The sequence below is a fragment of the Oncorhynchus masou genome, chromosome 24 (genome assembly GCF_036934945.1).
Source record: "Oncorhynchus masou masou isolate Uvic2021 chromosome 24, UVic_Omas_1.1, whole genome shotgun sequence".
Taxonomy (NCBI): domain Eukaryota; kingdom Metazoa; phylum Chordata; class Actinopteri; order Salmoniformes; family Salmonidae; genus Oncorhynchus; species Oncorhynchus masou.
The window spans coordinates 76,120,621-76,244,968 of NC_088235.1; the positions used below are offsets into that span (position 1 = coordinate 76,120,621).

Here is a 124,348-nt window from a genome sequence, read left to right on the forward strand (position 1 = left end):
TTCCCTACTGTATTTATTTTATTTTATTGATTTATTGAGCTCCTTTGCACCCCATCATTTTTATTTCTACTTTGCACATTCTTCCACTGCAAACCTACCATTCCAGTGTTTTGCTTGCTATATTGTATTTACTTTGCCACCATGGCCTTTTTTTCCTTTACCTCCCTTATCTCACCTCATTTGCTCACATCGTATATAGACTTGTTTCTACTGTATTATTGACTGTATGTTTGTTTTACTCCATGTGTAACTCTGTGTTGTTGTATGTGTCAAACTGCTCTGCTTTATCTTGGCCAGGTCGCAATTGGTTAAATAAAGGTGAAATAAAAAATAAAAATATCTTTGTAGTTTCTTATTCAACACCCCGTCCAGCTGGTGGCGGTAATGCCCCATTAACATTGGATCCCAACCGCCGTTAACCCCCATGGAAGAAGTAGTACGTCATCGTCACGAAAGGGGGGCTGGCAGATGCCTTTTCGAAACAACAATAACCTGTTGTCGCTCAGGTACGACCCTTTTTCTTTTCACAAACATATATATTTTTTTACATTGGTTAATAGTCAATTGCCACGAATTCAGACTCTGTGAAATCTTTAATTTGTTCATCTTTGCTAGCTAACTTTAGCTTAGTAGCTAGCTAACTTATATAGCTAACGTTAGCTAAACAGCGCGTTATGCAAGTTGGCCAGCCTTATTTATATGTTGGGTAAATACAGAGCTCGTGTGACTCAGGTATCTAACGTTTGGCTTAGCTTGTTAACGTGCTATATTCATGCTATAGTTGACATGAAGAGCTTCTCGCTATATCAACTAGCCATTGGTAGCCGATGACATGTTTACATTTTAGCAGATGCTCTAATCGAGACCGACTTTCAGCAATGAGTGGATATATTTTGGTACCGTTTCGTACTGGTCCCCCGTGGGACTCGAACCCACAACCCTGGCATTGCAAGTTCCATGCTCTACCAACTGAGCCACAAAGACCATGACGTTGCAGGTGCCTAACTATAGGCGCATTCGTAAATTCACTCTGGCTATCTTCTTCGATTTCAGAGCACTCTCGTCTGTGTGCGAGAGCGCAGAATAACTGATGAATTTACGAACGCTCAATACTCGTTGAATATGGCCGGTGTCAGTAAACGTCGGCAAAAAGGTGTAATTAAATGGTTGCCAATTGCAGAGTTAATCACCAACGCTCTGAATAACATGAAAACAGCCTAATCCGCTCTACTAGGACGAGTAAAATAGTCAGTGAGGTGTTCTCTCATTTGTGTCTGAAAGTAGCAAGCAAACCTCGCCAATGGTAGCCAGTTAGCTTGGGTGCTTGACTGCCGTTGAGGTCCGAACGATCGGATCAACCCTACTTCTAGCTTGCTAGCTACTTCCAGACAAATGAGAGAACACTTCACTCTGACCATTTTACTCGCCCTAGCAGGGCTGGTTTCGTGTTATCCAGAGCGTTGGCGACTAACTGCGCAGATGGCAACATTTCTATTATGCCTTTTTGCCGTTTACTGATACCAGCCATAATCAACTGGTGTTGAGCGTCCGTAAATGCATCACTTATTCTGCGCTCTGGCACACCCAAATGAGTGTTCTGAAATCGGAGAAGATAGCCATACTAGCCCTATTGTTCGTAAATTCACTATGGAGTGCCAGAGAGCGCTTGTAAACTCTGAGCGTTTCGCACTCTGAACGCTCTGGCGGAGGAGTAGGGTTGATCAAAGTGTTCTGACCTCACAACGGCAGTCAAGCACCCAAGCTAACAGGCCAAAGTGGTTCGAGCGTTGGGCCAAAATCAAATCAAACTTTATTTGCCACATGCGCCGAATACAACAAGTGTATAATTTACCTTGAAATGCTTACTTACAAGCCCTTAACCAACCAAGAAGAAGAAAATATTTACTAAGTCGTCTAAAATAAAAACAAGAATAATAAAAAGTAACATAATAAGAATAACGATACTATATACAGGGGGCACTGGTACCGAGTCCGTGTGTGAGGGTACAGGCTAGTTGGGTTGGGTTTTCCTTTGACAATTTTATGGTGAGACAGCGTAGCCTAGTGGTTAGAGTGTTGGACTAGTAACCGAAAGGTTGCAAGATTGAATCCCCGAGCTGCCAAGGTACAAATCTGTCATCAGGGGCAGTCATTGGTTATAAGAATTTGTTCTTAACCAACTTGTCAGGTAAAATAAAAAGATATATAGGTCCTGGGTGGTTCAGAGGAAAGCCCATAAAACTATTCGCCGAGCAGTTGCAATACCAGGTGGTGACATAACCGGTCAGGATGTTCTTGATGTAGAAATCTTTGAGGATCTGGGGACCCATGCCAAATCTTTTCAGTCACCTGAGGGGGGAAAAGGTTTTGTCGTGCCCTCTTTATGACTGTCTTGGTATGTTTGGACTAGAGGTCGACCGATTAATCGGAATGGTCGATTTTAATTATGGGCCGATTTCAAGTTTTCATAACAATCTGTATTTTTGAGAGCCGATTTGCCAATTTTTTTTATTTATACCTTTATTTAACAAGGCAAGTCAGTTAAGAATACATTCTTATTTTCAATGACGGCCTAGGAACGGTGGGCTAACTGCCTCGTTCAGGGGCAGAACGACAGATTTTCACCTTGTCAGCTCGGGGGATCCAATCTTGCAACCTTATATTTAACTAGTCCAACGCAAAAACGACCTGCCTCTCTCGTTGCACTCCACAAGGAGACTGCCGGTTAGGCGAATGCAGTAAGCCAAGGTAAGTTGCTAGCTAGCATTAAACTTATCTTATAAAAAATTATCAATCATAATCACTAGTTAACTACACATGGTTGATGATCTTATCTAGCGTGTCCTGCATTGCATATAATCTGACTGAGCATACAAGTATCTAAGTATCTGATTGAGCGGTGGTATGCAGAAGCAAGTGCGTAAACATTAACTCAAACAGCACTTTCGTGCGTTTTGCCAGCAGCTCTTCGTTGTGCGTCAAGCATTGCGCTGTTTATGACTTCAAGCCTATCAACTCCTGAGATGAGGCTGGTGTAATCGAAGTGAAATGGCTAGCTAGTTAGCGCGCGCTAATAGCGTTTCAAATGTCACTCGCTCTGAGCCTTCTAGTAGTTGTTCCCCTTGCTCTACATGGGTAATGCTGCTTCGATGGTGGCTGTTGTCGTTGTGTTGCTGGTTCGAGCCCAGGGTGGAGCGAGGAGAGGGACGGAAGCTATACTGTTACACTGGCAATACTAAAGTGCCTATAAGAACATCCAATAGTCAAAGCTTAATGAAATAAAAATGGTACAGAGGGAAATAGTCCTATAATTCCTATAATAACTACAACCTAAAACTTCTTACCTGGGAATATTGAAGACTCATGTTAAAAGGAACCACCAGTTTTCATATGTTCTCATGTTCTGAGCAAGGAATTGAAACGTCAGCTTTCTTACATAGCACATATTGCACTTTTACTTTCTTTTCCAAAACTTTGTTTTTGCATTATTTAAACCAAATTGAACATGTTTTATTATTTACTTAAGGCTAAATTGATTTTATTATAACTAAATGTTCATTCAGTATTGTTGTTATTGCCATTTACAAATACATTTTAAAAAATTGTCAGATTAATCGGTATTGGCTTAGTTGGTCCTCCAATAATCGGTATCGGCGTTGAAAAATCATAATCGGTCGACCTCCAGTTTGGACCATGATAATTCGTCATCTGTGGATCTTTTGGGGCAGTATGCGAATTGGAGTGGGTCTAGGGTGTCCGGGAGGATGCTGTTGATGTGAGCCATGACCAGACTTTCAAAGCACTTCATGGCTACCAATGTGAGTGCCACGGGTCTGTAATCATTTAGGCAGGTTACCTTCGCTTCCTTGGGCACAGGGACTATGGTGGTCTGCTTGAAACATGTAGGTATTACAGACTAGGTCAGGGAGAGGTTGAAAATGTCAGTGAAGACAATTGACAGTTGGCCCGTGCATGCTTTGAGTACACGTCCTGGTATTCCATCTGGCCCAGCGGCTTTGTGAATGTTGACCTGTTTAAAGGTTTTGTTCAAATCAGCTACCGAGAGCGTTATCACACAGTCCTCCAGAACAGCTGTTGCTCTTGTGCATGCTTCAGTGTTGCTTGCCTCGAAGCGAGCATAAAAGGCATTTAGCTCATCTGGTCGGCTCGCATCACTGGGCAGCTCACGTCTGGGTTTCCCTTTGTCGTCTGTAATAGTTTTCAATCCTGCCACATCTGACGAGTGTCAGAGCCGGTGTAGTAGGATTCAATTTTAATCCTGTATTGACGCTTTTCTTGATTGATGGTATGTCTGAGGGCATAGTGGGATTTCTTATAAGCGTCCGGATTAGTCTCCCACTCCTTGAAAGCGTCTGCTCTAGCATTTAGCTCGATGCGGATGCTGCATGTAATCCATGGCTTCTGGTTAGAATATGTATGTACAGTCACTGTGGGGATGACGTCATCGATTCACTTATTGATGAAGCCGATGACTGAGGTGGTGTGTTCCGCAATGCCATTGGATGAATCCCGCAACACTTTCCAGTCTGTGCTAGCAAAACAGTCCTGTAGTGTAGCACCCACGTCATCTGACCACTTCCGTATTGAGCGGGTTACTGGTACTTCCTGCTTTAGTTTATGCTTGTAAGCAGGAATCATGAGGATAGAATTATGGTCAGATTTGCCAAATGGAGGTCGGGGAAGAGCTTTCTATGCATCTCTGTGTGTGGAGTAAAGGTGGTCTAGGATCCCCCCGGTTACACAAAATTTGGTAAAACTGATTTAAGTTTGCCTGCATTTAAGTCCCCGGCCACTAGGAGCGCCGCTTCTTGGTGAGCATTTTCTTCTTTGCTTATGTCCTTATAGAGTTGGTTGAGAGCGGTCTTAGTGCCAGCTTCGTTTTGTGGTGGTAAATAGACTGCTACGAATAATACAGATGAGAACTCTCTTGGTAGATAATGTGGTCTGCAGCTTATCATAAGGTACTCTACCTCAGGCGAGCAATACCTCGAGACTTCTTTAATATTAGACATCAAGGACCAGATGTTATTGACAAAAAGACACACACCCCCACCCCGCGTCTTACCAGCGGTAGCGTCTCTGTTTTGCCGGTGCACGGAAAATCCCGCTAGCTCTATGTTGTCCGTATCTTCGTTCAGCCACGTCTCGGTGAAACATAAGATGTTACAGTTTTTAATGTCCCGTTGGTAGGATAATCTTAATAGTTGGTCATCAATTTCATTTTCCAATGATTGCACGTTAACAAGAAGCATGGAAGGCATTGGGAGTTTACGCGCTCGCCTCAGGATTCTGAGAAGGATCCCGATCTGGGTCCCCTTTTCCGGCGGCTTCATGCAAAAAGTGTGGATCTGGGCCTGTTCCAATGAAAGCAGGATATCCTTCTCATCGTACCCGTTAACCTCTAGTGACACCCCATCCCGTCTATGTACCACCACAAAACGAATTTGTCATCATCTGACACTAATTAGCATAACGCAACTGACATAAATATTATTAGAAAATATTCTTATTCATGAAAATCCCAAGTGAAATATATTGAGACACAGCTTAGCCCTTTGTTAATCACCCTGTCATCTCAGATTTTCAAAATATGCTTTACAGCCAAAGCTAGACAAGCATTTGTGTAAGTTTATCGATAGTCTAGCATATCATTTTGTCCAGCTAGCAGCAGGTAACTTGGTCACGGAAATCAGAAAAGCAATCAAATTAAATCGTTTACCTTTGATGAGCTTCGGATGTTTTCACTCACGAGACTCCCAGTTAGATAGCAAATTCTTGCAAAATTATTTTTGTAGGCGAAATAGCTCCGTTTGTTCTTCACGTTTGCCTGAGAAATCGCCCGGAAATTGCAGTCACGAAAACGGTGAAAAATAGTCCAAATTAGCTCCATAATATCGACAGAAACATGGCAAACGTTGTTTATAATCAATCCTCAAGGTGTTTTTCAAATATCTATTCGATAATATATCCATCGGGACAATTAGTTTTTCAGTAGGACCGATTGGAGTAATGGCTACCTCTGTATTTTACGCGAGCATCAGGTGACCACTTGCGCAATGTAGCAGCCTACGGGTATTCTTCAACATAAATGCGTAAAACTACGTCACAATGCTGTAGAGAAAGAGTAATCTGGTTGATAGCCCATTCACTGCTCAATAGGGACACATTGGAACGCAGCGCATTCAAAACATGAGGCACTTCTGGATTGGATTTTTCTCAGGCTTTCGCCTGCAACATCAGTTCTGTTATACTCAGACAATATTTTTACAGTTTTGGAAACTTTAGTGTTTTCTATCCTAAGCTGTCAATTATATGCATATTCTAGCATCTTGTCCTGACAAAATATCCCGTTTACTACGGGAACGTTTTTTTTCCAAAAATGAAAATACTGCCCCCTAGTCACAAAAGGTTAAAGGAAAAAGTTTCTTCCAGTCCGCGGTGAGTACTCGCTTTTCTGATGTCCAGAAGTTATTTTCGGTCATAAGAGACAGTAGCAGCAGCATTATGTAGACAATACTTTAAAAATAAGTTACACACAACTAAAAAAAGAAATAACAAAATAGCACAATTTGTTGGGAGAATGTGAAACGTCAGCCATGTTCTTCGGCGTCATTTTTCCATTTTTGGGAAAGGTTGCTGGATCGAATCCCCGAGCTGACAAGGTAAAAAATATGTTGTTCTGCCCCTGAGTAAGGCAGTTAACCCACTGTTCCTCGTGCACCGAAGACGTTGATGTCCATTTAAGGCATCCCACCAGCACCTCTCTGATTGAGGTTAAATGCAGAAGACACATTTCAGGTGAATACATTGTTGGACAACTGACTAGGTATCCCCCTTTCCTTTTCCCAAAGTTGGCTAGCTTGCTAGCTAGCTACTGGGGGTGCATTCGTAAATTCACTCTGGCTATCTATTACGATTTCAGAGCATTTTTGTCTGTGTCAATTCGATGGTGAGTCAACTTGCCACCTAGTTTGGTGTATGATAGAATGGCTCTATGTATAGTTAGGTTGTTCGTCGAAAACATAATGTCAAAATAATACATTGATTCTGTCAGCTGAAGAATAGGCCTAGTCTTAGGGATGCCGAAGAAGTTCCAGGGTGAGAACTCCAAGGCAGTCACTGCCAAGGCCCGCAAGGCAGAGGCCAAAGCAGTGGAAGACGCCCGCAAGAAGAAGGAGCTGGAGGATGCACTATGGCAGGAGAACGACAAACATGTCCTGAAGAAAGAACAGAGGAAGGTGAGGCCTTTCACACTCCGTTTCCTATTCTCACACGGGGTCAAATAGTCTGCAGTAGTATTATATTGCGCTATATCACGATACAGTATCTGGCTATGTATGTACAGACACCACACCACATCCAAGATGGCGTAGCAGTAAGACGTGTCGTGTCCCTTGTCCCGTGTATATTTAGTCTTTTTTCGTTTTTACATATTTTTTCTTCGCATATCTTTTAAATTTTTTTGCTAAACCTCAGCTTCCAAATACTCTCCTTCAACCCGCCTCACCCAATGTAGCTATTTTTCTTCCTAAAGTATTTAGTTATTTATATTTACTTCGGAACCGGAACCCCTCAACTGAAGCTAGCCAGCTAACTACCAGCTATGCTAGCGGTCTTCAGCTAACCGGTCATCAGCTAACCTTTAGCTCGGAAAGCTCTCGCCAGTTCGAACAAAGCGACTCTAACCAGAGCATAACGGACCTATTTATTTTTTATCCCCGGATTCCCGCCGCAAACGGAACATCTTTCAGCTGGATCTTCACAACTAGTTATTTAGCTAAACCGCAACCCCGGACGATTACTGCTGGCTAGCGCTTCCACCCACTTAGCCTGAAGCTAGCCCCGCCAGAGCACCTGTGCTACCACCGTAGCATACTCCTGGGCTACAATACCTACCACCGTAGCATACTCCTGGGCTACAATTACCCGGACCCACGACTGGTCTATCAATGTCACCGCATGAAGAGGAATAAACAGACTCACCCCATCGCGACATCCCCCAAAGGCTAACTCTCTAGCCCTTGCTATCTCCTTGCTTGCTATTTCGGCCTGCTAACTGCCAGCTTGTTTAGCCCCGGTCCGCTAACTGCTACCTTGTTTAGCCCCGGCCTACTAACTGTTAGCTTGTTAGCACAGGCCTGCTAACCGTCTGAATCGCCTCGTCCCAAACACTCACTGGACCCATATTTACTCTCTTATCTCTTTTCGATTTTTAATTTGTTTATACCTTCCGGTAACCTGCCTCACCCAATGTGATACGGAATCGCTATTATTTTTAATTTTTAGAACACACTCAAGAACCTCCAGAAGCTAACTAGCTACAAGCTATTTAGTCATTGTTAGTTTTTTTTAACCTGGATAACACTCACTAATCCAGCTTCCCTGCCCCCTGATCACTTGGCTACATAGCTGATGCACGCTGTACTGTCCATTAATCACGGTACCTCATTCTGCTTGTTTATGTTTTATCTGTCGGCCCCGTTGCCTAGGCCCTGCATGTCCCCAGGCACCCTCATTTGTTGACTTCTGTGATCGAAAAAGCCTTGGTTTCATGCATGTCAACATCAGAAGCCTCCTCCCTAAGTTTGTTTTACTCACTGCTTTAGCACACTCTGCTAACCCTGATGTCCTTGCCGTGTCTGAGTCCTGGCTCAGGAAGGCCACCAAAAATTCTGAGATTTCCATACCCAACTATAACATCTTCCGTCAAGATAGAACTGCCAAAGGGGGAGGAGTTGCAGTCTACTGCAGAGATAGCCTGCAAAGTAATGTCATACTTTCCAGGTCCATACCCAAACAGTTCGAACTACTAATTTTGAAAATTACTCTCTCCAGAAATAAGTCTCTCACTGTTGCCGCCTGCTACCGACCCCCCTCAGCTCCCAGCTGTGCCCTGGACACCATTTGTGAATTGATCGCCCCCATCTAGCTTCAGAGTTTGTTCTTTTAGGTGACCTAAACTGGGATATGCTTAACACCCCGGCAGTCCTACAATCTAAGCTAGATGCCCTCAATCTCACACAAATCATCAAGGAACCCACCAGGTACAACCCTAACTCTGTAAACAAGGGCACCCTCATAGACGTCATCCTGACTAACTGGCCCTCCAGATACACCTCCGCTGTCTTCAACCAGGATCTCAGCGATCACTGCCTCATTGCCTGTATCCGCTACGGAGCCGCAGTCAAACGACCACCCCTCATCACTGTCAAACGCTCCCTAAAACACTTCTGTGAGCAGGCCTTCCTAATCGACCTGGCCCGGGTATCCTGGAAGGACATTGACCTCATCCCGTCAGTTGAGGATGCCTGGTCATTCTTTAAAAGTAACTTCCTCACCATTTTAGATAAGCATGCTCCGTTCAAAAATGCAGAACCAAGAACAGATACAGCCCTTGGTTCACTCCAGACCTGACTGCCCTCGACCAGCACAAAAACATCCTGTGGCGGACTGCAATAGCATCGAATAGTTCCCGCGATATGCAACTGTTCAGGGAAGTCAGGAACCAATACACGCAGTCAGTCAGGAAAGCTAAGGCCAGCTTCTTCAGGCAGAAGTTTGCATCCTGTAGCTCCAACTCCAAAAAGTTCTGGGACACTGTGAAGTCCATGGAGAACAAGAGCACCTCCTCCCAGCTGCTCACTGCACTGAGGCTAGGTAACACGGTCACCACCGATAAATCCATGATTATCGAAAACTTCAACAAGCATTTCTCAATGGCTGGCCATGCCTTCCGCCTGGCTACTCCAACCTCAGCCAACAGCTCCGCCCCCACTGCAGCTTCTCGCCCAAGCCCTTCCAGGTTCTCCTTTACCCAAATCCAGATAGCAGATGTTCTGAAAGAGCTGCAAAACCTGGACCCGTACAAATCAGCTGGACTTGACAATCTGGACCCTCTATTTCTGAAACTATCGGCCGCCATTGTCGCAACCCCTATTACCAGCCTGTTCAACCTCTCTTTCATATCGTCTGAGATCCCCAAGGATTGGAAAGCTGCCGCAGTCATCTCCCTCTTCAAAGGGGGAGACACCCTGGACCCAAACTGTTACAGACCTATATCCATCCTGCCCTGCCTATCTAACGTCTTCGAAAGCCAAGTCAACAAACAGGTCACTGACCATCTCGAATCCCACCGTACCTTCTCCGCTGTGCAATCTGGTTTCCGAGCCGGTCACGGGTGCACCTCAGCCACACTCAAGGTACTAAACGATATCATAACCGCCATCGATAAAAGACAGTACTGTGCAGCCGTCTTCATCGACCTTGCCAAGGCTTTCGACTCTGTCAATCACCATATTCTTATCGGCAGACTCAGTAGACTCGGTTTTTCGGATGACTGCCTTGCCTGGTTCACCAATTACTTTGCAGACAGAGTTCAGTGTGTCAAATCGGAGGGCATGCTGTCCGGTCCTCTGGCAGTCTCTATGGGGGTGCCACAGGGTTCAATTCTCGGGCCGACTCTTTTCTCTGTATATATCAATGATGTTGCTCTTGCTGCGGGCGATTCCCTGATCCACCTCTACGCAGACGACGCCATTCTATATACTTCCGGCCCGTCCTTGGACACTGTGCTATCTAACCTCCAAACGAGCTTCAATGCCATACAACAGTCCTTCCGTGGCCTCCAACTGCTCTTAAACGCTAGTAAAACCAAATGCATGCTTTTCAACCGATCGCTGCCTGCACCCGCATGCCCGATGAGCATCACCACCCTGGATGGTTCCGACCTTGAATATGTGGACACCTATAAGTACCTAGGTGTCTGGCTAGACTGTAAACTCCCCTTCCAGACTCATATCAAACATCTCCAATCGAAAATCAAATCTAGAGTCGGCTTTCTATTCCGCAACAAAGCCTCCTTCACTCACGCCGCCAAACTTACCCTAGTAAAACTGACTATCCTACCGATCCTCGACTTCGGCGATGTCATCTACAAAATTGCCTCCAACACTCTACTCAGCAAACTGGATGCAGTTTATCACAGTGCCATCTGTTTTGTCACTGAAGCACCTTATACCACCCACCACTGCGACCTGTATGCTCTAGTCGGCTGGCCCTCGCTACATATTTGTCGCCAGACCCACTGGCTCCAGGTCATCTACAAGTCCATGCTAGGTAAAGCTCCGCCTTATCTCAGTTCACTGGTCACGATGGCAACACCCATCCGTAGCACGCGCTCCAGCAGGTGTATCTCACTGATCATCCCTAAAGCCAACACCTCATTTGGCTGCCTTTCGTTCCATTACTCTGCTGCCTGTGACTGGAACGAATTGCAAAAATCCCTGAAGTTGGAGACTTATCTCCCTCACCAACTTCAAACATGTGCTATCTGAGCAGCTAACCAATCGCTGCAGCTGTACATAGTCTATTGGTAAATAGCCCACCCATTTTCACCTACCTCATCCCCACACTGTTTTTTAATTATTTACTTTTCTGCTCTTTTGCACACCAGTATCTCTACCTGTACATGACCATCTGATCATTTATCTCTCCAGTGCTAATCTGCAAAATTGTAATTATTCACCTACCTCCTCATGCCTTTTGCACACAATGTATATAGACTCCCCTTTTTTGTACTGTGTTATTGACTTGTTAATTGTTTACTCCATGTCTAACTCTGTGTTGTCTGTTCACACTGCTAAGCTTTATCTTGGCCAGGTCGCAGTTGCAAATGAGAACTTGTTCTCAACTAGCCTACCTGGTTAAATAAAGGTGAAAAAAAAACTCTAGAATCTACTGAATGTTGAAGTGGGCCTGATCATTTAGGCTTGACTTTAAATGTCCCCTCTCTGAACCTGCAGGATGACAAGGAGAAAAAGCGCCTTGAGGCCCTGGAGCGAAAGAAGGAGAACCAGCGGCTCTTAGATGAGGAGGCTGCAAAGATTAAGGGCAAGGCCAAGGAGGCTGCTGCTGCTGCTGTGGTGGCAGGCAAAGTGACTCGGGCCCAGATTGAGGAGATGCTGCATGTCGAGCAGCAGCTACAACAGCAGGAGCAACCCAAAGAGAAAGGCAATGACCTCACCAATATACCTTCAATCATTAACCAGGCTCTCTTTCCTCTCCGGGTTCTGTTGTATTCTTATGGTCTCCCTCTCCTATGTTCCTGTCCACAGAGAAGAGCCACCTGGAGACGCCCCTGGAGGAGAACGTGAATCGCATCATTCCTGAGGAAGGTGTTGTGGAGGCTAGAACCATAGAGGATGCCATTGCCATGCTCAGGTACAGAGTACTGTATACAGGCATAACCTCTCCATGTTACTTTTGTAGGGGGTAACAATGTTAAGATTACAGGCGAGAACCAGGGGAGCATTTCCATTGGTTACCATACCGTTATCAACCAAGTGGGTTTGGTGTGCCTTCAGAAAGTATTAACAATCCTTGGCTTTTTTTCACATATTGTTGTTCGTCTAAATTTAAAATGTATTGGATTTAGATTTTATGTCACTGATCTACACACAATACCCCATCATGTCGAAGTGGAATTGTGTTTTTAGAAATGTTTACAAATGAATTAGAAATGAAAATCTGAAATGTCTTGAGTCAATACGTATTCAACCCTTTTGTTATGGCAAGTCTAAGTAAGTTCAGGAGTAAAAATGTGTTTAATAAGTCACAATTTGCATGGACTCACTGTATGCAATAATAGTGTTTATAATTATTTTTAAATGACAACCCGATCTCTATACCCCACACACGCAATTATCTGTAAGGTCCCTCAGTCGAGCAATGAATTTCAAGCACAGATTCAACCACAAAGAACATGGAGGTTTTCCAATGTTTCGCAAAGAAGGGCACCTATTGGTAGTTGACATTTAATATCTCTTTGAGAAAGGTGATGTTATTAATTACACTTTGGATGGTGTATCAATACACCCAGTCACTACAAAGATACAGGCACCATTCCTAACTTGGTTGCCGGAGAGGAAGGATACCGCTCAGGGATTTCACCATGAGGCCAATGGTGATTTTAAAACCATTAGTTTAATGGCTGTGATGGGAGGTAATTGACGATGAATTAACATTGTAGTTACTCCACAATACTAACCCACATGAAAGCGTGAAAAGACGTAAACCTGTACAGATTACCAAATATTCCGAAACATGCATCCTGTTTGCAATAAGGCACTAAAGAAATTCACTTTTTGTCCTGAATACAAAGTGTTCTGTTTGGGGAAAATCCATATCTTTGTGGTGGCTGCATCATGGGTATACTTGTTATCGGCAAGGGAGCTTTTCAGGATAAAAAGAAATGGAATAGAGCTAAGCACATGCAAATCCTATAGGAAAACCTGGTTCAGTCTGCTTTCTAACAGACATTTGGAGACAAATTCACCTTTTCAGCAGGACAATTACTTAACACCCAAGGCCAAATATACACTGCAGTTGCTTACCAAGATGACATTGAATGTTCTTGAGTGGCCTAGTTACAGTTTTGACTTAAATTGTCTTGGAAGTCTGGAAAGACTTAAATGTCTGTCTAGCAATGATCAACAACCAACTTGACAGAGCTTGAACAATTAAAAAAATAAAATAATGGGCAAATGTTTTGAAATCCAGCTGTGCAAAGCTCTTAGACTTTCTTCCACTTTGACAGAGTATTTGTAGATTGTTAACAAAAAATGTAAATGGAATCCATTTTAATCCTACTTTGTAACACAACAAAATGTGGAAAAAGTCAACGGGTGTGAATACTTTCTGAAGGCACTGTATAACATCAGTTACTTCTCATACTCTAGGCTATATAAAAGAAGATGAAGCAGGTATAAGTATGAGGGTCCATAGAGTAGCTAACGTGAGAGAGCCTAATTTCAACCCGTCCTCTTGTGTGTTTCTTTCCCAGCACGGCTGAAGAGCTCGACCGCCACCCAGAGCGCAGGGTGAAGGCAGCGTTCGCCGCGTTCGAGGATCTGAACATGCCCCTTCTTAAAAAAGAGAACCCCAACATGCGGCTGTCGCAGCTCAAGCAACAGCTGAAAAAGGAGTGGATGAAGTCGCCAGAGAACCCCTTGAACCAGCGCTTTGCCAACTACAACACAAAGTGAACCAACTCCAGCAGCAGCTAAAAGAAAACTGTTTACCTATGCACATTGGACCTTACAATGGAAGATGCCCCCAACCTATAATTATTCCCCCATTTATGAATGTGTTGCTGGAAAAGCTTCATTCATTCCCTAGGAAGGACCTCCGATGCAAGGAATCACCTTGGGACTTCCGCTTGTTTCGTTCCGATTTGACAAGGAAAAGCAAACTCTCAACCAATGTTCCTGATGATTTTATTTTACTGTGCATGTCCACTTGTGAAGCATCTCGGCAGTTTATGGATTTTATTCCCACTGTCAGTTTTTGGCACTTATGTTGAAAAGGGATTAAAGTAATTTATTTCAGTTCACAATACACTAACATATCTAATTCTTTCTGAGAATGAGACTACAGGTATGAGATCTGCACTCTTGCCTATTGTAATCGCCTCTATTAAACCCCCGATGATGATGATAATAACCCACGTAAGAAAATATCATGACCAGAGCCAGTTGTTGACTTACATTTACATTTACATTTAAGTCATTTAGCAGACGCTCTTATCCAGAGCGACTTACAAATTGGTGAATTCACCTTCTGACATCCAGTGGAACAGCCACTTTACAATAGTGCATCTAAATCATTGTTATGAACTGCCATTTGGGCACCATTGGAAATGACCACCCCTTTCCCTATGATAAAGTGTATTGTGGCACTTGTTCCCCATCCTAACAAGGCCTTATTAGGTGCACCCACTCAATACATCAATACTGTTGTTGCTAATCCTGGTATCATGCAATATTAGGTCTGAATCCTGCATCTGCTTTCAGGTTACATTGAATTGTATGGAGATTGTTATTGCTTTTTTGTAAGTGAAATTTGAAAAGACTACAAAAAAATATTTAAAATCTCAAATTCATGTAAATCTAAATACACCCCCCCCCCATACAGCTCATCACATCTCTTGTCAGTCGTGTTTTAGGAGCTGCAGCTAAGAAGTGTCTCCTAACGCCCACCACTGTTTCAACAGCACAATCCTTTAGCACAAGAGGGTTTTTAAAATTCACTGCATTTTGATCTACATTCATTTCGCCACTTAAATAGACTTTCAGCCGTGTGCATGTGCCTTCCATTAGTGCTCGTTTTCAGCCAGGTTTCCATCTGAAGAGGATACTGAAAGTGTTTCTCTGTGTTCTGGTTCTCTGTCTTTCTCCCAAAGTGCAGACAAGCATTTACTGCACTGCTGGAGCTAGAAACAAGTCATGTGTACGCGACTAAACTCTGATTTGAAGTGCACACATGTTCACTCCCTTTCATAGATTTAAAATGAATAGACGAGTGTAAGGAATACTTGCACAAATCCAGTGCTTTTAAACACAATGGAGTCAACAAGTGCACACTTACAGTAAAAAGGAAGGGAATTGGAATTCATCCATGTGACTCATCTTTTGTTCCCAGTGGCCCCTGAATTTGACTCTCATGCTATGCCACTGGATGACACTCAGCAGACTACACTCACATCCTCATCCATTTAGTTAATTGCTGATCTATAAGATATCTTATCAATTTTATATTTATAAGGTGGAATCGGCTGTTGGCATTTATACAAGAATACAGTATTGTTGTAGCCATGCCTTTTACTCTGCTACAATACTGTTATAGATGCCAATACCAGACAGGTGTAATAAGTAACTGTGGAAACCCTCTTATCCAAGTAAATCTGCATAGGTAGTGTTTCTTTTTAGTTCAAATGAAAGTTGTAACTGAGAGGATGACCAATAAATCTCATTACCATATTTGCTGTTAAATTAACTGCCTTTTTGTTTTTTAATTTATGCCACATTCATATTACAATTCACTTGAACACGATATACACTGACCTTTGAAGCACAGCAAATATTTATTTGGCTTATGACAGTGTCCTGTGCTGCCTTTACAATGTTTTTTTAAAGCACAGCAACATTCAAACAGTAGCCTGCTGACCAAGCACGCAGTGGCCTTTGTAACTTTGCCTGCCACCAGTTTGAAAGAGCATAACAGGAAAGGGAGTATGCAGGCCATGCAGACATTTTCAGCTTCCAGTAATTGTGTACAGATCGTTGCGACATGGAGCTGTGCATTATCATGCTGAAACATGAGGCGATGGCGGCAGATGAATGGCACAAAGTCTGGCCCTGATGATCTTGTCACTTTATCTCTGTGCATTCAAATTGCCATCGATAAAATGCAACTGTGTTCGTTGTCCGTAGCTTATGCCGGCCCATACCATAACCCCACCTCGGTTCACGACGTTGACATCAAACCGCTCGCCCACACGATACCATACATGTGGTCTGCGGTTGTGAGGCCGGTTAGACGTACTGCCAAATTCTCTAAAAACGACATTGGAGGCAGCTTATGGTATAGAAATGAACATTAAATTCTCTTGCAACAGCTCTGGTGGACATTCCTGCAGTCAGCATGCCAATTGCACTCTCCCCCAAAATTTGAGACATCTGTGGCATTGTGTTGTGTGACAAAAGTGCACATTTTAGAGTGGCCTTTTGTTGTCCCCAGCACAATGTCATATGCCACACCTTTTAGAGAAATACGCTTTTTGTGTATATGGAACATTACATTTTTTATTTCAGCTCATGAAACATGGGATCAACACTTTACATGTTGCATTTATATTTTTGTTCAGTTTATATGATTGTTCATTCAAATGTCACAACTCCACATGTTTTTGAACCTTCTGAGTCGCTCTTGGTTGGTGAGAGACAAGTGCTATAATTTACGACAACTGTATATACGATACACTTAATAGCTGTATATAATAGCTGTATATAGGCTATTGTTCTCTAGAACAATGCCAGGCAGCGAGTGCTGGGTATGGGAACCTTTTACCACAAAAATGTAGAAGTGTCCCAAGCACCCCTTAAATGTGGAAAGTTGGTTTGGAGCAGAAAGCTTGGATTGCTATTACAAACCTAAAATCTTCCCCTGTTTATGATTCAAGAATGAATGACAAACCTGTGTGTCAGGAGGATATATAACATACATTGACAACAAGTCAGTTGTCTAGTGTGTGACAGATTTGATGTGATGTATTATGCTCAGGTGATCTCGCTCACGTGCAGATTAAAGAAACTTTGGCCCCTGCTCAGTTTGTCTTTATGATTCCACGCATATTTCCGTCAACTCTTTCTCAAGCGTATTGGAGAAGAAGACCCAAGGTCCTACACGAGACCTTTTTCTCCAATGCGTTTTTAAAAGGAGAGAGGATGCAAGGAAAGATGAACGAGAAAGAGGCTTTTGTATGATCCTTGTGGCGGAGGAGATAAGAGGCTCTGTGTAGGCTTTTGAACGACGAAACATCAATGACAAGTTTCTCTGACCCCTAATTGACTATTCTGCTTTGAAAGCACCGACCGACTCCCCATACAACCAACTGTTCTTTTAGCTATCTATGGGCCTGCTTTGAGTCCATTTATGTATGTGTGAAGTGTGAATTGGTCCTTATTGCTTAGATCTGATGTCACATCATTTTCTGTATCCCGCACAGACCCAATGCTTTGTCCCCCATTGCATTTGCATGCCAGGCCTTTAATAAGCCCAGCAGCTGCACTTTCTTCAGTTTGAATCCTAATGATCACTTTCAAAGGAAAGCGGCCCTATCTCAAGTGTTGAGCACTAGGAAGTCTGCTGTCTGGCTCCCACTTCAAAAGCCTTTCGAGCGGTGCCCTGCCCCGGCACTAGCCAAGATCACCTCCAAGTTGTGCGTGGCTTTCTACAAGGAGAGTGAGAGAAACGTATCTGAAGGAATAAGGTAAGAGTCTCTGGGCTACGGGGTTCTAGTCAGTTATTTCTCATGCTTTGGGTCGATAGAGCAGAGAAAAGTAATAAATGGGAGATTTTTTCTCCCTAAAGAGTCATACATTTGTTAAGCAAGCAAAGAGAGGGTCTGGTAGTTGTTCAGTTTACATGCACAATATTGTGAACTGCATTTAACCAGTTCCTTGTGGAGTTTCTTGAATATTATGTAGTCGTTTGATAAATTAGGCTAGGTTTCTTGTCCCGGGGGGCAAGTATCTGCGGTGCATTAGGACACTGTTAGACGGAAATGTAAAATCAATTGAATAATATGGGATTCGAATAAGTTTCTATAATAAATAGTACTGTGGATATTTTACCGTCACCACATTCTACAAGCTCAGTTGGAAAATACACAAGGCTAAATAATGACAAAGGTTAGCGTACACACAAAGGTGTTTTTATATAGTGTATTCAACATTGATAACCCAGTTATGGTTGACAATATAGGTTTATATATGTCCGTAGCAATGGTGATATCCCTGTTTGAGGAAGATTCCTATCAGAGTGGCTCATCTGGTTTTGACAGGAGCTCTCCAGTCTCACTTTGGGAGACAGATATACACAGGTCTCCTAAAAATGTTTTATCTGTTAGAAGTTCTATGTTTGACTTGGATCTTTGTTAGCTTTTGCCGTAAAATGTAGAGCATGTTGTTCACTTAAAATGATGTCTTATTGATCAGATACTTTACAGCTTTTAAGAGGGAGTAGTGTCAATGTCTTTGTATTCCTTCATGTTTCCTCTGCTTTCTTACAGATTATTTTTGTGTGAACCCAACGCTCTTTTAGCTGGATGACTGTAATACGCCATGAACATGGACGCAGCAACCGGAATAACCTGAGGAAATAGGTTATTAATAATATTATGGACTGAATCTGATTTTTCTTCCTCAAAAAATGATCAATGCATTGGCTATTGCACATGGTTATACCAACATAAGCAGTTGGGTTGAAAATGCGAAACATTTTCATTTGAATCTGGATTCCTTCCTAGCATAGTCTTTACAGTTCATCAATGGAAACAGTGTTACAAGTGACAAGATTTTCCCATTAAGTTCATGTTCAACTAACTTGCCAGCATCACCGTTTTTTCGAAATTCATAAAATTATTAAACAATACTTAGTTAACTAACAAAAACTAAATGTTGATTAAAAAGACAGTTAAAAACAACGAAATATGAATAAAATATACAACATGTACAGGAAACATTAAGTTAAGCTGCCATCGGATTCTGGGGCACCCCCCAAGTCGGTGCTACACATTGGTAGTACGGAGGAGTAGCTAGCCAGCTACTTACAGAGTCCATAAGGAGAGGCTGAGGACGTCGGGGACAGCGAGGTGTGGTAAAGGCTCCGGACCAGTCTCGGACTGACTCTGATATGACCACCGACCTCCCTTGCTGTGACCAAAATGCTCCCCCCATCCCTCCACCGCTCAGACTGTTCAACCTCCATTCTTGCCTCAACTCCCTGACTTTTTGATCTTCTTGTATCTCGTTTTGTTCATTGAAATTTGGTTCCTTGTATGTGTTACTACAATTCAGCTTTTAACTGCCATAGTACACAGGAAATTAAATAAATAATTATCATCATCATCATACATTATGAGGCTGGTTCTGGTCAAACCCACCAATGCAACGCGTCGGCTCGATTCAACAGGAGACGCTTGCAACGACCAAGACCCGGATCACTGCAACTCTCGAGGGCAGTCCCTACCAGACAAAGCCCCTGAGGCCATGCAGTATCGCTACTCTGGAACTGCCCTCCAGCCCCAAACGTCAATACCAGAGCAGAGCAATAACAGCATTTCCACTTCCACTTCTCCGCCACAGGCTACTCCAAATGGAGTCGCTCCACCACGGAAATCTCCACCATTAAAAACTACACTGTCAAAACTGAGCAATCAAGATCTCCTGCTCTTTTGTAGCCAGGTGGGTGGTACTCTTGAACTGCAGCGTGAAAGCCCACTGTTGGCTGAGTGGCATGGGACCACGGTGGGGCGAGCTGATGCGGACTGTGGATCTGTTTGCTATTCTCCTAGTACAAAACATGGATCAGAGGTGGCCGGTTTCCAGCCACAATCAAAGCAGGGCTTCTTGAAGGACTGCCTCTCCACATTCTCCAAGAAGGGAACTCCTCCTTCTCTACAGTATACCCACTCCTATCCTCAGAACTCCTTGGTGTCATCGTCATCCCGGTTTTTCAGGCAGAAACCAAGTCAAGAGGATCCCTCAACAGGGACTGTCAATCCCGAGAAGGATAATTTCACATCCCGATGCAGAGGAGAAGATGGGCTGAAGGAGTATAATCAATGGCAGCAGCAGACCCATAATCATTTCAAGATTAAAGAGCATAACCTACCACCAGTCTCAACTACTGAAAAAACAGAGCCTTCGCTCAATATACCTCTGAATGGCAATGAGTCAAGTAAAGTTAGGCAGCTCTTGGTTTTGTCTCAATCTCAGGACCAACAGAAACTTCCCTTAGATACACAACACCAATGGATGCTAGGAAACGGTTTACCTAACTGCTGTGCCAATGAGTGTGGAGTACATTGTGGAAGCCAACAACCTTTCTTAAACCAGCAACTACAGCAACACCCTCAAAGGCAGCAGTGTTGTGACCATCTTAGCATCCTAAAATGCCATCAGGGTTCTCTCTACCCATCCAGCAGCAGCCCACGAGTGAATAATTCATTCCCGGCTGCTAGCGACAAAAGCAGTGTTCACTCCTCTTCCAGTAGCCAGCGGTGGCCGGAGAACCATCAACTAGAGGGAGAAGGGCAACGACAAGGGGAGCAACAGGTACATCCTCATACCAAAAAGGTTGGCCATGTTGGTTCAACGCCTTCCCTATCCAAGAGCAGTAGCCCACTCCCTCCCGACACAGTTGTGACAAGCGCTAAATACAATGGGGATGTTGGGAGACCCCTGAGCAGCTTAGGAGCTTCGCCACCCAACCTTTCAGAGCTGGACTCAGCAAGACAAGAGCCCCTCCAGACTCTCCACAGGTCCGTCCTGGAGGAGGTGTTCTCCAAAGGCCTCAGTGAGGACAATAGTAAGGGCAACAGCGAGGGAGGAGGAGACGCGCCACAGAAGAGGACTAAGGACATTGGCTACAGATTGGGCCAGCGTAGAGCGCTATTTGGAAAGCGCAAACAGCTGAGCGACTATGCCTTGATTTTCGGGATGTTTGGGATTGTTGTCATGGTGACGGAGACGGAACTGTCCTGGGGGGTTTACACAAAGGTAAGAAATATCTCTATTGCAGTGGATTGACCCGTCATAATGTCATGCAGAATTAGGTCTACCATGAATATGAGGCCTAGAGTAATGGTATGACAAGACGTTTTAAAAGAAGGGATCTTAATTGTCTATCTTCTCTGCAGGAATCCTCATACTCATTTGCTCTGAAATGCCTCGTCAGCCTTTCAACTGCTGTATTGCTCGGCCTCATTGTGATGTACCATGCACGGGAAATACAGGTGATATGCCACCATCACCATTAATACATTAATATTACAGTTTTACCCCTTTCTCTTTTCCCCCACATCTAAATCTCCTTGTTTGCCCTCCTATCCTTACACTTACACACACAGCTCTTCATGGTGGACAATGCAGCTGACGACTGGAGGATTGCTATGACATATGAGCGGATCTTCCTGGTTGTGTTGGAGCTGCTGGTCTGTGCCATCCACCCCATCCCGGGCCAGTACATCTTCACCTGGACAGCCCGGCTGGCCTTCACCTACCCACACTCATTGACCAATGTCGACGTGGACCTCGTCCTCTCCATCCCCATGTTCCTCAGGCTCTACCTAATCGGTCGCGTCATGCTGCTGCACAGCAAGCTTTTCACGGACGCCTCGTCGCGCAGCATCGGCGCCCTCAACAAGATCAACTTCAACACGCGGTTCGTCATGAAGACCCTCATGACCATTTGCCCCGGCACGGTGCTGCTGGTCTTCAGCGTCTCTTGTTGGATCATCGCAGCGTGGACGGTGCGTGTATGTGAGAGGTACAGGCCCCAGACACAGTAGGCATTCCATCAACACTGTATCACTACTACCCAGTACATTTCTCAGTGAAGAAGATCCTTATGTAAGATTAATGCCTCTCTTGATTGGGGTTAGCTCAAGATGTTATGGACTTCTACTATGCCTCTTTGCTTGATATATAATGAAACATACACAAATGTATGGAATAGAGTATAAGATGTTATACTGTAAAAAAAGAGATACGTGTTTATTATAATACATGTATATTTCTTGTTCCTCCAGGTATCATGACACACAGGAAGTGACTAATAACTTCCTTGGGGCCATGTGGCTCATCTCTATCACCTTTCTCTCCATTGGTTATGGAGACATGGTCCCTCACACTTACTGTGGAAAGGGTGTGTGTCTGCTGACTGGAATCATGGTATGTTTCCTATGCATCCACAAGTGTCAAAAGAGATCTATGACATTCAGGATGAGGCAGCTCTAAGGTGTTATGTTTGAATTTCTCAGAGTAAAAACTCAACGGACACTATGAAAACTTAACCAAGTGTATTCTTCCCAGAGGATCGATACAGCTGCATTAGACAAAAACCTTTTCACACAAACACTGATATTTAACCCTTCCTCCTAGGCTGAGTCTCCTCCGACACATCTGTACAAACATTGTATCTTTACTGCTAGGCAGGATACTAAGTGATATGGGCCATAAACTCTATCTCCCTTAATGTGACCTGACCTCGACCCCCTTCATCACTAATCCATGGTTCTCTCCCCTTATCAATGCCTGCCACTTTCCCTACACTCAGTACATTCCAAGCTTAATTGCACACACCATATACCTTCCTCCTACAGATAAGCATTAACTTCTGGTGTAGACCCTCTAAACCTAAACACTCAATATTTCAATACGATACCTGATAGTTAACCCTATCCCAAGTTCAGGAGTTAGTACCCAGAACCAGATCAGTGTAATCCGAGAAGGGGATTGTAGTTGGATGAACTATGGTGATAATACACTGATATACTGGCAACAGCAACAAAACACATGCCTGTACATGTGTTATTATATTGAATAAATAATATGTAATGAGATATAAAGACAACACTTTTCCCCATGAAAAGTATTACTGCCTTTGTCTTTTCTCCCCAGGGGGCTGGCTGCACTGCCTTGGTGGTTGCTGTCGTTGCCAGGAAATCTGAGTTGACCAGAGCTGAGAAACATGTTCACAACTTTATGATGGACACTCAGCTCTATAAACGAGTAAGTGGACATTATAGGTCTTCATGGCTCCAGAATGTTGGGCCTGACCCGAACTGAACCCGTGGATTTATGACCCTAACCTGATACGTATCGGATAATCAAAATGTTTTATGAAGAGACATAAATAAAGACAATGCCCCCCAATCAGCAACCCAGTAAGCAAAATGTTATTGGATATTGAAGCCACTTTAGTTTTCAGTTCTAAGTGAAAGTTTAAAAGATGTATTTTAAGACATTATCAAAGTGTCTTTTTACAGATGTTGAAAAGACGACTCTGCCGGACCTCCTATTGACATCCAGTTTTAGTTGAAAAGACGACTCTGCCGGACCTCCTATTGACATCCAGTTTTAGTTGAAAAGACGACTCTGCCGGACCTCCTATTGACATCCAGTTTTAGTTGAAAAGACGACTCTGCCGGACCTCCTATTGACATCCAGTTTTAGTTGGAAAGACGTCTTTTGGTTGTTGCTTCTACGGCAAAATATCAAAGAAGAAAACATTATGCCAAATTATGTCCCAATAAAATAGCAAAATGGGGCAAAATGGAGATTAAAGTATCAATTACTCATGATTGTTTGTCACTTATGCCAGACTTTTCAAAAGCTTCAGAAATGGCAGTGATCATGTTTGAAGTTTACCGACACAACCAAAATAATATTTTAACTACAACAACATTCTCAGTAACAGTTACAGCAACTGAACCCTTGCAAAGTACACTGAGTATAATTCTAATGAGCTCTGCCCCCAAACAAGGACAGTCTTTAAAATTTGGACCAGTCATAGACTAGTATTATTGGGCAAATCAAGGCTGGTCCAGACAAGACTCAATCTGTGATGGTCACCGACTTGACAAAAGTGATCCGCTCAAACACGCCCAAGGCCAGGGTGGATGGACCAAATGTCAACCAATAATAAACGTCAATAGATGTCCTGCGTCAATCGGTGCTCACTGGGTTTGGCTGTCATGTCATTAACTGTAGGCCTGGATCATAACCATGACATTTGAATTGTATGGAATTTTGTGGAAGAAATATTTTATATTTATGAAAAATAGAACACAAATATATCCTGTGTTCAAATGGCACATTGTGTTAGCTGATCCAAGTTTATCATTTTAAAAGGCTAATTGATCATTAGAAAAGCCTTTTGCAATTATGTTAGCATAGCTAAAAACTGTAGTGTTAATTAAAGAAGCAACAAAAAAACTGTCCTTCTTTAGACTAGTTGAGTATCTGGAGCATCAGCATTTGTGGGTTCGAGTACAGGCTCAAAATGGCCAGAAACAAATAACTTTCTTCGGAAGCTCGTTAGTCTATTTTTGTTCTGAGAAATGAAGGCTATTCCATGCGAGAAAATGCCAAGAAACTGAAGATCTGGTACAACACTGGGTACTACTCCCTTCACAGAACAGCACAAACTGGCTCTAACCAGAATAGAAAAAGGAGTGGGAGGCCCCGGTGCACAACTGAGCAAGAGGACAAGTACATTGAGAAACAGACGCTTCATAAGTCCTCAATTGGCAGCTTCATTTAATAGTACTCGCAAAACACCAGTCTCAACATCAACAGTGAAGAGGCGACTCTGGGATGCTGGCCTTCTAGGCAGAGTTGCAAAGAAAAAGCCATCTCTCTGCCTGGCCAGTAAAAAGAAAAGATTAAGATGGGCAAATAACAGACACTGGACAGAGATATGGCCTTTTCTTTAAAAGGTTTATTGCCGACAAAGCGCGATCAGCTTGAATCCCGGCCCAAGTCCCATGCTACGGGCTAGATACCATCATAGGACTGTACCAAAACATTGATGCTTTCTGGAATGTTCCCTACAGGTGAAAAACACAGCTGCCAATGTACTCAGAGAGACATGGCTTATCTACAAACACACCAAGTTAGTCAAGAAGATCGATCACGCCAGGGTTCGCAAACATCAGCGCAAATTTCTGCAAGCCATTCACCAGTAAGTAGTGTGCCTTTTCAAACCATTGTTAAATAAATAGTTGATGTGCGTATATCTGTGAGTATGTTATGCAGCCCATCTTACCCCTTACCTTTGCCCTCCATAACTCACTTCCACTTCACTTTCCCCTAGACTGCGCAGAGTCAAACTGGAACAGATGAAACTCACCGACCAGGCTAACACACTTGTGGATCTAGCCAAGGTGCACCTTCATGATCATCATATTTAATTTATATATTTATTTCTAAACACCGATCACAAGTTTAACACTGTTTTTGCGCCACAGACTCAGAACATGATGTACGACCTGGTGTCTGACCTGCAGCTGCGCAGCGAGGAGCTGGATAGGAGGATTGGTAGTTTGGACGACAAACTGGACTCCATCCTAGTCAATCTGCAGGCCCTACCCAGCCTGCTCTCCCAAGCGGTCACACAGCAGCACAAGGACTTCCTGGATGGCTTGGCCCACCGTGTACGGAAAGCCTCGTCGGAATCGGAGCTTCAATGGGTTCCCGCTAGGTGCCAACGGTCCCTTTCCTCTGCACCACAGACCGACCATACCTTACAGCTGACAGCCTAGCCACATTGCCACGATTGTGACATTAAATGGATTTATTTGTGTATTTCATACTACCCCAGGGACAGGGGCATTATATCCTCTGATAATGCATTTGAGCATGGTTATATCTCTCCAGCCCCATCCCTCAGCTGTTTACTAAAAGTAGTAGCGGGCGGACGGTTTGTTTTCTTCAAAATCCTGGATTGCCAGTCTGTGTACCTGGGCCATTCTTGAATAACGGTGGCATTTTAGGAAAAAGTCACTTTTTTGTGCAGTCCCCCCCAAAAAGGGAAAAATGCTAGTCTTAATAAAATCTCATTACACCATCGTGCTAGGGTGGCTAATGCTGCCCCCGTATTAGCCACCCTAACTATTTCCCGCTACGTTACCTGCGTTGGGACACCAAAGACCAGACAACATAATTTGGCAAAACTTGGGGCTGTCTCATTAAGTTCTAAACGATGCTTCAGATTTATACCCCGTGACGTGTCTGGGTTTCCCCTTTTGTCTGTGGTGTAACCGCCTGCATTATAGCTGTCAAATCAGTGAGCTGCTTTTGTAGTAGTCATGAAACCACACCCGCTTTAGAAGTTTAGAACGAGAAACTGCAGGCTATATAGAAATAATGACAATTACATTTAAAACGATTAAATATCAAGGATTTATCAGACTAAATCGGTGTACATTACATCACACATTCCAGTGTTTGAACTTATAACAGTTGCATGGAATTTCTACTCAGTTCATTCCATGGCAATGTCCGCGATAGATAACGTCAAGAGCGGCTTGTAGATTTGACAGGTCGAACATTACACATCTGACACCGTCTAAACAAAAGCAATGAAAAGCCACATATGCATTTGTCAGCTAAATGTGGGTTACTTCTGATCTTGGCCTAAGAGAGTACCAAGAGTCATAATACCTAGTGGTCAAACAGGGAAATGGTTCCAATTGTTTTTTCCACCATTACATTTTCCCCATAGTTGATTTGAGAAAACTTCAAATTAGGGTTGTGTTCCATGCAGGCTTACCCTGGCGTGACATTTTGATAACTATGTAAATCTCTCTAGGACAAGGTTACAATATATTTGTCTGTATTTACCTCCCCAAAATTAAAAGCTAATTAGCTGCTAATGTGGCTATTATAAAAGAACTACAAATGCCGTAATGATCTGGACGAGACTGCCGAATTGAGGCAAAGGTAAGAATCTCTGGATTAATAACAATGTAATGTTTGCTAAATGTAGTAATGGATAAATAGGCTACATTTCTTTAAAAAATGGACAATCTGTAAACTGTCTTGTGCAAGTTTTATATTGGACAATACCCGTTTGCAAGGATTTGTAGTTTGCATGGGAAAAATGAATGTTGGTAAAACAATTGGAACCATTTTCTTGTTAGACCACTAGGTTTTGTGGGTACTCTGACACACTGTGGGGCTCTATTATGGCCGGGATTCAATGCGATTGCGCTTTGTCAGAAACATACCTTTTAAAGGCGCATGTGTTCCTGCATTCACGGAACCGCATCACAGAGGTATAATAAGAACATTCTGCGTTCATGGTAGATGCTGCATATGTCCGCTCAATCGCAAACTACCTGGCACATTGTCGACAAAGCGCGATTGGATTAAATCCCGGCCTAAATTTTCCATATAATTTTTTTGTTTTACTATAAAGTAGTCAAACATGTTTTTTGAAGACCACATTTATTGAAAAGACAATCAAAAGAAATCTAAAGAAATTAGAAACAATCCTTAGTAAAGAAAAAATATATATAAATTACAAGCAATCTACATCTCTGCAACAAAAAACAAAAACATTTCCAGAGAAGAATCTTACTGAGGGTTGGGAGATTAGATTTTGTGGCAACAATCTACAAACAAAGACATAGAAAATTGTAATAAAATGTTAACCAACAGGCTTTGTTTTGCATTCAGTTAGGTATTAACTTTATTATAATTCTCTATACATAACAAATACACACATTTCCCTGAGGAAACAATTCCACTGGAAGTTCTACAGACTCAGTGGCTGATATGTTCTAAATGCCTCAATGGTTCGTTTCAAACACTTAATAAAAAAAAACAGGTGATTACAGATGTCAACAACCGGTATAATGTACCTTTTAAGAGCATAGAGTTTCAGCATACACTTCATTGCTATGATATAGCCATATCTGGGTCAAATATGATTTATCAGAAAAACAATTTGTAAGTTTTAGGGTTATCATTATTGATTCAAAGTTGAAGCATTAAGGTGCATGGTTATGACTGTTGAGAGAATCATTCCCCTAGCAGCAAAACAATCGTCTCTAGAGGAGAGGGGTTGTGATATCCACAGCAATGCACACTCTTCAGCCTGTACATTATGATTTTACATACAGACTGTGTATAAAAATATTTTAGGTGCCAGGTGCTAGTGAAAACGAACATTCAACTAAAGATTGTCAGAATATTTCTGCCCAGAAACAATATTTGTCAAACTGAGGTGCCAATACAATGCCTTCGGAAAGTATTCACACCCATTTACTTTTTACACATTTTTGCTGGAGTGAGAGTTTTTGGTCAACGATCCACACACAATACTCTGTCAAAGTAGAAGAAAAATAATATATTTATATAACAAATATTTATTGATTAGATAAGTATTCAATACGTTAGAATCACCTTCGGCAGCAATTACATCTGTGAGTGTTTTGGGGTAAGTCTAAGAGCTTTGCATACCTGGCTTGTACAATATTAGCCTATTATGCCATTTAAAATTCTTCAAGCTCTGTCAAATTGGTTGTTGATGATTGCTGGACAGCCATTTTCAAGTCCTGCCACAGACTTTCAAGCAGATTTAAGTCAAAACTGTAATGAGGAACATTCAATGTCTTGGTAAGCAACTGCAGTGTATATTTGGCTTTGTTTTTTAGGTTATTGTTGACAGGTGAATTTGTCTCCCAGGAAAGCAAATCAGGTTTTCCTCTAGGATTTTGCCTGTGCTTAGCTCTAGTTCATTTATCTTGATCCTAATTAACTCCCTGGTCTTCACCAATGACAAGCATACCCTAACATGATGCAGCCACCACCATGCTTGAAAATATGAAGTGTGGTACTCAGTGATGTGCTGGATTTGCGTCAAACAAAACACTTTGTATATAGGTCAAAACGTTCTTTACCAAGTGTTTTGCAGTATTGCTTCAGTGCCTTGTTGCAAACAGGATGTATGTTTTTGAATGTTTTTATTCTGTACAGGCTTCCTTCTTTTCACTCTGTCAATTAAGTTAGTATTGTTGGGTAACTACAATGTTGTTGATCCATCCTCAGGTTTCTCCCATCACAGTCATTAAACTCACAATTTTAAAAATCAGTATTGGTCTCATGGCGAAATCCCCGAGCGGTTTCCTTCCTCTCCGGCTACAGAGATAGGAAGAACACCTGCATCTTTGTAGTGACTGGGTGTATTTATACATCCAAAGTGTAATTAATAACTTCACCACCCTCAAATATTGTCTGCTTTTTGTTTTCTACCAATAGGTGCCCTTTTTTGCGAGGCATTGGAAAACCTCCCTGGTCTTTGTTGTTGAATCTGTGCTTGAAAATTACTTTTGAACTGAGGGACCTTCCAGATAATTGTATGTGTGGGGTAGTCATTCAACAATAATGTTAACAACTATTATTGCATGCAACTTAAGCACATTTGTACTCCTGTACGTATTTAGGCTTGCCATATGAAATGGGTTGAATAGTTGACTCAAGACATTTCAGATTTTCATTTTTAATTAATTTGTCAAATAAATTCTAAAAAAAAACAACATTTTACATTATGGGGTATTGTGTGTAGAAGTAAAGGGGTGGGACTTTGAGGGCACTGGATATTATATGGAATCCCTTATTTCAATCATTAGATTAATAGTAACTGTTTTCAGAGTACTGACAAGATATATTCCTCACATGACTAGATATTGGTCGTAGGGCAAGGAGTTTCACACCTCACCAAGCAACATTCCAGGCTTTAAAAGTATAACTACAGCCCAGTTTTTCCTGGTTAGGTCACAAAGTCAGAAATAACTTCTGGCCCTAGACAATCGCACCTCATCATTGGCTTAAATAATAATTATAGAAATGCCCAATAGAATCATGTCTAATTCAGAAAGATGAACACAGCGTTGCAGTTCCGGTAAAAAAAGAAAAGAAAAAGTGTACAGACAACTGATCGTGACAAAACAGTACCACAAATAGAGTCGAAAGCAACACTACAGCCCTTAGATGAATGAAAAATACAGACTTCAAGCACATCTCTAAACAATATTTAAGCTACATTTTAACACACAAATACTGTAAATGTACACATAATATTCCAGTCTAATTTGGATTTCGGCTTTTTGGACCGATCTGGAAACAGATATTACTTGTTTACAACCATTTGAACATTGATTAAAATGTTCTTTACTCTTTGGGAAAGACAAAGTATGGTTTGCTTTATATAATCATTCAACAAAACTAACATTTGATTTTGAATTGAACTAAATGCCACATTTAAATAAAATAATTGGAGTCTTCAACAGATATTTAGGAAAGATCCTCTGAACAGAAGAAAATAACAATAACCAACATGAATAATTCTTCAGAAACATTTAGTAAAAATACCCTTACTAAAAGCCAAACTGGATTCAATCATAGAGTTGGTTTAGACATGTGAATTGGCACATAAGGATGTACTATTGCCCCTGGTTATATCGTCAATCAATGACCGGTATTTCTGGAAAATGTTCTTTAGTGTGCATTGTATACACCTTTATCATATTTTGTATTTATTATGGATCCCCATTAGCTGCTGCCAGCTACTCTTCCTGGGGTCCAGCAAAATTAAGGCAGTTTATACAATTTTAAAAACATTACAATACATTCAGACTGTGTGCCCTCAGCCCCCTACTCCACCACTACCACATATATACAGTACAAAATCCATGTGTACGTGTGTATGCACCTATGTTTGTGTTGCTTCATAGTCCCCACTGTTCCATAAGGTGTTTTTTTAATCTGTTTTTTAAATCTAATTTGACTGCATGCATGAGTTGCTTGACGTGGAATAGAGTTCCATGTAGTCATGGCTCTATTTAGTACTGTGCGCCTTCCATAGCCTGTTCTGGACTTGGGGACTGTGATGAGACCTCGTGTCATGTCTTGTGGGGTATGCATGGGTGTCTGAGTTGTGCGCCAGTAGTTCAAACAGACAGCTTGGTGCATTCAAATACAAGCATGTTCTCCTCCACTTTGAGCCAGGAGAGTTTGACATGCATATTATTAATATTAGCTCTCTGTGTATATCCAAGGGCCAGCCGTGCTGCCCTGTTCTGAACCAGTTGCAATTTTCCTAAGTCCTTTTTGTGGCACCTGACCACGACTGAGCAGTAGTCCTGGTGCGACAAAACTAGGGCCCGTAGGACTTGCCATATTACCAACACACAGGAAATCATTAACATTACAATAGAGATCTGTAAGAGTTGATCTGGTATTTATGTATAACTAGGACATTGTAAGTAACAACCGTTTGTTATTCTTGAAATTTAAATATGAATCTTAAAAAATAAACAAAAGTGATTGATGCAGAAAAAAACAGAATAAGTTAGCACTGCCTTAACATGTCATTCTGTCTAAAATTATTTTTGATTTGAACTAGCATTCTAGCGGTATCTCTCAGTACCGTGTTTCTGACAATTCTGAAACACATTTTGGATGAACACAAACTAGGATCTCTGACGATACCTGATCTGCTACTATGAGGAGAAAGACTGGCTTATAGTACACACCTGACCGGCAGAAAATGACATCTACAATATGGTGAACACATGAGGGTGGACAGCAATGCACACAGTACATTTTATGTTATGAAATAATGTGAACCAATTTAGCTGTTGAGAATATATGAATCGCAACAGAGTGTGTGTGTGTGAGAGTGTGTGTGTGTATGCGTGTGTGTGTATACGAGTGTGCATGTTTGTGTACTGTATCTTCGAGTATATGGACAACAATGGTGGCAGAGGTATAGGATTGGCTCATTGTAATGGAATTAGAATTAAATGGTATCAAGCACGTTCAGACTTTTCCCTCACATGTTTTAGACTGTTCTCTCTGCTACCTCACAGCAAGCAGTGCCAGTGTGCATCAAGTCTGGAACCAACAGGACCCTGTACAGCGTATACCCCCAAGCCATAAGGCCGCTAAATATAGCTGAGCAATTAAGTTTTTTGTTGTTTTAAGCAACTAATTGGCTGAAGTTGGTTCAATTATTTGAATTCCATTCTGTTATTTTTTTTTCTGTATGCTCAATGAGCACATTCTACAGTTTCTCTCGAGATAAATCAGATCCGGCCTGAACTGTGCGATGTAGTTTCCAACATGGCCAGTATTCTACATAGTTTAGTGCATATAACACGTTAATGAACTACAATGACCATAATCCATTGCGCATCTACTTGTCCGGTCTATGTTTCTTTTACGCCTGCTACAGGAAGAGACAAGAATGCACGATCGTGAGGTGACAAGAGCAGCTGTTGCTTCGCGAGGTATCTCTACCAGAAAATGCATGATCAAAGTGATTGATCGTTGTTATTCAGCAGTCATAAGTATTATTTACTTTGACGAGCTACAGAAGTGATTTTGTCAGACAGCAGCTCTATAGACATGAGATGATGACTTGTAATGAAATAGTCATCAAATAAAACAAAATGTAATACACAGAAATATATTTTATATTAAAGTAATGTGAATAAATGGTTAATAAGTGATCAGCAGTAAATGGGCAGCATTTAACCCAAATAATCGCAACTTAAAACCGTGATTATTTTTTAATAATCGAACCGAAACAACCTCCAAAAAAACACTAATTGCTTAGCACTACTGCTAAACAAGACTGGTAAATAGATAAGGAAATGGCTAACTGGACTTCCGGCATTGACCCTTTTCTGCACTAACTCTATGCACACACACTGCAATCTACCTACACACTCACACACCCACAAACTCAGGCACACATGCATACTGATGCCACACACACACACCACATACTCTGCTGCTACGGTCTTATCTTGTTGCCTAGTCACTTTACACCTACTTGATGTGCATATCGACCTCAATTACCTTTTACTCCTGCACGGTACTTCCTGAACATAGCAATGTTTTGTTACTTGTTATTCGTATTTATTCCTTGTTAGTATTTCTATTGTAATTATTTTTTATCTTTAACTCTGCATTGTTGGAAAAGGACCCAGAAGTAATAATTTCACTCAGTCTACACCGGTTGTTTACGAAGCATGTGACAAATGAAATGAGATTGTATTTGATTTGAGCCCGTCATCCTAGATCTCCACCCAGCAGCTTCCTCTCATGGACAATGAGTATTAGCCCTTTGATTTCTCTTTTGACTGTGCAGTGGTTATACATGCATGCTATTATGGCTATTGCGCAGTGTGTATCGGTAGTACAGTGTGTGTTGCCAGTTGCACGGCTGTATGGAGAGCATACAGCTAGCTAATGAATTTCACAATGCCATTATCATACCTTGTTTCTTCTTCCTTGGGAAGAAATGCAATACAGGATAATTGTTATTTCCTTCCTAAGACAGTTTTTATGAGGAGCAATGCTAGCCCATGTTTGGCCAGTTTGACACGATTTTGCAAGTCTATTCGCCTACGGATGGTTTCTACATGCGGGGGGTGTGTTGCTGCTACACAGGATTCCAAGCCGTTTGCATGCTGCCTCTTCTGCGCACATACTGTTTCATAATACAAAAAGGTTCTGGTTCAGCAATAATAAGATTACAGTAATGTTGGGTAAGCAGTAGTGTTCCAACCACCATGTAACAATGGCTATATGGAGCTGGGTTCATGCACATCCATGCTTCGAGTCTCCTGTATGATGATAACCACCTTAGTGGAGATGTCTGGTGGCTGCTTACAAACAAAAGCAATGGGAGAAGATCTTGAGCCTCTTTAGGAATCACGGCAGCAGCAACTACAACTGTAGAAATAAGAACTAAGATTGGAGTGTGTTCGGTTGCTGCATATTTCAGCACGGGGTCTGACTCTGCCACAGGACCCAGCCTGTTGACACCAAGGACTATTGGACTGCAGGTAGACCGGGTGAGGAGAAGGGGAGTGGATATAGAGTAGACCAGTGGTTCTCAACTGGTTTTGCCCCAGACACAAATTAAACCAGGTTGGCTCAGTCGCGATTTGATACACTATATATACACACAGGTATGTGGACACCCCTTCAAATTAGTGGAAAGAAGCAACAAAAAAAACTGTCCTTCTTTAGACTAGTTGAGTATCTGGAGCATCAGCATTTGTGGGTTCGAGTACAGGCTCAAAATGGCCAGAAACAAATAACTTTCTTCGGAAACTCGTTAGTCTATTTTTGTTCTGAGAAATGAAGGCTATTCCATGCGAGAAAATGCCAAGAAACTGAAGATCTGGTACAACACTGGGTACTACTCCCTTCACAGAACAGCACAAACTAGCTCTAACCAGAATAGAAAAAGGGGTGGGAGGCCCCGGTGCACAACTGAGCAAGAGGACAAGTACATTGAGAAACAGACGCTTCACAAGTCCTCAATTGGCAGCTTCATTTAATAGTACTCGCAAAACACCAGTCTCAACATCAACAGTGAAGAGGCGACTCTGGGATGCTGGCCTTCTAGGCAGAGTTGCAAAGAAAAAGCCATATCTCTGCCTGGCCAGTAAAAAGAAAAGATTAAGAGATGGGCAAATAACAGACACTGGATAGAGATATGGCCTTTTCTTTAAAAGGTTTATTGCCGACAAAGCGCGATCAGCTTGAATCCCGGCCCAAGTCCCATGCTACGGGCTAGATACCATCATAGGACTGTACCAAAACATTGATGCTTTCTGGAATGTTCCCTACAGGTGAAAAACACAGCTGCCAATGTACTCAGAGAGACATGGCTTATCTACAAACACACCAAGTTAGTCAAGAAGATCGATCACGCCAGGGTACGCAAACATCAGCGCAAATTTCTGCAAGCCATTCACCAGTAAGTAGTGTGCCTTTTCAAACCATTGTTAAATAAATAGCTGATGTGCGTATATCTGTGAGTATGTTATGCAGCCCATCTTACCCCTTACCTTTGCCCTCCATAACTCACTTCCACTTCACTTTCCCCTAGACTGCGCAGAGTCAAACTGGAACAGATGAAACTCACCGACCAGGCTAACACACTTGTGGATCTAGCCAAGGTGCACCTTCATGATCATCATATTTAATTTATATATTTATTTCTAAACACCGATCACAAGTTTAACACTGTTTTTGCGCCACAGACTCAGAACATGATGTACGACCTGGTGTCTGACCTGCAGCTGCGCAGCGAGGAGCTGGATAGGAGGATTGGTAGTTTGGACGACAAACTGGACTCCATCCTAGTCAATCTGCAGGCCCTACCCAGCCTGCTCTCCCAAGCGGTCACACAGCAGCACAAGGACTTCCTGGATGGCTTGGCCCACCGTGTACGGAAAGCCTCGTCGGAATCTGAGCTTCACTGGGTTCCCGCTAGGTGCCAACGGTCCCTTTCCACTGCACCACAGACCGACCATACCTTACAGCTGACAGCCTAGCCACATTGCCACGATTGTGACATTAAATGGATTTATTTAATTGTGTATTTCATACTACCCATGGGACAGGGGCATTCTATCCTCTGACAATGCATTTGAGCATGGTTATATCTCTCCAGCCCCATCCCTCAGCTGTTTACTAAAAGTAGTAGCGGGCGGACGGTTTGTTTTCTTCAAAATCCTGGATTGCCAGTCTGTGTACCTGGGCCATTCTTGAATAACGGTGGCATTTTAGGAAAAAGTCACTTTTTTGTGCAGTCCCCCCAAAAAGGGAAAAATGCTAGTCTTAATAAAATCTCATTACACCATCGTGCTAGGGCGGCTAATGCTGCCCCCGTATTAGCCACCCTAACTATTTCCCGCTACGTTACCTGCGTTGGGACACCAAAGACCAGACAACATAATTTGGCAAAACTTGGGGCTGTCTCATTAAGTTCTAAACGATGCTTCAGATTTATACCCCGTGACGTGTCTGGGTTTCCCCTTTTGTCTGTGGTGTAACCACCTGCATTATAGCTGTCAAATCAGTGAGCTGCTTTTGTAGTAGTCATGAAACCACACCCGCTTTAGAAGTTTAGAACGAGAAACTGCAGGCTATATAGAAATAATGACAATTACATTTAAAATGATTAAATATCAAGGATTTATCAGACTAAATCGGTGTACATTACATCACACATTCCAGTGTTTGAACTTATAACAGTTGCATGGAATTTCTACTCAGTTCATTCCATGGCAATGTCCGCGATAGATAACGTCAAGAGCGGCTTGTAGATTTGACAGGTCGAACATTACACATCTGACACCGTCTAAACAAAAGCAATGAAAAGCCACATATGCATTTGTCAGCTAAATGTGGGTTAGGGTTAGGGTTAGAGAGAGTACCAAGAGTCATAATACCTAGTGGTCAAACAGGGAAATGGTTCCAATTGTTTTTTCCACCATTACATTTTCCCCATAGTTGATTTGAGAAAACTTCAAATTAGGGTTGTGTTCCATGCAGGCTTACCCTGGCGTGACATTTTGATAACCATGTAAATCTCTCTAGGACAAGGTGACAATATATTTGTCTGTATTTACCTCCCCAAAATTAAAAGCTAATTAGCTGCTAATGTGGCTATTATAAAATAACTACAAATGCCGTAATGATCTGGACGAGACTGCCGAATTGAGGCAAAGGTAAGAATCTCTGGATTAATAACAATGTAATGTTTGCTAAATGTAGTAATGGATAAATAGGCTACATTTCTTTAAAAAATGGACAATCTGTAAACTGTCTTGTGCAAGTTTTATATTGGACAATACCCGCTTGCAGGGATTTGTAGTTTGCATGGGAAAAATGAATGTTGGTAAAACAATTGGAACCATTTTCTTGTTAGACCACTAGGTTTTGTGGGTACTCTGACACACTGTGGGGCTCTATTATGGCCGGGATTCAATGCGATTGCGCTTTGTCAGAAACATACCTTTTAAAGGCGCATGTGTTCCTGCATTCACGGAACCGCATCACAGAGGTATAATAAGAACATTCTGCGTTCATGGTAGATGCTGCATATGTCCGCTCAATCGCAAACTACCTGGCACATTGTCGACAAAGCGCGATTGGATTAAATCCCGGCCTAAATTTTCCATATAATTTTTTTGTTTTACTATAAAGTAGTCAAACATGTTTTTTGAAGACCACATTTATTGAAAAGACAATCAAAAGAAATCTAAAGAAATTAGAAACAATCCTTAGTAAAGAAAAAATATATATAAATTACAAGCAATCTACATCTCTGCAACAAAAAACAAAAACATTTCCAGAGAAGAATCTTACTGAGGGTTGGGAGATTAGATTTTGTGGCAACAATCTACAAACAAAGACATAGAAAATTGTAATAAAATGTTAACCAACAGGCTTTGTTTTGCATTCAGTTAGGTATTAACTTTATTATAATTCTCTATACGTAACAAATACACACATTTCCCTGAGGAAACAATTCCACTGGAAGTTCTACAGACTCAGTGGCTGATATGTTCTAAATGCCTCAATGGTTCGTTTCAAACACTTAATAAAAAAAAACAGGTGATTACAGATGCCAACAACCGGTATAATGTACCTTTTAAGAGCATAGAGTTTCAGCATACACTTCATTGCTATGATATAGCCATATCTGGGTCAAATATGATTTATCAGAAAAACAATTTGTAAGTTTTAGGGTTATCATTATTGATTCAAAGTTGAAGCATTAAGGTGCATGGTTATGACAGTTGAGAGAATCATTCCCCTAGCAGCAAAACAATCGTCTCTAGAGGAGAGGGGTTGTGATATCCACAGCAATGCACACTCTTCAGCCTGTACATTATGATTTTACATACAGACTGTGTATAAAAATATTTTAGGTGCCAGGTGCTAGTGAAAACGAACATTCAACTAAAGATTGTCAGAATATTTCTGCCCAGAAACAATATTTGTCAAACTGAGGTGCCAATACAATGCCTTTGGAAAGTATTCACACCCATTTACTTTTTACACATTTTTGCTGGAGTGAGAGTTTTTGGTCAACGATCCACACACAATACTCTGTCAAAGTAGAAGAAAAATTATATATTTATATAACAAATATTTATTGATTAGATAAGTATTCAATACGTTAGAATCACCTTCGGCAGCAATTACATCTGTGAGTGTTTTGGGGTAAGTCTAAGAGCTTTGCATACCTGGCTTGTACAATATTAGCCTATTATGCCATTTAAAATTCTTCAAGCTCTGTCAAATTGGTTGTTGATGATTGCTGGACAGCCATTTTCAAGTCCTGCCACAGATTTTCAAGCAGATTTAAGTCAAAACTGTAATGAGGAACATTCAATGTTGTCTTGGTAAGCAACTGCAGTGTATATTTGGCTTTGTTTTTTAGGTTATTGTTGACAGGTGAATTTGTCTCCCAGGAAAGCAAATCAGGTTTTCCTCTAGGATTTTGCCTGTGCTTAGCTCTAGTTCATTTATCTTGATCCTAATTAACTCCCTGGTCTTCACCAATGACAAGCATACCCTAACATGATGCAGCCACCACCATGCTTGAAAATATGAAGTGTGGTACTCAGTGATGTGCTGGATTTGCGTCAAACAAAACACTTTGTATATAGGTCAAAACGTTCTTTACCAAGTGTTTTGCAGTATTGCTTCAGTGCCTTGTTGCAAACAGGATGTATGTTTTTGAATGTTTTTATTCTGTACAGGCTTCCTTCTTTTCACTCTGTCAATTAAGTTAGTATTGTTGGGTAACTACAATGTTGTTGATCCATCCTCAGGTTTCTCCCATCACAGTCATTAAACTCACAATTTTAAAAATCAGTATTGGTCTCATGGCGAAATCCCCGAGCGGTTTCCTTCCTCTCCGGCTACAGAGATAGGAAGAACACCTGCATCTTTGTAGTGACTGGGTGTATTTATACATCCAAAGTGTAATTAATAACTTCACCACCCTCAAATATTGTCTGCTTTTTGTTTTCTACCAATAGGTGCCCTTCTTTGCGAGGCATTGGAAAACCTCCCTGGTCTTTGTTGTTGAATCTGTGCTTGAAAATTACTTTTGAACTGAGGGACCTTCCAGATAATTGTATGTGTGGGGTAGTCATTCAACAATAATGTTAACAACTATTATTGCATGCAACTTAAGCACATTTGTACTCCTGTACGTATTTAGGCTTGCCATATGAAATGGGTTGAATAGTTGACTCAAGACATTTCAGATTTTCATTTTTAATTAATTTGTCAAATAAATTCTAAAAAAAACAACATTTTACATTATGGGGTATTGTGTGTAGAAGTAAAGGGGTGGGACTTTGAGGGCACTGGATATTATATGGAATCCCTTATTTCAATAATTAGATTAATAGTAACTGTTTTCAGAGTACTGACAAGATATATTCCTCACATGACTAGATATTGGTCGTAGGGCAAGGAGTTTCACACCTCACCAAGCAACATTCCAGGCTTTAAAAGTATAACTACAGCCCAGTTTTTCCTGGTTAGGTCACAAAGTCAGAAATAACTTCTGGCCCTAGACAATCGCACCTCATCATTGGCTTAAATAATAATTATAGAAATGCCCAATAGAATCATGTCTAATTCAGAAAGATGAACACAGCGTTGCAGTTCCGGTAAAAAAAGAAAAGAAAAAGTGTACAGACAACTGATCGTGACAAAACAGTACCACAAATAGAGTCGAAAGCAACACTACAGCACTTAGATGAATGAAAAATACAGACTTCAAGCACATCTCTAAACAATATTTAAGCTACATTTTAACACACAAATACTGTAAATGTACACATAATATTCCAGTCTAATTTGGATTACGGCTTTTTGGACCGATCTGGAAACAGATATTACTTGTTTACAACCATTTGAACATTGATTAAAATGTTCTTTACTCTTTGGGAAAGACAAAGTATGGTTTGCTTTATATAATCATTCAACAAAACTAACATTTGATTTTGAATTGAACTAAATGCCACATTTAAATAAAATAATTGGAGTCTTCAACAGATATTTAGGAAAGATCCCCTGAACAGAAGAAAATAACAATAACCAACATGAATAATTCTTCAGAAACATTTAGTAAAAATACCCTTACTAAAAGCCAAACTGGATTCAATCATAGAGTTGGTTTAGACATGTGAATTGGCACATAAGGATGTACCATTGCCCCTGGTTATATCGTCAATCAATGACCGGTATTTCTGGAAAATGCTCTTTAGTGTGCATTGTATACACCTTTATCATATTTTGTATTTATTATGGATCCCCATTAGCTGCTGCCAGCTACTCTTCCTGGGGTCCAGCAAAATTAAGGCAGTTCATACAATTTTAAAAACATTACAATACATTCAGACTGTGTGCCCTCAGCCCCCTACTCCACCACTACCACATATATACAGTACAAAATCCATGTGTACGTGTGTATGCACCTATGTTTGTGTTGCTTCATAGTCCCCACTGTTCCATAAGGTGTTTTTTTAATCTGTTTTTTAAATCTAATTTGACTGCATGCATGAGTTGCTTGACGTGGAATAGAGTTCCATGTAGTCATGGCTCTATTTAGTACTGTGCGCCTTCCATAGCCTGTTCTGGACTTGGGGACTGTGACGAGACCTCGTGTCATGTCTTGTGGGGTATGCATGGGTGTCTGAGTTGTGCGCCAGTAGTTCAAACAGACAGCTTGGTGCATTCAAATACAAGCATGTTCTCCTCCACTTTGAGCCAGGAGAGTTTGACATGCATATTATTAATATTAGCTCTCTGTGTATATCCAAGGGCCAGCCGTGCTGCCCTGTTCTGAACCAGTTGCAATTTTCCTAAGTCCTTTTTTGTGGCACCTGACCACGACTGAGCAGTAGTCCTGGTGCGACAAAACTAGGGCCCGTAGGACTTGCCATTTACCAACACACAGGAAATCATTAACATTACAATAGAGATCTGTAAGAGTTGATCTGGTAATTATGTATAACTAGGACATTGTAAGTAACAACCGTTTGTTATTCTTGAAATTTAAATATGAATCTTAAAAAATAAACAAAAGTGATTGATGCAGAAAAAAACAGAATAAGTTAACACTGCCTTAACATGTCATTCTGTCTAAAATTATTTTTGATTTGAACTAGCATTCTAGCGGTATTTCTCAGTACCGTGTTTCTGACAATTCTGAAACACATTTTGGATGAACACAAACTAGGATCTCTGACGATACCTGATCTGCTACTATGAGGAGAAAGACTGGCTTATAGTACACACCTGACCGGCAGAAAATGACATCTACAATATGGTGAACACATGAGGGTGGACAGCAATGCACACAGTACATTTTATGTTATGAAATAATGTGAACCAATTTAGCTGTTGAGAATATATGAATCGCAACAGAGTGTGTGTGTGTGTGAGAGTGTGTGTGTGTATGCGTGTGTGTGTATACGAGTGTGCATGTTTGTGTACTGTATCTTCGAGTATATGGACAACAATGGTGGCAGAGGTATAGGATTGGCTCATTGTAATGGAATTAGAATTAAATGGTATCAAGCACGTTCAGACTTTTCCCTCACATGTTTTAGACTGTTCTCTCTGCTACCTCACAGCAAGCAGTGCCAGTGTGCATCAAGTCTGGAACCAACAGGACCCTGTACAGCGTATACCCCCAAGCCATAAGGCCGCTAAATATAGCTGAGCAATTAAGTTTTTTGTTGTTTTAAGCAACTAATTGGCTGAAGTTGGTTCAATTATTTGAATTCCATTCTGTTATTTTTTTTCTGTATGCTCAATGAGCACATTCTACAGTTTCTCTCGAGATAAATCAGATCCGGCCTGAACTGTGCGATGTAGTTTCCAACATGGCCAGTATTCTACATAGTTTAGTGCATATAACACGTTAATGAACTACAATGACCATAATCCATTGCGCATCTACTTGTCCGGTCTATGTTTCTTTTACGCCTGCTACAGGAAGAGACAAGAATGCACGATCGTGAGGTGACAAGAGCAGCTGTTGCTTCGCGAGGTATCTCTACCAGAAAATGCATGATCAAAGTGATTGATCGTTGTTATTCAGCAGTCATAAGTATTATTTACTTTGACGAGCTACAGAAGTGATTTTGTCAGACAGCAGCTCTATAGACATGAGATGATGACTTGTAATGAAATAGTCATCAAATAAAACAAAATGTAATACACAGAAATATATTTTATATTAAAGTAATGTGAATAAATGGTTAATAAGTGATCAGCAGTAAATGGGCAGCATTTAACCCAAATAATCGCAACCTAAAACCGTGATTATTTTTTAATAATCGAACCGAAACAACCTCCAAAAAAACACTAATTGCTTAGCACTACTGCTAAACAAGACTGGTAAATAGATAAGGAAATGGCTAACTGGACTTCCGGCATTGACCCTTTTCTGCACTAACTCTATGCACACACACTGCAATCTACCTACACACTCACACACCCACAAACTCAGGCACACATGCATACTGATGCCACACACACACACCACATACTCTGCTGCTACGGTCTTATCTTGTTGCCTAGTCACTTTACACCTACTTGATGTGCATATCGACCTCAATTACCTTTTACTCCTGCACGGTACTTCCTGAACATAGCAATGTTTTGTTACTTGTTATTCGTATTTATTCCTTGTTAGTATTTCTATTGTAATTATTTTTTATCTTTAACTCTGCATTGTTGGAAAAGGACCCAGAAGTAATAATTTCACTCAGTCTACACCGGTTGTTTACGAAGCATGTGACAAATGAAATGAGATTGTATTTGATTTGAGCCCGTCATCCTAGATCTCCACCCAGCAGCTTCCTCTCATGGACAATGAGTATTAGCCCTTTGATTTCTCTTTTGACTGTGCAGTGGTTATACATGCATGCTATTATGGCTATTGCGCAGTGTGTATCGGTAGTACAGTGTGTGTTGCCAGTTGCACGGCTGTATGGAGAGCATACAGCTAGCTAATGAATTTCACAATGCCATTATCATACCTTGTTTCTTCTTCCTTGGGAAGAAATGCAATACAGGATAATTGTTATTTCCTTCCTAAGACAGTTTTTATGAGGAGCAATGCTAGCCCATGTTTGGCCAGTTTGACACGATTTTGCAAGTCTATTCGCCTATGGATGGTTTCTACATGCGGGGGGGGGGGGTGTGTGTGTTGCTGCTACACAGGATTCCAAGCCGTTTGCATGCTGCCTTTTCTGCGCACATACTGTTTCATAATACAAAAAGGTTCTGGTTCAGCAATAATAAGATTACAGTAATGTTGGGTAAGCAGTAGTGTTCCAACCACCATGTAACAATGGCTATATGGAGCTGGGTTCATGCACATCCATGCTTCGAGTCTCCTGTATGATGATAACCACCTTAGTGGAGATGTCTGGTGGCTGCTTACAAACAAAAGCAATGGGAGAAGATCTTGAGCCTCTTTAGGAATCACGGCAGCAGCAACTACAACTGTAGAAATAAGAACTAAGATTGGAGTGTGTTCGGTTGCTGCATATTTCAGCACGGGGTCTGACTCTGCCACAGGACCCAGCCTGTTGACACCAAGGACTATTGGACTGCAGGTAGACCGGGTGAGGAGAAGGGGAGTGGATATAGAGTAGACCAGTGGTTCTCAACTGGTTTTGCCCCAGACACAAATTAAACCAGGTTGGCTCAGTCGCGATTTGATACACTATATATACACACAGGTATGTGGACACCCCTTCAAATTAGTGGAAAGAAGCAACAAAAAAACTGTCCTTCTTTAGACTAGTTGAGTATCTGGAGCATCAGCATTTGTGGGTTCGAGTACAGGCTCAAAATGGCCAGAAACAAATAACTTTCTTCGGAAACTCGTTAGTCTATTTTTGTTCTGAGAAATGAAGGCTATTCCATGCGAGAAAATGCCAAGAAACTGAAGATCTGGTACAACACTGGGTACTACTCCCTTCACAGAACAGCACAAACTAGCTCTAACCAGAATAGAAAAAGGGGTGGGAGGCCCCGGTGCACAACTGAGCAAGAGGACAAGTACATTGAGAAACAGACGCTTCACAAGTCCTCAATTGGCAGCTTCATTTAATAGTACTCGCAAAACACCAGTCTCAACATCAACAGTGAAGAGGCGACTCTGGGATGCTGGCCTTCTAGGCAGAGTTGCAAAGAAAAAGCCATATCTCTGCCTGGCCAGTAAAAAGAAAAGATTAAGAGATGGGCAAATAACAGACACTGGATAGAGATATGGCCTTTTCTTTAAAAGGTTTATTGCCGACAAAGCGCGATCAGCTTGAATCCCGGCCCAAGTCCCATGCTACGGGCTAGATACCATCATAGGACTGTACCAAAACATTGATGCTTTCTGGAATGTTCCCTACAGGTGAAAAACACAGCTGCCAATGTACTCAGAGAGACATGGCTTATCTACAAACACACCAAGTTAGTCAAGAAGATCGATCACGCCAGGGTACGCAAACATCAGCGCAAATTTCTGCAAGCCATTCACCAGTAAGTAGTGTGCCTTTTCAAACCATTGTTAAATAAATAGCTGATGTGCGTATATCTGTGAGTATGTTATGCAGCCCATCTTACCCCTTACCTTTGCCCTCCATAACTCACTTCCACTTCACTTTCCCCTAGACTGCGCAGAGTCAAACTGGAACAGATGAAACTCACCGACCAGGCTAACACACTTGTGGATCTAGCCAAGGTGCACCTTCATGATCATCATATTTAATTTATATATTTATTTCTAAACACCGATCACAAGTTTAACACTGTTTTTGCGCCACAGACTCAGAACATGATGTACGACCTGGTGTCTGACCTGCAGCTGCGCAGCGAGGAGCTGGATAGGAGGATTGGTAGTTTGGACGACAAACTGGACTCCATCCTAGTCAATCTGCAGGCCCTACCCAGCCTGCTCTCCCAAGCGGTCACACAGCAGCACAAGGACTTCCTGGATGGCTTGGCCCACCGTGTACGGAAAGCCTCGTCGGAATCTGAGCTTCACTGGGTTCCCGCTAGGTGCCAACGGTCCCTTTCCACTGCACCACAGACCGACCATACCTTACAGCTGACAGCCTAGCCACATTGCCACGATTGTGACATTAAATGGATTTATTTAATTGTGTATTTCATACTACCCATGGGACAGGGGCATTCTATCCTCTGACAATGCATTTGAGCATGGTTATATCTCTCCAGCCCCATCCCTCAGCTGTTTACTAAAAGTAGTAGCGGGCGGACGGTTTGTTTTCTTCAAAATCCTGGATTGCCAGTCTGTGTACCTGGGCCATTCTTGAATAACGGTGGCATTTTAGGAAAAAGTCACTTTTTTGTGCAGTCCCCCCCAAAAAGGGAAAAATGCTAGTCTTAATAAAATCTCATTACACCATCGTGCTAGGGCGGCTAATGCTGCCCCCGTATTAGCCACCCTAACTATTTCCCGCTACGTTACCTGCGTTGGGACACCAAAGACCAGACAACATAATTTGGCAAAACTTGGGGCTGTCTCATTAAGTTCTAAACGATGCTTCAGATTTATACCCCGTGACGTGTCTGGGTTTCCCCTTTTGTCTGTGGTGTAACCACCTGCATTATAGCTGTCAAATCAGTGAGCTGCTTTTGTAGTAGTCATGAAACCACACCCGCTTTAGAAGTTTAGAACGAGAAACTGCAGGCTATATAGAAATAATGACAATTACATTTAAAATGATTAAATATCAAGGATTTATCAGACTAAATCGGTGTACATTACATCACACATTCCAGTGTTTGAACTTATAACAGTTGCATGGAATTTCTACTCAGTTCATTCCATGGCAATGTCCGCGATAGATAACGTCAAGAGCGGCTTGTAGATTTGACAGGTCGAACATTACACATCTGACACCGTCTAAACAAAAGCAATGAAAAGCCACATATGCATTTGTCAGCTAAATGTGGGTTAGGGTTAGGGTTAGAGAGAGTACCAAGAGTCATAATACCTAGTGGTCAAACAGGGAAATGGTTCCAATTGTTTTTTCCACCATTACATTTTCCCCATAGTTGATTTGAGAAAACTTCAAATTAGGGTTGTGTTCCATGCAGGCTTACCCTGGCGTGACATTTTGATAACCATGTAAATCTCTCTAGGACAAGGTGACAATATATTTGTCTGTATTTACCTCCCCAAAATTAAAAGCTAATTAGCTGCTAATGTGGCTATTATAAAATAACTACAAATGCCGTAATGATCTGGACGAGACTGCCGAATTGAGGCAAAGGTAAGAATCTCTGGATTAATAACAATGTAATGTTTGCTAAATGTAGTAATGGATAAATAGGCTACATTTCTTTAAAAATGGACAATCTGTAAACTGTCTTGTGCAAGTTTTATATTGGACAATACCCGCTTGCAGGGATTTGTAGTTTGCATGGGAAAAATGAATGTTGGTAAAACAATTGGAACCATTTTCTTGTTAGACCACTAGGTTTTGTGGGTACTCTGACACACTGTGGGGCTCTATTATGGCCGGGATTCAATGCGATTGCGCTTTGTCAGAAACATACCTTTTAAAGGCGCATGTGTTCCTGCATTCACGGAACCGCATCACAGAGGTATAATAAGAACATTCTGCGTTCATGGTAGATGCTGCATATGTCCGCTCAATCGCAAACTACCTGTAAATGGCACATTGTCGACAAAGCGCGATTGGATTAAATCCCGGCCTAAATTTTCCATATAATTTTTTTGTTTTACTATAAAGTAGTCAAACATGTTTTTTGAAGACCACATTTATTGAAAAGACAATCAAAAGAAATCTAAAGAAATTAGAAACAATCCTTAGTAAAGAAAAAATATATATAAATTACAAGCAATCTACATCTCTGCAACAAAAAACAAAAACATTTCCAGAGAAGAATCTTACTGAGGGTTGGGAGATTAGATTTTGTGGCAACAATCTACAAACAAAGACATAGAAAATTGTAATAAAATGTTAACCAACAGGCTTTGTTTTGCATTCAGTTAGGTATTAACTTTATTATAATTCTCTATACGTAACAAATACACACATTTCCCTGAGGAAACAATTCCACTGGAAGTTCTACAGACTCAGTGGCTGATATGTTCTAAATGCCTCAATGGTTCGTTTCAAACACTTAATAAAAAAAAAACAGGTGATTACAGATGTCAACAACCGGTATAATGTACCTTTTAAGAGCATAGAGTTTCAGCATACACTTCATTGCTATGATATAGCCATATCTGGGTCAAATATGATTTATCAGAAAAACAATTTGTAAGTTTTAGGGTTATCATTATTGATTCAAAGTTGAAGCATTAAGGTGCATGGTTATGACTGTTGAGAGAATCATTCCCCTAGCAGCAAAACAATCGTCTCTAGAGGAGAGGGGTTGTGATATCCACAGCAATGCACACTCTTCAGCCTGTACATTATGATTTTACATACAGACTGTGTATAAAAATATTTTAGGTGCCAGGTGCTAGTGAAAACGAACATTCAACTAAAGATTGTCAGAATATTTCTGCCCAGAAACAATATTTGTCAAACTGAGGTGCCAATACAATGCCTTCGGAAAGTATTCACACCCATTTACTTTTTACACATTTTTGCTGGAGTGAGAGTTTTTGGTCAACGATCCACACACAATACTCTGTCAAAGTAGAAGAAAAATAATATATTTATATAACAAATATTTATTGATTAGATAAGTATTCAATACGTTAGAATCACCTTCGGCAGCAATTACATCTGTGAGTGTTTTGGGGTAAGTCTAAGAGCTTTGCATACCTGGCTTGTACAATATTAGCCTATTATGCCATTTAAAATTCTTCAAGCTCTGTCAAATTGGTTGTTGATGATTGCTGGACAGCCATTTTCAAGTCCTGCCACAGACTTTCAAGCAGATTTAAGTCAAAACTGTAATGAGGAACATTCAATGTTGTCTTGGTAAGCAACTGCAGTGTATATTTGGCTTTGTTTTTTTAGGTTATTGTCGACAGGTGAATTTGTCTCCCAGGAAAGCAAATCAGGTTTTCCTCTAGGATTTTGCCTGTGCTTAGCTCTAGTTCATTTATCTTGATCCTAATTAACTCCCTGGTCTTCACCAATGACAAGCATACCCTAACATGATGCAGCCACCACCATGCTTGAAAATATGAAGTGTGGTACTCAGTGATGTGCTGGATTTGCGTCAAACAAAACACTTTGTATATAGGTCAAAACGTTCTTTACCAAGTGTTTTGCAGTATTGCTTCAGTGCCTTGTTGCAAACAGGATGTATGTTTTTGAATGTTTTTATTCTGTACAGGCTTCCTTCTTTTCACTCTGTCAATTAAGTTAGTATTGTTGGGTAACTACAATGTTGTTGATCCATCCTCAGGTTTCTCCCATCACAGTCATTAAACTCACAATTTTAAAAATCAGTATTGGTCTCATGGCGAAATCCCCGAGCGGTTTCCTTCCTCTCCGGCTACAGAGATAGGAAGAACACCTGCATCTTTGTAGTGACTGGGTGTATTTATACATCCAAAGTGTAATTAATAACTTCACCACCCTCAAATATTGTCTGCTTTTTGTTTTCTACCAATAGGTGCCCTTTTTTGCGAGGCATTGGAAAACCTCCCTGGTCTTTGTTGTTGAATCTGTGCTTGAAAATGACTTTTGAACTGAGGGACCTTCCAGATAATTGTATGTGTGGGGTAGTCATTCAACAATAATGTTAACAACTATTATTGCATGCAACTTAAGCACATTTGTACTCCTGTACGTATTTAGGCTTGCCATATGAAATGGGTTGAATAGTTGACTCAAGACATTTCAGATTTTCATTTTTAATTAATTTGTCAAATAAATTCTAAAAAAAAACAACATTTTACATTATGGGGTATTGTGTGTAGAAGTAAAGGGGTGGGACTTTGAGGGCACTGGATATTATATGGAATCCCTTATTTCAATCATTAGATTAATAGTAACTGTTTTCAGAGTACTGACAAGATATATTCCTCACATGACTAGATATTGGTCGTAGGGCAAGGAGTTTCACACCTCACCAAGCAACATTCCAGGCTTTAAAAGTATAACTACAGCCCAGTTTTTCCTGGTTAGGTCACAAAGTCAGAAATAACTTCTGGCCCTAGACAATCGCACCTCATCATTGGCTTAAATAATAATTATAGAAATGCCCAATAGAATCATGTCTAATTCAGAAAGATGAACACAGCGTTGCAGTTCCGGTAAAAAAAGAAAAGAAAAAGTGTACAGACAACTGATCGTGACAAAACAGTACCACAAATAGAGTCGAAAGCAACACTACAGCCCTTAGATGAATGAAAAATACAGACTTCAAGCACATCTCTAAACAATATTTAAGCTACATTTTAACACACAAATACTGTAAATGTACACATAATATTCCAGTCTAATTTGGATTTCGGCTTTTTGGACCGATCTGGAAACAGATATTACTTGTTTACAACCATTTGAACATTGATTAAAATGTTCTTTACTCTTTGGGAAAGACAAAGTATGGTTTGCTTTATATAATCATTCAACAAAACTAACATTTGATTTTGAATTGAACTAAATGCCACATTTAAATAAAATAATTGGAGTCTTCAACAGATATTTAGGAAAGATCCTCTGAACAGAAGAAAATAACAATAACCAACATGAATAATTCTTCAGAAACATTTAGTAAAAATACCCTTACTAAAAGCCAAACTGGATTCAATCATAGAGTTGGTTTAGACATGTGAATTGGCACATAAGGATGTACTATTGCCCCTGGTTATATCGTCAATCAATGACCGGTATTTCTGGAAAATGTTCTTTAGTGTGCATTGTATACACCTTTATCATATTTTGTATTTATTATGGATCCCCATTAGCTGCTGCCAGCTACTCTTCCTGGGGTCCAGCAAAATTAAGGCAGTTTATACAATTTTAAAAACATTACAATACATTCAGACTGTGTGCCCTCAGCCCCCTACTCCACCACTACCACATATATACAGTACAAAATCCATGTGTACGTGTGTATGCACCTATGTTTGTGTTGCTTCATAGTCCCCACTGTTCCATAAGGTGTTTTTTTTAATCTGTTTTTTAAATCTAATTTGACTGCATGCATGAGTTGCTTGACGTGGAATAGAGTTCCATGTAGTCATGGCTCTATTTAGTACTGTGCGCCTTCCATAGCCTGTTCTGGACTTGGGGACTGTGATGAGACCTCGTGTCATGTCTTGTGGGGTATGCATGGGTGTCTGAGTTGTGCACCAGTAGTTCAAACAGACAGCTTGGTGCATTCAAATACAAGCATGTTCTCCTCCACTTTGAGCCAGGAGAGTTTGACATGCATATTATTAATATTAGCTCTCTGTGTATATCCAAGGGCCAGCCGTGCTGCCCTGTTCTGAACCAGTTGCAATTTTCCTAAGTCCTTTTTTGTGGCACCTGACCACGACTGAGCAGTAGTCCTGGTGCGACAAAACTAGGGCCCGTAGGACTTGCCATATTACCAACACACAGGAAATCATTAACATTACAATAGAGATCTGTAAGAGTTGATCTGGTATTTATGTATAACTAGGACATTGTAAGTAACAACCGTTTGTTATTCTTGAAATTTAAATATGAATCTTAAAAAATAAACAAAAGTGATTGATGCAGAAAAAAACAGAATAAGTTAGCACTGCCTTAACATGTCATTCTGTCTAAAATTATTTTTGATTTGAACTAGCATTCTAGCGGTATCTCTCAGTACCGTGTTTCTGACAATTCTGAAACACATTTTGGATGAACACAAACTAGGATCTCTGACGATACCTGATCTGCTACTATGAGGAGAAAGACTGGCTTATAGTACACACCTGACCGGCAGAAAATGACATCTACAATATGGTGAACAGCAATGCACACAGTACATTTTATGTTATGAAATAATGTGAACCAATTTAGCTGTTGAGAATATATGAATCGCGACAGAGTGTGTGTGTGTGTGAGAGAGTGTGTGTGTGTGTGTATGCGTGTGTGTGTATGCGAGTGTGCATGTTTGTGTACTGTATCTTCGAGTATATGGACAACAATGGTGGCAGAGGTATAGGATTGGCTCATTGTAATGGAATTAGAATTAAATGGTATCAAGCACGTTCAGACTTTTCCCTCACATGTTTTAGACTGTTCTCTCTGCTACCTCACAGCAAGCAGTGCCAGTGTGCATCAAGTCTGGAACCAACAGGACCCTGTACAGCGTCTACCCCCAAGCCATAAGGCCGCTAAATATAGCTGAGCAATTAAGTTTTTTGTTGTTTTAAGCAACTAATTGGCTGAAGTTGGTTCAATTATTTGAATTCCATTCTGTTATTTTTTTTCTGTATGCTCAATGAGCACATTCTACAGTTTCTCTCGAGATAAATCAGATCCGGCCTGAACTGTGCGATGTAGTTTCCAACATGGCCAGTATTCTACATAGTTTAGTGCATATAACACGTTAATGAACTACAATGACCATAATCCATTGCGCATCTACTTGTCCGGTCTATGTTTCTTTTACGCCTGCTACAGGAAGAGACAAGAATGCACGATCGTGAGGTGACAAGAGCAGCTGTTGCTTCGCGAGGTATCTCTACCAGAAAATACATGATCAAAGTGATTGATCGTTGTTATTCAGCAGTCATAAGTATTATTTACTTTGACGAGCTACAGAAGTGATTTTGTCAGACAGCAGCTCTATAGACATGAGATGATGACTTGTAATGAAATAGTCATCAAATAAAACAAAATGTAATACACAAATATATTTTATATTAAAGTAATGTGAATAAATGGTTAATAAGTGATCAGCAGTAAATGGGCAGCATTTAACCCAAATAATCGCAACCTAAAACCGTGATTATTTTTTAATAATCGAACCGAAACAACCTCCAAAAAAACACTAATTGCTTAGCACTACTGCTAAACAAGACTGGTAAATAGATAAGGAAATGGCTACCTGGACTTCCGGCATTGACCCTTTTCTGCACTAACTCTATGCACACACACTGCAATCTACCTACACACTCACACACCCACAAACTCAGGCACACATGCATACTGATGCCACACACACACACCACATACTCTGCTGCTACGGTCTTATCTTGTTGCCTAGTCACTTTACACCTACTTGATGTGCATATCGACCTCAATTACCTTTTACTCCAGCACGGTACTTCCTGAACATAGCAATGTTTTGTTACTTGTTATTCGTATTTATTCCTTGTTAGTATTTCTATTGTAATTATTTTTTATCTTTAACTCTGCATTGTTGGAAAAGGACCCAGAAGTAATAATTTCACTCAGTCTACACCGGTTGTTTACGAAGCATGTGACAAATGAAATTAGATTGTATTTGATTTGAGCCCGTCATCCTAGATCTCCACCCAGCAGCTTCCTCTCATGGACAATGAGTATTAGCCCTTTGATTTCTCTTTTGACTGTGCAGTGGTTATACATGCATGCTATTATGGCTATTGCGCAGTGTGTATAGGTAGTACAGTGTGTGTTGCCAGTTGCACGGCTGTATGGAGAGCATACAGCTAGCTAATGAATTTCACAATGCCATTATCATACCTTGTTTCTTCTTCCTTGGGAAGAAATGCAATACAGGATAATTGTTTTTTCCTTCCTAAGACAGTTTTTATGAGGAGCAATGCTAGCCCATGTTTGGCCAGTTTGACACGATTTTGCAAGTCTATTCGCCTATGGATGGTTTCTACGTGCGGGGGGGGTGTGTTGCTGCTACACAGGATTCCAAGCCGTTTGCATGCTGCCTCTTCTGCGCACATACTGTTTCATAATACAAAAAGGTTCTGGTTCAGCAATAATAAGATTACAGTAATGTTGGGTAAGCAGTAGTGTTCCAACCACCATGTAACAATGGCTATATGGAGCTGGGTTCATGCACATCCATGCTTCAAGTCTCCTGTATGATGATAACCACCTTAGTGGAGATGTCTGGTGGCTGCTTACAAACAAAAGCAATGGGAGAAGATCTTGAGCCTCTTTAGGAATCACGGCAGCAGCAACTACAACTGTAGAAATAAGAACTAAGATTGGAGTGTGTTCGGTTGCTGCATATTTCAGCACGGGGTCTGACTCTGCCACAGGACCCAGCCTGTTGACACCAAGGACTATTGGACTGCAGGTAGACCGGGTGAGGAGAAGGGGAGTGGATATAGAGTAGACCAGTGGTTCTCAACTGGTTTTGCCCCAGACACAAATTAAACCAGGTTGGCTGAGTCGCGATTTGATACACTATATATACACACAGGTATGTGGACACCCCTTCAAATTAGTGGATTCGGCCATTTCAGTCACACCCGTTGCTGACAGGTGTATAAAATCGAGCACACCGCCATGCAATCTCCATAGACAAACATTGGCAGTAGATTGGCCTTACTAAAGAGCTCAGTGACCTTCAACATGGCCCTGTCACAGGATGCCACCTTTCCAACTAGTCAGTTCATCAAATTTATGCCCTGCTAGAGCTGCCCCGGTCAACTGTAAGTGCTGTTATTTTGAAGTGGAAACGTCTAGGCTCACCCGCGAAGTGGTAGGCCACACAAGCTCACAGAACGGGATCGCCGAGTACGGAAGCGCGTAAAAATCATCTGTCCTCGGTTGCAACACTCACTGCCAAGTTCCAAACTGCCATTGGAAGTAACGTCAGGAGCTTAATGAAATGGGTTTCCATGGCCGAGCAGCCGCACTCAAGCCTAAGATTGCCAAGCGTTGGCTAAAGTGGTGTAAAGCTCGCCGCCAATGGACTCTGAACCAGTGGAAATGCGTTCTCTGAAGTGATTAATCACGCTTCATCATCTGGCAGTCCGAAGGACAAATCTGTGTTTGGCGGATTCCAGGAGAACGCTACCTGCCCCAATGCATAGTGCCAACTGTAAAGATTGTTGGAAGAGGAATAATGGTCTGGCACTGTTTTTCATGGTTCGGGCTAGGCCCCTTAGTTCCAGTGAAGGGAAATCTTAACATTACAGCATACAATGACATTCTAGACGATTCTGTGCTTCCAACTTTGTGGCAACAGTTTGGGGAAGGTCCTTCACTGTTATAGCATGACAATGCCCCTGTGCACAAATCAAGGTCCATACAGAAATTGTTTGTTGAGATTGGTGTGGAAGAACTTGACTGGCCTGCATAGAGCCCTGACCTCAACACCATTGAGTACCTTTGTGATCCAGACTTAATTGCCCAACATCAGTGCCTGACCTCACTAATGCTTGTGTATGAATGGAGCAAATCCTGGCAGCAATGTTCCAACATCTAGTGGAAAGACTTCCCAGAAGAGTGGAGGCTGTTGTAGCAGCAAAGGGGGCACCGACTCAATATTAATGCCCATGATTTTGGAATGAGATGTTTGACAAGCAGGTGTCCACATACCTTTGGTCATATAGTGTATTTGCATCGCAAAGAAAATTAGCAATGCAATCTGGAAAAATGTATGTTAATAAACTCACTGGTTTGAGACCACAAAATCAACTAACATAGCGCTGCTAATTAGCTCTATATTGAAAATAGTGATTGAAGAAAAATAGGTCAGATTACATTATTTAATCACTTTCTAACTGGTTTTAGTCGTTTAAGTCCAGACAACTGCGACCTATTCAAACCACCCGTGACCCAAATTTGGGTTGCGACCCACCAGTTGAGAATCGCTGGAGTAAACTATCCTTGGGATGTATTTGTGTAGTAGACAAACCTTTGTAGACCAGGGGGTGGTGGCAGGTTGAGGGGTTTGGTTGGTGGGGTTTATGTAGACTTGCCAGGTTCTGAACACTGATGGATCTGAGCAGCAAAGAGCATGGAGAGACCAGACACCTGGACACTCCCATTTGTCCATCCCACAAACAAATTTTAACCATCACCCCATCTTTCATAGTCTTTCGCCTCGTCCTTTTCATAGACAACAGTTTGTCCTTTTGGTCGTGTATGTATATCTGCTTTAGCAAGATCGGGGGCGGGGGGGTGCTAGGAATCGGCCATGATCTGGCAGGAGGAGCAGTTTTCTGGGGTGTTGCCGGGCGGTGGGGGATTGGCTTCGGTGGTGGTGGTGGGTTTGGGGGCCAGTCGGGGTCCACGCTCAGCTCCTGGGCCAGGTGCATGTAGAGTGCCTTGGGTACCTTCCTCTGCCGGCAGCACAGCCACGACAGACACTTGGGTCCCCAGAAGTCTATGCCACCCTGGAAACCGCACGATAACAACAACAAGAGGAGGGAAAAGGGCAAAGAAAACTTAATGAATATTTTTTTCCTCTGTGGATATGTTTCCTCATTCATTGTCTTCCCAATTGTCTTTTGTATTTCTGTGCCTTTAGAAGGTAGAATGATCTCACATGCGCTATATAACCTAAAAAGGTAGTGATGGTATTCAGATTGGTTCACTATTGCATCATGCATACACTGTTTTATTATGGTTTTTAACTGTTGTGAAAAATTCTATAATTTCAACAGAATAAGTTATTAGGTCATTCAAATGAAGTCAAGCATGGCTGGCAATACGTTTGGGGGATTGTCGTTTTTCTGCCGAGAATTACCTCAAAATAAGCAGTGCAACAGAGAAGTTACTTAGGATAATTTGTGACACCATGGGTGGGATCAAGAGTGACACCATGGGTGGGAGACATACCCTTCTCAGCTAGCCTGCAGTGGATACTGTACCTGACCTAGACCATGTGGTTTTCACTCACACTGTTAGGAGCTAACAGAGGACGCTTTGATGGCGCATGCAGCGGGAGGCGCTTACTGGAGCCAATACTGTACTACTGCTGGGGGTATTAAATACAGGAAGGAATCGTGCTCCCAGAGTAATAACACAGACAACCCACCATGGGGTGAAAGAGGGTCAGAGAACAATAAGGTCCACACATGCAAGGTTTGGGTATGTTATATAATAAGAGTGCTGGGTGATAGAGAAAGAAAGGAGAGAAAGAAGGGGGGGGGTCACCAGGGGAGATTAAAAGCAACGGTGGAAGAGGAGTGTCAGATTTCCCAACCTGTGTTGTCGGGGTGGCGGGGGTGGTGCCATAGCTGCCCTGCTTGTCTCGGCTGAACACAAGCTTCCATAAGACGACGTCAAGGACGAGGGTCTATGGAATAATAGGCGCAGTGGGCGGGAAAAAATTACAAAGAGCAGAGTGGCTACTTGATCACACAGCTTTTCTCAAGCAGATTTTGTCCATCCTCATTTGTGTTTTGTATAGTCAAACTACTGAAAGGACATTTGAGGTGATTTCAGCTCTGTGCGTTAGTCGTGAGTAGAGGCAAAAGGAGTTATTCTTAACATAAACAAAGACAATAAATACAATGAGAAAGAGGGTGTCATCTACAACAGGATGGTGCTTTTTAAAAGTGGATTTTGTTGTGAGACAGGGATCTGTTCCTGGTGATTATCCATTGAGTGTCATTGGTTGGTGTGTGGGAGGTTGGCAGCTTTGGCGAGACCTCCATCTTGTGTCACTGCTAAGCTGTGTGTGGGAGGCTCAAGAGCAGGGAGAGAGAACTGCTCTACTGCGCAGGGCAAGCCAGGGGCATTTTCTAATAGTAAATCATCAGTGATCCATCTCTATCATTGGGCCACACAGCTCTAGGTCATCATTTTCTGCCACTTGTCTACGCTTGGAGATTGAGAAAGAGCAGAGCCTGGGTGTGTAACCAACCTCCCATTAGATTTAATGCGCTGAGTGGTTTACAGCGTGGCCGTCACTGTGGTAATGACCGGTTGGATTTAAAGAAAGGGAGGAATTGTGTGAGTGTCCCCGCTCAAGTTACAAGAGGGCATTTTCAGTTGGTTACGTCAATGAAAGACGAGGCAGTTTCTGTCTTTTTCATACTGAAAAGATAGTCAAATGGTACATCACAGCTCAGCCCTCCACTTCATCCTTTAACACTCTCCGACAGTAGGTCAGAGTCAACGCACAATCGAACACCACGTGACAACCTATGCACCTTCATCAAAACACTGATGATGACGACAACATTGATGACGTCAACACTGACAAAACAAAAAAACTGTACATGCGAAAAATACCTATGTAACATGGTGTAAAGAGAGCCCAGAATACTGCAAATTGGACAGTTTAATGTGTGTGTCTTACCTCTGCCAAGACAGACACGGCTGCATTGACTACGATGATGAAGAACAGAGCGATTCTCCATTCAAATGGAACACATACAATCTAGACAGGAGGGAGAGGAACATATACTCAAGAGCACATTTAAACAAGAAAAGTGAAGCAACGCCATTGTTAATTCACAAAGTCATTACTATAGGACCCAATTCAACCGAAGCTTGAGGCTAATATCTATATGAAGCTCGTCTCTCCTGGTTGATGCCCACTCACCTCTAGGAATTCATCGATAGCAGACACAGGGTAGAACATGATGAAGAACAGAAATATGTACAAGCCAATACATGACACCACGAAGGGCCCTGCAGAGAAAGAGACGGACAGAACAACTAAGCAAACATAGGTCAGTCACACTTGAAATAAAATTGCATTTCCAACCAATCTCAAACCCTAACTTGATTTTGGATCCAACACTTAAAAAACAAAACAAACTTTTATACTGTTAGCCGATTTTCAGGCGAATACGTGGGAACGTTGGTCCTCACAGTTTTTATAGCTGGGCTGTCTGAAGGGCTTCCCCTTGGAGAAGACGATGGCCACGATGAGGTACTGGAAGGAGGAGACGTAGAACAGGGAGGTGTTCTCGTAGTTCTTGATGTTGTGGTCGTCCTCAGAGGAGTTGTGCTTCGGGGAGAAGTTGGCATGGGGGGACGAGTTGCAGGCACTGGGAGAGGAGAGAACAGAGATGCACACACAGTCATATGTATATCGGGAAGCAGTTTTACAAGTCAAAGGTTGACTGGCGACGTCCCTACTGTTTGCAGTAATGGTATACAATAAGACATTCACGGTATATGGCTTATTGGTTTGTTTTGAGTCTGGTAGTGTCGTCTCGTTGGTCCATTGGTGTATTGTTACAGGTTATTGGTGTGAATTGGTGATTTTACATCCTTACTGCTGTCCCTCCAATGTTGTGTTTTGAATAGGTCAAGTAGTTAGCTTGGGGGTTGAACTTGGACTCACTCGGACTCTGGCGTCCAGATGTCGTACCAGGCCTGGTGTCGGACCCAGAGGAAAGCGATGGTCTGGAAGCCCAGACAGATGAGGATCTGAGTCAGTACGGAGAACAGCAGAGGGCCTGAGATCAGACCTGAGGGGGGACGCCTCGACACCAGCTCCTTCCACGCTGGGTTCAGAGACACTGGACAGAGAAGGTGGGAGAGACAATGACAAAGACACAGGGAAATAAATAAGGAACCGGAAGGTAGGATGGGTAGAGAGAGTGAAGTACAAACCCAGCGAAGCTGGTAGTAGATCAAACATTTAATTTAAAAGGACAAGTTCACTTTTATTTCTAACAAATCTCAATTTTCAAAAATTTCACCTGGTTTATAGAAACTTACCAACATCTAAAGACCTGCATCACTCTACTGAGAGCTTTGCCGTTTCTAAAATAAAGTATTTGGGTGTTTTTGTAGACTTTGTTCATATTTATCCGTGACTCCCATACTGCAGAACGAGCAATGAGGAAGTCTATTGCTGGTGGGGTAAGTTTCTAAAAACCAAATTAAATCGCAATAAAAGTGTCAGGACACTTGTGGAAAAGTGTCAAACTAGCTAGTATTGATCTACTTACTGGTGAAGACGATGAGAAGGATGATAGCGATGTCGATAAAGAGGAACTGGAAGTCTCCCAGGTTACTGAGGATCTGACATGGTTACAGAGAGATAAGGTCAGAGGTCAGCTACTGTATACACCAGAGACTAGTAATATCCTGACAGTTGTGCAGAGACTAAGGGAGGGGTACTGTACTCACAGAGTAGAGCAGGGTGACACTGATGTACTGGATGATGCTGTAGAGGGCCATGAACTTGAACACACAGAAGGAGGTGATGAGAGCCGCTCGCCCTTCTCTGTGGATAGATATTATTATTAAAAAAATGTTTAGGAACAAATCAAGCAAGTCAGTATGCAAGTGCTTTTATAAGGCTCACTGATTAGTCTCTAAGCTTGGCAGTAGGCTGGTGTTCATTTGTTAGCCATGTTGAGCTGATGGGTAGTGTTCTGGTGCTTGAGGCCCAGAGCAGGCCTACCTGATGAGGCTGGGCACACAGGAGATGTTGGGGGTCCTGGAGGTGAAGGGAGAGGCTACAGAGGCCTCCAGCTCGGAGAGAGAGATCCCACCATGAGCCCTCTTCAAAGCCTAGAGAGCGAGGTTGGAGGGGGGGAGAAAGTTGAAGCAATAACATAGAAGACACTATCTGCATGATCATTTGACAACAAAAAAACACTTTCAAAAGAGGTCTGTACTTACACCACAATCATTTGCGCCATCTCCACACATGCCCACAAAATAGCTGCAGATGGGGAAAGATAATTTACTGTTTTTAACTGTCATTTACAAAATGTGTAATGAATGCAATTTAAACAGATCTATGAAGAGGGCGAGTGTGTACTGTGCTATTTATGCCCATGGGGTCAACAGCGTCTCAACTCACTCCACACTCTGCAGTGCTTCAATGAGCTGGGTCTTCTGGTCGGGGGCCATTCGGGCAAACACTGTCCCACGCAGCACCAACTACACCACATAGGCCGACAACAATGCATTAGACACAACCAAATCACAACAGCAATAGCTATGTGTTTATTGAGGAATGGACCCCATTACCTTCTGCAGCACATCCTGAAAGTGCTCAGAGATGACAGCAAAGGACTTGCCACTCATGGCGAAGTGGTACTGGTCCTGAGACGTGGGCTCGTCAGTGTGACACACATCCTCTAGACTGATCTCTATTTCCTGTTGGGACAGGGGGGGCAAGCAGGTACAGGTGAACAAGGGAAGAATGACATCTTGCAGATGAGTGATACAACATGGCTTATGTAGAGTAACAGTTGTAAAAGCTAGCGACTTTCCACCAATGTTCACTTTGGCACTCTAAAATATCATTAAGACTTGGTGTAGTTATTGTCAAAATGACGAAAACAGTGGGCCATTTTAGTCAACTAAATGCCCCTTCATTTTTAGTCACGTCACATTTGTATTGCCTCATTAACCTGTAGTAAACATACGTCACTGATTTCTATGTGCACAAACATGCATAGCGTTGTCCTAACAACATATTTGTCTGAGTAACATCCTATTCTCTTCCCAGCAGCAGAAATATGACAAACATATAGAATAATTATCTGGCCATGTAAATTCCTCACTCAGCCTACATAGATAGTGTACATTACATACAGAACAAATAGACACACACACACACACACACACACACACGTGGAGAGAGCGCGAGAGAAGCATAATCACCAGATGGTGCCGCAAAGCAGGAAGGGTTGAACATCCGTCACTCGGTCACGTCATTGGCATTGTGGTCAACATTCCACAGATGCCACAGCCACATTGGGGTCCAAAAGTAGAATGGGAGCTAATGACTGTTTCTCCCAGTGATGTAGTGGAGTCACAAAAACGTAGAGTCCGAATCGGTGCTCGAGTACTGGTCCAAGTGTTCAAGTCTGAGTCCCCATTAACACAAAATAAAAGTTATTTACCCAGTCAGATACAGTGTCGTGGCAAGAGGAATTGAGTCAATAAACTGACCCCTATGACTGAACAAGTAGCCTAGTTTTAGAACGAGCCACTCCACCTCTACGCAAACGACACCATTCTGTATACTTCTGGCCCTTCTTTGGACACTGTGTTAACAACCCTCCAGGCAAGCTTCAATGCCATACAACTCTCCTTCCGTGGCCTCCAATTGCTCTTAAATACAAATTAAACTAAATGCATGCTCTTCAACCGATCGCTACCTGCACCTGCCCGCCTGTCCAACATCACTACTCTGGACGGCTCTGACTTAGAATACGTGGACAACTACAAATACTTAGGTGTCTGGTTAGACTGTAAACTCTCCTTCCAGACCCATATCAAACATCTCCAATCCAAAGTTAAATCTAGAATTGGCTTCCTATTTCGCAACAAAGCATCCTTCACTCATGCTGCCAAACATACCCTTGTAAAACTGACCATCCTACCAATCCTCGACTTTGGCGATGTCATTTACAAAATAGCCTCCAATACCCTACTCAACAAATTGGATGCAGTCTATCACAGTGCAATCCGTTTTGTCACCAAAGCCCCATATACTACCCACCATTGCGACCTGTACGCTCTCGTTGGCTGGCCCTCGCTTCATACTCGTCGCCAAACCCACTGGCTCCATGTCATCTACAAGACCCTGCAAGGTAAAGTCCCCCCTTAGCTCGTTGGTCATCATAGCATCTCGCACCTGGAGCACACGCTCCAGCAGGTATATCTCTCTAGTCACCCCCAAAACCAATTCTTTCTTTGGCCGCCTCTCCTTCCAGTTCTCTGCTGCCAATGACTGGAACGAACTACAAAAATCTCTGAAACTGGAAACACTTATCTCCCTCACTAGCTTTAAGCACCAACTGTCTCACAGATTACTGCACCTGTACATAGCCCACCTATAATTTAGCCCAAACAACTACCTCTTTCCCTACTGTATTTAATTAATTAATTTTGCTCCTTTGCACCCCATTATTTTTATTTCTACTTTGCACATTCTTCCATTGCAAATCTACCATTCCAGTGTTTTACTTGCTATATTGTATTTACTTTGCCACCATGGCCTTTTTTTTGCCTTTACCTCCCATCTCACCTCATTTACTCACATTGTATATAGACTACTGTATTATTGACTGTATGTTTGTTTTACTCCATGTGTAACTCTTTGTCGATGTGTGTCGAACTGCTTTGCTTTATCTTGGCCAGGTCGCAATTGTAAATGAGAACTTGTTCTCAACTTGCCTACCTGGTTAAATAAAGGTGATTTTTTTTTTTAAATGAATGCAAAATGTGTCCCGCCAATGCACGATAGAGAGAAAAACACGTAGTGCCGGTAATATGGGTCATTTCTTTTGAACCGTAAGGGCTAGAATCAAGCTGTTTCTCTCAGGAAAAGAGGGAGAGTTGGCTACAGAACCTGCCTATGAAATGCAGTGGGGAAAGTGGGAGGGTTGAGCGAGACCACAAATTCAAAGACAGCCTACTTCTCTATACTCAAGGGAGAGAAAAACATAGCTAGACTTGTTCTACTATTAAACTCAATGCAGCTACTGTTTTTCATTTCGTAAAGCAGCTTGTGTTTCTTAACCAGGCAAAGGATAGCCAACGAGGAAGTTGGTGGTGACTGGTTATCTACGGGAAGCAAGAGAGAGTCGCTAACGTGATGTGTATAATCAGAGGCGGAGCGCCTCACCTCTTGCTCCCCCGCAGCTCACATGATGTAGGCCGGGTTTGGTGCATCCTTCCCACTGCTGAACAGAACTGTGCTGCGCATCTGTGCTGCGCATCTGTGCTGCTAATAAAGCTCTCAATCTCGCCAAAAACATTTGTCAAGTCCACTTAGCAGTCAGATTTTAGTCACAGAGGTAATTTATTCGTGTCTCGTTTTAGTCAACTGAAATGAAAAAGCTTTTTCGTTTAGTTTTTTTTCTTCTGGGTCTATTTAGTTAGTTAAAGCCTCGTCAATTGCCACTGAAAAATATTTTTGTCACTATTTTTGTTTGACGAAAGTACCACTGGTTTCCATATAAACTGATGTGGAGACCTTAAAGGGCTTCATTGCCAAATCCCTATATCTACTTCCTCAGTCAGATGAACAAGGGATACCATTTTTATGTCTCAACGTCCAGTACGAAGGAAGTTGGATCAAGTTTCGTGAGCCAATGCTGACTGAGGAAGTAGATAAAGGGCTTCATTGCCAAAATCCCAAACTATCCCTTTAAGGTATGCCAGTAAATATACATATTCCTGATAGCATCTAGACACAATTTGACACAATGACTGGCTGTCATTGTCTAGAACCCAGAACACACCCATTCATTCATCCATTCCTGCTGCATGTGATCACTGGGCTATTTCTGAGTTCTGATGTAACCAGCTTCTCATTGAAACTGAGGGGGATCCGAGCAACTCGCTTAATCACGACTCATGCTGGCCCACAGAGGGCACTCATGTGTGGTGTTTCTGTTTTCCATCTCACTCACCCAGCATCTAGTGTGTGTCTGTCTGACAGAGCTGTAATTAGCCACACCCACCGCCAGGGGTCCATCTCTCACCTCCAGGCGTGGGGCTTTGCCCACATGTTTGCTGGGTTTGTCTGCGTAGCGCCAGTTGATCTTGGCCGACTGACCATCTTTGGAGGGCAGCGCGTCGGCGATAATGACCCGGTCCTGAGGGGGGATCATGCCACAGTCCCTGGCCACTGAGATGGCCGTCAACATGTTGTCACCTGGAGGAAAGATGTTAAATGTTGCCTTTAGGCACAGACCTACTCATAACCATTATGGAAGTGGGGGGGGGCGGACGGACACACAAAACAGATTTTTAGATCATTGCCCAAGAGGCGACTGCCTCCTATTCCCTGAGGTACACGGGGGTATTGTCCTGGCGCTATGCTCTTTGTGAAACTCTAAACCTGGGTAGGGGTTGGGATGGGGCAGCCTGGGCATACTGGCTCTGGACCAGTGGTCCGCATGACAGGCCACGGGTTAGTGAGAGGGGTTGGCGGGCGGTGAAACCATATAATTGTGTGATTACATTTACAGTGCTGAAAGCGACAGAGGGAGAAAAGGAGAGCGAGAGACACCGGGCAGGACTTTGGCTCTTTCTGCCAGTTAAGCTGCACGGCCCAGAACTTTATTAGTCTGGATTCCAGGAATACCTCCGTAAAGCATTGAGAACCACAAGAAAAACCCAAAGATCATTACAGCCAACATCACATAGTACGTGTGTGAGGCATGGCTACAGTATGAATGGGTACTGGTGGTTGTCATTAGAGAGTGACAACTCATGTCTGATAGTGATCCTGTGTGGCTCGGTTGGTAGAGCATGGCGCTTGTAACACCAGTATTGTGGCCAACCATATGTGGAATGTATGCATGTATGATTATATGTTGCTTTGGGGAAAAAAAGCTTCTGCTAAATGGCATATACCTTGAGGTCACTCATCACTGATTCAAGACCATTGGCATCCAAGTCTACTGAATGGCTTTCACAGATCCAGTCAAGTCAGATCAGTGATGATGTTTTACTGTGTATGTTGATATGATAAACATGTTGGTGTGCCCGCTTTCTCACCAGTGACCATGACGGTGCGGATGTGTGCCCTGCGGAGGTCCTCCAGTACCCCGGCGGTCTCAGCCTTCAGCTTGTTCTGCATGATGATCAGCCCCAGGAACTCCATGTTGGCCTCTATCTGGTCCCTGTTGACGTTCTGGACTTTGTGCCAGGTGAGTTTGGACTCGAGGCGGCGGTGGGCCAGAGCGATGACCCGGAAACCCTGCTTGGTGTAGTCCTCCAGAACATCCGCAAAGTCCTCTGGAACTACACGGACAGACTGTTTCGAAAACATCTTCAAAATGAACAATTCCAGAGAGCAAAACATTTAACTGAAAATGCTCGTCTTTATCATGGCATTGGCATCATGTCAATACACCAGTCATATGACATGACCATGATTATCACACTTAGTCCAAGGTTACGACTGAATAGCCGAGCATTCGTTCCTTACTATACTGGCCATAACTTCTTCTCAATAGGAGCGTCTGCAAAATGTACTGTCAAATTCAGAGTAAACAGTTAAGAGACCAACCAGTGTCTTTCTTGCAGAGGCTGGCCACCACCTCGGGCGCCCCCTTGAGGTAGGCATCCATGCGCTTCTCCCCCAGCAGACGGGCTACCACACACATCCTCTGCAGCGCCGAGGAGAAGGGGAACTGACGCACAACACCAATCTCATAGGCCAACTGTATGGGGACAACACACAGAATTACCTTTCACCTCCAGGTCAAACTAGGAGAAATATTAAAAACAAGAGCAATAGCACTACTTACCGACAAATCATACAGCTCCTACAGTGAAGTAAACAGAGTGAATGTACAATCAAACAGTGCATTTAAAAGAATATGTGACAGGTTGTGACAGGTGAATATGTGACAGAGCTTAATCTTTTACACATCAGTGGCTTGCTCTCGGGTGGGGGGGGTAAACTATTCGTACCATGTCCTGTTCGGGTGACATGACGGGCTCGGGGGGCATCAGCTGCTTGGGGGCCGCACCACGGTGGGCATGATGCGGTCGTGGAGGGAGGTCTCCTCCTCAGTGGCCTCCTCCAGGATCTGACAAGGAGAAGAGGGAGGAGTAAACATGAAAGAAACGCTAAGCTGCATCGAAAGTGGATATTTCAACTGACCAACATCTCAAAATGGACCCATAAGTGTGATCGGCACATCATTGAAAGTCAGGGGAAAGCGACAATATCGACATATACTTTCGACATATCTCGGCATGAAACACATTGGACGGATTAAGAAATAGTGAAGGACAGAGGTTAAACGTCCAGTTTCGGTCACTCACCCAACCTGTGGCCTCAAACATCTTCAGATCCAGAGGGTCTCCGGACAGCTGGCCATCAATCTTGGTAAGAGAGTGGCAGGTGGCCATGCAGGCTACAAACTGGGACTTGACCAGACTCTCCTTGTAAGCATTCTCCTCTGACAGGTGGAAAGAGCCATTCTCCACTCTCTGGACTCCCCATAAGTCTAGTCCATCCTCTGTGAGTGTACCCGTCTGAGGAGAGAGTAACAGAGATGGTGAATAGGGGGAGAATAACCCTTTCGTCAAAGTAAATATAGAGGTCAGGCCATAATACAACTAGTTTCCCAAGCACAGTCTGTGTGTGTCCACCTTGTCGAAGCAGACCAGGTTGAGCTGGCCACAGATGTTGATCCTCTGGGGGCTGATGCAGAAGATGCCGATGCGTTTGAGTCGGCGCTGGGCGTACACGATGCCCGCCGTCATGGCAGCGGGCAGCGCGGGGGGCACGGTGATGGTGATGATGTCCAGGGACTCGATGATGATGGTCTTGGCTGGTACCTGGGCCACAGTAGAGGAGAGGGCAAAGAAAACAAGTCCAATACAATAGGAGTTCATGTAGGAATTGAACGTGATGCTCAATAGCCAGTCTTTTTCAGTTCAACTCCATTTTCCAATGAAATGCCCTGACCACATTACCACTGTACACCATCTAAAAAGGACTAGTCACTCTCCCTCTTCCTTGAATGTTCAGTCCAGTACCTTGTTCATGATGCTGAGGACAATGGAGTAGACAAAGCCGATACCGGCTATAGCCACCAGGCACAGCAGGAAGAGGTAGGCGTCGCGGTACAGCTTGAAGTCCGTGGGCTTGGGGTAGAGGATGGAGCGCACCAGCTGGCCCTTAGCTGTGCTGAAGCCTGGTGGGGGAAGGGGACACGGACGAGCATATTTAGATGATAGCAGAATTCAGAATGTGCCAACTGATCCTAAAAATAAATCTGAGGGTAGATCATGATCGAACAAAAATAAAATAGGTAGTGTGTGCGCGTGTTGTGACTGAGGACACATACACACTAACCTGTGCGGACCACCACTGCCTTGACCAGTTCCCCTGAGTAGAAACGAGTCTGTATGATGTGCGTGCCACAGAAGAGGGTGTGTCTCTTGTGCTCCTCCATGCTGTAGGCCCCGTCACCCTCCTTGTCCCCCTCACCAGGGTTGGGGAGGTTGGTCTTGGTGACCGGCACACTCTCACCTTGGGGGAGAAGGAGGTGGGAGAGACAGGAGGGGGGGCGAGAAGGAGAGACAGAGGTTGAGTCTGGGAGCTTTGATGCATAAGTATAAAGCATTTACAGAGTGTAATGTTGTGTGCTGCTTTGCACAAATGTAAAATACACATTTTGTATTTGGGTAGTGAGACAGACGGTCTGTCTGTCTGTGGCAGAATTTCCAGGTCACACCTGTCAGCATGCTCTCGTTGACAATGCAGGTGCCGCTGACCAACACCGCATCGCACGGCATGATGGTCCCGTTGCTAGGGATGACCATGACATCGCCGGGCACCAGGTCAGTGGACAGGGCCTCCTCGATGTCTGCTATGATCCAACACAAAGGAGAGGAGAGAGGCAGTAGGTGTGGAGACAGGGGGGAGAGGAGGAGAGCAGAGGAAAGAGAGAAAGGAAGGGAAAGTAGAGGGAGGTAAGAGAGAGAGAAAACGAGAGGTATTCCGTGCATCTCTCTTGTTCAGCACATCTCTCATTACTCTTGCCACTCTGGGCAGCAGGGGAAAAACGCTGAGGCATCATATGTGGGCCTGAGCCCACTGCCGCAGACACGCACAAAAAAAAGTGTGACCTTCTAGCGGCTAATTGAACACTAGCCAAAGTGCATAAAATCGAAGAGGTATGTTAGACAAACCGTTGTTGGCTCTGCAGACTGAAACACGGACAATACTGTGTGCTGCCACCATGTCGTGAAGCATGACGTATTGCTGAAAAGTAGAGAAGAGTTTCAGAAAACAGAAAATAAGCAGAACCACACATCAGGTGCTAGAAAAACAGGCCTCTAGCTAACAGCTTCTAATTTCCCTCGGGGTTAGAGAGAAGCCTTCACCCCCCTCTTCTTCCACCCTTTCTCCAGCCATGCCCTTCCTCTACATATCCTTCTCTTCACAAATGCAGTGTGATTCTAAAGGGGGCTTTGGGTAAACCCAGGGCACCGGCAGAAGTCTCCACCCCTCCTCTTCCATCTCCCTACCTATGCGGTGTGATTGTAAGGGGGTGAACCCAGGGCCTCGGGGGCAGCAGACCATACAGAGATGGGCCCTTTCATACAGGCCTGAATGGTTCTGGGATTAGAGTGGGGAGGGGGCTATTGCAGTTAACTCTGGCTTAGTCCAGCTTTGTTGAGCTCAGGCTGGATCAGCAAGGCCCCAGATTCACCTTTAACTTTTGATTATTTCATAAATGTTGTAAAAATGGAGGAAGGAAGTAAAAGGAGGAGTTAAGACAAAGAAGGGAACGTGAGGGGGGGCAGACGTACCTTTTTAATGGTGTACAGAGAGGTAGCTATGGATATGACCGACATGAAGACGATGGCTACGGCATAGTAGTAGTATTCGTCGGCGCTCCACAGGATCACACTGAAGAGCTGGAAGATGTAGAAAGGGTTGAGGACCTGCAGGGGGAGAGACCGGGGGACAGGTAGTTCAGCCAACTTCTTTAAAACAACAAGCTGCAACAAAAGACATCAATTTGGACATACTACTAGAATAATGACTGATTAAGCCAGACTTAACCAGTCATGGTTTGGCGTAAGTGTGAAGATGGTATAAATGAACGCCAAATATCCCTTTGATTGACACATATGGTTCAATGTGTTTCTTTATACAGAGCGCACCACAGAGACAGAGAGCGAGATGGAGACTGTCGCAGAGAGACTGAGGTCAGAAAGAGCGAGAGACATCAGAGAGATAGAAAGACAATAAGGAGCTGAGAGAAACTGCGGAGGTGGAAAATGCTGTTTGTACTGCCATTGTTGGCCCTGTTCACTCATTAGACTAAAGACAACCTCCCTGCAACAACTGAGAATCATTATGTCCGGTTATTTTTTTTTTTACACTTTTTTTTTTAAAAGCCATTGGCTTCCATTCAACAGAATGTAATCATTAGAATGCCACGCACAGCTCTTGGATATGATTCTCATTATTTGGATCACACTGTTGCAGGAGAGCTGTAAATGTAAAACTTGCAGTGTATTTGAGGTTTAAAAGTGCTTCTGACGTTGTAATTTCGACTTTGAAATTTCAGACTTGATTTTCCCTTATGAAAAATGTAACAACCCCTACAAAAATGTCCATTAATTAAAATTCACATAATAATTCACATTTCCTGTTGCTGAAGGATTATTTTACAGCTGTAGCAAACACGCTAAAATTAAGATCATACATCTGTATCAGGATCATAGATAAAATAGCTATTGATTTTCATATGCACCTTTGGATGTAAATTATTAGTAAGTCGTCTGTATGTCCTTTGGGTGGTGGACCATTCTTGATACACACTGAAAACTGTTGAGCGGGAAAAACCCAGCAGCATTGCAGTTCTTAAAACACACAGGCACTTAATTTGTCTTGCCCATTCACCCTCTGAATTGCACACATACACAATCCATGTCTCAATTGTCTCAAGGCTTAAAAACCCTTCATGTCTTCTCCCCTTCATCTACACTGATTGAAGTGAATTTAACAGGTGATATCAATAAGAGAGTAGCTTTCACCTGGTTAGTATGTTATGGAAAGAGCAGGTGTTCCTAATGTTTTGTACACGCACTGTAGGCTAATGATATCAATTACTTCTCAGAGACAATGAAAAAGGAACCCTGGCAAGAACATCAAGCATTCTTTAAGTAAAGGACATGAATACCGTATTCCCATTTAAACCCCAACACCTCTCCTACCTCTTTGATTAGCAGCTTGAAAACTGAAGGCACTTTCACTGCAATTTCATTCACTCCAAAAAACAGTCTCCTGTGGGAAAGAATGAGAGAACGGGTTCAACATTTACAGTTCAAACACTAACAGCTCATTCCACTTTATAACAAACCGTTGTAAAGGGTTGTAATAAAACCCTTGATAAGGTGCCGACACTGACAGTGCTGCATTAAGTAGGTCAGAGTCACACAACACACACACTAGACGCTGGGTATGTGATACACAGGAAGCATTAGGCCAGTCCTGAGCAGACTGACAGCAGGGCTATTATCAGGTGTTTTCAGGGCTTTGTTAGGTGACTGGGCTATTAGATGTCCGGTCGTCTAAGGCGACAAGAGATGCTGCTGTGGCCGGCAGTTGTGAAGTCTGGGAGATGGGGGTGGTGAATCTACCATAGGAAAGGGCAAACCTCTGGGTTATTCAATAAGCTGCAGTAGTAGCTGTAGTCCGGAGTCCAGTCGAGGGTAAAGTGCAATGAAATAGTCTCTACCTGTACTCCTGCTGGTTGCTGGTGAGCCCCGTGCTGTGCTCTGAGTGGATGTTGGAACAGGTCACCTCCAGGTCTTCCAAGCCCCTGTGGTGTGTGTGCAGGCATGCGTGAAAGAGGGGAAACCAGAAACCTCCACTGGAACACATTTGCTTGGATACACACACATAAAAATTGAAATATCACATTTACATAAGTATTTAGACCCTTTACACAGTCCTTTGTTGAAGCACCTTCGGCAGCGATTACAGCCTCAAGTCTTCTTGGGTATGATGCTACAAGCTTGGCACACCTGTATTTGGGGAATTTCTCCCATTCTTCTCTGCGGATCCTCTCAAGCGCTGTCAGGTTGGATGGGGAGCATTGCTGCACAGCTATTTTCAGGTCTCTCCAGAGATGTTTGATTGGGTTCAATTCCGGGCTCTGGCTGGGCCACTCAAGGACATTGAGACTTTTCCCAAAGCCACTCCTGTGTTGTCTTGGATGTGTGCTTAGGGTCGTTGTCCTGTTGGAAGGTGAACCTTCTGCCCCAGTCTGAGGTCCTAAGGCTCTGGTGCAAGTTTTCATCAAGGATCTCTCTGTACTTTGCTCCATTCGTCTTTCCTTCGATCCTGACACGTCTCCCAGTCCCTGCCGCTGAAAGACATCCCCACAGCACGATGCTGCCCCCATCATGCTTCACCATAGGGATGGTGCCAGGTTTCTTCCAGACGTGATGCTTTGCTTTCAGGCCAAAGAGTTCAATCTTGGTTTTATCAAGCCAGAGAATCTTCATTCTCATGGTCAGAGTTCTTTAGGTGCCTTTTGGCAAACTCCAAGTAGGCTGTCATGTGCCTTTTACTGAGGAGTGGCTTCCGTCTGGCCACTAGCATAAAGGCCTGTTTGGTGGAGTGCTGCAGAGATGGTTGTCCTTCTGGAAGGTTCTCCCATCTCCACAGAGGAATTCTGGAGTTCTGTCAGAGTGACCATCAGGTTCTTGGTCACCACCCTGACCAAGGTCCTTCTTCCACGATTGTTCAGTTTGGCCGGGCGGCCAGCTCTAGGAAGAGTCTTGGTGGTTCCAAACTTCTTCCATTTAAGAATGATGGAGGCCACTGTGTTCTTGGGGACCTTCAATGCTGCAGAAATGTTTTGGTTCCCTTCCCCAGATCTGTGCCTCGACACAATCCGGTCTCGGAGCTCTACGGACAATTCCTTCAAATTCATGGCTTGGTTTTTGCTCTGACATGCACAGTCAACTGTGGGACTTTATGTAGACAGGTGTGTGCCTTTCCAGATCATGTCCAATCAATCAAATTTACCACAGGTGGACTCTATCAAGTTGTAGGAACATCTCAAGGACGATCAATGGAAACAGGATGCACCCGAGGTCAATTTCAAGTCTCATAGCAAAGGGTCTGAATACTTATGTAAATAAGATTATATATAGCCTGTGCTCACCAATCTACATAATACATTTGTAAACATTTTCTAAAAACCTGTTTTCGCTTTGTCATGGGGTATTGTGTGTAGATTGGTGAGATGTACGCATTTAATCTATTTTAGAATAAGGCTGTAACATAACAAAATGTGGAAAGATTGGAGGCGTCTGAATCCTTTTGAATGCACTGTAACTTCAGAAAAGTTTCCAGGTCACTGAATATAATTATGGTTCGTTAAATTGCTTACGTTAACACCTCAAAATTCTGGACCTCGTCGTTCCAGTAGTACTTTGTGCTATGGAGTGTAAAATAGCGAATCTGAAATGAGAGAGAGAAAAAAAAACGAACAACAATGTTATCAACAGAAGGCAGAAACTTTTTTGGTGCACCCCCCCCCAATTGACCTTGAAAGTTTATATTTTTGTGACTGTGTGAGAGAAAGACAGGTCAAATAAGTAAAAAGACCATCCATGTATGTTACTGTGTGTGCCATCACGTGTTATTACCTGAGTGGGCTGGTACTCTGCGTACTTCCTGTTGAACTCCTGGGTGGGGCTGTTCGAGGAGTGGGGGGAGTGTCCGTTGGCCATGGGGGGAGTTGTCTGGGTCTCCAGGCTGTCAAAGGGGTTCCTCCCGGGGGCCAGCATCACACGCACCTTGGCTAGGAACCAGCGCTTAAACTCATCCTGAGAAACACACACACAAAAAAAAAAATCAGCGGTGACAGGTTGTCTTGTATTCCCGTTACTTAGTGAAGCACAAATAAAGCCTTTGTACGTGAACAGCTTCAGATTCATTGGAGTGATGCATTACCCTGGTTTTGTACATTTCTATCCACTATGCTCCTTGACGGGACATTCCAATTTACCATGATAATTATTCATCACAATAGAAATAGAATCCCCGGTACAATATCAACTGCACTGCTGCACTTATAGTCTGTCGGGCCCCTGCGTAAAATTTCATGATGACCCGCTGCCCTGTAATCCCAAACTCTTAAACTAACCCCCAAATCCTTTCAAATAAAAAAGGTATATAATGAGTCAAATAAGCACTAGGTTAAAACATAGGCAACAAACTTAAGCTGGTAGACACACCAGAGAGGTGTAAACTACACCTCCATGCTTGGATGTGGTCGCATCATTGCGAGCTACAAATTCTACCTGGTCACTTCACTCAAAACATTATATTTTGGGGTTTTGGTTTCAAGTTTCCCAAAGTCAATTAGCCTGTGCTATTTGTAAAAAATAAAAATAAATAAAAAGATAAGCAAATTAATCTCTACTGAACAAAATAAATCTGCAATTTCAGAGCCCTATCTTGACAGCAAAATTGTAGCAACAAAATACATGCCAATCACTGGTTTGCACGTCAAAATATATTTATCATGCATTCCTGCTTGGACATAACTACGTATTTCTTGAATCATACCATCGCAATAGCACTGAAAATTACCCTAAAACATTATTCCAAATGTTTTCAATTGGGTGACGGCGTAACAAAATCATGGGCTGGTGCCACCAACTGAAAATGTTAGTGGCAGTGGCACCAGTGCCAAAATGGGAAAAAGTTAGTCTGAAACCATACTGTTAAAAAAATACAGTACAGGTAACTGCCAAAGAATAGGAAATACCAACATAAAAAGTGTCTTAATAGGGCTCATTGGGGCACCACGAGCCAGAACAACTTCAATGCCCCATGGCATAGATTCTACAAGTGTCCGGAACTCAATTCGAGGGATGTAACACCATTCTTCCACGAGAAATTCCATCATTTGGTGTTTTGTTGGTGGTGGTTGGAAAAATCTGTCTCAGGTGCCTCTCCAGATTCTCCCATAAGTGTTCAATTGGGTTGAGATCTGGTGATGGCCATGGCATATGGTTTACATCGTTTTCATGCTCATCAAACCATTCAGTAATCAAACCTGCCTTGTGGATGGGGACATTGTCATCCTATGAGGGAATAGCCAAGATAGCCAAAATAATGGCCTGCTCCGAATATGTTCCTAAGCATGACGGGATATAATTGCTTATTGAACTCAGGAACCACACCTGTGTGGAAGCACCTGATTTCAATATACTGTACATCCCTCATTTACTCAAGTGTCTCAATTGTGTTGGCAGTTGCCTATATATGGATAACATGGGTTCATTGTAGGCTAGCATTGCATGTTAAAGAGAAAGCAAGTGCCATGATCCCATAGGAAATAGGACTATGGGAGTTTGTTATGCTCCGGCGTTGAGAATATAGGCATTATAGTCTATCCAGAGACCAAAAAGCTGAACAGATGAGTCATTCCACAAAATGAGTGCCTTTTAATATTTTAAGTACAAATTGTGCACCAATATTGAATTAAAAGCCTGTTACATTCAATATAGACCACACGGACAATTCAATAAATCAGATTTTTATATGAATAAAGTCTTGCTAGTGCCAAAATTCAGCGTCAACCCTGTTACATGAACTGAACTCTCGTTTTAACATATTGAAACTATTGCATTTTATTTAAAAAATTGCTATAAAAAAACTTTACACTATGATTTGACTATTAGATGTGAAAGCAGGTCAGCTGATTCTACTACACTGCTCAAAAAAATAAAGGGAACACTAAATAACACATCTTAGATCTGAATGAATGAAATATTCTTATTAAATACTTTTTTCTTTACATAGTTGAATGTGCTGACAACAAAATCACACAAATTATCAATGGAAATCAAATTTATCAACCTATGGAGGTCTGGATTTGTAGTCACACTCAAAATTAAAGTGGACACCACACTACAGGCTGATCCAACTTTGATGTAATGTCCTTAAAACAAGTCAAAATGAGGCTCAGTAGTGTGTGTGGCCTCCACGTGCCTGTATGACCTCCTTACAACGCCTGGGCATGCTCCTGATGAGGTGGCGGATGGTCTCCTGAGCGATCTCTTCCCAGACCTGGACTAAAGCATCCGCCAACTCCTGGACAGTCTGTGGTGCAATGTGGCGTTGGTGGATGGAGCGAGACATGATGTCCCAGATGTGCTCAATTGGATTCAGGTCTGGGGAATAGGCGGGCCAGTCCATAGCATCAATGCCTTCCTCTTGCAGGAAGTGCTGACACACTACAGCCACATGAAGTCTAGCATTGTCTTGCCATTAGGAGGAAACCAGGGCCAACCGCACCAGCATACGGTCTCACAAAGGGTCTGAGGATCTGATCTCGGTACCTAATGGCAGTCAGGCTACCTCTGGCGAGCACATGGAGGGCTGTGCGGCCCCCCAAAGAAATGCCACCCCACACCATGACTGACCCACCGCCAAACCGGTCATGCTGGAGGATGTTGCAGGCAGAACGTTCTCCACGCGTCTCCAGACTCTGTCACGTCTGTCACATGTGCTCAGTGTGAACCTGCTTTCATCTGTGAAGAGCAAAGGGCGCCAGTGTCTAATTTGCCAATCTTGGTGTTCTCTGGCAAATGCCAAACGTCCTGCACGGTGTTGGGCTGTAAGCACAACCTCCACCTGTGGACGTCGGCCCCTCATACCACCCTCATGGAGTTTGTTTCTGACCGTTTGAGCAGACACATGCATATTTGTGGCCTGCTGGATGTCATTTTGCAGGGCTCTGGCAGTGCTCCTCCTGCTCCTCCTTGCACAAAGGCGGAGGTAGCGGTCCTGCTGCTGGGTTGCTGCCCTCCTACGGCCTCCTCCACGTCTCCTGATGTACTGGCCTGTCTCCTGGTAGCGCCTCCATGCTCTGGACACTACGCTGGCAGACACAGCAAACCTTCTTGCCACAGCTCGCATTGATGTACCATCCTGGATGAGCTGCACTACCTGAGCCACTTGTGTGGGTTGTAGACTCCGTCTCATGCTACCACTAGAGTGACAGAACCGCCAGCATTCAAGTGACCAAAACATTAGCCAGGAAGCATAGGAACTGAAAAGTGGTCTGTGGTCACCACCTGCAGAACCACTCCTTTATTGGGGGTGTCTTGCTAATTGCCTATCATTTCCACCTGTTGTCTATTCCATTTGCACAACAGCATGTGAAATTTATTGTCAGTGTTGCTTTCTAAGTGGACAGTTTGATTTCACAGAAGTGTGATTGACTTGGAGTTACATTGTGTTGTTTAAGTGTTCCCTTTATTTTTTTGAGCAGTGTATTTTTGGCCATTTTCTGGTGTTTTGCAACGGAAAACTGAGTGGGTCAAGTATAACAGGTCAACCTTGTTACCCATAGATAAATGTAATCTAATTGCCCCTCCCTGTTGTACACAAGTTTCCACTTGCCCTGTCACAAGGGGATTGATGGTTGTTACGGTCAACCCTGTTACGGTCAACCCTGTTACTTTATTTGGCACTTAGAGGCATTCCAGAGGATGAAAACATTGTTATTTTTTTAACCCGCCCGTTTTGGAACCAATGTGTCAATGTATGTCTTGTGCATGCATAATAAACCATCTATCTATTAGACCTTGTTTAATTTCACTATCAATAGGCTCCATTTCTCTGGAAACCAAGCAGAAAATTACATTCGCTAAAAATGCCATTTTAGCCAGACAAATACATTAGAAGACAATTCTCAAACCGATCAGAAACACTATGCTCACAACCTGTATCTCAATGGTGTCACTGGTGTATTTAGTTAGAAATGTTGAATATATTGAACAATAAACTAAGGTTTTTACCAGGCGCGATACACGACACCACACATTAGCATGTAACATACTAGTTCGTACAACAAGGAATTAGCCAGCAATGTTGACTGGCAGGTGGAATGATGTCCAATGATGTTGCAAGTTTAAAAAGAGTTTCTGGGGTGAGTCCAAGCACGTGCATGTCTTTGTGCACAGTTGCAGGGGCTTGACAGCAATTACGTGATAACATAGTTCACAACTTTCAGGGACCCCATTTGGCTCTTGGTTGCTGCTTTCAGAACTACTAAAACTACACAAAAATAATTAGAGCCATTATTTAACCTCGAGTTGGAGAAAAAAATATGTTTTTTATTAAGTTGAACATGTGCTCTTTATGACAGAATCTTAAAATTACCCCCCCCCCAAATAAACACCATGTTACACATCTCAAAGGGCACTGAATTGGTGAAACGACTCAGATACACATTTTTTATTTGCAGGAGGGGGAATTGCATTATCTAGAACGATTAATTTCCTATGATTTACCACATGTAAGGGTGGGGTACTGCTCGTGACTTAATGTTTGAATAAGAAACCACTTAAGGCCTAATATATTTATTTTTTAACTACAAATTGGTGGCTGAAAATAAAATAGTTACTGAAATATCCAGAATGGTTTCTGCCATAGTAACAAGGACAATGACTTACAGTGGATTGGAGCAGCACCACTTCAGCCTCTCTGACAGTGGTCCGGCTACAGGTGGCCTTCACACACCATTCTGGCATCCAGTAGAGCAGCAGCAGAAGGAAGCCCCCCGTACAGAGCACCCAAAGACCCACCACCGCCACACGCCACCGACACACACGGTACCCCTGGAGCTCCTAGAGGGGGCCATGGAGGGGAGAGAGGACAGTTAAAATTGTAGTTCATATTAGTGTTGCACGGTATACCGAAACTGTACTTTTTCGGTACTTCTACCAAATGTGTGTCATATACAGATTGAGAGGATCAAGTCTGTTTTGTAATTTGCCTGAATCTTCAAGGGGCAGTAGCTAGCCAGGCTGTGTTTGCGCGAGAGTGTGCAAGCGAGAGAGCGATGGAGACAGCGAGCGAGAGACCGATGGAGAGACTGCGAGCGAGAGACCGATGGAGAGACAGCGAGTGAGAGACCGGTGGAGAGACTGCGAGCGAGAGACCGGTGGAGAGACTGCGAGCGAGAGACCGATGGAGAGACAGCGAGCGAGAGACCGATGGAGAGACAGCGAGCGAGAAAGAGTAAGAGACGGAGAGAGGAAGCGTGTGAGCAATGGGGGAGAGGTAGCGTGTGAGCAAGAGCAACAGAGCGAGAGAGAGCAACCAAATGAGAGGGACAGAGCGAGCGAGATCGAGACGCACAGTTGGACAACTGAATTAATGATAAACTAAAATAGACTGGACCGGACAGAGTTGGAATACTCTCCAACATGCTATCCTACTCGAGTTGGACCAAATGTTGTCCTACTGTATGACATTGGGTTTGCCATATGACTCTGGGTTTGCTTCTGCCAGTCCCTACAGGCTCAGACAGCCGGTTGACCTGAGAGCGGAGCCTGAGTGGTGTAGCTGTGACAGTGTGAGAGAGCAAGAGACACTTCAGCTCCACTATACGAGTCAAGTTACTTTGCCATAAGCATCGCGTCAATGTGACACTACCTGCTACACAGAGTGTGCTGTTTTGACAGCAGAGGGGAAGTGTGTATTCTATTTTCCTACTGTACCATATTCATCGATTACGCTAAAGTACAATAGCTTTGGTCCAGTTTATCGCAAGTACTCATTAAAACTTATGTTTACATTGTGAAAATAGTCAATATAGCTAGCTAGTAGCTTCTTGGAGGCCATATGCAACCAAAATCAACTATTTGTCATTACTTTAATTCAGCCATCGAGAATTGAACCTTGGAGATCCTTGAGTTGGACACTGCCATTGGACGTGACGCAATGTGATTGCAATACCGGCAGTATAGCGGCTTTCAATGATTTCAAAGGAAGCATTCCCTCAATGGCTGAAGGCAATGCCGGACGCCCGATGGCAGTAGTGTAGCAGGGCCGTGCGAGTGAGTGAAGGGGGGGGGGGACAAGGTAGAAAGAGGTAATAAAATGAGGGAACACACCATCTCATCCTCCTCATCCTTGTTCACGATCTTCAGGTCTTCTTTCTCCATTCTGCAGATGAGTCACCAAACCCACTGAGCACCGCTTCATTGAAACAAGAGCACAATGACACCACTACATGAGAACGTGATTCTACCCCAGTACGAGGGCATGAGTAGATCTCAGAGTGGGTGTCCAACCCAGTGCATACCAGAACATGACTCAACCACACTGAGCCTTCAAGTGAGACCAATGAGATCAACCACACCACCTGCGCAGTGACTGAAACCAGAGCCATAAAACGCACAGTTGGACAACTGAATGAATGATTAACTAGAAGAGACTGGACATTACATTACAATGCATTCACACGTTCAACAGCACACTGTATTCCCTCAAGCCTATTATCCACTACTACCACATACAGTGGGGAGAACAAGTATTTGATAACCTGCAAAATCGGCAGTGTTTCCTACTTACAAAGCATGTAGAGGTCTGTCATTTTTATCATAGGTACACTTCAACTGTGAGAGACGGAATCTAAAACAAAAATCCAGAAAATCACATATGTATGATTTTTAAGTAATTCATTTGCATTTTATTGCATGACATAAGTATTTGAAAAGCAGAACTTAATATTTGGTACAGAAACCTTTGTTTGCAATTACAGAGATCATACGTTTCCTGTAGTTCTTGACCAGGTTTGCACACACTGCAGCAGAGGTTTTGGCCCACTCCTCTATACAGACCTTCTCCAGATCCTTCAGGTTTCGGGGCTGTCGCTGGGCAATACGGACTTTCAGCTCCCCCCAAAGATTTTCTATTGGGTTCAGGTCTGGAGACTGGCTAGGCCACTCCAGGACCTTGAGATGCTTCTTACGGAGCCACTCCTTAGTTGCCCTGGCTGTGTGTTTCGGGTCGTTGTCATGCTGGAAGACCCAGCCACGACCCATCTTCAATGCTCTTACTGAAGGAAGGAGGTTGTTGGCCAAGATCTCGCGATACATGGCCCCATCCATCCTCCCCTCAATAAGGTGCAGTCGTCCTGTCCCCTTTGCAGAAAAGCATCCCCAAAGAATGATGTTTCCACCGCCATGCTTAATGGTTGGGATGGTGTTCTTGGGGTTGTACTCATCCTCCAAACACGGTGAATGGAGTTTAGACCAAAAAGCTCTATTTTTGTCTCATCAGACCTCATGACCTTCTCCCATTCCTCCTCTGGATCATCCAGATGGTCATTAGCAAACTTCAGACGGGCCTGGACATGCGCTGGCTTGAGCAGGGGGACCTTGCGTGCGCTGCAGGATTTTAATCCATGACGGCCTAATGTGTTACTAATGGTTTTCTTTGAGACTGTGGTCCCAGCTTTCTTCAGGTCATTGACCAGGTCCTGTCGTGTAGTTCTGGGCTGATGCCTCATCTTCCTCATGATCATTGATTCCCCACGGGGTGAGATCATGTATGGAGCCCCAGACCGAGGGTGATTGACCATCATCTTTAACTTCTTCCATTTTCTAATACTTGCGCCAACAGTTGTTGCCTTCTCACCAAGCTGCTTGCATATTGTCCTGTGGCTCATCTGAGCCTTGTGCAGGTCTACAATTTTATCCCTGATGTCCTTACACAGCTCTTGGGTCTTGGCCATTGTGGAGAGGTTGGAGTCTGTTGAGTGTGTGGACAGGTGTATTTTATACAGGTAACAAGTTCAAACAGGTGCAGTTAATACAGGTAATGAGTGGAGAACAGGGGGGCTTCTTAAAAGAAAAACTAACAGGTCTGTGAGAGCCAGAATTCTTACTGGTTGGTAGGTTATCAAATACTTATGTCATGCAATAAAATGCAAATTAAAGACTTAAATCATACAATGTGATTTTCTGGATTTTTTTTAGATTCCATCTCACATTTTAAGTGTACCTATGATAAAAATTTGCAGACCTCTACATGCTTTGTAAGTAGGAAAACCTGCAAAAATCGGCAGTGTACCAAATACTTGTTCTCCTCACTATCTACAGTACAAAATCCATGTGTACTTGTGAAAATCCATGTGTACTCAACTTGCTCAATTTCCACAATATTTATTACAGAATTAGTTGAGGTTTAGGGTTTAGTGAATGATTTGTCCCAAATATAATGCTTTTAGTTTGAGAAATATTTAGGACTAACATTCCAAAACTTTGGTTTTCCTAGATATGGCTACTATATTGTGATAACTAAATGCAATGGATATGGATACTGCTTTCAAGCAAATTTCTGCAGCATTATTAAAGATGCGATCAATACATGCTATTTATAACTACCCTGACTGATAACCAGAACAAGGTTGGAGGCACTGGTTACATTTTGAAGCTTTTGAGTGGGCAGCTGGATGAAAGCCAGTCAATATTTAAAAATCAACCAGAAGAAAATATACCTCTTGATATCACATACATTATCAAGCATTTCACACATTATCCAGATACTGATTGTTAGCACTTGGTGGTCTATAGCAGCTTCCCTCACGAATGGGCTTTAGGTGAGGCAGATGAACCTGAAGGCTTATTACTACTACAGTTTTTTTTAAATGAGATCGTCTAAGACTTACAGGAATGTGGTTCTGAATATAAACAGCAACATGTCCAATGGCATTTCTGTCTTTTATGTAAATGTTATAACATTGTATTGATACCGCTGTATAAAAAGGTATTATTTAAGTGAGTTTCAGAGATAGTCAGAATATGAATGTCATCGGATATTAGCAAATTATTGATTTCATGAACCTGGTTTCTTAAGCTACATATGTTAACATGGGCAATTTTGAGCACTTGTCTAGGATGCTTACTTGTTTTCACTGTTTTACTGGGAAGCTTAGCAGAAGTAGATATGCTCATGTTATTTATCTTAGTGCAGGGTGAGCTGCACACAGTGTCTTCCTACCAGGGCACAGTGTCTTCCTACCAGGGCACAGTGTCTTCCTACCAGGGCACAGTGTCTTCCTACCAGGGCACAGTGTCTTCCTACCAGGGCACAGTGTCTTCCTACCAGGGCACAGTGTCTTCCTACCAGGGCACAGTGTCTTCCTACTAGGGCACAGTGTCTTCCTACTAGGGCACAGTGTCTTCCTACTAGGGCACAGTGTCTTCCTACTAGGGCACAGTGTCTTCCTACTAGGGCACAGTGTCTTCCTACTAGGGCACAGTGTCTTCCTACTAGGGCACAGTGTCTTCCTACTAGGGCACAGTGTCTTCCTACTAGGGCAAACCGCCTCAGTGCTAACAGTATAAATCTGGTTCATAGGCACATGATTGCTGCATACAATAGCTGTAGGATCAATAGATACATTAAGTTACTTACATTGTGTCTACCAACGCCCGTGGTTTAATGTACATTTGAGGAAGCATTATGACAACTCAGCATCACAATGGTAGGGATTAACTGAGCTGGGTTTGGGTCATTGATAAGTCAGTCTCAACACAGCCTTATAATGCTTTGAAAGGATCCAGGAACCCAAATTATTTGGGTGGATCCCATCCTTCTTATAAACCGTGTTTTGTTTCCAAAAAGGTAGCGAAATTGTCAAAACCCATTGTAAGTTACATGCATTAAAGTAAGTAGCCCTACAGTATGACATTGGGTTTGCCATATAACTCTAGGTTTGCCTCTGCAGGTCCCTACAGGATCAGACAGCCGGTTGACCGGAGAACACCTGAAACAAAGCATGAGTGGTGCAGCTGTGACAACCGGTATGGAACACTCCCACAGACAGTGACAAGCTCCTTTCCCAACAGCTGGCCATCCCTGGAGGACAGCTGAGAGGGAGAGAGAAGAGTCATGGGGGGTATTGAGTAACACCCATCTGATGACTCAGGACTCAGTGGGAGTGTGTGTCTGTTCTGCAATGACCTTTTTGAGTGGAACCTGACCTCTCTGTACAAAAGAGGAAAGGGTTTGAAGGGGAATGTCAGGGTCAAAAAGGCAGTTGGAATCAACCAGTACAGCCAAAGCTGAAAGAGAATCAAAGATGCAGCAAGAGACACTACAGAACTTCAACATGCATCTGGCTAAAAAACAAGCATCCATTCAATCAACAAATCAACAAACTCCCAAGGGCCAGATTACTCTCAATGTTATGGCCCTAAAGTGACAAAAGACGACACCGTAATGGAACGCAATCATAACTTCCAACATCAGCACCATATCAGCCCCAAACTGAAAAAAACCCAAATAAACCATGGAATGTTATTTACTGTGTCATCGCTGCAATTTCCCAACGGGCTCGGGAGAGGCGAAGGTGGAGTCAATGCGTCCTCCGAAACATGGCCTGCCCAACCGCGTGCCTTAACACCCGCAAGCTTAACCAGGAAACCAGCCGCACCAATGTGTCGGAGGAAACACCGTTCTAATGGCGACCGGGGTCAGCCCGCAGGCACCCGGCCTGCTAAAAGGAGTCGCTAGAGCACGATGAGCTCAACCGGCCAAACCCTCCTCTAACCCGGACGACGCTGAGCCAATTGTGTGCTGTCCTATGGGGCTCCTGGCCATGGCCGGTTGTGGCACAGCCCGGGAAATGAACCCGGTCTTTAGTAACGCCTTAGACTGCTGCGCCACACGGGAGGCCCTAACCCATGGAATGTTTTCTCATATCCTGACAACATGATAGGGACGGTCCCCAGAGTCACACTACGGAAGGCTTGGAATTCCAACCAGATTCCATGATGCCCACCAGAGCATGATGGCAGCAGGTTGAATGCCTCCACATTGAAAGGCCATTGTGCCAGGGGCACTAGGCGTCAATGAAAATAACAAATACCTTTATTAAAACATTTTTTTAAATTATAGCAGGCCTGGGTGACCCGGAGGGAGGTCCATCCTCTCTTTGTACATGTGCCAGTTGTGTGGTACTGGTTTTCCAGATTTAGCTGGGCTCACTGCTGAGGTCTGGGGCTATGGTAGGAAACAGGCTGGCCCATGTATGTCTGCGATTAGATGAAGCAGGGGGGATAACACACACACGTTTAAACACCCACCACCAACAAAAACAACAGGTTGGCTTTAGCCATCGCTGGGCTGGTGTCAGATAACATGCTGGAGAGAATCGCGATAAATTAATGTACAGTGTAATGTCTGTAGCGGGGGGGGGGGGCTGTGCGCACAGACAGCACTCAAGGACAAAAAGCTCTAATGCTCAGTCGCTTTTACAGGATTAGACTTGTCATTGAAAACAGAGAAGCTTTATGGCCTACAATGTTGCCAGTGGTTATTATAATCATCAAAGCCTCTCAACTTTTATTAGGTGTGTCCTCTTTACACACACCAAATATTTGACTGCAGCAACATATTTTCCCCCTCATGTAGGTCGTGCCCCGTTGAAGTGCACTACAAACAGCAGGTGCCTTCTGCTCCCACATATGGAGTGGGGGTATATCGCCATGGTACAGACTACAGAAACCATTCCTACCCCAACAAGGCCTCTGAGCAGACACTTTGCCTGTGCTCTCAGGGGACTGGCTTTTCTCTAGGCCCAAAGGTGGAGAAAAAAAGGATGCATGAGGGAGGCAGGCCGGCCAGCAGCGATATAGAGGGGCTTTTGGCAGGACATTGTTGTAACAACAATGGAGCGACAAGGGAAAAGAGATTGAGAGAGAGAGAGACGCAGAGAAAGAGCAGTGTGAAAGGGGAGAGAGGGAGAAAAGAAGGGGACTCAGCAGCAGGGCTAACCCTGGCTGGCTGTCAGGGCCGGCGCTGGGTTGGGCCGCCCCGCTCCCCTGCACTATGCCACTGGCCCCCGGCCCTGATCTTATCTGCCCACAGCACTCAGACCTTTCTTTCCCTGGCACACAGCAGGATATTTAGCTTGGGACCAAGCCCTTCCTACTATTTTACAGCAGGTCAGGAGTCCAGGGAGGGCGACGGGCCGCTGTGCAGGCCACTATGGTGTGTGGACATGGGCAGTGTATTAAAGACAAACAGAGAGTTCATAACAGTCCCAGACAGTGTATACAGAATACCAGTGTGGGACTTTTGAGGCCATTCATTATTAAAACATTGCTGGATGGTTGGCACTGAAGTCAATGCAAAAACTGAGGTAATGTAATTAAGGCATCATCATCCATTGATTTTGTCACCATAAAAAATAAAAATATTACCAGCCATATAATGTGGGGATTATTCATGTGGATACAGAACAGATACATCCATTTAATCTATATTTTAGCACTAATAAAACAGAAGCGTGACTACGGTCTAACCAACTCAACATATTTATGGGGCAGCAGGTAGGTGGTTAGAGCGTTGAGCCAGTAACATTTACATTACATTTAAGTCATTTAGCAGACGCTCTTATCCAGAGCGACTTACAAATTGGTGAATTCACCTTCTGACATCCAGTGGAACAGCCACTTTACAATAGTGCATCTAAATCATTAAGGGGGGGGGGGTGAGAAGGATTACTTATCCTATCCTAGGTATTCCTTGAAGAGGTGGGGTTTCAGGTGTCTCCGGAAGGTGGTGATTGACTCCGCTGTCCTGGCGTCGTGAGGGAGTTTGTTCCAGTAACCGAATGGTATGATCGAATCCCTGAGCTGACAAGGTAAAAATGTTGTTCTGCCCCTAAACAAGGCAGTTAACCCACTGTTCCTAGGCTGTCATTGTAAATAAGAATTTGTTCTTAACTGACTTGCCTAGTTAAATAAAAGGTCAAATAAAATATCTGCTGTAACTAAAACATCACCACCTCACCTTTTAAGTCAAGCTAAAGAGGAATAGAGCAGTTCATGTTTCTTTGGCATGTTTGGTAAACATAGTGCCTTCAGAATGTATTCATACACTGACTTATTCCACATTTTGGTGTGCTCCGCCAATTAATCCACACAAAATGGTCAACCGAATCGTTTCTAGTCATATCTCTTCCTTCCAGGTCTTTTCTTCTCTAGACTTTATTTTGCGATTGGCAACTTTCATAAATTAGGTGCATTACTGCCACTGACCTCATTTGTCTTTCAGTCACCCACTTGGGTATAACCAATGAGCAGATGGCACGTGGGTACCTGCTTCTATAAACCAATGAGGAGATGGGAGAGGCAGCGCGATCTGCGTCAGAAATAGAACTGAACTATTTTAGCCCATGGTAATGCAGACGCTAGTTGGCACGCACGAGCAGTGTGGGTACAATAATTGAACAACATAGATTCCTACATTTATTTTTCAACGCTTGCGAACATGAAGCGAGCAGTGTAGTCAGCCTGTTACTCTCCTGAAGTTGCCGGTAATAGGCCAAACAAGGAGTCAGCACAATTTATCTTACCATTTCTACCGATCTTTATGCCATTTAAATTTTTTCATATGCACATTTTTGTGAAACCGTTTTATTTAATTCATAACTTCTTCATATCTCAAAATCATTGTCATGTGGTTAATCAAAATTCTATCAAAATCTAAATGAAAATGACAAACCTAAAAACTATGTAAAAGGCCAACAAATAAAAACATCGCAGCCTGCAAGTTGAAAATAACCTGATCAAAATAAATATCCTAGAAATCACATTGGCTACTCGTAACATTGCAAAAATCAGAAACTTTGTCCAAAAATGATGCAGAAAAATTCATCCATGCATTTGTCACTTCTAGGTTAGACTACTGCAATGCTCTACTTTCCGGCTACAGCACTAAATAAACTTCAGTTATTGCTAAATACGGCTGCTAGAATCCTGACTAGAACCAAAAAAATTGATCATATTACTCCAGTGCTAGCCTCCCTCTACACTGGCTTCCTGTCAAGGCAAGGGCTGATTTCAAGGTTTTACTGCTAACCTACAAAGCATTACATGGGGCTTGCTCCTACCTATCTCTCTGATTTGGTCCTGCCGTACATACCTACACGTACGCTACGGTCACAAGACGCAGGCCTCCTAATTTTCCCTAGAATTTCTAAGCAAACAGCTGGAGGCAGGGCTTTCTCCTATAGAGCTCCATTTTTATGGAATGGTCTGCCTACCCATGTGAGAAACGCAAACTCGGTCTCAACCTTTAAGTCTTTACTGAAGACTCATCTCTTCAGTGGGTCATATGATTGAGTGTAGTCTGGCCCAGGAGTGTGAAGGTGAACGGAAAGGCTCTGGAGCAACGAACCGCCCTTACGGTCTCTGCCTGGCCGGTTCCCCTCTTTCCACTGGGATTCTCTGCCTCTAACCCTATTACAGGGGCTGAGTCACTGGCTTACTAGGGCTCTTTCATACCGTCCCTAGGAGGGGTGCGTCACTTGAGTGGGTTGAGTCACTGATGTTATCTTCCTGTCTGGGTTGGCGCCCCCCTTGGGTTGTGCTGTGGCGGAGATCTTTGTGAGCTATACTCAGCCTTGTCTCAGGATGGTAAGTTGGCGGTTGAAGATATCCCTCTAGTGGTGTGGGGGCTGTGCTTTGGCAAAGTGGGTGGGGTTATATCCTTCCTGTTTGGCCCTGTCCGGGGGTGTCCTCGGATGGGGCCACAGTGTCTCCTGACCCCTCCTGTCTCAGCCTCCAGTATTTATGCTGCAGTAGTTTGTGTGTCGGGGGGCTAGGGTCAGTTTGTTATATCTGGAGTACTTCTCCTGTCCTATCCGGTGTCCTGTGTGAATTTAAGTATGCTCTCTCTAATTCTCTCTTTCTCTCGGAGGATCTGAGCCCTAGGACCATGCCTCAGGACTACCTGACATGATGACTCCTTGCTGTCCCCAGTCCACCTGGCCGTGCTGATGCTCCAGTTTCAATTGTTCTGCCAGTAATTATTATTTGACCATGCTGGTCATTTATGAACATTTGAACATCTTGGCCATGTTCTGTTATAATCTCCACCCGGCACAGCCAGAAGAGGACTGGCCACCCCACATAGCCTGGTTCCTCTCTAGGTTTCTTCCTAGGTTTTGGCCTTTCTAGGGAGTTTTTCCTAGCCACCGTGCTTCTACACCGGCATTGCTTGCCGTTTGGGGTTTTAGTCTGGGTTTCTGTACAGCACTTTGAGATATCAGCTGATGTACGAAGGGCTATATAAATAAATTTGATTTGATAGCCTGTCTGCAACAAACTTGAAACATTGCATCAACTATTAACTTGGGTCCGGCCTGAAGCTTGCGCTAGCAAACCTTATATTCCCGAGTCAGTGAGCTCGGGACAGACACAGCTGTAGACTATTTGCGTAAGCGATAATAAGCAGTGCTCGACTTGGGCAGGAGCTCACCTGAGCTAAGTACCGGCACATAATTTTCTATTGCTTGAGCTTCTGTTCCTGTTATGTAGAATATTAGTTCAAAAGTATTGTGGAGCTCCTGCACCTAAATATAAAGACAGTACTAGCACCCAAAATGAGTACCAGAACCGAATTCAGTCCAAGTCAAGCACTGATAAGAAGTAATCAGGTAAGCCTATTTTATAACGTTTCCACTGGATCAGAGCATGGCATGTTTCCCTTTCATGCAGAGTGATTATCGAAACGGAAAGAGCTGGAAAGATTTTCAAATACATAGAACTATTGTAATTCTCAATGGATGTAAAAACAGACATTGGTTTGTTTGCTGATTGAGGTGAAGAAAACATTACTTTGAGAAGCTCCACAGGTCATTAGTGGTGGTGCTTTAAAGCAATCAGAAATACTATCAGATCCCCAAATGGGAACCATTGTATGCAGGCCAGGTAGCCTATAAGCCTACTTCTATGCGTGCGCATACTTACTCAACATTGACAGGAGCGCGCCAGACAAAAGACAAATCAATAAATTGACAGAACTCATAAATGGAATTAAAGAAGCCAAAACTTGTTTCTCACAAGTGTAGCATAGGTTGTGCACTCTGCAAACAATGTGTCCACTCCGATGACAACTGGAAGAATGGAATAATAATATTGAATGCATAAAAATAAAACCATAACCAAAGTAACAAACATTGTAGATGAGAAATTATAGGAATTAATGGTAAATGTACTACTTGTGATATACAGTGCCTTCGGAAAGTATTCAGACCCCTTGACATTCTCCACATTTTGTTACGCATGTGAATACAATAAAGTTGGATTTTCTACATTTTAAAATTATTTCTTTATATCTGGAACCATACAGAAAATGTTGCCATGCATAAGTTGGCTTCATTAATTAGTGAATAAAAATTGTGATAAAATCAAATTGGTTTCATCAGCAAAGAGAATGGGAAGTACGGTATAAGACACAGCAGCTAGGTAATTGATATAGATTAGGCATAACAAAGGTAACCCTGTGGCACGCCACAGGATATCTTGCTCCGGTAGATGCACAGCCGTTTGCAAACACACATTGTTCTCTACCATAAACATAACTATATAGCCAATTATATGTATAATCCTGAAAATCGTAATATTGGCATTTAAGAAAGTAATATTTCATGATCAACCGTGTCAAACGCTTTGGATAAATCTAAAAAGATGTCAAAGGCGTATTCATTGTTAAGGGGTCTAAAGATTTTATCCACACGTTGCAAAAGAGCCACATCTGTGGACTAGTTGACAAAAACCATATTGGTGCTCATATAGGACACAGAGTTCATTTAAAATGTTTCAACATTCTCTTATACACCAATTGTTCCAGGATTTTAGAAAAACGTGGTAATACAAATATTGGCCGATAATTTGTAAAAGAACTGGGATCCCCAGATTTATAGAGGTAGGATAACTTTGCCAATTTTTTCATCTTCAGGAACAATACCAGTTTGCATTGATTTGGGGAAGATGTACAGTGGGGCAAAAAAGTATTTAGTCAGCCACCAATTGTGCAAGTTCTCCCACTTAAAAAGATGAGAGGCCTGTAATTTTCATCATAGGTACACTTCAACTATGACAGACAAAATGAGAAGAAAAAAAAAAATTCAGAAAATCATACTGTAAGATTTTTAATGAATTTATTTGCAAATTATGGTGGAAAATAAGTATTTGGTCAATAACAAAAGTTTCTCAATACTTTGTTATATACCCTTTGTTGGCAATGACAGAGGTCAAACGTTTTCTGTAAGTCTTCACAAGGTTTTCACACACTGTTGCTGGTATTTTGGCCCATTCCTCCATGCAGATCTCCTCTAGGGCAGTGATGTTTTGGGGCTGTTGCTGGGCAACACGGACTTTCAACTCCCTCCAAAGATTTTCTATGGGGTTGAGATCTGGAGACTGGCTAGGCCACGCCAGGACCTTGAAATGCTTCTTACGAAGCCACTCCGTTGCCCGGGCGGTGTGTTTGGGATCATTGTCATGCTGAAAGACCCAGCCACGTTTCATCTTCAATGCCCTTGCTGATGGAAGGAGGTTTTCACTCAAAATCTCACGATACATGGCCCCATTCATTCTTTCCTTTCCACGGATCAGTCGTCCTGGTCCCTTTGCAGAAAAACAGCTCCAAAGCATGAGGTTTCCACCCCCATGCTTCACAGTAGTAAAATATTTTTTTGGGGAAATTCGAAGTTGGCGAGTAAAATGTGTTATACCTTTTGTAAATTTGCAGAATTCAGGGGATAGGGATTTGTGACCAACTTTTTATACAACTTGAATGTTATTTTTTTAACTGAGGATTTTTTAAGACCAGTTGTAAACCAAGGTTTTCAGAACCCATCTACTGCTCTCTTACGTGGTTTAACTAAGGGAAAGCAGTGGTGAAATACAGAGTTTAAACATTTTCCCATGAAATTAACTACATTACCAAAAGTCTGTGGATACCTACTCAATCGAACAATTAATTCCGAAATCATGGGCATTAATATGGAGTAGGTCCCCCCTTTGCTGCTATAACAGCCTCCACTCTTCTGGGAAGGCTTTCCACTAGATGTTGGAACATTGCTGCAGGGGCTTGCTTCCATTCAGCCACAAGCGCATTAGGACATTGTCATGCTGAAACAGGAAAGGGCCTAACCCCAAATTGTTGCCACAAAGCTGGAAGCGCAGAATAGTCTAGAATGTCATTGTATGCTGTAGCGTTAACATTTCCCTTAACTGGAACTAAGGGGCCAAGCCAGAACCATGAAAAACAAACAGCCTTAGATCATTATTGCTCCTCCAAACTTTATAGTTGGCATCATGCATTAAGGCAGGTAGTTTCTCATGGTATCCGCCAAACCCAGGTTCATCTGTCAGACTGCCAAGATGGTTAAGCGTGATTCATCACTCCAGAGAACGCATTTCCACTGCTCCAGAGTGCAATGGCAGCGAGCTTTACACCACTCCAGTTGACGTATGGCATTGCGCTTGGTGATCTTCAGCTTGTGTGCAGCTGCTCGGCCACGGAAACCTATTTCATGAAGCTCCAGACGAACAGTTCTTGTGCTGAAGTTGCTTTCAGAGGCAGTTTGGAACTCTGCAGTGAGTGTTGCAACCGAGGACAGATGATTTTTACATGCTTCAGAGGTCCCGTTCTGTGAGCTTGTGTGGCCTAACACTTTGCAGCTAAGCCATTGCTCCTAAATGTATCCACTTCACAAGAACAGCACTTGCAGTTTATCGGGGCAGCTCTAGCAAGGCAGAAATTGACAAACTGACTTATTGGAAAGGTGGCATCCTATGACTTTGCCATGTTGAAAGTCACTGAGCTCTTCAATAGGCCATTATGCTGCCAACGTTTGTCTATGGAAAGTGCATGGCTGTGTGCTCAATTTTATACACCTGTCAAGAAAGGGTGTGGCTGAAATAGCTGAAACCACTAATTTGAAGCAGTGTCCAGATACCTTGTACAGTTGAAGGTGTAAGTTTACATAGCCAAATACATTTAAACTCAGTTTTCACAATTCCTGACATTTAATCTGAGTAGAAATTCCCTGTCTTATGTCAGTTAGGATCGCCACTTTATTTTAAGAATGTGAAATGTCAGAATAATAGTTGAGAGAATGATTTCAGGTTTTATTTCTTTCATCACATTCCCAGTGGGTCAAAAGTTTACATACACTCAATTAGTATTTGGTAGCATTGCCTTTTAAATTGTTAACTTGGGTCAAAGGTTTTGGGTAGCTTTCCACAAGCTTCCCACAATAAGTTGCTTGAGGTCATTGTCCATTTGGAAGACCCATATCCACAATTTTCCTGCCTCATGACACCATCTATTTTGTGAAGTACACCTGTCTCTCCTGCAGCAAAGCACCCCCACAACATGTTGCTGCCACCCCCGTGCTTCAGGGTTGGGGTGGTGTGCTTCAGGGTTGGGATGGTGTTCTTCGGCTTGCAAGGCTCCCCCTTTTTCCTCCAAACAAAACGATGGTCATTATGGCCAAACAGTTGTATTTTTGTTTCATCAGACCAGAGGACATTTCTCTAAAAAGTACGATCTTAGTTCCCATGTGCAGTTGCAAACCGTAGTCTGGCTTTTTTATGGCAGTTTTGGAGCAGTGGCTTCTTCCTTGCTGAGCGGCCTTTCAGGTTATATCGATACTCGTTTTACTGTGGATAGAGATACTTTTGTACCCGTTTCCTCCAGCATCTTCAAAGTCCTTTGCTGTCGTTCTGGGATTGATTTGCACTTTTCGCACCAAAGTACGTTCATCTCTAGGAGACAGAACGCGTCTCCTTCCAGAGCGGTATGACGGCTGCGTGGTCCCATGATGTTTATACTTGCGTACTATTGTTTGTACAGATGAACGTGGTACCTTCAGGCATTTGGAAATTGCTCCCAAGGATGAACCAGACTTGTGAAGGTCTACAATTTTAGGTCTTGGCTGATTTCTTTGGTATTCCCATGATGTCAAGCAAAGAGGCACTGAGTTTGAAGGTAGGCATTGAAATGCATCCACAGGTACACCTCCAATTGACTCAAATTATGTCAATTCGCCTATCAGAAGCTTCTGAAGCCATGACTTCATTTTCTGGAATTTTCCAAGCTGTTTAAAGGCACAGTCAACTTAGTGTATGTCAACTCTGACCCACTGGAATTGTGATACAGTATAAGTGAAATAATCTCTGTAAACATTTGTTGTAAAAATTCTTGTGTCATGCACAAAGTTGAAAGGAGAAATATTTGCTTGTGTCTGACATACGCTGGTGGCTTTGATTGACGGGTGCTTTTACGGGGGTGTGCTTGTGTGAGTTTGCTGAAGTAGGCCTAGCCAGTCCGGACCATCTCTTCAATAAGAATCAAACGTTTATGTCATGATTTAATCTTATAAAAGACTTCACAATTTACATACATTTAAAAACATGGAGTGTGTGTGTGTGCGCACACGCATCTCAGTTACACGTACATGTCAGTACATAAACACAACAAATAGGTCACAAGGGGGAGAGGTGTTGCTTTATTTGTTTTTTCTGTTCACTTGCGCTATATAAGATGGGAGTTCCATGCACTCATGGCCCTGTATAATACTGTACGTTTCCTTGAATTTGTTCTGAACCTGGGGACTGTGAAAAGACCCATGGTGGCATGTCTGGTGGGGTAAGTGTGTGTATAAGTGCCCACGTGTAAGTTGACTATGCAAACAATATGGAATCTCCAACACAATGTTTCTTATAAAAACAAGTGACACAGTCTTTCCACAACTCTTAGGCAAGAGAGACTGGCATGCATAGTATTAATATTAGCCCTCTGATTACAATCAAGAGCATGACATGCCATTCTGCTCTGGATCAGCTGCAGCGTAACTAAGTATTTCTTTGCAGCACTTGACCATATGACTGGACAATAATCAAAATATGATAAAATTAGAGCCTGCAGGACTTGCTTTGTGGAGTGTGGTGTCACAAAAGCAGAGCATATCTTATTACAGACAGACCTCTCACCATCTTTACAACCATTGAATCTATATGTTTTGACCATGACAGTTTACAATCTAAGGTAACACCAAGTAATTGCCTCCTTGTTCAATAGCCACACCATTCATTACCAGATTCCACTGAAGTCTAGAACTTAGAGAGTGATTTATAACAAATACAATGCTCTTAGTTTTAGAGATGTTCAGAACCAGTTTATTACTGGCTACCCATTCCAAAGTAGACTGCAACTCTTTGTTAAGGGTTTCAGTGACTTCAATAGCTGTCACTGAATTGGTCACTAAATCGTTGAATCGTCAGCATACATGGACACACATGCTTTGTTTAACGTCAGTGGCAGGTCATTGGTAAAAATTGAAAAGAGTAGAGGGCTTAGAGAGCTGCCCTGCAGTACAACACACTTTGTATGTTTGACATTAAATGAGCTTCCATGAAAGAAAACCCCCTGAGTTCTATTAGATAGCGCTGAATCCATGATATGGCAGATGTTAAAAAGCCATAACATATAAGTTAACATAACAGGTTATGGTCAATAATATCAAAAGGCTGCACTGACATCTAAGAGTACAGCTCCCAAAATCTTCGTATTATCAATTTCTTTCAACCAATTATCAGTAATTTGTGTCTCTATAAGCAGGCTGAAAGTGTTTATTTGTTTACAGAAAAGTAGCATTGTATTTGGTCAAACAATTTTTCCAACATATCGCTGAGAGCTGTAAGCAAGCGGATAGGTCTTCTGTAAGAAACAGTGAATGCCGCTTTACCACTCGAGTAGCGGAATGATTTGGCATCCCTCAAGGCCTAAGGACAAAGACTTTCCTCTAGGCTCAGTTTAAATATATGACATAAAGGAGTGGCTAGAAAGTCAGCTACCATCCTCAGTTGTCAATGCCAGGAGGTTTATCGTTATTGGTCAATAACAATTTTTTCACCTCTCCCACATTAACTTTACAAAATTCAAACTTGCAATGCTTTTCTTTCATTATTATTATTTTTTTTTTTATATATACATGAGTACGATGGCTAACTATTCGTTATTGGCATTTACTGCCTAAGTTTGCCCACTTTGCCAATTAAGAAATGTAAATAATTGGCAACATCATGGTTGTGATGAATAAGCCATCTGATTCAACAAAGATAGAGTTGAATTCATTTTCTGCCTATAATTTCATTTAAAGTACCCCCCAAAATATGCATTCTTTATATCATTGATCTTGGATTCATAATACAGTTTCTTTCTGTTGGGTTTAGTCACATAATTTCTCAATTTGCAGTAAGTCAGCCATGTAAACAAGTGTACAAACTGAACTGTGACCTCCCCTTGTCTCCCAGTGTGTTGGAAAGCTGACAACCAGGCTTTCCTCTAGGATTTAGCCTGTGCTTAGCTCTATTCTGTTTTTTTTTATTCTAAACTCCCTAGTCCTTGCCGATGACAACCTAGTCTTTGCCAAGGACATACTGCAGCCACCGCCATGCTTGAAAATATGAACAGTGGTACTCTGATGTGTTGTGTTGGATTTTCTCCAAACATAACGCTTTGTATTCAGGACAAAGTTAATTTCTTTACCACCTTTTTTGCAGTTTTACTTTAGTGCCTTATTGCTAACAGGATGCACATTACGGAATCTTTTTGTATTCTGTACAGGCTTCCTTTTCACTCTAACATTTAGGTTAATATTGTGGAGTAACTACAATGTTGTTGATCCATTCTCAGTTTGCTCCTATCACAGCCATTAAACCGTTTTAAAGTCCCCTTTGGCCTCATGGTAAAATCCCTGAGCGGTTCCCTTCCACTCCAGAAACTGAGTTAGGAAGGACGCCTATATCTTTGTTTTGACTGGCTGTATTGATACACCCATCAAAAGTGTAATTAATAACTTCACCATGCTCAAAGGGATATTCAATAACCATGTATTCATCCTCAGTTCTTATGCAATTAAAGTCATATTGTAATTAATAAAATGTATAATCACGGCAGGGGTGATGGATGATGGAAACAGGAAGTTTCGGTGTTTGTTTGACATGGTGGGATCTTTTTGTATCTGTAAAATGTATTATGTTGAAATGGCTGTGGAAATGCCTTTATGCGCAAATAATTGATATAATAACCATAAAGTAAATTTCGAGTCACACAATTATATGGTGTGTGGTCCTCCCACTACAACTCAGTAAACCATGCAGTTTATTAGGCTACAGATTAAATAAGTGATTAACTTCAGAGGGTGGTGATAGTGCACGGTGATGAACTTGACGCTCCTTTCCAATAAATATTGAGGGTCTTAATCTGGTGACATAATCGATGCTGGACTGTCACTTGACCCCCAAAAATATTCTCGCTCTTATCCATAATAATCTTGTGTAGATTAGACAAACCGCACAGCCCACCGCACTGTATCTGCGAGCTGTTCGACACATTTGCTATTTAACGCAACCGTTTTTTTAGACCAAACTATCAGCAGAGTTGAAAAGGCAAATAGACACACATTGAACTTTAGTTTCGTATTTAGTACACAAAAACTTATGCGAAAAAGTACATTTTCTGTGCACATCATCACGCACAGATTTTGTGGTGTAAAGTTCAGTTAGTGGAAACTGTTCATATTTTATTTATGCGGATTCTAGAATATTTGCATGAAAATCTGGCTATTGTCTGCTCATTATCTATTTTTTACCCACTCATCTACCAATAGGTGCCTTTCTTTGTGAAGGGTTGGAAAACCTCCCTGGTCTTTGTGGTCGAATTGGTGTTTGAAATTCACGACACCGCTGAGGGACCTTACAGATTATTGTATGTGCGGGGTCAGAGAGGAGGAAGTAATAAAAAATTATTAAAGTATGTTAAACAGCATTACTGCACATAGTGAGTCCATGCAATTTATGTGACTCGTTAAGCAAATGTTTACTCCTGAACTTATTTAGGCTTGCCATAATAAAAAGGGGTTGAAAACTTATTGACTCAAAATATTTCAGTTTATTGACTCAAAACATTTTTTTTTTTTATTCGTACACATTACTAAAAACAAATTCCACTTTGACATTATGGGGCATTGTGTGTTGACCAGTGACACAAAATCTCAATATGAATCCATTTTAGGATGCATGACGCATGGCTTTCGACCTTCGTCTCTCCCAAGCCCGTATGGGAGTTGTAGCGATGAGACAAGATAGCAACTACTAACAATTGGATGCCACAAAATTGGGGAGAAAAGGGGGTAAAATTCAAAATAAATATGAATCCATTTGAATTCAGGCTTGTAAAATAACATGTGTGGAAAAAGTCTAGGGTTATGAATACTTTCTGAAGGCACTGTATAACTTCAGAGTGTGTAGGTGAGAGTATATGGGGAGTTGTACAAACAGAGTGACATAACTAAAGTCTCAATGGTCAGACAGATTTACATAGAGCCTTAATAGCCAGACAGACTGGCACACATACTCTAGAGCCATGACAGATATCAGAAGAGATCCAGGTGTTACCTTGAGAACCCGGGCAGCGACGCCCCCAGATGTTCCTCCTCCCCTCTGTAGCTCTCCCTCTCACGACACGAACCTGGACCCCTGGGAGACAAACAGGAGAGAACCATCATTAGACACTTTGATCAAAGGCCCTGAACCCTTTCTCTAAAATCTTACCACGTATAAACACACCCAGGTTGGACTATAGGGCAACTGGCTGATGGCATGAGTAGTTGGGAACATTGAAAAGTTTGACCTGTTGAAGAAAATCAAGAAGTCTGTCAAACAAAGTGACTTTAGACTGAAAACAGAAGGAACAATGGTGAGCATTTTTGACAGTCATTTTGTAAGTTTAGGTTTGAGACATCCCTGGATTCAGATTGTCAATTGTCAAAATAAAAATAACACTTGTCATTGCACTCTTGAAAATGTACCATCGGTTTCTGAATGTTCAGAGTCGCAGCTGGAACCATCATGGTTGACAGAACTTGTATTTATTTGTGAGCTAAGCTACTGTTCAGAACCCCCTGGTAGGCTCAGTCAGATAATATCTGCAGTCATATTAGACTTCTCCACAGCCAGGTAAACCCTGCATTGTTGTTCTTCATTTGATTACCTAGCATCGTCTCTGGTTCGTGGTTATGCTATGTAGAGAACAAGGCCATCATTTGACCACAGTTGGCCACGCCACATGTGGCTTGGAGAGAAGAATAAGAACTTGCCAGTGCCAAAACCTTTTACTGTTAAAATGTGAGACTGGTAGGCAGGCAGGGTTAAGGTTAAGCGACTTCCGCACATCACGACATACAGCATTGACAGTGGTGCAGGTTTAACAGGCCAATAATCACACAGTCCCACAGGCAGTTTGTAGCCGTACTTCAAGAAGCCCTTTCTACAAGGGGCTCAAAAAAGCTTGGTTTTCTAACAACAATGTTCTGAGTGAAATCAGTTCACAAAGCTGTCTGGGGCAATGTTATAACACAAATATGTGTGACATTCTTCAGGCCTGTCCTGAAATACGGTTCACCAGTTTGGCCAGGTCTCACAAAGCACCTGATCAAACACATGGAAGGCCTTCAGAGAAGATGCCGCCGTATAATTGGAACACCCGATGACACATTTCCCAGCCTGGAGGCAAGAAGAGACCACAAGATGAGAGTTCACTCTGCTACTGAAGGAGGGGACCCACCCATTTCTCCAGGCGCTACCCACAAAACCAAACCACTCTAACCTGTGAAATTGGAGACATGACACAGCCAATCAGTCACACAAAAAGACATCAACTGACCTTTCTGCCTAAAGCATAGACAGACCCTGTAGTGTACCTGTGGGTCATTTCTTAAACTGTCATTTTGTCCATGAGCCCAAAATTGACAGTAATATAAAAAGGAATTGGCCTAAACTCTGAGTTTGAAACCAGCTATCAAAAGACATGTTCCAGGGTCCACTGGAAAAAACTAAGCATTAGTGAGTAGCAGGTTTGTTTAATCTTTAACACTTTTCTCTTAAATGTCACAGAGCAAGTTTGCTCTCAGGATGAAAACAGTTGACGGTGGACAGTCAGGCTTTTATACACCGCTCTGGAGGTTGAGCACTCTTTGGAATCAAGGAGGCCTTCGGCAGCAGCAGCAATTCAGCCACCCACATAGTTGACTGACTGCATATGTTTCACAACTTCCTGAATGAAAGACTCGACTTCAGGATAAACACGCCTTCAAAAACCTATAACTCAGCGGTCCTTCTCTTTTTTTGCCCCTCGCCTGTTCTTGGACACTGGGATAGAAAAGCTAACAATAACCCATGACCTAATGACGGGCTGTCATAATTCATGGAAGAATTCGGAGGGAAAAGTGTTTGTTGTAGTCGTGCTCTCAGCTCAATATGCTTTCTTTATCACTTCCCCTCCTACTTACAGTGCATTGTTGCTGGGCTTTGTTCCCGGCAGTGCTGACATCCAGTTGTATATCACCCCCACCAGTGGCCTTAGTCCGTGGTCACCTGCCCCTCCTCTGCTCTCAGGTCAGGACCCTGGACCCCCTGCATCTGCTTTTGTTTAGTGCGTGTGAACCCCCCCTCCCTCCTGATAGAGCTTCTGCTGAGCCAAGTACCAGACATGGCACTGTAAACCATGGCTGAGATTTGTGTCCCTCGACTGTACATTTTGTGGTATTAGATTCATTCAAATGAGCATTCATTTGTTAAACAGATGCAAATAAAGTTGAATTGAAGTGAATTGATTATACACAAGTGAAAAAAGACCCAAGTTTGCTAGAGGTGAAGTAAAAAGAGGTTTGTACAACCAATACAAATGGCAGGAATGTGTTAATAAAACCAAGCTTTTTACAAACGGCAAATAAAGAAAGAGCTCCTTGCCATATCCATTTATTTTATGAGCAGCGTTCGGTTCAATCCCAACCTGTCAAAACAACATGATTCACCTAGTCAAACTCACCTTAAGCTGCGGTAGGAGTCCCTAACTCTTAGCGATAGTCCAAAGCAGTGGTCAGTCAAGACCGCTATTACCAAAATCGCAGCGTCAAGATGAGGGACTCAAGTCATCCTGAGTGGAGACCGCACAAACGTTATATCTCATAACAGACAAGACCACGGTGTTGACAGAGGTGGCATTCATCCACCGACCAGAAGGTAGAGGGGAACTAGAGATGAAATCAGATTGGGAGGTAAAGGAGAGCCCTAGATAAAATGCGTGTAGGCTAGCTCTGGAGGCCGAGAGAGAGAGAGAGAGGGACTGATAGAGGAGAGAAAAACAAAATGTAGAGATCAAACCGCCTTGGAACCCTAAGTCAGGCCACATGCTCCTGGATTAGCCGTGGCATGGCCCTACAGCCTGGGAAAAATGGCTGATAACACCCTTTGAGAGATTAAGCAATATGTTTTACATAAGAGCCGCTTTTTGGCACTGAATAGACCTCAGCACGGCAAGCATAGGCTACTGCAGATGACCATTCTGATCGTTGGCACTAGCTCGAAACAAACCGAGGCCCTCTTTATGAATGTCGTAATACAAAGACGAAGGTCATGACTTCCGTCTGATCCTGAACTAACTAGCAAGATCTCTAGCTAAGTGCCTTTCAAAGAGAAACATGCTGGATAAGGACTTCAAAGTGGAAGGAGGTCCACAAAGTCAATGTCCATATGCAACAGTTATAAAACCCACTGGCCTTAGTGAGTATACATTAGTGATGGGATTTTACAACATATTAAGTGTGTGCCCTCAGGCCTCTGCTACCACATACTGCACATTGAATGCGCAACCAGGGCTGGGAAAATTCTGGATCATTGTTACTCTAACTTCCGCGACGCATACAAAGCCATCCCTCGCCCTCATTTCAGCAAATCTGACCGCGACTCCATTTTGTTGCTCCCAGCCTATAGACAAACTAAAACAGGAAACGCCCGTGCTCAGGTCTGTTCAACGCTGGTCCGAGCAGTGTGATTCCACGCATCAAGATCGCGTCGATCACGTTGACTGGGATATGTTCCGGATAGCGTCGAACAACAACATTGATGTATACCGTGAGCAAGTTTATTAGCAAGTGCATCGTTGATGTTGTACCAACAGCGACTATTAAAATCTTCCCCAACCAGAAACCGTGGATTGATGGCAGCATTTGCACAAAATTGAAAGCATGAACCGCTGCTTTTAATCAGGGCAAGGTGACCGGAAACATGACTGAATAGAGTGTAGCTATTCCCTCCGCAAGGCAATCAAACTAGCTAAGCGTCAATATAGAGACAAAGTAGTCGCAATTCAACTGCGCAGACACGAGAGGAATGTGGAAAGGGTCTACAGTCAATCATGGACTACAAAAAGAAAACCAGCCCCATCGCAGACCCTGATGTGTTGCTCCCAGACAAACAAAACTTCTTTGCTCGCTTTGAGGACAATACACCGACACGGCCCGCTAACAAAACCTGCGGACTCTCCTTCACCGCAGCCAATATGAGTAAAACATTTAAACGTGTTAACCATCGCAAGGCTGCTGGCCCAGACGGCATCCCTAGCCGCGTCCTCAGAGCATGCGCAGACCAGCTGGCTGGTGTGTTTACGGATATATTCAATCAATCCCTATCCCAGTCTGCTGTTCCCACATGCTTCAAGAGGGCCACCATTGTTCCTGTTCCCAAGAAAGCTAAGGTACAGTGCCTTGCGAAAGTATTCGGCCCCCTTGAACTTTGCGACCTTTTGCCACATTTCAGGCTTCAAACATAAAGATATAAAACTGTATTTTTTTGTGAAGAATCAACAACAAGTGGGACACAATCATGAAGTGGAACGACATTTATTGGATATTTCAAACTTTCAAACTCTTCCAACAAGACAATGATCCAAAACATAAAGCAAAATCTACAATGGAATGGTTCAAAAATAAACATATCCAGGTGTTAGAATGGCCAAGTCAAAGTCCAGACCTGAATCCAATCGAGAATCTGCGGAAAGAACTGAAAACTGCTGTTCACAAATGCTCTCCATCCAACCTCACTGAGCTCGAGCTGTTTTGCAAGGAGGAATGGGGAACAATTTCAGTCTCTCGATGTGCAAAACTGATAGAGACATACCCCAAGCGACTTACAGCTGTAATCGCAGCAAAAGGTGGCGCTACAAAGTATTAACTTAAGGGGGCTGAATAATTTTGCACGCCCAATTTTTCAGTTTTTGATTTGTTAAAAAAGTTTGAAATATACAATAAATTCTCTGCCCTCTCCTGTATTCCCTGTTCACCCATGACTGCATGGACATGCACACCTCCAACTCAATCATCAAGTTTGCATACGACACTACAGTGGTAGGCTTTATTACCAACAATGACGAGACTGCCTAAAGGGAGGAGGTGAGGTCCCTCGGAGTGTGGTGTCAGGAAAACAACCTCACACTCAACAAAACAAAAGGAGGTGATTGTGGACTTCAGGAAACAGCAGAGGGAGCACCCCCCTATCTACATCAACGGGACAGTAGAGGAGAAGGGGGAAAGTTATGTTCCTCAGTGTACACATCACAGACAAACTGAAATGGTCCACCCACACTGACAGCATGGTGAAGAAGGCGCAACAGCGCCTCTTCAACCTCAGGAGGCTGAAGAAATTAGGCTTGTCACCAAAAACAAACTTTCACAGATGCACAATCGAGAAAATCCTGTCGGGCTGTATCACCGCCTGGTACGGTAACTACTCCGCCCACAACCGCAAGACTCTCCAGAGGGTAGTGAGTAGAGGTCGACCGATTAATCTGAATGGCTGATTAATTGGGGCCGATTTCAAGTTCATAACAATCGGTAATCTGCATTATTGGACACCAATCATGGCCGATTACATTGCACTCCATGAGGAGACTGCATGGCAGGCTGACTACCTGTTATGCAAGTGCAGCAAGGAGCCAAGGAAAGGTGCTAGCTAGCATTAAACATATCTTAACAATCGCTAGTTAACTACACATGGTTGATGATATTACTAGTTTATCTAGCTTGTCCTGTGTTGCATATAATCGATGCGGTGCCTGTTAATTTATCATTGAATCACAGCCTACTTCGCCAAACGGGTGATTTATTAACAAGCGCATTCGCAAAAAAAAGCACTCATTGCACCAATGTGTACTGAACCATAAACATCAACACCTTACTTAAAAGTTAATATTGCCTGCTAACATGAATTTCTTTTAACTAGGGAAATTGTTTCACTTCTCTTGCGTTCTGTGAAACAGAGTCAGGGAATATGCAGCAGTTTGAGCCTGCTGCTGCCTACCACCTCTCAGTCAGACTGCTCTATCAAATCATAGACTTAATTATAATATCACACAGAAATACAAGCCTTAGGTCATTAATATGGTCAAATCCGGAAACTATCATTTCAAAAACAAAACGTTTATTCTTTCAGTGAAATATGGAACCGTTCTGTATTTTATCTAACGGGTGGCATCCGTAAGTCTAAATATTGCTGTTACATTGCACAACCTTCAATGTTATGTCATAATTACGTACAATTCTGGCAAATTAGTTTGCAACAAGCCAGGCTCAAGCATTCATTCAAACAGCACTTTACAGCGTTAGCCAGCAGCTCTTCGCAATGATTCAAGCATTGCGCTGTTTATGACTTCAAGCCTATCAACTCCCGAGATTAGGCTGGCAATACTAAAGTACCTATTAGAACATCCAATAGTCAAAGGTATATGTCTGCCCTGTGGTCCTCAATGCACTTATTGATAAAGCCAGTGTATTCCTCAATGTCATCGGAAGAATCCTGGAACATGTTCCAGTCTGTGATAGCAAAGCAGTCCTGTAGTTTAGCATCTGCTTCATCTGACATTTTTTTTTTATAGACCGAGTCACTGGTGCTTCATGCTTTAATTTTTGCTCGTAAGCAGGAATCAGGAGGACAGTTGTGGTCGGATTTACCAAATGGAGGGCGAGGGAGAGCTTTATACGCATCTCTGTGTGTGGAGTACAGGTTATCTAGAATCGTTTTTCCTCTGGTTGCACATTTAACATGTTGATAGAGATTTGGTAGAACTGATTTAAGTTTGAATTTAAAAAAGTCTCCGACCACTAGGAGCGAGTGGTTTGGGTGAGTGGTTTCCTGTTTGCTTATTTCCTTATACAGCTGACTGAGTGCGGTCTTAGTGCCAGCATCTGTCTGTGGTGGAATATAAACAGCCACGAAAAGTATAACTGAGAACTCTAGGCAAGTAGTGTGGCCTGCAGTTTATCACAATATACTCAACTTCAGGCGAGCAAAATCTAGAGACTTCCTTAGATTTTGTGCACCAGCTGTTTACAAATATGCAAAGACCGCACCCCCCCATCTTACCGGAGTGTGCCGTTCTATCCTGCCGGTGCAGCATATATCCATGTCGTCGTTCGGCCACGATTCCGTGAAGCATAGGATATTACAGTTCTTGATGTCCTGTTGGTAGGATATTCGTGATCTTACCTCGTCTAGTTTATTGTCCATTGATTGCACGTTGGCGAGTAATATTGAAGGTAACAGCAGCTTTCCTAGTTGTCTTCTGCGGGTCCGGACGAGGCATCCAGCTCTTCATCCTTGGCGTCGCTTCCTCTTGCGAATAATTGGGATGTCTGCCCTGTGGGTTGTTTGGAGAATATCGTGTGAGTCCTGCTTGCTGTTGTTGTTGAAGAAGAAATCTTTGTCTAATCCGAGGTGAGTGATCGCTGTCCTGATATCCAGAAGCTCTTTTCTGCCGTAAGATAAGGTTGCAGAAACATTATGTACAAAATAATTTACAAATATCACGAAAAACCCTCACATAATAGCACAATTGGTTAGGAGACCGTAAAACGGCGGCCATCTCCTCCAACGCCATCTTGTACACCATGCGTATGGGTGTTTGTCTAGGCTTGCATTGCTTCACAGTCCCCGCTGTTCCATAAGCTGTATTTTTACCAGTTTAAAAAAAAACATTTTTTACTGCTGGCATGAATTACTTGATGTTGGAATAGAGTTCCATGTAGTCATGGCTCTATTTAGTACTGTGTGCCTCCCATAGTCTGTTCTGGACTTGGGCACTGTGAAGAGACTGGTGGCATGCCTTGTGGGGTATGCATGGGTGTCCGAGCTGTGTGACAATAGTTTGGACAGACAGACAACAGTGATACAGTCAATCTCTCCTCCACTTTGAGCCATGAGAGATTGACATGCATATTATTAATGTTAGCTCTCTGTGTACATCCAAAGGCCAGATGTGCTGCCCTGTTGTGAGCCAATTGCAATTTTCCTCAGTCCCTCTTTATGGCACCTGACCAAGCGACTGAACAGCAGTCCAGGTGCGACAAACCTATGGATTTCTCTCCATCTTAGCTACTGTTGTATAAATATGTTTTGACCATGACAGTTTACAATCCAGGGTTACTCCAAGCAGTTTAGTTGTCAACTTCACTAGATATAATTTCAGCGTGCCATTTCACGTCAACAATGTTCAGTCTTCGAGGGTACCAGTTCGGACTCCCCATTTCGTCAGAAAAACTTGATTCTCTGGTTCACTCCGTAGCGCAAAATTTCACATTTGTTTCTATTTTAATCTAAAGCACTTCATTACGCTTTCAGTGATGGGGGTTGCTGGTTTGTCTTGGCCTTGGAAGGTAAACCGCAGGGCAGGGACTAGAAAGGCCACCCTCTACGTGCCGCGGCCAGTGGGCTTGGAGTGCAAACAGTGCCAGGCTACTGAAGGGACTTGCACCATGTCAGGATATTTCTCGCCCCAACTCCGGATCAACATGGGCAGACATGTTACAGACCACAGTCTTTGAGCTCACCTGTGAAAAGTACCCAGGCATCGGCTCAAAGGCCTGGGGGAGATTGGTGCCGCGCTTCTCAAGCCCTCCATAACCACCTCCAAATCTCCAGTTTGGCAAGAACACCCTGTACTAACTTGAGCTTTCCAGAAAGCAGAGTTTGGTGGTCAACAGGGCAAGGTCAGAAAGAGGGGCACTAGCTGTACTTTGATGGTGAACAATGCAGCCAGATGCAGAAAAAGTAACGAGGTACTTTTCTTCACATCTAAAATGTTTAATTATCCTAATCAATTCATCCCAAAAATGGAATGTACATTATCAATGGGATACAAATCATGGCAAAACATGATGCCGAAGAGCCTCAATATTTCTTCTGCAGTTGGCACATTCACGAGGAAACCTAGAGACTGTCAAGTCTTAAAATAAAATCTGACACCCAAACTAATCTATTAACAAAGACTTACCTCCAACATGCTCCTGATCAAAGAAAATAAAAAGAAATATGGGCTAGTAGATAGCATTTTATTCCTCAAAGACAGTTTAGTTATTTATTCATCACAGTGACCATACACTACCAGTCAACAGTTTTAGAATACCTACTCATGCAAAGGTTTCTTTATTTTTACCCTGTATAATAATATTGGAGACATCAAAACTATGAAATAATGCATGTTTATTTGTAATACATTTGATAGTGTGTAGATTGAGGAATTAAAAATACATTTTAGAATAAGGCTGTAACGTAACCAAACGTGGAAAAGGTCAAGGGGTCTGAATACTTTCCGGATGCACTGTACGTATATATCCCAACCAGAAGCCATGAATTACAGGCAACATCCTCACTGAGCAAAAAGTTAGAGCTGCCGCTTTCAAAGAGTGGGATGCTTATAAGAAATTCCACTAAGACCTCCGACAAGTACATCATACAGACAAAGCGTGAATACAGGACTAAAATCAAATCCTACTACGCCGACTCTGGTCGTGTAAACACTTGACACTTACATGTGACTTCTGCTATCAAAATACGAAGACCACATTGAAAAGACGGGAGACACAAAAGTCGTTTTGTGGTCTGATTGTGTTCAGATCTGGCTGACCACTTCAACAGGTGGTCAGGGATGCATTGTGTGCAGATTTCTCCTCTGAACGCAATCAGGCCCTCGAAAGCGCATACAATGAGCGACGCCATCAACACTGCTCCCACAAGTATCCAGAAAACGTATGTTTTGGGAGTAAGAGGAACATTTTCATTATTGCGTTGGAGGAAATACGTTCCTAGCATGAGGTATGCGTTTGTTGGCCTCAAATGTGAGGGGGTAGCAAATATTTAGAAAATATATTTTTGGTTTGGCTAGCGTTATGCTAAACCTTTTACAATCCCTTTAGTGTTGCTTGCTAGCTACAGAGGCTAGCTTGCTAGTTAGCTACTGCAATTAGTTGTGTTATTATATTTACCAGTATGCGTTTGTATATAGCGCGGGATAAGGGAATCCGGACCCACTGTAGACATTTAAATGTAGACGGATGACGCTGTCAGAATTCCATCAGAGCACTAAAGCTGCACAAACTGTCAAGTCGAGACACGGCCCAATACTCGGTGGAGGTGGTAGGGCTTGGAAACTTTTGTGCTCGCGTCGAGGCACGCAACACTGAACCAAGCATGAGAGGACCAGCTGTTCCGGTCAACTGTGTGATCCCTCTACGTAGCTGATGAGAGTAAGACCTATAAACAGGTTAACATTCAGAAGGCCGCGGGGCTAGACTGATTACCAGGACGCATACTCAGACCATGCACTGACCAGCTCGCAAGTGTCTTTACTGACATTTTCAACCTCTCCCTGACCCAGTCTGGGAGCACCATAGTTAGGGCCCTATAAAATCTGCGATGCAGAGAACGCAGATGGAATCCAGACAAACGGAATGCAATACTCAAAAATGAATTGAACTTAAGGAATCAACTAAATTGATTATTTATTAAATAGCCTAAGTTTATCGTAAGAAATTAACAGAATGCATCAGTGATTCATATTTCCTGCAACTTTCTGAAGAGACAATAAGAATTCTCCATCTCTGTATGTGCGGTGCACACGTGTACCACTTTCTGTTAGTGAAAAGTGTTCTGGTAGATAGAAAGGGTTTCCCAAAGACCTATTGTAAAGTGTGATTGAGAGCAGAAACTTGAGAAAAAATAAATGATTTTATAGGGCCTGTGCCCAAGAATGCCAAGGTAACCTGTCTAAATGACTATTGCCAGCTAGCACTCACATCTGTAGCAATGAAAGGCTGGTCATGGCTCACGTCAACACCATCATCCCAGACCCACTCCAATTCGCATACCGCCCCAACAGATCCACAGATGACACAATCTCTATTACACGAAGTTGGGGCGAGAAATTGTATGTTACCGTGAAATGCTTACGTACAAGCCCTTAACCTCTCTGGGATATTCGGGACGGTAGCGTCCCACCCCGCCAACAGCCAGTGAAAGTGCAGGGTGCCAAATTCAAAACAAAAATCTCAAAATTAAAATTCCTCAAGCATACAAGTATTTTACACAATTTTCAAGATAAGATTCTCGTTAATCCAGCCAGTGTCTGATTTCAAAAAGGCTTTACAGCGAAAGCACCACAGACGATTATGTTAGGTCACCACCAAGTCACAGACAAACACAGCCATTTTTCCAGCCAAATAGAGTCACAAAAAGCACAAATATAGATAAAACTAATCACTAACCTTTGATGATCTTCATCAGATGACACTCATAGGACATCATGTTACACAATACATGTTGTGTTCGATAAAGTGCATATTTATATCCAACAATCTCATTTTACATTGGCGTGTTATGTTCAGTAATTCCAAAACATGGTGATTTTGCAGAGAGCCACATCAATTTACAGAAATACTCATAATAAACATTGATAAAAGATACTATTATACATGGAACTATTACAACTATTATACATGGAACTATTACAACTATTATACATGGAACTTTAGATGAACTTCTCCTTAATGCAACCGCTGTGACAGATTGTTTTTAAAAGCAACCAATGCAATAATCTGAGAATGGCGCTCAGAGACCAAAACAGTCAGAGATATCCGCCATGTTGTGGAGTCAACATTAGTCAGAAATACCATTATAAATATTCACTTACCTTTGATGATCTTCATCAGAATGCACTCCCAGGAATCCCAGTTCCACAATAAATGTTTGTTTTGTTCGATAATGTCCATAATTTATGTCCAAATAGATACTTTTGTTAGGGAGTTTGGTAAAGGTTGGTCGAAAAGTCCAAAAAGTTATATTACAGGTCGTAGAAACATGTCAAACTAAGTATAGAATCAATCTTTAGGATGTTAACCTCTTGAAACTCCCCATCCCGGATCCTAAAGCCTCAGGCTCATTAGCATAACGCAACGTTAACGATTTCTGAAAATCGCAAATAAAATTAAAATAATGCGTTTGCTCTCAAGCTTAGCCTTTTCTTAACAACACTGTCATCTCAGATTTTCAAAATATGCTTTTGAACCATAGAAATGGACTAATTTGTGTAAGAGTATGCAAAGCTAGCATAGCATTTTGTGTAGCATGTAGCACGCAACATTTTCACAAAAGCCAGATAACCAAATAAATAAAATCATTTACCTTTGAAGAGCTTCTGATGTTTTCAATGAGGAGGCTCTCAGTCACATACCAAATGCGCAGTGTTTCCTGAAAGCGTCTGTGTGTAGGAGAAATCGTTCCGTTTTCTACATTGCGCCTGGCTACTCAAACGAACCGAAAATGCAGTCACCTACAACGTAAAACTTTTTCCGGATTAACTACATAATATCGACCGAAACATGGCAAACGTTGTTTGGAATCAGTCCTCAAGGTGTTTTTTCACATATCTCTTCATTGACATGCAGTTCGTGGAAGCTTGCTTTCCTCTCTGTATTCCTTGGAAAAATACTGGCAGGTGACTTTTGCGCACCAATTTCGGCGCAGGACACCGGGCGGACACGTGGTAAATGTGGTCTCTTATGGTCAATCTTCCAATGATCTGCCTACAAATACGTCACAATGCTGCAGACACCTTGGGGAAACGACAGAGAGGGTTGATTCATTCCTCTTGCGTTCACAGCCATATAAGGAGATCATGACAAACAGAGCCTCAAAAATCCTTGTCATTTCCTGGATGCCATCTCATCTTGGTTTTGCCTGAAGCTCACGTTAAAGGGCACGCACAGAGAAGATCTTTGTATTTCTGGACACGTCAGAGTGTTTTCTTTCGAACAGTAGCAATTATATGCATAGTCGAGCATCTTTTTGTGACAAAATATCTTGTTTAAAACGGGAACGTTTTTCATCCAAAAATGAAATTGCGCCCCTAGAGTTCCAAGAAGTTAACCTCTCTGGCCCACCCGGGACGAAACCGCACCCCCTGCAAACAAATGCAAATGCACTACGCCAAATGCTAATAGCACTCGTTAAAACTTAAATTCACATGCAGGGTACTCAATTCAAGCTACACTCGTTGTGAATCTAGCCAACGAGTCAGATTTGTAAAATGCTTTTCGGCGAATGCATGAGAAGCTATTATCTGATAGCAGGCAACACCCCGAAATACCAGAAGGGGACGTAAACAAAGGAATTAGCGTAGCCGGCGCTACACAAAACGCAGAAATAAAATATAAAACATTCATTACCTTTGACGAGATTCTTTGTTGGCACTCCTATAGGTCCCATAAACATCACAATTGGGTCTTTTTTTCGATTAAATCGGTCCTAGTGTACCCAAAATGTCCATTTATGAAGACCGTCAGATCCAGGAAAAACACATTTTTTAAACGCGACGTTATTTTTTTTTATTAAAAAAGTTGCCTATAAACTTTGACAAAACACTTCAAACTACTTCTGTAATCCAACTTTAGGTATTACTAAACGTTAATAAACGATCAAATTGATCACGGAGCGATCTGTATTCAATAGGCACAAGTTTGGGAAACGTAGCCAACTTTTCCAGTTCCATTGTTTACAGCTGTGGAACTGACAACCGGATGTGGCTATTACTCAGATGACCAAGGATTTAGTTGAATCGAAATCACAACACTGGCGACATCGTGTGGAAACTACAGGAACTGTATTCTCAGCCTTAAGTATTTTTCCTTCCAATAGACAATACATAGACTGGCGGATTGATTTTTTCTCCGTCGATTTAGTGACCAGGTTCTGGCGATTTTGACCACGGAACTCGTTCTGTTATAGTCACAGACACCATTGAACCAGTGTTTTCTATGCACACATACTAATCATATGCATATACTATATTCCTGGTATGAGTAGCAGGACGTTGAAATGTTGCGCGATTTTTAACAGATTGTTGAAAAATGTAGCCCGATCTCTAATTAACATAATTCTTCAATAATGTTCCAACCGGAGAATTCCTTTGTCTGTAGAAAAGCATTGGAACGCAAGCTAACTTTCACATAACCGCGCGTCACGAGCTTGTGGCAATCTGCCAGACACCTGGCTCATTCCCCTCTCATTTCGGCCCCACTTCACAGTAGAAGCCTCAAAGTTCTAAAGACTGTTGACATCTAGTGGAAGCCAGGGGAAGTGCAACATGACCAATATCCCACTGTATCATCAATAGGGCATGAGTTGAAAAACAACCAACCAACCTCAGATTTCCCACTTCCTGGTTGGATTTTTTTCTCAGGTTTTCACCTGCCATATGAGTTCTGTTATACTCACAGACATCATTCAAACAGTTTTCTATCCAAATATACTAATTATATGCATATTCTCGCTTTTATGGCTGAGTAGCAGGCAGTTTACTCTGGGCACCTTATTCATCCAAGCTACTCAATACTGCCCCCCCCAGTCACCAAGAAGTTACTCCATTTCTTGAACTGCATTGTTGGGTAAAGAAAATATTTACTAAAATAAACGTTTAAAAAAAATGTAAAAATGATAACAAGAAGGCTATTTTTGGGGCCTTCCTCTGACACCGCCTAGCATATAGGTCCTGAATGTCTGGAAGCTTGGTCCCAGTGATGTGCTGGGCTATACGCACTACCCTCTTTAGCACCTTATGGTCAGATGCCGAGCAGTTGCCATACCAGGCGGTGATGCAACCTGTCAGGATGCTCTCAATGGTGCAGCTCTAGAAATTTATACGCACTACCCTCTTTAGCACCTTATGGTCAGATGCCGAGCAGTTGCCATACCAGGCGGTGATGCAACCTGTCAGGATGCTCTCAATGGTGCAGCTCTAGAAATTTAGAACTCTGGGGACAGAGTCCAAATCTTTTCAGTCTCCTGAGGGGGAAAGGTGCTGTCGTGCCCTCTTCACGACTGTCTTGTGTGTTTGGACCATGACAGTTCGCTGGTGATGTGGACACAAAGGAACTTGAAACTCTCGACCTGCTCCACTTCAGTCCCGTTGATGTTAATGGGGGCCTGTTAGGCCCACATTTTCCTGTAGTCCACGATCAGCTCCTTTGTCTTGCTCACATTGAGGGAGAGGTTGTCCTGGCACCACACTGCCAGGTCTATGACCCCATCCCTATAGGCTGTCTCATCGTTGTCGGTGATCAGGCCTACCACTGTTCTCGTTAGCAAACTTAGTGGTGTTGGAGTCATGCATGGCCACGCAGTTGTGGGTGAACAGAGTGTACAGGAGGGGACTAAGCACGCACCCGAGGGGCCCGTGTTGAGGATCAGCGTGGCAGATGAGTTGTTGCCTGCACTTACCACCTGGGGGCAGCCCGTCAGGAAGTTCCGCATCCAGTTGCAGAGGGAGGTGTTTAGTCCCAGGGTCCTGAGCTTAGTGGTGAACTTGTTTAAAAGGTCTTGCTCACATCGGCTACGGAGAGCGTGATCACACAATCGTATGGATCGGCTGGTGCTCTCATGCATGCTTCAGCGTTGCCTGCCTTGAAGCAAGCATAAAAGGCATTTAGCGCGTCTGGTAGGCTTGCGTCACTGGGCAGTCCGCGGCTGAGTTTCCCTTTGTAGTCTGTATATTTTTCAAGCCCTGCCACATCGAACGAGTGTCAGAGCCGGTATAGTAGAATTCAATCTTAGTGCTGTATTGACGCTTTGCCTTTGATGGTTCGTCTGAGGGCATAGCGGGACTTCTTGTAAGTGGCTGGATTAGCGTCCCACTCCTTGAAAGCGGCAGCTCTAACTTTTAGCTCAGTGCAGATGTTGCCTGTAATCCATGGCTTCTGGTTGGGAAATGTACGTATGGTCACTGTGGACAACGTCTTCAATGCACTTATTGATGAAGCCGGTGACTGGGCTGGTATACTCCTCAATGCCATTGGATGAATCCAGGAACATATATTTCAGTCTGTGCTACGCTACAGTCCTGTAGAGTAGCATCCGCGTCATCTGACCACTTCCGTATTGAGCGATGGCTCAAGACTACTTTAATATTATAGATCTCGCATCAACAGTTACTGACAAATAGACACTCCCAGCCCTCGTCTTACCAGACGTAGCTGCTCTGTCCTGCCAATGCACAGAGAAGCCAGCCAGCTCTATATTATCCGTGTCGTCATTCAGCCACATCTAGTTGAAAAGGAAGATATTACAGTTTATGTCCCGTTTGGTAGGATAGTCAATCGCCCAGTTTGTTTTCCAATGATTACACGTTGGCCAGTAATATGGAGGGAAGTGGTGGTTAACCTACTCATCCTGTGTTCGTATACTCATACTAAATGCACAAATTGTGACGTAAATTGAGCATATCGTAAGCTTATTGGTCATAGTATGGATATAGTTAGTATATCAAAAGTTCCCGGACGTCATACTAAATTCACAAGCAGTAGACACTATTGCCGTGCTTTTAGGGCCCATAATACAATTCTTCAGAAAATGGACGTGGCTCCACAACAGTTTCAGATTTGAAGCAAATGGTGGAAAATATGCAGCCAAAGTCCGACAAGAGAGAATACAAATTCATTGCTTTAATTAATTATGGACAAATGTTAAGAAAATGTTGAGCAATGTAATAAAGTAATGACTTTTCAAATAAGTTACACGTTATGTTGGCTGACAATTTGTTAGCTATGCTACCCTTACACACCGCTTATCATTACAGTAGTATGTACTGGTACGTTAACTAGCTACCTAGTGTAACTAATATATCGGACTTGCCAGTATATTAACTATATGCCATCTAACTAACTACCCAACGTTTATTGACTTCATAATTCATCATTCTTAGCTAAGTGGTATAGACATTGTGTTTCTCAATGGACATTGTTAATTCACTCTGATTATCTACTCCGATTTCAGAGCACTTTCTGTGCCAGAGCGCAGAATAACTGCTGAATTTACAAACACTCAACACCCGTGGAATATAACCAGTGTCAGTAAACTTCGTTAAAAAAAACATAATTAAATTGTTGCCAGCAGCACAGCACAGTTACACTCACCAACGCTCTGGATAACATGAAAACAGCTCTGCTATGGCGAGTAAAATGGCCAGAGTGAGATGTCCTCTCATTTGTGTCTGGAAGTAACTAGCCAACGTTAATTTGGGTGCTTGACTGCCGTTATGACATCAGAACTCTCAGATCAACACTACTCCTCAGCCAGAGCGTCCAGTGTGTGCTCTGAACCCACCTGAGAGCGAAATGCTGTGAAAAGCTGGCAAAAAGTTGCATAGCAACAGCATCAACTTCCTGTAGACAGGCAAAGCTCTAGTACGCTCAACTGAAAGGATACCGTTCATTTACAAATGAACTAATAGTATGTAGTATATACTCATTAAGTATGTAGTATGGGTAATTGAACACAGCTAGGGACTTCCAATAGGCCGATGGCACATCATGGAAACTGTAGCCTACTGTTCAGATGAGTTAAATGGAAACTGAAATCTTGACTGACTGTAGACCTATAACCTCATATAGCTTTAATATTAACTCCTGCAGAATTAATCATTTCTAGTTGTAAAATTATACACCAAATGTAGGCAAAATGTTAACTTGAGAACAGGTGTGAAGAAATATTCTTTCTTTCATCATCTTGAGAGAATGCAAATGTAATTTGTAAACTTTCCAGTTCTCTTTTGTTATTACATTCTCCCCCCAGTCCCTAACCGCATTTGCTCTACAAAAGAAGCAGGGATGACAGGAAACTTTCCCGATGTCAACTAGATTGAAACTATTTACGACGTTCTGGTGAGCATGGGTTTATTTAGTCTTCTAGGGCAACATATAATGACAGAAGAGAAGCTGCATGCATCTAATTATAGAGATGACTTACAACAACAACAAAAAACGTACCAATATGTCGGAAATTATAAGCAGAAAAGTATCTAAATCATGCAAAGCATAATCATGCACCCCGTCAACAACATACTTCCGCAGTCTGACTGTAGCCTCCAGCTCATTTTCTATATTAGCGAGTTATGGTCGGGTGCAAGCCTCAGATTTCCACAAATAGTTGGGCGGTTGCGAATGGGTTATTAGCAATTGCAGGCGGGTGCGGGTGAACAAACAGCTGACTGGGCACCACTAATATAAATACATATACACACATACATATCTCTACCTCAATTACCTCGTACCCCTGCACATTGACTCACTGGTACCTTGTGCATATAGTCAAGTTAACATTACTCGTTGTGTATTTATTCCTTGTGTTATTATTTTTATATTTTCTCAGCATTGTTGGGAAGGACCTGTAAGTAAGCATTTCACTTAGTCTACACCTGTTGTTTTCGAAGCATGTGACAAATAAAATGTAATTTGATCAGACTGATCACTTGTATCTTAAGGTTTACTTAATTTCTTTTATTTGAGCAAAGCCCTAATTTCCTGAAAGAGCAACTGCCACAAAAAAAAACTACTTCTCATATAGGAAACAGACAAAATGTCAAAATGTACTACTACCTGTAAATAGGATAAGTTGGGTTATGATGTCAGTCACGTCTAAAACAGAGTTGTGAGACTTGTGGTTGTGACTGCATCACAACGTCAATGAAGGTTCGGCTTGTTTCACACATGCTCACAGCTGGCAGCACCCAAGTGATCATCAATTCAGAGTCCAGAAGCACACAACCCAAGCATAATTTGGGTTGACTTTGGATATCCCTATAGGGGTTAGTTAGGGTACATTTGTAAATTACACAATGTACATGGGACAATGTTAAAATTCCAATAGCGCCAAATTTCAATGACTTAAAACCTCAAACATACTATACATTGTAAATGTATATACAAACATTGAATGCATTTAACGAGAACTAAAAGGTGTACAACATGAAAATATTGCCTAATTAACATTGTGAAATTTATTGACAGTCTTTAACTAGCCCTCTGAGATAGCCTGAGTGATGGGCCTGGAGAAATGTAACCACTCAAATCCATAGACAGCTATGGAAGAAAGGACTAACTATCCATGATATAACAATTTAAGTTTTAACCATGTTTTGAGGCTATACAGTGTTTGTTTACAAACATTGGAGTAAAACAAGCTTATAGTTTGGTTTCTGATGGGGTACAAAAGTTGAAGCTCATAAGGCATTTTTTTGTCATATTCAAGAATCAAAGGGTATATCTTTAATTTATACGTCCAAAGATGTAGTAACTAAGGATTCCAGCTTTAAAACCTTAAAACGAATTCCTCTAACCTGCTACGTTAATACTCCTAACCTGCTGCGTAAATTCTCCTAACCTTGTACGAAAAGTCAGTTCTGCTAGTCAAAACCGGCAGACCTGCCAGCCTGAGAGCCGTGCAGCAGCCACTAATTAGATACAGAGCCAGACAGCGATGATACACACTAGCTAGCTACCTAACGTTAGTTAGTAGTAAAAGCAAATAGTCGTGTTGTTTTGTCATCTTGGTTATTTTAACCAGCCAACTCTGTCTTAAACGGCATACAATTCCAGCTAGCAAAGCTTAGCTAAATTAGCTTATGTTTTCTTCAGATAATATCATGAGTGTATCTCGCTAGCCCTACTCTTTCAGCTGTCAATGTGAAACTACTTACTTGGGTCAGGAGAGACGGCAGACCACCGACATGAGGAATCCCCATTTGATTATACACATGGGAACGCAATCCGACCAGGTCTATCTAACGTTACACTCATGGCTGAGGATGACTGGCACTGTGTCTAGGTTGCTTTCTTATAGACAGCTAGCTAGCCTATATAGCACGCTCCAACAGTACATGGGGTGATGTGGAGGGTTCAAATTAAATTAATAAAGACACTTACCAGAACCACCTGGACTCTCTGAAGATCACCTGAGAGTCATAGTAAGACGAGAACAGCTATTGTTAAATGGGAAAACGCTGTTGAAGAGTCAAATAGTTCCTTAGCTAGCTGGCCATCTATATTTTAATATCTAACGTGTCTGACAGCTCAGTGGAAGAGCGAGCGAATGAGTCGTCGAATGAACTGCCTGAAACTGGCTCACTTACCAAGAGGATGTTTGTCACAGGATATGAGATCACGAGAGAACCTACGCAAGGTGAAATGGCACACATTCTTTCCTTATGATATATTCTATTCATTCACCTCGTTGGGTCAAATTGTTGTCTTTAAACATTACAATCTAGCGTTACATTTCATTCATGGTTGTACTCTGCATGCATAGCCACAGCATGAATAGGCTAGTGGCCAATCCTCAAAATGGCTTTAGTTTTTGAGATACCCCTACCCGAGGTAGAACAAAAGACAACCATGTTTTTTCACATTTCTGTCTCCCAGTTATTAAATGGATGGTTGTTAAAAAATATTTTACCTCAAAAGTGGTTAGATATATAGATATGACACACACTAAACTCAAAATGTGTGCAGCCTGTGGTCATCATAGAGGGGACAGAAGGCAAGTCCATGTTCAATAGACTAAGCTTTTAGGAATGGGGTCATAATAGCTTATAGCCAAAACGGTTCAAACGCTAGACACATTTATATGAAAAAAATACATTTAAACATGCCACATTGGCTTCAGAAATTGCCAGAATCTTATGTTTACCACAGAGAGAGCGATATTTTATCTGTTCTCTAACATTCCTGGCTGGCAAAGTACCAGGATGTCTCTGGTTTTGGATCTGAATGCATCCAAGAACTTGAGTGCCTTCAGAAAGTATTCATAGCCCTTGATTTATTCCACATGTTGTATTACAACCTGAATTCAAAACGGATTAAATTTATATTTTTTTCTCACCCATCTACACACAATGCCCAATAATGACAAAAATAAAACGTTTTTAGAAATTAAAGCAAATGTATTGAAAATGAAATACAGAAATATCTCATTTACATGAGTATTCACACCCGAGTCAATACTTTGTAGAAGCACTTTTGGCAGCGATTAGATTACAGCTATGATTCTTTCTGGAAAAGTCTCTAAATGATAATGCCCTCAAGACTGGTGTTTGGAGGATATATTGGAATGGGGGTTGTTAGGTCCGAGACTAAGTCGGGGGTCGGCAAACTGTGCCAATATATCCTCCAAACACCGGCTTCGAGGGCATTATCACTTTTATACAACAGGTTACCAACATGTTCAAATAATGATTGACATATTTTCATTAAAAACGTTATTTTGCTGAATTCATTCATACTATTTAATCCTTCCACAATAAATAGTCCCGACACAAATCTAGGGTTGCTACCGCCAGCTGGTCGTTCGTTCTATCGGTTCGGTTGCTCAGGGGCGCAACTTTGGTTTTGGAAGTGGAGGGACCTAAAAAAATTCCGACCACTTGGAGGCATCTGCATTGTCCTAAAGCAAACCGTTACCTCGTTCTGTGTCACATTCCATTTATAAAACTGGGGGGGGTGACATTCTCCCCAGTGCATTTGTTTAAGTTGTTTTCTAGTGAAATTTATTTGGATACATCCATAACAATGAGCTAATGAAGCAATTTAATCTGTCATAGAACATTTCTCACTCTCAGGACACCGTTGTTCAGAGGAGCTAGCCAACAACGCAGCTAACACAATCACTTCAAACTGAAGCTGGAAAGACTGCAACTAGCTGCACTTTGTTTCATTGTACTTTTTTTCAAATTATATTTCTTTGAAATATCCATAAAAATGATGCCCGCTGATTCATGAGGAAACGCTGCCTGCCTGTCTGTTTTGTCCCGACTCCCGACACGTTCATTACAATGGGACAGCTGGAGATCAAATTTGAGTATTGAAACAATGTTGTAAATGTCAGAGACAGACAGCAAGGTTTATACAAATCTCTACTGTTGAAAACATAATGTTAGTCTAAAAGTAATGTGAGATAATGTCTATATGCTTTTTATAGTGCAGATCAAGTATATTAATTGTTTGGCTGGGCTGATGAAACAGTGGATTGCGCAGTCAGATGAAACAGAGTAAATAGGCATTTTTACGTCATAAACTTAGCCAGTGGTAACTTTTGGCCTTGTGTTTTAGGTTATTTTCCAGCTGAAAGAGTAATCTCCCAGTGTCTGGTGGACATTAGAATGAACCAGCTTTCCTCTACGATTTTGCCTGTGCTTAGCTCCATTTAGTTTCTATTTTATCCTGAAAAACTATCGTCCTTAACCATTACAAGCATACCCATAACATGATGCAGCCACCACTATGCTTGAAAATATGGAGAGTGGTACTCAGTAGTATGTTGTATTGGATTCGCCCCAAACACAACACTTTGTGTTCAGGACAAAAAGTGAATTGCTTTGCAGTATTACTTTAGTGCTTTGTATTAATACACACAGACTCCATACAACTTATGTGACTTAAGTCCCCCCCAAAATACTGAAAGTATTTAGGCTTGCCATAACAAAGTGGTTAAATACTTGATTCAATACATTTCAGTTTTTCATTTTTTATTATTTGTAAAAAATAAAAAATAAAAATAACACATAATTCCTCTTTGATATTATGGGATTGTTGTGTGTATGCCAGTAACACAACATCTCAATTTAATCTATTTTAAATTCAGGTTGTAACACAGCAAAATGTGGAAAAAGTCAAGGGGTTTGAATGCTTTCTGACGGCCCTGTAGCATATGCATAGTCTATGATGAGCAAAAGCTCTAATAGCTTAGACCGGCTTGAATACATCCCATATCTATCTTCCCTCAAAGCGTGGGCTTCTATGACGTACTCACCAATCCTAAAGAAAAACAAGAAAGCCCATTCAGGACTGCTGCTTCAGATGTTTTAATCCTTGCTCCCAGTCAGTTGTGCAAACAGAATTCCACATATTTATATGGACAAGACAGTTTGTTGTCATTTGCCCCAGTCTCAGAAGGGAAAATAATAAATCGCAGGGTCTGGACCCTCACAGCCCACAGGCTGGGGAACGCCAGCTCAGCACTCAGACGACATCAGAATGAATACAAGGCACTGGCAGTGACTTGGTTTCAGGACCTGCATTTACAATATGCATGTGTGCTGTGCTGGTTTCTGCATGCCTGACACAATCTCTTTGGCTGTAACAACAGCCTCCACTCTTCTGGGAAGGCTTTTCACTAGATGTTGGAACATTGCTGAGGGGACGTGCTTCCATTCAGCCACAAGAGCATTAGTGAGGTCGGGCACTGATGTTGGGCGATTAGACCTGGCTCGCAGTTAGTGTTGCAGCAAATCTGACCACGACTCCATTTTGCTCCTCCCTTCCTATAGGCAGAACTTCAAACAGGAAGCACCCATGCTACAGACAAGCCAAGGTGACGGGGAATATGGCAGAATATAAACAGAGTAGTCATTCCCTCTGCAAGGCAATCAAACAAGCAAAATGTCAATATCGAGACAAAGTGGAGTTGCAATTCAACAGCTCAGACACAAGACGTATGTGGCAGGGTTTACAGACAATCACGGACTACAAAAGGAAAACCAGCCATGTCACAGACACCAACGTCTTGCTGCCAGACAAGATAAACACATTCTTTGCCCACTTTTAGGATAGCACAGTGCCACTGACGGGGCCAGCTACCAAGGACTGTGGGCTCTCCTTCTCTGTGGCCGACGTGAGTAAGACATTTAAACGTGTTAACCCTCACAAGGCTGCCGGCCCAGGCGACATCCCTAGCCGCTTCCTCAGAGCATGCGCAGACCAGCTTGCTGGTGTGTTTACTGACATTTTCAACCTCTCCCTTTCCCAGTCTGCTGTCCCCACATGCTTCAAGATGGCCACCATTGTTCCTATACCCAAGAATGCAAAGGTAACTGAACTAAATTACTATTGCCCCGTAGCACTCACTTCTGTCATCATGAAGTGCTTTGAGAGACTAGTCAAGGAGCATATCACTTCCACCTTACCTTTCACCTTAGACCCACTTCAATTTTCTTACCGCCCCAATAGGTCCACAGATGATGCAATCACCATCACACTGCCCTATCCCATCTAGATGAGGAATACCTATGTAAGAATGCTGTTAATTGACTATAGCTCAGCATTCAACACCATAGTACCCTCCAAGCTCATCATTAAGTTTAAGGCCCTGGGTCTAAAACCTTCCACTTCGCTGATCCTCAACACTAGGGCCCCACAAGGGTGCGGGCTCAGCCCCCTCCTGTACTCCCTGTTCACCCATGACTGTGTGGCCATGCACTCCTCCAACTCAATCATGAAGTTTGCAGACGACACAACAGTAGTATGCTTGTTTACAAACAACGACGAGACAGCATACAGGGAGGAGGTGAGGGCTCTCAGAGTGTGGTGTCAGGAAAATAACCTCTCACTCAATGTCAACAAAACAAAGGACATGATCGTGGACTTCAAGAAACAGCAGAGGGATCACCCCCCTATCCACATCGACGGGACAGCATTGGAGAAGGTTCCTCGTACATATCAGTGACAAACTGAAATGTTCCACCCACACAGACAGTGTGGTTAAGAAGGCGCAACAGCATCTCTTCAACCTCAGGAGGCTGAAGAAATTTGTCTTGTCACCTAAAACACTCACAAATGTCTACAGATGCACACTTGAGAGCATCCTGTTGGGATGTATCACCGCCTGGTACGGCAACTGCACCGCCCACAACCGCAGGGCTCTCCAAAGGGTGGTGCGGTCTGCACAACGCATCATCGGGGACAAACTATCTGCCCTCCAGGACACCTACAGCACCCAATGTCACTGGAAGGCCACTGCCTGTTCAACCCGCTATCATCCAGAAGGCAAGGTCAGTACAGGTGCATCAAAGCTGGGACCGAGAGACTGAAAAACGGATTCTATCACAAGGCCATCAGACTGTTAAACAGCCATCACTAGCACAGAGAGGCTGCTGCCTATATACAGACTTGAAATCATTGGCCACTTTAAATGGAACACTAGCCACTGTAATAATACCACTTTAACAATGTTTACATATCTTGCATTACTCATCTCATATGTACAGTCGTGGCCAAAAGTGTTGATAATGGCACAAATATACATTTTTGTATGATGGCAATTTGCATATACTCCAGAACGTTATGAAGAGTGATCAGATGATTTGCAATTAATTGCAAAGTCCCTCTTTGCCATGCAAATGAACTGAATCCCCAAAAAACATTTCAGCCCTGCCACAAAAGGGCCAGCTGACATCATGTCAGTGATTCTCTCGTTAACACAGGTGTGAGTGTTGACGAGGACAAGGCTGGAGATCACTCTGTCATGCTGATTGAGTTCGAATAACAGACTGGAAGCTTCAAAAGGAGGGTGAGGCTTGGAATCATTGTTCTTCCTCTGTCAAACATGGTTACCTGCAAGGAAACACGTGCCGTCATCATTGCTTTGCACAAAAAGGGCTACACAGGCAAGGATATTGCTGCCAGTAAGATTGAACCTAAATCAACCATTTATCAGATCATCAAGAACTTCAAGGAGAGGGGATCAATTGTTGTGAAGAAGGCTTCAGGGCGCCCAAAAAAGTCGAACAAGCGCCAGGACCGTCTCCTAAAGTTGATTCAGCTGCAGGATCGGGGCACCACCAGTACAGAGCTTGCTCAGGAATGGCAGCAGGCAGGTGTGAGTGCATCGGCACGCACAGTGAGGTGAAGACTTTTGAAGGATGGCCGGGTTTCAAGAAAGGCAGCAAAGAAGCCGCTTCTCTCCAGGAAAATGTACAGGGCCTGGACTGCAGAGGACTGGGGTAAAGTAATTTTCTCAGATGAATCCCCTTTCCGATTGTTTGAGGCATTCGGAAAAAAGCTTGTCCAGAGAAGACAAGGTGAGCGCTACCATCAGTCCTGTATCATGCCAACAGTAAAGCATCCTGAGATTCATGTGTGGGGTTGCTTCTCACGCTAAGGGTTCACTCACAATTTTGCCTAAGAACACAGCCATGAATAAAGAATGGTACCAACACCTCCGAGAGCAAATTCTCCCAACCATCCAGGAATAGTTTGGTGACGAACAATGCCTTTTCCAGCATGATGGAGCAACTTGCCATAATGCAAAAGTGATAACTAAGTGGCTCGGGGAACAAAACATCGATATTGTGGTTCCATGGCCAGGAAACTCCCCAGACTTTAATCCAATTGAGAACTTGTGGTCAATCCTCAAGAGGCTGATGGACAAACAAAAACCCACAAATTCTGACAAACTCCAAGCATTGATTATGCAAGAATGGGCTACCATCAGTCAGAATGTGGCCCAGAAGTTAATTGACAGCATGCTAGGGCAGATTGCAGAGGTCTTGAAAAAGAAGGGTCAACACTGCAAATATTAACTCTGCATCAACTTGATGTAATTGTCAACAAAAGCATTTGGCACTTATGAAATGCTTGTAATTATACTTCAGTATTCCATAGTAACATCTGACAAAAATATCTAAAGACACTGAAGCGGCAGACTTTGTGAAAATTAATATTTGTGTCATTCACAAAACTTTTGGTCACGACTGTATATACTGTATTCTATACTATATATTGTATCTTAGCCTATGCCGCTCTGACATTGCTCATCCATATTCTTACTTAATTCCATTCCTTTACTTAGATGTGTGTGTGTTAGCTTTACAACACTCCAGCCGACGCCTGGCATTGGCATGGTGATCTTCGGCTTGTGTGCGGCTGCTCGGTAATGTAAACCCTTTTCATTAAGCTCTCGACGAACAGATCTTGTGCTGACATTGCTTTCAGAGGCAGTTTGGAACTTGGTAGTGAGTGTTGCTACTGAGGACAGACAATTTCTACGCACTACGTGCTTCAGCGTTCCTGTTCTGTGAGCTTGTGTGGCCTACCACTTTGTGGCTGAGCCGTTGTTCCTCCTCGACGTTTCCACCTCACAATAACAGCACTTGCAGTTGACCGGGGCAGCTGAACTGACTTGCTAGAAAGGTGGCATCCTATGATGGTGCCACGTTGAAAGTCACTGAGCTCTTCAGTAAGTCCATTCTGCTGCCAATGTTTGTCTATGGGGATTACATGGCTATGTACTCGATTTTATACACCTGTCAGCAACGGGTGTGGCTGAAATAACCGAATCCACTCATTTGAAGGGGTGTCCACATACTTTTGTAAATACAGTACCAGTCAAAAGTTTGGACACACCTACCACCTACTCATTCAAGAGTTTTTCTTTAGTTTTACTATTTTCTACATTGTAGAATAATAGTGAAGACAAACTATGAAATAACACATTTGGAATCATGTAGTAACCAAGAAAGTGTTAAACAAATCAAAATATATTTTAGATTTTTCAAAATAGCCAAGCTTTGCCTTGATGACAGCTTTGCACTCTTGGCATTCTCTCAACCAGCTTCACCTGGAATGATTGTCCAACAGTCTTGAAGGTGTTCCCACATATGCTGAGCACTTGTTGTCTGCATCCCAAACCATCTCAATTGGGATGATGCCGGGTGATTGCGGAGGCCAGGTCATCTTATGCAGCACTCCGTCAAATAGCCCTTACCCAGCCTGGAGGTGTGTTGGGTCAATGTCCTGTTGAAAAACAAATGTAGTCCCGCTAAGCACAAACCAGATGGGATGGCGTATCCCTGCAGAATGCTGTGGCAGGCATGCTGGTTAAGTGTGCCTTGAATTCTAAATAAATCACTGAGTGTCACCAGCAAGTACCCCCACACCATCACTCCTCCATGCTTCACGGTGGGAACCACACATGCAGATATCATCCGTTCACGTACTCTGCGTCTCACAAAGACACGGTGGTTGGAACCAAAAATCTAAAATTTGGACCCATCAGACCAAAGGACAGATTTCCACCGGTCTAATGTCCATTGCTCATGTTTCTTGTCCCAAGCAAGTCTCTTCTTATTGTTACCCTTTAGTAGTGGTTTCTCTGCAGAAATTCAACCATGTTGGCCTGATTCACGCAGTCTCCTCTGAACAGTTTATGTTGAGATGTCTGTTACTTGAACTCAAGCATTTATTTAGTCTACCATTTACACTGAACAAATATATAAACTCAACATGTAAAGTGTTGGTCCCATGTTTCAAGAGCTGAAATAAAAAGGTACAATTTTTTTTTTCTCTCAAATTATGTTTGCCTTGATAATCTATCCACCGACAGGTGTGGCATATCAAGAAGATGATTAAACAACATGATTATTACATAGGTGCACTTTGTGCTGGGGACAATAAAAGGCCACAAAAATGTGCAGTTGTGTCACACAATATGCCACAGATGTATCAAGTTGAGGAAATGTGCAATTAGCATGCTGACTGCAGGAATGTCCACCAGAACTGTTGCCAGAAAATGTTATGTTAATTTCTCTACCATAGGCCGCCTCCATGTCATTTTAGAGAATTTGGCAGTACGTCCAACCGGCCTCACAACCGCAGACCATATGTAACCACGCCAACCCAGGACCTCCACATCTGGCTTCATTACCTGCAGGATTGTCTGAGACCAGTCAGCTGATGAAACTGGGAGTATTCCTGTCTGTAAATGCCCTTTTGCGTGGTAAAACTAATTCTGATTGGCTGGGCCTGGCTCCCCAGTGTGTGGGTCTATGCCCTTCCAGGCCCACCAATGGCT

General features: G+C 42.6%; 5 protein-coding genes across 9 annotated transcripts; 4 read left to right on the plus strand and 1 right to left on the minus strand.

The window, feature by feature from the left end:
- The first annotated feature begins 424 nt into the window (after positions 1 to 424).
- Positions 425 to 15,836, plus strand: LOC135512672 (coiled-coil domain-containing protein 124-like). 3 transcript variants are annotated; one of them, XM_064934926.1, is made up of 6 exons: positions 465 to 506; positions 6,716 to 6,819; positions 7,076 to 7,259; positions 11,823 to 12,030; positions 12,135 to 12,240; positions 13,862 to 15,836. In XM_064934926.1, the coding sequence occupies exons 3-6, from the start codon at positions 7,101 to 7,103 to the stop codon at positions 14,061 to 14,063; spliced, it is 675 nt and encodes a 224-aa protein (XP_064790998.1). In that variant the 5' UTR covers positions 465 to 506; positions 6,716 to 6,819; positions 7,076 to 7,100; the 3' UTR covers positions 14,064 to 15,836. The 3 variants fall into 3 exon arrangements, with proteins under 3 accessions (XP_064790996.1, XP_064790998.1, XP_064790997.1); XM_064934924.1 differs by lacking the exon at positions 6,716 to 6,819 and having other exon boundaries at positions 425 to 506; XM_064934925.1 differs by lacking the exon at positions 465 to 506 and having other exon boundaries at positions 1,228 to 6,819.
- A 4,322-nt stretch (positions 15,837 to 20,158) lies between these two features.
- Positions 20,159 to 29,459, plus strand: LOC135512674 (small conductance calcium-activated potassium channel protein 1-like). Of its 2 annotated transcripts, XM_064934929.1 has the most exons (8): positions 20,159 to 21,140; positions 21,281 to 21,376; positions 21,491 to 21,909; positions 22,172 to 22,313; positions 23,043 to 23,153; positions 24,980 to 25,107; positions 25,240 to 25,309; positions 25,394 to 29,459. In XM_064934929.1, exons 1-8 carry the CDS (start codon positions 20,397 to 20,399, stop codon positions 25,685 to 25,687), a joined length of 2,004 nt encoding a protein of 667 aa, XP_064791001.1. In that variant the 5' UTR covers positions 20,159 to 20,396; the 3' UTR covers positions 25,688 to 29,459. The 2 variants fall into 2 exon arrangements, with proteins under 2 accessions (XP_064791001.1, XP_064791002.1); XM_064934930.1 differs by lacking the exons at positions 20,159 to 21,140; positions 21,281 to 21,376 and having other exon boundaries at positions 21,851 to 21,892.
- A 2,700-nt stretch (positions 29,460 to 32,159) lies between these two features.
- Positions 32,160 to 39,071, plus strand: LOC135512675 (small conductance calcium-activated potassium channel protein 2-like). Of its 2 annotated transcripts, XM_064934931.1 has the most exons (4): positions 32,160 to 32,221; positions 34,583 to 34,710; positions 34,843 to 34,912; positions 34,997 to 39,071. In XM_064934931.1, the coding sequence occupies exons 3-4, from the start codon at positions 34,868 to 34,870 to the stop codon at positions 35,288 to 35,290; spliced, it is 339 nt and encodes a 112-aa protein (XP_064791003.1). In that variant the 5' UTR covers positions 32,160 to 32,221; positions 34,583 to 34,710; positions 34,843 to 34,867; the 3' UTR covers positions 35,291 to 39,071. The 2 variants fall into 2 exon arrangements, with proteins under 2 accessions (XP_064791003.1, XP_064791004.1); XM_064934932.1 differs by lacking the exon at positions 32,160 to 32,221 and having other exon boundaries at positions 33,377 to 34,710.
- Positions 39,072 to 41,764: 2,693 nt separating this feature from the next.
- LOC135512676 (small conductance calcium-activated potassium channel protein 2-like) lies at positions 41,765 to 48,686 on the plus strand. Its single transcript, XM_064934933.1, has 4 exons — positions 41,765 to 41,826; positions 44,197 to 44,324; positions 44,457 to 44,526; positions 44,611 to 48,686. The coding sequence occupies exons 3-4, from the start codon at positions 44,482 to 44,484 to the stop codon at positions 44,902 to 44,904; spliced, it is 339 nt and encodes a 112-aa protein (XP_064791005.1). The 5' UTR covers positions 41,765 to 41,826; positions 44,197 to 44,324; positions 44,457 to 44,481; the 3' UTR covers positions 44,905 to 48,686.
- A 6,072-nt stretch (positions 48,687 to 54,758) lies between these two features.
- On the minus strand, positions 54,759 to 115,825 carry atp13a3 (ATPase 13A3). The gene is given in 34 exon segments (XM_064934927.1): positions 54,759 to 54,936; positions 54,939 to 55,059; positions 55,872 to 55,964; positions 56,973 to 57,053; positions 57,219 to 57,307; positions 57,491 to 57,669; positions 57,969 to 58,146; positions 58,582 to 58,654; positions 58,763 to 58,859; positions 59,040 to 59,149; positions 59,261 to 59,303; positions 59,445 to 59,524; positions 59,615 to 59,743; positions 63,088 to 63,260; positions 64,109 to 64,354; positions 64,623 to 64,776; positions 64,864 to 64,881; positions 65,030 to 65,076; positions 65,079 to 65,148; positions 65,387 to 65,599; positions 65,717 to 65,905; positions 66,107 to 66,264; positions 66,426 to 66,602; positions 66,808 to 66,939; positions 67,265 to 67,337; positions 67,889 to 68,023; positions 69,305 to 69,374; positions 69,829 to 69,912; positions 71,494 to 71,564; positions 71,753 to 71,932; positions 76,580 to 76,753; positions 78,026 to 78,110; positions 96,188 to 96,268; positions 115,651 to 115,825. Coding segments are annotated over 32 exon segments (3,777 nt in total). The 5' UTR covers positions 78,077 to 78,110; positions 96,188 to 96,268; positions 115,651 to 115,825; the 3' UTR covers positions 54,759 to 54,847.
- Positions 115,826 to 124,348: the final 8,523 nt, after the last annotated feature.

What these genes read in the sequence shown, in the direction of transcription:
- LOC135512672 (XM_064934924.1), top strand. Translation starts at nt 7,101, where the DNA reads ATGCCGAAGAAGTTCCAGGGTGAGAACTCCAAGGCAGTCACTGCCAAG. An exon ending in GGAGCAACCCAAAGAGAAAG is followed by an intron (nt 12,031 to 12,134) that starts GCAATGACCTCA and finishes TCCTGTCCACAG; the next exon opens with AGAAGAGCCACCTGGAGACG. An exon ending in GATGCCATTGCCATGCTCAG is followed by an intron (nt 12,241 to 13,861) that starts GTACAGAGTACT and finishes TTTCTTTCCCAG; the next exon opens with CACGGCTGAAGAGCTCGACC.
- LOC135512674 (XM_064934929.1), top strand. Translation starts at nt 20,397, where the DNA reads ATGCTAGGAAACGGTTTACCTAACTGCTGTGCCAATGAGTGTGGAGTA. An exon ending in CCTGGGGGGTTTACACAAAG is followed by an intron (nt 21,141 to 21,280) that starts GTAAGAAATATC and finishes TCTTCTCTGCAG; the next exon opens with GAATCCTCATACTCATTTGC. An exon ending in ACACTCAGCTCTATAAACGA is followed by an intron (nt 23,154 to 24,979) that starts GTAAGTGGACAT and finishes TGTTCCCTACAG; the next exon opens with GTGAAAAACACAGCTGCCAA.
- LOC135512675 (XM_064934931.1), top strand. Translation starts at nt 34,868, where the DNA reads ATGAAACTCACCGACCAGGCTAACACACTTGTGGATCTAGCCAAG. An exon ending in CACTTGTGGATCTAGCCAAG is followed by an intron (nt 34,913 to 34,996) that starts GTGCACCTTCAT and finishes TTTGCGCCACAG; the next exon opens with ACTCAGAACATGATGTACGA.
- LOC135512676 (XM_064934933.1), top strand. Translation starts at nt 44,482, where the DNA reads ATGAAACTCACCGACCAGGCTAACACACTTGTGGATCTAGCCAAG. An exon ending in CACTTGTGGATCTAGCCAAG is followed by an intron (nt 44,527 to 44,610) that starts GTGCACCTTCAT and finishes TTTGCGCCACAG; the next exon opens with ACTCAGAACATGATGTACGA.